Source organism: Saccostrea cucullata, unplaced genomic scaffold (genome assembly GCF_032062105.1).
Source record: "Saccostrea cucullata isolate Sc308-1 unplaced genomic scaffold, CSIRO_AGI_Scuc_v1 ctg23, whole genome shotgun sequence".
NCBI classification, from domain to species: Eukaryota; Metazoa; Mollusca; class Bivalvia; order Ostreida; family Ostreidae; genus Saccostrea; species Saccostrea cuccullata.
Window position 1 is genome coordinate 375,010 of NW_026932470.1, and position 144,179 is coordinate 519,188.

The window sequence follows — 144,179 nt, forward strand, 5'->3', positions numbered from 1 at the left end:
TGTAAAAATTTGATCGGCCATTTTGGCCCCACCCTACCCCCGGGGGTCATGATTTGTACAAACTTGAATCTACACTACCTGAGGATGATTCCATATGAGTTTCATCTTTCCTGGCCCAGTGGTTCAGGAAAAGAAGATTTTTAAAGATTTTTCCTATATATTCCTTTGTAAAACTTTGATCGGCCATTTTGGCCCCACCCTACCCCCTGGGGTCATGATTTGAACAAATTTGAATCTACACTACCTGAGGATGATTCCATATGAGTTTCATCTTTCCTGGCCCAGTGGTTCTGGAGAAGAAGATTTTTAAAGATTTTTCCTATGATTCCTATGTAAAACTTTGATCGGCCATTTTGGCCCCACCCTACCCCTGGAGTCATGATTTGAACAAACTTGAATCTACACTACCTGAGGATGATTCCACATGAGTTTCACCTTTCCTGGCCCAGTGGTTCTTGAGAATAAGATTTTTAAAAAATGCCATTAATTTTTCTCTAATTCATAATTATCTCCCCTTGGAAAAGGGCGTGGCCCTTCATTTGAACAAACTTGAATCCCCTTCACCCAAGGATACTTTGTGGCAAGTTTGGTTGAAATCAGCTCAGTGGTTCTTGAGAAGAAGATGAAAATGTGAAAAGTTTACGACAACGACAACGACGACAACGACAACGACGACAGACGACAGACAAATTTTGATCAGAAAAGCTCACTTGAGCCTTCGGCTCAGGTGAACTAAAAAGTGTCTAAAGGTGTACTATCATCTCCTGAATGAGGATGTAACTGGAATTCGTCAGACTAAAGGGGAACAAATCACATTGTTCCAATATATTATGATTTTGTACAACTGAGGATGACAGTGATATGTATAATCTGACTTCGTATGAATGACCAAAAGCTTGTTAAAAACATTTATAACAGAACTTAATAAAACAGAAATAAATATACATTCATAATTTAATCAGAATGTTTTTCCAAATGGTCAGGTATAGATATCATATATAATACAGTGTGCTACTCAGATACAATAAAATACAAAGTCATTTTCTATGCATACAGACATTTATACACATGTCACAATGGGGTAAAAATGTGTGCTGCCAATCAAATCTGTACATCAGTCTCACATTTCAGGGTATCAATACTTTAAAAATTGATCAAATTGAGAACACTGCTAAGAACTTTCACAGTTTTCAAGAATTTCTGCAATATTTTTGTTCATAATCTGGACTTCTATGCAACATGTGTACAGATGAACACTCAATATCAATAGGAAGCCTAGCTTACATGCTTCTATGTCCTAGTAAAGCTGTCTTAAGGGGGATTTAGCCTAATTAAAGGGAGGCAACACAGACATCAAATACAAAGGGGGATAACACAATATCCAGCATCATCCTCATAAAACATTAAAAGCTTCAAATCTACACCATGTCTGGGATTTGCATAGTTCCCAATTTTATAATATACTAACACATAATTATGGTGTTAAGTTAAATATCAATATACAACCTTTGATAATACTTATAAATACTGTATATGAAATAATTTACATATATGTAATGACACAGAATATTTAACCACAGCGCAGTCTGTTTTTATGCTTCCATCTGTTATAAAAGTTCTGATCTACTTCAGGTGGGTTTGTATGCCATATAAATGTTAATTATACAGGTAGAGAAAACTTATTATGGAGATGATAGTGACTTAATGTCGTCAAAAAAGGCACACACAACAGCAGAGGACATGGCCACATCACGTAACAATACACAATCAAATTGGTGTAAAAAAACAATTATAGAAAAGAGATTACATTTTTACACCTGCATCAAAAAACCTTGTTCTCCTTCTTAAGTAACTAGATCCTTCATATTGATTAAAAATCCTATTTATCTTGCTAACATTTTTGTTGATTGTTAAATTTCATGAACCAGCAAGAAATTTATCAATAGACTTGGGTCAGTTTTCTTTTCCCTATGATTTCCTTCAAAGCTTTGCAAACATATCTTAAGCTAAGCCTAAATATGAAATAAAACTTGTCTAAATCAAGTCTTTGGTATTTTTTCATTTGTATGACTTGAAACAGCTAGTGCTCTTTATACATGATCCCAGCCTTTAGACATTTTAAAGTGTTTCATTTTCATGGCAGCAATGGAAACTGTATCTGGTCCAAATTATGAACAGTTTTCCATAAATGTAATCATACCTACATGAATGCCAAAATAAGTACATTTACTTGGAAAATTTTGACAATTCTTTTTTAAATTACAGAATAAATGTACTGTAAATCACTTTTTATTTGTGAGAACTTTGTTTTCAAAATAATTGTGTGCTTGTGAAAAATTTATTTCATGCCTATATTAGTATTCCTTAAAATTATATGTGAAAATGAAAGAGTTAATGACTATCTCATGAAAATAAGGTGTCATGAAAATTAAGTGATCAACAGTACATAAAAAATGAAATTTTCAGCCAATTTCTCCATGTTCTAAAAATTCTAACACTACAAATTGTTTTTACAAGAGAACACATACAGATCATTAAACTAAACTTTATCCAAGCCATACATCTGTCATAAGGTAAAACTTTCAAAGTTAAAAAATAAACTTTCTTTGTGCATTTTTAAAAAAGGTTCAAAATGTTCTTAAACCATTTCTACATAAGTAAAATAGAGCTATAATAAATGAAAGGCGTTTCTATCAAAGATATATAATACATGAAAAGGCTTCAAAATCCATACAAAGCCAAGTAATCGTCATAAAAGCACAATAGGACCAATGGTGTCTATAGATAACAAATAATGGCATATACTGTATCACACATAACACCTACAGTTTATAGATACCATATACTGACAACAATTCATGTATTACATACAGAGAAAACTTCTGAATCACCTAGCACTATCTAATTGGGATAAGTGAATATATGTATCTACAACAGAATGTTCGTTACTTTAGTCCTAAATGATAGCCACACCTTAAGTACATAGAATCAATGAAATCAGATGCTGCAATGTAAGAAAAATTCAGTTCTTATTGAATTGAAAGAACTCATAATAAAATTTTCACCAGACAATGTTGTTTAGAACAAAGATCAGATCATCCAAGCCTTGAGTTCAATTAAACTTTGGTTTATAAATATAACTTTGAGATAAATCTACTTCATATTATACAATGCTTAGCAAAGAGTTAGAAAATGCACAGGGCATTGTACATCTTTAAAAATCCCACACATAAAATTATAAGTTCTGACAGAGTAAAATAGGACAGATTTCCTGAACAGAGGTTAAAGGAGGAACTCTGGAATAAATTTTGGTAATTATTGCACCAATGGGAGGGGGTGTCTGGAGAAGGGGGGAGAGGGCTGGGGTCAGGTGCCCTGTGACCCCGTCTGATGCATTGGTCCATGTGATGTCCACAAATTAACAGGTGACTAAACATGGTGGTCTCACATCCGAGATCCTTTCTGCTGTAACACCTACAATCAAACATGATGCTATAATACTCAATATTTGTAGAAATAGAAAGCTATAATTCATTCTTTGAATGTATGCTGTTTTAATAAACGAATTCAGATGTCTCTGATGAGACTGTACTCTCCAAGTATGAATTTATAAAAGTTAAATTAGTTCTAGTTTATATTAGAGGTAGAGGCTAGTAACCTTGGCTTTCTCTGAGGGCTCTGACTCCTGGCCATTGAGAATATTGGGACATTCTTTAGAGACCACACAAAGGAATTCAGCATGATCTTCACTTCCATAATTATACTGGGATCCAATGTTCACCAACTGGAAACAAAATGGTACAAAATCAGCATCAATTCATGGTTAAGTCAGCTTTCTGGTTTACCAAGTGGATAAAATTACCCAACTCAAATCAATTTTAACCTCCAAGAAACATTTTTGGCATTAGCTACCTGATTATGTTCCACAGCCCCAGCTTACCTGTTCAAACTTCCAGCCATCAGACATGGCTGACACAATCTGAGTGAGTTCCTCTTCTGAACACTGTAGAACACGATACACACTTTTGGTGCTGGACTGAAATAAATTAAAGGGTAACATGAGGATAAAAGATTCTAAATCAAATAATGTATTAGCAGAAATTTTAGTGAGGATTCAATTTTGGTATTTTTAGCGAGGTTGTTGAGATCACCAACATTTTATATCGCTAAAATGTGTCAAGAGGGATTGGGTTTTTGCATCATTCTATCACATATCAAAATCAAAAGGTTTTACTCTCATCATGCTCATTAATGCTCATTTAACTGCCTCAAAATCAAATTGAGTTTTACAAAACAATTGCTTAATAAATTAAAATTTAAAATGTTACAATATCTAGACAGAGTTACACTTTGACTTTTAAATCAGAGCTTCTTCAAAGGTATATTTTGCATAAAGATACATATAAGATGGGTTTTTTTTAATTTAAGTTCATTTATTTATTCATTAAATTTTTACTCAAAAAAATTATAGACTTTGATTGACCTTGCCTTGCCTTGCCTAAAACCCAAATGTAAATTTGGAGAAAAAAAATCATGGTTCAGATTAAATCAATTAATCAATCTTTTGCCACTAGAAAGGTCAGCTTTGAAAACAAAAATTCAAGGACATCACAATCATTATTTTAAAAAAGGTTCCTGAACATGCTGAAGATTTTATATTATAAATTATTTTAAAAATGTAAACCAATCCTTCCTTAAAGTTTATTCTTGGCAGCAACAACAATGACAGGAAGATACTGGTCACCTGATTTTGTTTGGCATCCCTGTCTTTGATTTTGTCTTTAACGAGCTTGATTAAATCTGTGATGTTGTAGAACTCCGCTTCCTCTAACACACCTGAAATAAGAAGACAATTACAGTGTAATCTAAATCCCACCGAGGCACATGGCTGCCGCAGCGGAGGAAAATCAGCCAGAACAGAGGGGGTTCTTTATGTGATTCTCAAGTCGTTTGTAACATGATTATCTAAACAAACTCTGACACATAGGCAATACTACATCTATCAATGTCTTTAATTCAAGAAGCAGAGAGGTTTCTTCTCTCAAACCCATGGAATGTAATAACACAGGTACCTGATTGTATACAATGTAATATGCTGAAACTCAGATCAAAATGACAATACAAATCACATGAAGGGAATTGGATATTGGGATCACTGTAAAGTCTAATGCAGGCCACTGCTCATGGTGTTAATGATGAAACAAGTGCTTATAAATCTATCATTTTTCATTGATTCTTCCGAGACTCTTAATCAGGTTATCAGTGAGTTTGTCCAAGATAGATCAAGGTTCACAAGGGCTTATTCTGGCTTCAAAAACAGCATATAAATATACATCCAAAGAAATCTGTAAATATTTATATTTCATCTATGATCTCTTCTTGATAATATAGGATGGTCTTCTTTAAATCTGAGAATCTAAATTTTTACTAACAGGAATGGGTGTGATATCTTGAATCCATGAGGTGATAACCAGTATAAGTATGATAGTTATTATAAGATTGTGAAAAAACTGGCATAAAAAGCTTAACAACTGGCATACAAAGCCTAATTACTGGCATACAAAGCCTAATCACTGGCATACAAAGCCTAACAACAGGCATACAAAGCCTAATCACTGGCATACAAAGCCTAATCACTGACATACAAAGTCTAACAACTAGCATAAAAAGTCTAACAGATGGCATACAAAGCCTAAAAACTGGCATACAAAGCCTAATCACTGGCATACAAAGCCTAATAATTGGCATACAAAGCCTACTCATTGACATAAAAAGCCTAATAACTGGCATACAAGGCCCCAAAAACTAGCATATAAAGCCTTAAAACTGGCATACAAAGCCTAATAACTGGCATACAAAGCCTAATCATTGACATACAAAGCCTAATAACTGGCATACAAAACCAAAAAACTGGCATACAAAGCCTAAAAACTGGCATACAAAGCCTAATAACTGGTATACAAAGCCTAATCACTGGCATACACAGTATAATCACTGGCATACAAAGCCTAATCACTGACATACAAAGCCTAAAAACCAGCAAAAAAATCTAATCACTGGCATACAAAGCCTAACAACTGGCATACATAACCTAATAACTGACACAAAAAGCCTAATAATTGGCAAAAGCAAAGTGATAACTTGACTTAGCTATTGTGAAACAGATTTAAAACTGTGTAACAGATAAAAGCTCTGTGTAGTTACTGACATAAGTAGTGTGATTACTAATATAAGCTCTGTGATAACTTGTATAAGCAGAATATAAAGTGACATTAGCAGTGTATAATACTGACATAAATTGAACATTAACATTACTGTGGCAAGGGCATTGACTAACACCTGCACAGTGATAGCTAATAAAAGCACTTAGATAACTCAGATATAAGCAGTGCAATAAATGATACAAACAGTGTGATAACTGATATAAAGCAGTGTGATAACTGAAAGCCTTAGCAGTGTGTTAACATAAGCAGTGACACAAGCCATGTGATTAATACTGGCTCATGTATAAATTCATATGATGTACCAATGATGCATGAATTAATATGTGCTTCCAGATTCCTCACAAACATTTGTGAAATCATGTTCCTGAAACAGTTACTGTAGTAAATGTAAACATACAGATACATTGACATATCAGCTTGCTGCTGAGAGTAGAAAATCATGAATTAACTTGAAAGAAATCCGGGATTCTCTAGGGACCTGAGAACACATTACTATATTGGTGATCAAAAGCCAGTGTCATAAAATAGTCTGATGTGAAATTCATTTAGAGGAAGATTTTGTTTGTACATAGTCTCAGAGCTGACAAATTCTTCAGAAACTATTCCAATGAGACATCACTTATATATCAACAGGGATTCAATCAGTAATCTATCCCCCTAATTAATGTACACCAGATTTATCATAAGGTACATTATATATGTCTCCCCACAAGGTAGGACGGCCATGTGGCCTAAGTGAATGGATTTACATTAAGCAATCACTAATTAACCAAACAGACTTTAGAGCCTTCAACTCCAAATCAATAATGGCTATATACTTCAGATACTCGTGATTTACTTTAATATCTTATTAAACGTTAATATTACATCCTGAGCAGTGGGTGGACAACCTACTGGGAATCATCTGGCAGTCCACCCGATAAACAAAGGAAGTCGTAGATCAATTTCACAGCCAGCAAAAAACCAAAGATAGAGCTCGGAGCCAGTACAGTCGATAAACTCGTCATTTTGCCATAATAATGTTGTTCCCAGGTATCTACCTGAACCAAAATCAATGCAGACTGTGAATCTGGCTCTCAACATTGCTTAAGAAAAAATAATAAAAATAGGTAAAACCCTGATCACACTTTGAAAATGTCTGGCAATAAAGCTTGGTTCAAAAGCCTGGATTGCATGTAAATCTAACACAACTATGGAATTTGGTAGAAGAGACATTGCTTCCAAAGCAATTAATGTCCACATCCCTCTAGACATCATTTGTGTATTGTTTCAACCAGGCAATCAGGGCCACATTGAAGAAAGCTTTTAAACATATGGCATACATATCGTCATTTGACATCCCACTTATACCTTTTGGGAAATCTAGCAAGAGTATTGAATGCTATAATTGTTTTGGTTTTACACCCAAAGGCAGAAAAAGCCAAATTGCTTACATGAATTTTGCATGACAGGATTTGGAAACATGTCTTGCAAATGGATGCCTTTTTACCACAGAAAATGGGATTTATCTATCCATACAAAATTTGCACAAATATATTTTGTAACCAAAAAGGAAATTCCCAGATGAAATCATGATCAATTTTCCATTTTGGCTGAAAAGCTGAAAAAAGATTATTGAGCTCATTATCTTATTTATAAACTGTTGGTCATATGCAGAATCTGAATTATAAATGGTTACATTTATGACCTCATGTTACATGCATACACATATATCTTGTCATTTTTGGGCTTGAAACAACTTGGGAATGGACTTCTCCCAGAAATTTTGATTTTAGAGTTGTTGATCAGTCACAGAATCTGAAGCACATCACTAATAGCCCAAGACACAACATCTATGCAAACTGCAATGAAAATTTAAAAGAAACTATAAAATGAAGTAAATGCTCCAATTTATACATCCTTAGTACCATATCCATCCTTAATGATATCATAAAGCTTAATTGTCATTTAATGTAAGACTTGTAATTGTTGTATCTACTTAGGAATTCACTTGTTCTAAAAAGCTTCAATTTCATCATTTGTCTGTTTATTACACATCCAACATTCAAGGCACATTTAGTAATATGCATTCCTGAATGCAAAACCTATGTTTTTTTTCCTTCCACAAAAAAGTATATGGAAGAGATTTCAATTTCTTCTATAAATTTCGATAATTTGAGATATTATTCACACATTCAAAAAGTAATGGTCTCACACAGCACTAAAAGAACAATTGGAAAAGCTAGATTTTACAAATATCTTTTAAAAATGGACCTCAACTCAAAACCAACCTAATCATTGGTCTGGTAAATACCACCTGCAGCATTCAAACCCCTATTTTTGCACACCTGCAACCTTAGCATAACTACAGTTACTGTAAAACCACATATTTTCGTGGGGTCAAATTTTCGTGGTTTGAGTAAAAACTCTTGGTTGTGCCCCGGGATTTGAATTCGTGGATGAAGAATTGAGTAGTTATGTAACATTTTACATTTTGTGGTGGACATGAATTCGTGGGTCTCTTCATACCTTGAAAACAACAAAAATTAAACCCCCACAAAAATTTGTGATTTCACAGTATTCAGTGGAAGAGTTTAATATAAATGTAGAAAGAGATCTGACAACCCTCCTATTAAGAATCATACATTCAAGCACACAGGAAAAAAATCTGTGACTTTGCTGCACATCAGTGAACTACATATAACATGATCAGTCCTATTCAATTTCATTTAACCATTTCAACATACAAGATCCATTTTTATCTTTAAATTATGCCTATTTTGGCCTCTGGAGACTCCTAGCTGATGCCAAAACAAAAATTCCAAACAAAAATATTTCACATTTACATATTGCATGCATGGACAATTTGCAAACAGAAATACAATCTAAAGATTGTATAAACAGTGTTTATCAATGTAGAAGACTAAGCTTGGTTTCTATCATAAAGTACCATCCATCAAATCTGATCAGATAGCACATATTTTGAGCTAACATGTATGGAATGAAAACCTGATTAAATGGAATTAATTATACATGTGTATTCTGCCACAGAGAAAATTCAGGCTATCAGAATTGGAAATCATATGATCTCTTATTATACTTCTGTTAAAATGTTTCCTATTTAAAGTTCAGAAGGTAAAATAGCTATCTTTTATAGTTCACGCATAGCAAAACTATACCCCGGGGTATAGTTTTTGCTATAGTTTGTTACAGGTATGATTTTTTTTTAAACAATTTGCATTATGAAATAGAATACACAAGGTGGATGATCATCATATCCAATCAAACAAAAGGCCCATAGTCTACAATGAAAATTTTCTCAAACCAGAGTGACTGATGATGTCATAATGACCATGCATTTTTGTCAGCTTATTCTTGCAGTATTATCTTACTTCAAAAAAATTCAAACCTCAGAAATTATTTTACATCAATTAATAAAATACATAGTTGAAATTAACTAGGTGTTTCATATTAAATAAGTCCAAATTATACAAATTTAACAGATGAAAAGACAAAGAGATTAATGACAACAAGCGATCAGAAAAGCTCACATGCCATGGGATATTTTTTTTATAAATGTTTTATTGGAGGGAGCATGGCTAAATTTATGATTTTATTTTTCAAGTTTTTATTTCAGAAGGACAGAATATACTAGAAGACTTGAAAACAAATTACAAGTCATGTAATACTAAAATATGGTTTCCACAGCATAATGCTTTAAAATGAACTCACACTCATTCAACACAATTGAGTTTAAAAATATACCATAAACTTTGTTTATAACAAGTCATAATTGATCATCTCTGTAACTTCTCTAACAATACATTTATCTCTCTTTCAAAAAAGACTTCAAATTAAATCCAGAGACTGTTTGTTTACCTTCATCAGCCAGGTCCTTGTTCAGCACTAGTTTTCCGTGTCGGAGGTAATTCAGGACAGGACCAAAGTAGGTAGGGTCCCGGTCAATCAGATAAGCACCATTCTCATCCTGGAAACAACAGACAGGAGATATATACAGAGGGTATTCAATGTTAGGTAGGTGGATATGGGTTTTATTTCATACGTGGGACAGATTTTTAGTTGTTACATTTTTTTTTTCAATTGTCCAAAGCATGAGTGAAATATAAAAAACAATCTTGTCCAACAAGTAAAAGAAATTTCAGATCCAACAACGAAAGATTGAATATTTCTATTTAAAACATTTCAAAAACCCTTGGCTTTTCCTTTTGCCTCTACCTGACACCTAAGAGCTGCCTTTTTGCAACACAGTGGCATAAGCTGTGACATGATAGCTGCTGAGCATTGTGAGATATCAGAGCTAAGGATTGTGAGACTTGAAAATAATGAACACAAATTTTCACAATTCGATAAAACTTGGCAGTTTCACATATTTTTCTTTACTCTCATAGTTATAGGGAATATTTTCTTTGTAGCTCTTCATGAATGGAAGGAGTTTTTCAATTTTGCCATCAATATTTCTTTTTTTTACAGTGGTGTACCAATCTTTTTTTCCAGTAAACTAGCTTTTTTTCCAATAAACTAATAATTTAACTTAGTTACAATGAGAGGAAAATTCAAATGATGAAAAGAAATTTTAGAATTGCATGTTCTTAAATTGTTGTGTTTATCCCCTTTTGGTTTGTGTGATTTTCCAAGACAGAATGATAGGTTTTCGATTTTAGGGTGTTTGCTAAGCAAAGAAAAAACTTGGAATGGCCTAAACATATCAACTCTGATGGCAGAATACATTTACTTTCAGATTTTAAAGAAATAAGGTATGACATCTTTTGGTGAAGGTTAAAATTTCAAATGTGACTCAAACTCCAAAGGACAAGAGAAGAAAAATGTAATTATGTTGTTACCCATAGTAAGGACTTGTCTCAATAATGTTACCTACTGGGTATGAAATATGAGTGCCAAAGTGCCAATCAGTAAAACGTTATGGGCAAGTTTATATTCTTAAAATGTAGGTCAAACTCCAAAATCAATGTCATAGGGTCAAATTAATGGTACCTAAGGGAAGACCATATACCGCTACACGTGAAATATTTAAGCCCTTGCATCAATTGTTCAAAAGTTATGGTCAAGGCTAAGTTTTTCAACAGGAGATACACTACAAGAGGTCAAAATTGTTGGTATCCAAACATTTACAAAGGTCTTGTCACAAGGTGAAATATGAATGCTGCTAACTTTTCAAAAGTAATGGCCAAGGTAAATTTTTTTCTAAAAAGTTGGTCAAACTCAAAGGTAAAAAATCTTAACATCCCAAGAAAGGACTTGTCACAATAAACAAACAAGTGAAGTATGAAAGCCCTATCAGGCCAAAAAAAATAATAGTCTTGTTTCCTGCTACCAACCTGAAAAAAATAGGGTAGGTAGGTAGGAAAATTATTTTATTTTTTTAATTTATTTTATTTTTTTCCCAATGGTATTTGTTGGATATGAATTATTTTAAAACCAAATTAAACATGTCATAGGTCAATATTATTGTTTAAAATAATATGAGTGTTTTATAGAAGTCAATATTTAAAACTTATATTTCATGAAATACCACATGAATATATGTTTTTTTCACTTTTGGATCATGAAATTTCCTATTTTACTCCTAAAACTAAATAAAAACTTTAGGGTCGGGTGCAAAAAAGTAGGGTCGGTCGGGTAGCAGGAAACAAGACTATTTTTATTTTTGGCCTCACCATATTTTTAAAAGTTATGACTTATGGTCAAGGTTTAAGTTTTAAATTTTGAGCAGTAAAAGTTGAAGTTTCTGCAAAAATGGATGAAACTTGAAGGTCAAGGTCAAATATATTGGTATACAAAGGAAGGCCTGTTACAAGGAATAAAAATATGCAATGGCTCAAACTAATTAAATGCTTTGGGCAAGGTTAACATGGTTAAAGTTTTTGCAAAAAGATAGACATTAGACACAGACAGATGGACAGGGCAAAAAACTTTACACCCAGAAATCTTTCAATTGGAGAAAATGGGGCATTAAAAAAGATTAACTTGGAACATTTTATTCCCTTGAAATAAACCTATGTTTGATTATAATTTTAAATACATCCTTCTACTGCATATTCCAGCAGTGTTATTCATTTCTTATGCATGAGAACTTTATTTTTGTGTAATTATTACAAATATTTCTGTCTGCTTTGAAAATGTCAATCTGGTATACATTGATATTGTTAAGGATTATATGCAGCAGTAACCACACTGCTCATGAAAATTTTGTCTAGCTCATAAATACTAAATAGCTACCTCATGAAAATAAGGCATCAGGAAAATATTATAGTGATCTACTATATGAGAAGAAATACAAGATGTGCCAAATGAGCCACCATGAGTCAATCAAACAGTCTTATTTTTTAAAACATGTTTATCAACAGACAATTTATTCCAATAAGTGAATAACAGTCCATTAAACATTAAGATACATGTATTAAACTTTATTTCCAATATTAAGCTTGGCATTTAAACTAAATTGTTATGAGACTTCTTTTCTAAAAAATTAATTACTAGTATGTAATGAATGAAGAGGTCTGTTTATGACTTAAAATTTATATAAACAATTTTGTAATACCAGTACACATATAATTATGACTGGTCAGTTAGGGAGTGTCCATACTGTGGCTCGAACCTACAACCCTCAGATTTAAAATCTGACACTCTACCAACTGAGCTATATGGTTAAACCACTAGCTAGTGCTAGTAGGAGCGTGGCCTCACTATATACAACCCATAGCCACTTTTAACTTTGTTACCATGGTTACACTTCCCCCTTCTTTTTCTTGAGGTTTCTTACCATTGAGAAATCTCAGATACGAGACTCTATAAACACCACTCACCATGTAGGTTTTGTAGTTGGGCACCAATATGACAGACTAGCTAAGGGTGTCCACACTGTGGTTCAAACCTACAACCCTCAGATTTAAAATCCAACGCTCTACTGACTGAGCTAAAGGCTTAACCCACTAGCTACTGCTAGTAGGACAGTGGCCTCACTATTTACAAGCCATAACCACTTTTTACCCTTTTAACTCTGTTACATAAGAATAATTGTCTAAGAAATCACGATTTTTGATAAGTTTTCGTGTCTAATAAAAATTTTCAGAAGCTGGGGAAGGTAGGGGGGTGGAGGTTGTATACCATCCATTCGTCAGGTGCCTGTGAAATAAACATGTGCAATAACTGGAACGCAATGTATTTACTATGAACAATACAGAGAGTTCCAAATGTAAACACTGCATGTAAATTTGAAGTGAGAAAAAATGTTGAGAAAATCAGTTGAATTTAATAAGGATTATTGGGTAGACTTTACTTTACTGGTCCCAAGATCTGCAAGATCCTCGCGCTCATTGGACTATGACATAGCATTTATGTCACTCAACTGATAAGGGTTAGTCTTGCACACTATTTGACTGATTATGGTTGGTCTTGCAACCACCTGAGAGATTAGGGTTAGTCCTTGCACAAGTATTTGACTGATTAGGGTTAGTCTCGCATCCATCCAAGAGACTAGGGTTAGTCCTAGCACACTATTTGACTGATTAGGGTTAGTCTCGATTCTACCTGGGAGATTTTGGCTAAACGTCTTAGTCTTTGCTTACCATCCGAGAGATTATGGTTATAGTGACTTGTTCTTTTAGATAAATTAAGAAATTCAGTTGCTTCTGTAATTTTTGCAAGGTCATAATTCAGTTTCAACGCCATTTCATTGGTTTGTTTACATGGAAGAATGGCTAAGACCGAAAGAAATGACATTAAGCATGCACCGCACATGCTTTGTTGACACTTATTTTTTGTCGATTTTTCCAATGAATAAATTAAACAATATTTATTATTTCTTTCAGAGAACGACGTTTAAAATTTTAAACTAAACTTTTTTAACCGTAGAATTCAATTTGGGATCAAACAGGCGAAAAACTTTGTATTTTTTATTTTTTTTTGATCGCTCATGTGATCTCATATATACTGAAGTCGCCTCAGCGACACATTTTAGCATGTTTTTCTGGGGACCGGTAAAGTAAAGTCGTTTCAGATTATTTTTAGGGATAAAAGGCAGATACACTCTCAGAAGGTTTGTTTTTATTAATTTGATAGTTATTTCAGGTGCAACCTCTTTTGTATTCTTTTAAATCATTTTGAAGTGAATCTGCTCTGATTTGCTACATTGCAAGTGTATGGGATGTATTCTAACTGTTGTGAGGGTTTGTCCCAGGACAAAGTTAGATTATTCTAAATAACGTAATTCAGACCAAATCTGTCAGAGAAAGAAATTTTAATTCAATTGAGAATTTTAGAGATATTGGGAAGATACTACAGAATGTGACTGTTTAATCTTTCTCTGCCAAAAGTTCATTCATTACATCATTTAGTCTATTGTAAACAAAAACAGGATACACAACTCTTATGTCTCTTAATCTATCATGCCAAAAAAGAGATCAAATTAGTAGATACCTTGTCTGAGTTAAGGTCTGGTTCGTCTTGTATAAGTCTATACAGGAAGGATTTGGGGTCTCTACATAGCGTGGTTCTCGTCGTCAAAAACACAGTCCCACCAACATTCAGCTTCACCCACTGACTATGTCTGTTTTGGGCAACTTTTGATTCCACATCGGAATCCATCTTGGATTTTTCTGATGACATGATTTAGAAATAAGAGATTACAAATATTCCTGAGGCAATCCCTGCAGAATTGCACAGCAGGTAAATACACAGTTAAGTCTTTTAAGATTTCATCTGCACATCATTAATCGTTTCTCGTCTTTCTTCTCGTTGTAATCCCGTTGTAATCAACGTTAGTAAAATGCTTACAATATTTGAAACTTTTATTAGGTCTTACGTTTACTTATTCGTGTAAATCTTTGCTAATAGAAAAAATGCTCTCTCTCCCACCCCTCCTTTAAAATGGTGAATTAAACAGTTTAACAATGGTTACTTACTTTAAAAATTGTATCAATTGAATAATTTCTGAGGAAAAAACTTTTGTTGTTAGAAATTGTTCTAGATACCCCTTTTGTATTTTTGAGATATTTTCCAATATCCAAAAAGAATTCTTGACCTTTCAATAAAATTCGAATTCTTAATACCAAAGAAAAAAAGGATATTTGAAGAACGGAAACTTGATGTTAAAAAAATTGAAACATATAAATACATGTAGATTTTTAAACTTATTTATGTAAGAAAATCAATTTTAGATATAATCTGTGATTTTAAAAAATACTTTTTAAATTAAAAATTAAAAGATATTTCCAGGGAAAACGTACTGGAATAAAGAAATCATTTTCTTATTTTAGAAAATTTTTAGAAAGTTTTTTGTTTTTTTTTTAAAGTAACATTTCTTTTCATGATATTTAAAAAAATCAAAATACACGTACATGCTTAGGAAAAGTGATTTTATTTGTTCCCCTGATATTAGTACAAAAATTACCTAAAAGATATATTTGTAATTCTTGGTCTAATATGAGGGGGGACAATATAATATATCACTATCCTTAAGCATTAAGGTGAGATGTCATTTTTTAAGGGATATTGTGTCAAATGTGAACGCCCTATCGTATACCATTCAGAAGTTATCACCGAAGTTGATTTTTTTTTTTAAATTAGGTGTCAATCATGAAGTCAAGGTCAAGGGGTAAGAAATCATAACATGCTCGGAAATATCTTGTCACAGGTAGTGCACTTGTAATATCCAAATATGAAAGCATTATCTCTCCTCATTCAAAAGTTATGACCAAGGTTAGATTTATGAAAAGAAGGTCAAACTTCAAGGTTAAGGTCACAATGTAATAAATCATAGTGTGTTTAGAAAGGACTTGTAACAGATAACATACATGTTTAAAATGAAAGCCCTATCTCTTCTCAATCAAAAGTTATGGCCAATTTTAAATATTAATGTCTTATTTTATTTTTTTAAAGTAGGTCAAACTTCAAGGTCACGGGGTCAAAAATCATGGTGATTTATAAAGGTCTTGTCATAGGTAATATATCGGGATACCTTAAGTTTGTACGTAATATGAAAGCACCATCTCTTCTCATTCAGAAGATATGACCAATGTTAAAGTTTTTGTGACAGACTGACAGACGGACAGACAAATTAGATTTAATGTCCCCTCGCTTTCGCGAAACCGGGGGACAATTATAGTTAACTCTCCTCTGTCGGTTCCCAAAAGTCGAACTAGCTTACGAACGAGTTATTTAAATTTTGTGACCAAACGTTGCAGAGACTTTGACGTCCTCCGTTGCCGAAGAAGTGGACAACCACCAAAGAACTCTCAAAAATGAGGTTCTTTGAAGTTCTTCGTTGCTCCAGAATATCAAAATCAAGTTTAAATGTTGCAGAATTTATGAAAAATTTTCCAGCAGAGGTAGCACCGAAAGCTAAAGAGCTAGCGTTGATTAACCAAGGATTATCCGGAGCGTAAGCATAGAATATTTGCCATAAATCTTTAACTGTTATAGAAAATTACAGAAGTGGTTGATAAAAAAGATGCAAATTGAAAGCAAATAAAGAAAATTGTGATGTAATAAGGTTTTATTCGATAAGAATTGAAACACAAAATATTTTGAGGAAATTCGGGTTGGAAGGAAAGGCTCAGTATTATCAGAATAGGACCCACTGATGAAATGGAATACAGTATAATACTTTCACTTGTTGTGTTTTTCTACTATACTTACTATCATGTTGACATTAATGCCCAAGGGCTGACAAATAGATTTTTAGGCACTTGTCCAAGGGCGAGTGCATGGTCAAATTTCTCCTACGTTTTGCTTGCCCCACCAACATGACCATAAACTAAAACTGTATATATTTATATACATTTAAAAAATATGAAGACATATACATGTACTGAGTAGATCAATTAATGCAAGCCCATATCATGCCATATGTCGAGCTTTATTTTTGTGACTTAAATATGGATTCAAAATTTTTTTAAGTTACTTGTCAATGGGCAAGTGGTTGATAAAATTTCACTTGCCCACCCTTAAAATCACCTAGCCCATGATGCCATTCTTTGTATACTAGTACTTAGAAATATACACAGAGAGACTTCTGCTAAAGTGACATATTTGCAAGAGGATCATTCAGAGACATCAATAAAAAATTATTGACAGTGCATCCACTAGGGCAAGAACAGATAGATAATTCAGTAATTTCAGTTTAAATTTAAACAGACTCTGCAAAATGCATGTGACATTTGGTACTAGACTCTACTGTCACATGACGTCATACTGTATGTAAGTTGCATTACCATAAATAAAGTATGAACAGTACAATGAAAGTATATTGGCATATTCATGAAGTCCTATCAAATTGAAATTAAAATTGACACAAATCCAACTTTTTTTTTTTTTTTACTCTGAAAATAATGACTTTTTTCATTTATATTGAATGGCCTAAAAAAAAACTGAACATTGTAAGTGAGGTTGACTTACAGAATTTTCTAATTCTGCCAAGTATAGATCTGTCCATTCACCTGTAAATTAAACACATTTTGTCCCCATCTAGAACCAGTATGCAAGTTTTAGCCAAATTTGATACAGAGAGCATCCTTGGGTAAAGAGGAAACAGTGGTGAAAATTCTTTAATGTAGAGTCATGCCACCTTCCAATGAAAACTTAATTCAACTAATCAAAGAAGAGCAAACATAGGGTGGGGTGATTTAAATGTCTCCTTCTGAACAACCATTTGGCCATCATTGATGACATTAATATCCAAGATTTCTTGAGTTGGGAAGATTTAGTTTGTTTAAGTCACAATTTTAGACTTTAGACAAAACTATAATAAGGGATAAAATTTGAATTAATATTTCTTTTTAAATACACTTCTCTGAATGCAGGTTCAAGAATATTCCTGTGAGCATTTTGGCCCATGGACCTTTTCATTTTCATTTTAGTTTGAAAGTGTTTTCTTTTTTGTGATATTTATCTTGTGCTCTTTTAGGTTAACAAATAAACATGATAGCAAGCCACCTGTGGATTTTGAGTATTACAAGACCAGAATACCTGACAAAGCTTTTGTTGAAAAACTAGAGAAATTCGTAAGTTGTGATTTGATACTTTTTAAAAAATTTAAAATGTTTGTTTTAATTATGTTAAATGTTTATTACTTAAAGACATGATAAGTAATATACCAAATAGATATCATCTCATCATCAAGTGAATTCTCTGTGATTGCAGTACACCTCCACCACTGTGCCCTACCCAAGTGATCCTGAAAACAAGAAGGCAAATCTGGAGCAGGAGAAGAAGCAAGTTGTAAGTAAAACAAAAAGGATTCACAGCAGCTAAAACAATGCCATCATTATACGTGTACATTATAGGTATGTTAGACTAAGGCATGCTGGGGACCCAGTTTTGTGGAATTCACTTTGTGGGGTGGTTGGGGGCAGTACTATTCAGAGGAAACCAAATCTTTCATGGTTCATGAGGAAAGAATTTCATGGTTGAGTCTCATATAAGATGCAATGAACCAAAACATTGATAAAGGTTATATTTGTGGGGATGTAAATTTGTTTATAAGGGTGAGCCATGTTATTCCGGGGAACATTGGTCCCACAATGAACGATGATAATTCCACTATAAGTATTCTAAACAGAAATACTTCACAGACATCTATACAATGGACAACTCATTATAGATCTTAAAGAGTATGTAAAGTAAATTCAGTTATCATCCACTTGATGAGTAGCATTCATATATCTGCAGTATTATTCATAAAATTTACTAGTGAACTCAAGCTGTAATGTAGTTCTGTGGTTAATTATTGTAACATGTAACTTTGCTTGATGGAAAAATTTTTTTTAAGTGGACATCAATAGGTTTACATATTTAGGGAAAAATAGAGTGTGTACATATATACTAAATTTTAGAAAAAGGTTTTAATTACTTGGTAAAAAATTATCCTCAAGGAATTTAAATCATTAAAAAGATTTACTTGGGTAGTCTGGTTAGATTAAAGAATTGCTAGTTTTTGATCTTCAATCTTCAGAGAGTTGACCTTTTTTAACATTGCCAATTTCCCAAATCACAAGCCTTTTGTTCATTTGTTGTAATCATAGAATTACTTTATTCCTAGACAAAGAGTGGTGAAGATATGGTTGAGGAAATGGACCTTGTCATCTTTGAGAATGAACTGAAAGTAAGGAGTCATTTTCATTTTCATTTTCTTTTCTTTTTTGAATTTTATTTGAGATGTTGTACTCATTTGTCATAGCAGACAATCTGACATGAAGATGCTACAGACACAACACAAAACATGTAGTGCTAGGTTTTTACTTGAACTTTACACAAAATGGTAATTTTACAGATGTTAAAATGCAACATAGGGTTATTGCAGAGTATTTAAAATCCCTGTTTAGCATTCTTCTGTAATTTCTTTTCTTAACATAATGAAAATAATAGTTCATCGTCTTACATTTATTCCACTTTTTTCCCTTCACAGATGAAGTCCATTAACAGCTTACCTCCCATGGAACACATGTCTAAGGAGATGCTGTGTTACTACTTCCCGGAGGCCACAAGAAATGATGAGAAATCGGCCTTGTCTGAGGGGCGCCACAAGGGAATCAGGTGGTTCCCAGGATATTCCCACGGCTTCGATAGGTACCCAAAATGGCAGCTCGGGAACCGATTCAACAATGAGTGGGAATTCTTCCCTCCTAAAGAAATAAGCCAGAGATGGGAAAATCTTAATCTACAGTTTCAGAAAGAGGAACAATTTCTGATGGAAGACCCTAAATAATGTGTAGGGTTCATATAACTCATACAGTGTTTACATTCTCTGATCTAATGACTGACTAGATGCCAGTAATAACAGATTAGTGCTGAAAACTGTTTGTCATCTCTTTAGGTCACTATTCTTGATAATAAATTTTGTTTCAAAGTTTAATACAGAGTATTCTGGTTTTCTTTTCTTGCTTACTTTGAGATTCAGTGTTGATTGTATCAATATTTTAACATAATTTAATGACTTTGGATTGTCATTGCACACACTCAGGTCATAAATAATCTTTCTTTGAGGTATAAATTTCCATTGTTTCACCATAAGAAAATTATGGGCCAGACATTAATTTTACAATTTCTCTGCCAGAGACTTTGAATTTGACCTTGAATTCTGTATGTGGTTAGGCCTGTTCTTTGGTTAACGTTGTAATGATAATGATAAAACCTCAATCATAAACCATCTCTTATTTATCATCTTGCAATATTTCTCCGTAACAGAGTTTTAGATCAAACATGAATTACTGTATTTGCCAGTAATCTTAGGTTGACTATCTTACCATAGCTTTCATCAAAGTCATGATGCAGTCTCAGATCTTAAGAAATCTTTGTGTCAAGCATAGGTTTTCAATGTTTCTCCATTCCAGGATATGAATTTAAACATGATTTTTAAGTTTGACTAAATGATTGTGGGTCATACAAGTTTTACATTTTAGTCAGTGACCTTGAACTTGTGTGTGTCACTGGGTTCAAAGGTGTGTGAAAGTCAGTCAATATATTGGGTCTCAATATCTCAGTGGTTAGCTGCAGATCTGTAGCTCTCCAAAAAAATATTTTGACAGACCGGAGAGCTACATTGCCACCCATTGAAAAAACTGTATATTTATTGTGCACAAAAAAGTGCGCTGTTTATCGATTTATTTCTCAATGTTTTTAAAATTATCATCTCAAAATATTACTAACCATGTGTTCCTAACACATTTTTTCACTGTTTCCACAACAAAACATACTGTATAATTGTTAATAGCCCTCCTGGCCCTGAAATCGAGATCATCAACAATTTCGTATATTTATACTGCCATTTTGGATTGCAAGATAGTTCGGCCCAATACACTTCATGTAGATGTCAACTTCAAAAGTATTTGATAGAGGAGTACGGAATTTTTGAAATCTCATTTTTTTGCAGTTGAGGTAAGAATCTGGAAGAATTAATCCATAACCAAGCTCAACTTTTTGTGCGCAATAAATATACAGTTTTTTCAATGGGTGGCACTGTAGCTCTCTGGTCTGTCAAAATATTTTTGGGAGAGCTACAGTTCTGCAGATACTCAGTGGTTAGAGCACTGGCACTGTACGCCAGAGGCCCTGGATTCAAGTCCCGGTTGAGACCTGATTTTTCACCACCTGTGACGTGTAAAACTTTGATCCCCCACTGTAGCCTCATCCCACCCCCAGGGGTTATGATTTGAACAAACTTGAATCTACACTACTTAAGCTTCCATATAAGTATGATAATCATGGCTTTGCTGTTCATGAGAAGAAGAGTTTAAAAGAATTTGCCAATCTACCAGTAATCCTACGTAAAACTTAAAATCGCCCATTGTGGCCCCGCCCTACCCTTGCGGGTCATGATTTGAACAAACTTGAATCTACACTACCCGAGGATGCTTCCGCATGAGTTTCACCTTTCCTGGCCCTGTGGTTTTTAAGAAGATTTAAAAGATGCCATTAAATTTTCACCGATTCATAATTATCTCCCCGTGAAAAAGGGTGTGGCCTTCATTTGTACAAACTTGAATCCCCTTTACCAAAGGATACTTTGTGGAAAATTTGGTTAAAATTGGCCCAGTGGTTCTTAAGAAGATGAAAATGTGAAAAGTTTCAACCAAAAAGTACTTTTGGAATTTCATGGGTAAATTTAAATATTTCAGATATTAAATTGGCTTAGATTCATCAAACATTGTCAGCTGATACATCTTGGGTCCTTAAGTACTGGAGATTATACTCAGATACACTTATTTAAGAATTGACACTTGCTCAGAGATTAAATATTTATTTCACTTATACACTAACAAAACATTGCACAGAGTATCACAGTACATATGTATAATAGAGATTAAACGAGACACTGGTGACTTTGTCTGTAAAGTAAGATTTCCTGTCCAGCGTAATGCCAGTACAGAAAAGCCCCCACAACAATTATGTGCCACCACTGATGACTAGATCCAATATAATCAAAGGTACCTACAAATAAAACAGACAGAGATTAAGGACATTCAAACTATAAAAAGAAATTAAGTAAAATTAAAACAGACTAAGATTTTTTTTTAATTACCTGGTAAAAATCTTTCTGGAAATTTACTTAAATAAAACACTAAGGCTAAAATTCCGGTAAAATATATGGTCATCACTTTTGGAACAAACATCTGAAGAAAAAAAATAAATTGCATTCAGTACGCTGTTTGATAATACATACATGTATTTTAGCATTTTTAGGGTTGAGACATTATTGATTTATTCTGATAAGTCAATGTATCATATAGTACAAAATTTCACAACAGAAAGATTTTTTTACCCTAATATTTATTTTCATTAAATATAATATTTATCTTATCATAACCACTGCATAATGAAGGATAATCTTCATCATTAACATACACACAGTACATATACTGTGAAATCACTAATTTTCGAGGGGGGTAATATTTTGTTGTTTTCAAGGTATAAAGAGACACATGGATTCATGCCCGCCACAAAATGTAAAATTTATTTGCCCCCATGAAAATATGTGATTTTACAGTAGTCCCCAAAAATAATGAGCCATTTTGAATCTTTAAAAATTAAGAGATTTGTAATATTTAAGTCAATCTCTCTCCAATGCACTAAATTTTGTGATTTTTTTCATTCTTACAGTGTGGAATCAGAGAATGCCCTTACCTGTACTATTTCAGCTTGTAGTCCTCCATTGAGATAAATCCAGTGCATTGTGGGTAGAACACCGTACCCAACCAGGAACACGTAGATGAGGATTCTATACCTAAACCAGCCATGTGAGAAGAATTTCTGATGGAGTTGTATCACTATGGTGCTAACTGTTAAAATGGTGATGATGATAAAATAAATGTCTCTCCACACCTGAAAAAATGCAAATTTATTAAGTCCAAGGACTTCAAAAACATTTCTAAAATGACTGAATACACTGTGATCTTGATTATGAGACATGATGTTTATGTTAAAAAGCTAATGACCAGTGTAAACTGAATTTAGTAAATTATCAGTAAAATCCATTTAGAGGCTTGTGTTGAAATGGTTTATAAGGAACTCCATTAATTATTCCATCTCTAATCAAGTCTATTTTCACTGCCAACTGGACAAGAAGAGATTTCTTGATTACTAAATAATCTGATATTCTATCTCAGTATCTCTATGATGTAATCAGTTATTATGACACTAAATTATATCCATAATCCTGGTGCTACTGGTAGAATTAATATGATTGTGTGTTGTTCACTTTTAAGTATTATTAGTCTAAAAATCTTACAAATTCATTAATAAAACTTATGACTTACAGACAAACAATAAAATGCATAATGAACTGCTGGTAAATAGCAGCCAATAACACCCAGTGATATCCCTGTCAGATCCACAGCTAACCATCGACGACTGGCTCGCTCTGAGTGGCAACAGAACATGTGAAAACCTACCGAACACAGCATGCATATCTACAAAACATAAATTGACATGGAAAATTCATCAATGGACTAGAGGTATCTTTTAATGATTTTACAGTTACACTTAGTATACCGGTACATATCAGTATTTTCAGAAAAGGAGACACATCATTATGAGTAGAAATCAACAGCTACAGAAAGTCGATTGGGTACATATTATATCAACTTATTTGATAGCATAGTATATCAAGCATAACCAACACATAATATAACCTGGGGGTATTATAACTGCGCACAATCTTACCTGGTAGCATAATAAACCAAGCGTAACCACCACATAATCTGATAAGAAACTGTTGGTTCGAGGTAGAACTATCAGGTTGTCATACAGCATCAGTAGCAGGAACACCAGGAAACCTAGGAGGTGGGTCCAGATGTTCAGAGTCTCATTGCTCCAAACAAATATACTGATAAAAAAGACATTAAAATACATGAAATAGATAAACATTTTGCAATAATTGAAAATATGCTCTATTAATATTTATTGCAACAAAAAGAATTTGCAGAGATAATATTTCATTTTTTGATACATTATGATGATATAATATATAATAATACATTATGATAATATTATAGCAATTCATTATTAGATACCTTTTCAAACATAGACTAAATGGAAGCATCACCCTGTAACCCTGAGTAACATAAGGATTTCCCTGTAAGAAATCTGGAATGTCTGTATATTTGTAGAGTTGTATGTCTCTATCCGACACATCACAAATATTGCTAGAGCATGCATTAATGTTGCCATCTATCTCTATATCCAGGATGTGATAAGAGTTCGTGCTTTTTATGGTTCCCTGTCTGTTTTTTACATGCTCTACATTTCCTATGCGACCCATCGTGAATGACATTCGATATGTCCTTAATAAAACGCCGACTGATCGGCATGTGCTTGCAATGTGTACAAACAAGCACCTACATAAAAACAAAACTGAAAACAATCATAGTAACGGAAGTCGATGCCTCCAACTTTTCGCCTCCTACTACTAGAGAGTCACGATAGCGGGAAATATGAATCGTCAATGTCAAAACAACAAATGCATTCCATTTTAATACATAATCTACAAATCTAGACTATAAAAACTTGTAAGGTGCATGTTAAACAATCCCGCCTCAAGTATTGTTAAGATTTAAAAAAAAATGCTATGTCTTAGGCTGCATCTAATAGAAATTGGTTAAAATGGTCAATTTTTGCACTTGTCTGTAAAACATGTGCCCCTCCCTCTTCAAAAAATCTTTGGTGTTAAAGTCATTTATGGCGTATTTTTGATAAGTTCAGACACACTCAGAAAAGATCTTTTATTAGTTTTATTACTTCATATAAAGATAGCTATAGCCTGTAAAGGACAAGTCTCATTTAAGTCTTATCTGTGGTCCCCGGTTACTCGTGAAATTTCGAACATTTATAAAAGGCTTTAAAAATTAGATATTGTTAATAAGTAATGTCTTTATTATTTGAATCTTCATCTAAAAATGTCAAATAATAGATATACACAGCATACGAAGCTGCGTTTTGAAGTTAGGGTCCTTTGATTTTCATGAATATCAAAAGAAATCACTGACAGGTACACACTTTCAAGCTTTCGTAAACATCGAGCACAGATTTGTTCAGAGTTGAGTTTGATATATAATGTGTATATTATATGTGTAAAGATTGAGTAAAAATATCTTTGTTGAACAACTTTGTGCCCTATGTTTTCTAATTAAAAGTATTGTGAATTTGAACCTCTTCGCTGTCTTCATTTACATGCGATTAACCTCTTTATATCCTGTTTCGAATCACAACAAGCCACGTGGATTTGTGTCGTTATACAGGTAAATGCCCACGGTAAACGTGCTAGCAAGCACTCAGTTGAAATGTACTCAGTCGATCATGTATCGGTCAGCATATGGACGTGTTTGGTTAATCTTGTTATAGTGGTTCATTCACATTGCTAGCGTTTTGTGAATAGAAAATTGTATTTGTTGTTGATTCTGAATCTTGAACATACAACTCGTCTTTGAAAGGAAAATATTATATATCACGGATATTCATTTTATAGTATCTAATCTAAATGTCTCCGCCCATTTACATGTAACAGAAAAACCGTTGTCTGATGGAGGGGAAAAGTTCCGGCATATTTTTTGATATGTTTAACAGTTCATTATGAATGCACTATGATTGTATTAGAAATACTTTGTTATACTCAATGAAATCAAACAAAATACCCATTGTTACTATCTATCCAGTAAACCAGGGGTGTAAAAAGGGACCACACTACTATACTTAAGTGGAATACTCCTTTTCACAGTTTAAATCAATCGCGTTTGATAGATATCCGAGATTTAAAACATATTGCCGATTTATTTCCAACTCGGATAAAAATATCAGACACATTAAAGTCAATTTGACCAATAGAAACGAGGGGATATTTAAGTTCAAAATCGGGGAAACAATTAATTTGGACGTATAGCAAATATCATCTTAAGGTCATTGGCAACGAAGGGTTTTCGGAGAAAAATGGTTTATACCCAGGTTTCTTATGAAAAAAAGTCATTGAGAGTGATCTCCCGTATGGAATTCTCTAGGCGTTGAAAACAAAGAAAGCATATGTAACAGACTGAGAGGTAAACAAAAGCACATGTGTTTTTTTATCGGATGTATTCAACTCTACAGTAATAAAAGAAAAGCAACGATGGGTTTGTTTACATTGTGTTGAGAGGGCAGACAGTTAACAGGTCGTCATTTAGAATAGGTAAATGATTTCTGGGAAGTGCAAAGGTGTGAAATAATTATGCTGAAAGTGTTGATAGCTAGGTGGACCGAATGAGAACGATTCCATAGGTTATGTGAATGATGCACCATTAAAAAGTTACTATAAATCCTTGCAAAAATGTTTTTTGACAGTTCGTTTCCAATTAAGTAAATTATAGAATAGAAACAAACAACCACTCTCTTGATCATTATGAATATTGATTAGATGTTATTACAGTAAAGGGAAGTAACTCAAAATTAAAGAACAGTGCTGGTATTTCTGTGTTTTGTTTCAATATTCGCATTTTCAGCCAAATTATATGCATGTCATCGGAAATAAGGTTTCAACAATGTGTTTTATGTATAAACCTTATGAAATAAATGGGTTTTAGAGAAAACGTATGGTTAAAAATAATATAGGCCCATTTTATCAACATTTTACATAGGAAATGCATTGAAAATTGTAAAAACATTGATTTGAAAAAATCGTTAAAGGAAGGCTGGCTTGATGGGTAAAAAGGACCTGAATTGAACATGTTTGGTACCATTAAACCTGTTCAAAAAATCTTGAAAAATTCTATACGAAAACCAGAAACGTTGCCAATGTCCTTAATAAAATATACATTTTGATCTCGTTTTTTTTTTTGGGGGGGGGGGGGGGGGGGGGTATTTTTTTTTTTCATAGCTCAGATACGCCATATAATGACATATATACCTTTAATTTGTGAAATAACACTTCACAATACTAGTAATACGTGTAAAAGGGTTTATTTTTCAAGTAAGCAATATGTGTATGTGAAAAACTGATTCCCCTGTATGACAGCTTATGGCGAAGATTCAAGTTTCTCAAAATGCAAGTCAAACTCCAAGGTCAGAGAACAAAAATGTTACAAAGTACTAAAAGAAATGTAGACCAAGATCAAGGTCAAAATTGTTGGTATCAAAAGGAAGGTCTTGTCACATGGAATATACATGAGAAATCTGAAATCCGTAGTCTAATACTTTTTCTAACACTTTTCGAAAGTTATGGCCAAGATTCAAGATTTTTTTAAAGGTGGATAAAACTAAAAGGACAAGAGATAAAAAAATGATTGCTACCCAAAAGAAGTTGTGTTAATGGATATACCTGGTAAATATGAAAGCCCAGGCACAACCCTCTCAAAAATTACTGTCAATTTAATGTTTTCTTAAAGTGCGTAAAATTCCTAGGTCAAGGTTATAATTAATTGTACACAGAAATATACATGCAAAAAATATGGCAACCCTAGTACCAACTGTTCAAAAGTTATGGACAATGTTAAAGTTTTTCAACAGTAGGCCAAGAAAAAAATCTGTCCAGAAAGATGGAAGGACAGGGAAAAAACTATATACCACGACTCTTCGCTACGGGGGGCATAAAAACACAACTTTTACTAAATATTTATACATGTGAAAACATGAATGTTAACTTTTGAAACAGAAGACTGTGAAGACTGTAGCTCTACTGGTTTTGTTTTATAACAAAGGAAGAATGCGAATTAGCTTGAAACTTGTAGTCAGCAATAAATGCAACTAGGAAAACGATCCTTGATTTAGTCTCTTTTCATGGAAAAATTGCAATCAGACTAAAACTGTAGGAGGCATAGCTTTCAAAAGAACTTTACAGAAATTGCTATTCTTAGTAACCACAGCAACACTGCTCATCAAGATCAAAAACCAAAACACAGTAGAACTTTGGCGGAAAACTAGTCATTGGATTCATCCTTCTGTTAACACAGATTCTTACTTTCTGTGTTTTCCAGAATGTTTTTATTTGGATTTCTTACATGTCTAATATGTACAGTGAATTTCAATGTGCATGCATCATGAAAATATGTTCTTTTAGTTGATGGCCTTGGGCCCTGTACAGATGGTGAAGCTTCGTTATAAAAAAATATTTACCTTGGGTGTAATTTTCTGTGCACCCGGCCTGGGGGCCATAAAACTTAACAACTCACTTTTGATCTCAGTCTAACTTTTCCATTATTAATTCCTTTGGAACAGAGTGAGACTGAGATCAAAAGTGCCAGAGCTCATAGGAAAGTTTTATGGCCCCCAGGCCCGAGTTGAGCTGGGGGTAAATAGAACATGACGTCACAATGCATACATTCTCTCTGACTAAAACCAAATAACATGATGTCACGATGCATTGTAATATGTAGTTATCTTATCCATAAATTGAGACACAGTTAATTAGACTCTGACGTTTACAAAGAATTTTTATGGGCACATAGGAAATAAATTCATTATCCAGGTCCAATCAAGGGTGTACCAGGATTTACCCCAGATTGTATTCCAAACTACCTTCGGCCTCAGGGTGTATGGAATAAAACCTGATGTAAATCCCTGTATACCCTTGACTGAACCTGGATAACTAATATTGCAACATGTTTTATTCCTAAAGAGTATATTGTACGTGTGGGCCTCTACTTTTATACTGAATATATTTACCAAGACAATGCCAGCATGTCTACTGTATCAGGGAAATTTTTGGCCCCCATTTAATTTTTGCCCCTTTCGCCCTCTTCACGGTTGAGCGAATTAAAACAGAGCGAATTCAAAGAAAACAGCATAATTTCTTAAACAGAAGTATGATTGGGAAAATTTAAAATGGGGCAAAACTGTTTGCAAGTGCAAAAGGGCGAAAATAGCAAGGGGCGAAAATAACCCTGTATACAATATCTCAATCTTTTAACACTGTACCACTCTACAGTCATCAAGGAGAATTAACATTCTAGCAGATTTATTCATATCCATAAAAGTATGTACATTTCTCAACATCGACAAATGGATGGAACAATGAAAAAATCAAATTATTAAAACTACAGCAGTGAACAGAATAAACAAAAGGATTAAATATCACAGTTTGATGACTACTGTATAATACAAAATAAATTAGCATTACAAAAAGATATTGCTGAAAATGAAAAAAAATATAGCAGGATCTTGTTCAAATTATTTCAAGTTTATTGCTTAAAATGCAGAACAAATTTTAAAAGGATAATTTCTGAGAAGAGAATCTACAGAAGTAAGATCCTCTGTGCTGTATCTTTGTCACGAGATTGTGTTATATTTCAAATAAATTTTCTTACTTACTTTAGGCAAATAACATTTCTCATTCCAAGAATGCTGAACACATTTACCCTTTCTTAAAGTTAAAAAAAATATTTTTCTAAATGACGAAACAATGTTATAAGTTACAAAGACTGAAAAAGAAAAGTCTCCTTTTCTGGAATTTGAAGAATCTTGATGTTTATGTAAAACAAGTACTACTGTAATAACAGGAAAAAAAACCAGAAACATAAAACTAAAGAAAACATAATGGAGAATTTTGGAAACAATCACTTCCACCAATAAGTTATAGCACCTACAAGCATTCTGCAGTCTTGCTGGAAGTAAACTTAAGTCAATTTACCCAAGCATTGGATTTGCCTACTAATCAAGCTCTTACTATTACAAAATATTAAAAAAAATGTTAAAAAAAAATATCAATTAGCAGAACCCTCTGCTTTGGGAAGAAAAATATTATTACAATATCTCTGACACAGAGAAAGCAAAAAATTATTACCTCTAAAAAATGCATAGATTACCTTCAACATCACTCTTATACAATAAAGTGTAACTGGAACAGAAAGCAAAAGAATAATAAAATATCAATATCTAAGTAAAAAGTAAACAAAAAAGAAGGAGAGGTACCCAGGAATCTGAGTGTACCCTGAAGAAAAGATAACAATAATTATACAGTGTATGTAAGTGGAATATATCACATATCTAATGGAACAACCTAGATTTAACAATAAATAAAAACAGATCCTCCATTATCAAACAGCATCTATCTTCTTTTTCGAGCTAAAGGGTTCGTTTGTTGCTAACTTTCTCTGTTTCCTAGGCCATGTAAAAGTGTCATAACCACCGGAACTAACTTTCAATGCCTCAGTCGATGCTTTCGTTACTGGGGAGTTTTCTTTAGAGAATGCTGGGTGTCGTATACTTGCAATATTGAGATCTCTAACATGGGCAGTCTGAGAAGAAAAAGAGTCCATAGACTCTGCGAGTTCATCATCATTAAAACTCATATTGGAAAATCCAGATTCCATGTAATCTTTTGGACTTTTCCTTCCTTTGGATTTTGATTTGGAAAGTTCACTTTCGTAACTGTCATCAGAGGAGTCATCCATGGTGATAAGATGATCGCCCGGCTGTGAGCTGACATTGGTGTAATGTCTCTCCTCCCTGTCAATGGTCAGCTCCTCTAACTGCTGGTATAACCTGTCCCCCGATGTCCGAGAAGGGAGGGGTCTGCTGGGTTTGGAGGGTGTTATGGAGCCCATTGACCCAAAGGAATGAGATTTGGGTATACTGGTCTTAGATGGAGTAGATCTTTTTGAGATTTCTTGCACTGGTTTTGCTGGTTCCGTAGGTGGTATTGCCATGTCCATGATGTTAATGGACTCTTTTGTAGATCTGGTCTTTTTTAATTTGGCTTTGAATGGAACTGATTGGAATGGATCGTCGGTCGTCAGTGAGTGATACTGTACAGAGGAGCTGCCCTTAACACTGGAATGACTGGATTTTGTGTACATGGGATCCGCTGTAAATAATGTGTCAGTAGAAGCTTTCTCCCTATCAGGAGACATGCCTACAGAAGACGAGCCAGATAGAATGCGTGAGTTTGATTTTCTTGGAAGAGTTGCATATGGAATACTTGAAGCTAAGTCCTTGCTCACTTCCACTTTCCTCTTGTCCTCATTAGTTTGTAATAATGGACTTGACCCTCCTCCCACAGAATGATGCGTTTTAGACTTTGGTAGGAAGTTGGGATGAAATGGAGCCTTAGCAAATGGATCATATTCTTTGGTGGAAGATTTTGCAGATGAAACATTATTTGCTACAGTTTTTTTCTTTGAAAATCTTTTCCTAAATGGAGCAGCAGTAAATGGGTCACCTTTTTCCTTGTCATTAACCGTTGGAGACATTGCAGGACTAAGTCCTATCTGCGGGGACATTGTACTGTTGCTACTCCCTTCATGACTGTCATCACTATCGTGTTCGTGTGAGAAGCCGATCTCCACACTGCCGTGGAAGTGAGGCGGTCTAAAGTCATCTTCCAATTCATCATCATCAAGCAGAGGCCTCACTCCGTACTCATGTCCCATAATCCTGTCTGTCGGTAGCGGGCCTTGTCCCGGAACTGAAGTTGCATTACTCTGACTCTGTTCATTTTCAATGTTCCACTCCCCTTCCTTGCGTTTAGATGTAACAGGGACAGGTCGACTCCCATACTCATCATCCAGCTCCTGATAACTGAAGTCTTTCTTTGTGTTTTGAACTTGATTGATGGGGTGATCATCCTCGGCGTAAGAAGAACTTGATTCGTGTTCCTTGTGCTTTGATTCAGCCGACTCCCTCACAGCTGATGTTTTTTCTTCCTTATCCTCGTCAGTGTCCACAAACTTCTGGTAGCGAGAGCCCAGACTCAGGGCGGCCTTCATCAGTGTCGCAGGGAAGAACTGATTACTAGAGTTGTCCACTTGATCTACTTTCTTAGGTAAATCATCTTCATCTAAAGAAAGAAAATACCAATAGTAAGTGTCAGCTCAATAAAATACTAATTAGTATTATCTATTTTGATTTAAACCGTATTTGTTTGTCCTCCATAAAGGAATGTTTAAAAATAATAAATCTTCAGTATATTTCAAATGAAAAATATTTATCAAGTTTGGAGAGCCACATCATGCTTGTAGTGATGGCATGCATCATACCTTGTGCAGAGCTACAAGATTTAATATTCCTCTGACACTATATGAAAATCTTTTCTTGTACTCACTGGGAAATAGACAGTACAAACCAATAAAATATACCCAGCTCTGTCTTCTAAATGTCCATTGGAAAAATATTTATTCATGATAAGAATGCATTACCTCTGAAGCTCATTAATAAAGATATTATTAACATAATTTGATAGTCTTAAGAGCATTCTGAGAAAACTTTTCTTTCAAATGTTTGTCTCTGAAATTATGGACATTTTTCACCATTCTTCTCAATTTCATTTTTGTAGAAATTAGAGAATATCTAAGCGAGATGTACAAAACATCCTTTATATAGGGAGGTTATCATGACTGGTTTGAAAGTGTGGTCATTAAATCCAATCTAGGTTTAGCAATACATGCTTTGTCTTACACACCACATAATGTGTTCTGGATACAAACAATTACTTAAGGTGCAATACAGAGTCCAGGCTATCTGAGTATTTCAATTTCATGTAGGTTATTCTGACCCATTTATATGCATGAAATCAGGATGTATTGAAAGTGTTCCCCTGACCACACATTAGATAAACAAATAACCCATTCAACCATCACCAAAGTTTGTCAGCAGTTTTGAAAACAGAAGAAAAAAGTTAAAAAGATTTCCCAATTTATTATAAACAAATCTTCAATAATGAAGAAACACAATAGTGTATCTTTTCAATGACAAAATATTTCTTGCACATATTCATTGCACTGTCCAGTATGATGCTATTAACCTTGTTTCAAAACTGCTGACAAAATCACCTTTTTGAATGAATTCTTTCCACAGAAATTATCTTTTTAATAATGATCTCATTTAAGTAAGCTTTTTTGAAACCAGATACATTCCTTGTAACTTCACAAATACCCAGTTTTGAAACAAGGTTTTCATACAGTTTATACAATTAAGATAAAATATCTGTAAAAACTGATTAAAAGTCAATTATTTGAATTCTTCATTTAACAATAAACTGGCACACAGTGCTTTTTTAATACATACATTAAATCTGTGACTCCATGTAATAAAATTCTCTTGGGTTTCCTTAAATCTGGTTTCAAAGCTTAATTATGTCTAAAATGCCATTTGTTGACAAAAAGTTAAAACATACATTGCATCGTAAACTACATGCCATCTCTAAAACAGTCAAATTCTTAGATTTCCATACCATCCACAAGCACACATACGCCCACACACATAAAACATGCTTGACTAGAATTGCCGCCAGTCTGGAAGTCAGTTACTTAACAACAAAAATATTGAACAACATAAAAAACGAGCCATTTTTGTGTCAAACTAAAAGAAATGAATTAAAGTCGAAAAGCAAGAGTGAATGACCCATCATGGATTAAATGTAAAAGAATGAATTAAAACAGCACTGTTTTGTGATAAACATGAAAATGGATAACAAAAACATTGTAAAATCAATGATTCAAAAAGTATGTACAATTTAATTTAGTCATGCTGATGTTAAGATTGCAGTCTGACCACTGAGACAGGCATTGATGGGACAAGTCATCAGAAAAACATCAACCTCACTATGGCAAGTTAAAAAAAAATATCACAAAATAATCCCAACTCTCAAAAGTAATACCACAAGTAAAAATATTGTCATCACCTTGTCAGAGTAATACTATGTTATGGATCATGTAAAGGTTCATTGAAGCCAACCTGCACAAAAGCCAAACCCTGTTAACCTATTCACTGTATATAAAGTATCAGTTGTATTTACTATCCCTCTTTAAATCTATATTTATTCCTATTTCTACAACCTACATGTGTCTTCTTTGTAAATTTTACCATATACATGTAATTACCAAACTTACAGTTCTCAGTACTAAATCAGCTGTATAAGTTAAGTATGAAAAACATTTTTTGTTGAAGTCTGCCGTACATACACTGTATATTTAAAAAAATACATTCTAGCTTCACCAAGTAAAACAAAAAATCACATTGTAAACTACAATAGTCTTTGGTCTGTGGCTTGCACCCGAATAAATGTCTATAGCTCCTCCACAAGAGGAGAACAACACACGCCCTGCGGCCTCCACGAAGGAAGAGAGTACCTTCTCTTATGTCTGTGTTCTGGAATAATTCAAAACAGGAACTCAACGTTAAAGGGGGACCTAAGTCATCAGAGAAAAACAGGCTCTGACCTGTTTACCCTAATAACAAACCACCAAAGAGAGGGGGACGGAGAACAGAGACTCCTAACAAGCCTACACAGGAAGTATGAGCTGATTGGCTCTGGTGCATGCTGGGAGTCCTACATGTGACCTTTACCTCCTGATCGGGAACTGTTGGCACTTCTATGGGGTTCACTACCAGAGCTGCTGCCATGCCGAACATGACCTGTAGTACAAAATGGAACTCAGCCAAAGTCATGCAATGCATGCAAAAAAACAATGGAAAAAAATGTTCTAAAATGCTACAATATGCTCAAATAATAGCCACTCTATGAAAGAAAGAGATTTAATTGAACAAAACAAGGCAGAGAAAAGTTATTGCAAATGTTAAATTTGAACTAAAAATGCATTTGATTACATGGAGTGTACGTCTTTTGTTAAGTAAGGGAGAAACTGTTTTTCCTTGTTAATAAAGTCATAAATAATGAAATTTTATTAGTGACCATCTCTGTTTTTTTTTTATCATTCATTATGAAGATGACTTCCTCAAATATAAAATGTACATATATATACACAAGAATAGCTAAAAATTTAAGTTATAGGTTTTTTTTTAGCAGACAATTCTGATAAACTTGGGTAAAGCACAACACTGCAAAATAATTTGAATTTCTACTAGGGGGACAAAAAATATCAATAATTTTCATGCAAACAAAAACAAAATACTATTTAAGGAGAGTATTTTGGAATAAACATTGTCCAGGACCAAGCTAATCAACTCATTAACAAATGTATCAGCTTGGAATTTGCTGAAGTTTATTTTTTTCTGAGACAATTATTTGTAAGATTATCATATTTTCCTGAGATGAAACTATAAACTGCAGCAGATATGAAGTTGTATACAATTTTTCCTACAATGTTTTTAAACTTTAAATAAAGATATTCTTTCAAAGTGTAAGTTGTACATATATGTAGGTGAATATGTATAACGAACAGAAAATGGTAACATTTTTGTAATCTTTATATTTGTATGAACTATACTGCATTTTCCAAATAAAAAGGATACTGTAAATCACATTTTAATCATGAGATCTTTATTTTTGCACCTTTATGCGAGTCTGTTTGCACACAAAAATTTCCTTTTTGCCTATATTTGTATTAGTTGGGATTATATGAACATCAAAAACCATAACTCATGAAAAATTTGTCTCACTTTTAACAAATATCTTTCTCATGAAAATAAGGTCCCGTGACAAAATAGTGATCTACAGAATTTAAAATAATAAATTAAAAATCTAGACAAACATATACACCATGGAAACCTTCAAAAATAAAGAAACAAGTATAAATATGTAAGGCTGATCTGAAATATATACCTGGCTTTTTAAAGGGTGCTTTTTCAAATGGATCAGAAGAATCCGACCCTGACATGACCAGGTCTTCTCTACTCTTGACATTTGATATACCTAGAATGAAGGATTGGAAGTTTTTTCATGAAACAGAACTAAAAACAAAGATTACATCCCATCACCATTTCTGTCACTTTAAAGGACCGCTGTTAAATTTTCCATGAATGTTCACTGCCATACTGCAGATTAAAGCATCAGTGATAATTGGCTTGATATTTCCTTTGACTACAAATACCACCCCTTACTGCTGTTTGATCCTCTCCTTAGTTTGTCGAACTCTTTTCCAAATAATTCTTCTTCTGTGTCTACTCCAAAGTTGTCATCGAATGGATTCCACTCTGCTATATCTGCTGATACAGCTCGTGTCATACCTGGAGACCTTCAGTAAAATAAACAGAAGTATTAAACAATATTACTATCCTCTTTAGTACAATACTGTCTGCCACATCCATCTCTGGAACAGATACAAGGATCTGGTTTATCCACAGAGTACTCTCTGACTGAAACATTAAATATTTTTTATCCCAAGAAAGACTTACCTTGGAGGAGAGTGTATGGGGGTGGTGGAGGCAGATTTACACTTATTGTGCTGGGGAGCTGGCAGGTAGTTCCTATTGGAGTGATATGCCCTACACAATAAAGTGACCAACATAATGAATGTATTACAAGAGCACATCAATCACAATTTCTCTAAATACACCTTCAAAATTGTGAAATTAAACAAATGCATTGAAAGAAGATCTTTTAACTCCATTTTTGTTACCATGTACGAGGGGTGTTAGAAAAGTTCGCGGACAAGTTCTATTGTGAGCGCGCTATTTCCACGAAACCGGTCAAACTTTCCAGATAAAATCCTAACCTATTTTCCAATAAATATACAAAAATTTGGTACTCTCCGGTGATCATTGAAAAATAAACGGCTTTTTTATTTTGATAAATCTTGCTTCATGGAGCATGCTCCATTTTGGCATGTTTACATTACAAAGACTCTTGATTAAAATTAAAAATAGCACAATTGTAGCGCAAAGAGATTTATGATATTTTACCTATCGCTAAAGTTTTCATGAAACGTCACTTGGAGAAATTTTGAATTAAATTGGAGGGTATATGACTGTGTTATAGCCAATTATAAATGATCAACACGTAAAAACACAGCCAAAATCGGAACGTCATTGAGCGTCATGGAGCACTGCACTACGTAAAAATTATATGTGTAGACAGTAAAATGTCTAAAAAGAGATTGAAATTTTCAAGATGCTGCCGGAAATTTCCTACACACACAAAGGACAAAAGTTTTCAAATGATTGTGACTTCATATAAATGGAAGGATTAACATTTTGAATGATTAACTCCATCGATACTTCAATACCCTCTTATCGCATGAACGTTGTGCCTATATGGTTTTGTAGTTTTCAAACCTGATCAATTTACTGCATAGACGTTTTTAAAGATCTAAAAAATATCCGAATCAATACAATCCAAATTACAAAAGACATTATAGTAGAAAGGTAACATGTCTTGATATAGATGTTCAATACATGTATTAAAGTAGAAAAAAGATAAGAAAAATCTGAAGAAAGGAAAGATTTATAGAACTGCGACAGTGCATAACGGATCGAAATCTGGTTGTCACGTCGCCTTACGTCAAGGGATTGCTCCGTGAATCCTATGACATCATAGTAAAAATCGTTGTAAATTTTCAAGATTTTAGTAAATGGACCTGATTTTTTACATACTAATAAACAAAATGTAGGAATTTATTCAGACATAGGTCATACTTCACAGTACACAATAGATTTTCCGTAATTCAATGTGTCCGCGAACTTTTCTAACAACCCTCGTACATGCATATAGAAATATATTACTTCCTTGATTTTTTTTTCAACATTTTTTTTAAAGCTTTTACATGGGATAATCAATTAAGATAATTTTAGTGAATAGTTTTAATATTCTTCTATAAAATTTATTAAAATATATTTGCTACAGGAGACTTATAAATTAGTTTGACGTACTTGAAAGCACTGCCCTTTCCTCCCATGGTGAGGTAGGCCGTGTCACTAACGTTACGTTTGTGAGTTTTGTGAGGCTTGGGGGAACATGGAGGAGGTGTAATGGAGATCAGGGGTTGTGAATCAGTCTGAAATATCATTACATTAGCATATATAATGTGTAAAGTTTAAATTTCATCAATATTCAGTTTTATCTACCATCTAAAAAATATGAATTTATAATCAAATAACTTAATTACTGTATTTAAGAATATTCAAATACATGTATTCAATATAAAAATACACAGGAACTAATGAATATAAAATTACAAATTGTTTGTACATAGAGTACCTAACACAGAGATGCCGATTTAAATGAACTTACATTTTCTTTTGTTTCACTTCTTGGTTTGGAATGTGGCACAGTGGGTTTTTTAAATACATCATTTTTTATAGCATTATTTTGTACATTCGTGGAGTCCTGAAGCTGCACAAAATGTTCCATTCTCTGCCTCTGGGCCTCAGTTTCCTGACTAGATTGAGGGGGGTATATCTGAGAATTACTTGTGGAGTGTGTTACTTGACTTTGGGGTACTGCCTGCTGGGACGCACGACTCTGAGCAGGCGTGGGTTGTGTCACATTAGCTGGATTCTGCTGCTGATAATACAGCTGTTGTTGTTGTTGTTGTGCATAGTTCATTTGTTGTGGAGGGTACATCATTCTCTGTTGTTGAGGGTGAACCATTCCTTGTTGTTGAGAGTGAACCACTCCTTGTTGTTGAGAACGTACTGCCCCTTGTTGCATCACTCCCTGCTGTTGAGGGGGCATAACTCCTTGTTGCTGCGGGTGCACCACTCTTTGTTGTTGAGAGTGCACCACCCCTTGTTGCACCACTGCCTGTTGTTGGGGGGGAACAACTTGTTGCTGGGGCATATAGTTTGTTTGTGACATGGGGCCACTAGGGTTTTGATACTGTCCTGGCTGAGCTCCCTGAAACTGATTCACAGCAGCAGGGGGCTGGTACACATTCTGTTGCTGTCCTGGGAAGTATTGAGGCCTGGGGCCCCCTGACACAGTGGAGCTTGCCTGCTTTGGAGTCATCTGCTGACCTGGGGCAGGGTTTCTATAGAGTTGCTGTGGTACAGCTCCTTTCATTGGTTCTGTAATACAGAGTAAATAACGAAACTTGTGCACTTTTGTAATTGATGCCAAAGAAAAATTACATTTATTAAATGATACTACCAAAATTATGAAAGAAACTAGAACTGTCAAAACAGGACAAAATACCCCCCGCTGGCTTTTTTTCAGAAGTAAATTTTTCCATAATAAAGATATGTATCAAACACGAATTATGAAATTTTTCTTCCAGTGACCTTGAACTTCAACAAATGACCTTGGCTCAAGGTCATGACAAACCCTTGGGTCATGAGCAATCTTTGTGTGAAATGAGAACCTACCAAGTTTATCCATAAGAAAGAAATGGAATGGACACGAATTATGAAATTTTTCTTCCAGTGAACTTGAACTTCCCCAAATGACCTTGGGTCAAAGTCATGACACACCCTTGGGTCACGGGCAATCTTTGTGTGAAATGAGAACCTACCAAGTTTATCCATTAGAAAGATATGGACCGGACACGAATTATGAAATGTTTCTTCCAGTGACCTTGAACTTCACCAAATGACCTTGGGTCAAGGTCATGACACACCCTTGGGTCACGGGCAATCTTTGTGTGAAATGAGAACCTACCAAGTTTATCCATAAGAAAGATATGGACCGGACATGAATTATGAAATTTTTCTTCTAGTGACCTTGAAGTTCCCCAAAATGACCTTGGGTCAAGGTCATGACACACCCTTAGGTCATGGGCAATCTTTGTGTGGAGTAGTAGATTCTAATGTCCCTCTGTAAGAAAGATATGGACCGGACACGATTGCACAGACAAACAGATGGACAGATGGACAGACGGACAAGGTGATTCCTATATACCCCCCCAAACTTCGTTTGCGGGGGGTATAATTACATTAGAAGAACTTTTCTTTAAAACAGCTTACAGTGTATTTCTGAAGTTATCTATAATTTTACTGCATAGTTAAAATAAAAACATCTATAGGTAATCAGAGATTACAGAGCTCACCTCAACGAATGTTGTCTTTAATTAAGGCAAAGTCACACAATTACCCAACAAAAAGTGTACATCCAAAAATGCAAAATTTATGCAATTTTGACCTGATACTTTGAAATAGACCTATATAAAAACTTCAAACTAGTTCTTCATCACGAAAATGTGATTAAAATCCAGCATCTGAAGCAAGTTTGAGAGTTTTCATCCCTTGATACATCATTTGGGCAAGTTTGGTTTATATAAGCCTTATAGTTTCTTGGTAATAGACCTGCACCTATAACTTTTACCTGGTCCATTATCTGGAAAAAGTATGTCGAATTCAGCATCCGGAGCAAGTCCATTAGTATGCATCCTAAGATGTATCATCCATGCGAGTTTGCACAACATTAGGCTTATAGTTACTTAGAAATGAAACCTGCATAAAAATTTAACCTCTTCACTCATCCAGAAAAAAAGTAGGTTAGATTCAGCATCTGTAGTCAGCCTGGTAGAATGCAACCTTAGATGTATCATTCATGCAAGTTTGGTCATTAAAGAGCTCATAGTTACTTGGAAATGAATCCTGCATCAAAAACTTTAACCTGTTCACTCATCCAGAAAATGTAGGTCAGATTCAGCATCCGAAGCAAGTCTGGTAGTATGCATCCTAAGATGTATCATTCATGCAAGTTTAGTCATTATAGGGTTCATTGTAACTTGGAAATGAAACCTGCACCAACTAGAACTGTCCAATAGGGACAAATACCCCCGCTGGGTTTTTCAGAGTAGGTGCCAATTCAGAAATATTTTATGGATCTAGTAAGAGGTGTTCACTATTGTCTAATAAAGTGCCCCACCACAGCAGCTTTAAATTGTTTATTGCATATTTTATGAAATAATGGAAATGCTACAGTCTAATAAAAAAAAAAAAATCAAAAATTAATTATTCTTTAGACTATAAAATTCTAAGTGAGACATGACTGCAATTTGTTGCAAATATATAAAAATTGAAATGTAATTTTTTTTCAATGAACACATGTATAATTGATTTTAATTATATTATACAATACTAATTCAGTTTTAATCATACACTAAAACATCAATTTGTTTTAATTACATTACACCAATTGAAAGATCTTTCTCTCGACTACAGCCATAAGAACTCTTAACACAAGCAACTATAAGGCCATTTCTTTTTGCCCAACTCCCAAGAGATAAATTAAGATAGCACTGCATGATCAGATCTAGAGATGCTCTTGCCAGTTAACTCCCGACAATGAACTCATTAATTTCTCTCTAATTTGACATGCACATTTCTGCTATCAAAAATTCTCCTTGACCAGTGCTTGATAATTATGCCCATGGGACAAACTGAATTCCTCTCAAATCATCAGGGTTCTCCACATTTGAAAATTTAATCATGGAGGAAGCTGCGCGAAGGCGAAATGTGGCAGAAAACATGAAAACGTGTTAGACTTCCTAATCTTCATTAATCAATAATTGGTTTTACAATTTTTAATTTTACCCACTGCAACACAAAACAATGGAATAACTATCACTTTTTAAAGTTAAAAAAATAATAATTAAATTGAAAAGAATTTAATTATCCTGTATTTTACTTCACAAATGTACCAAAATTTGCCCCAAACTGTAGTAACCTTCAGAAGGAATTTAAAGAAAAATTGTTAATACAGTAAGTCAGTAACCATGGCAATATTTTTCAGAAATTAATAACTATAAGAATTGTAGCCTGTTGTATGAAATTTTTTGTTTCAATATGACTAAAACTGATGAATGGGTAGTATTTTTTATGTTTATCCTCAAAGGAACATTTGGACCAGTGTCCTTTTTTTCTAAACGTTGTATTTTTTTTAGATATTGCATATTTCACCAAGTTTTGTTTACTTCTCCACGTGCCCAATGCTAAAAATAACACCACGCGACGTTTCATAACAATGGGAAGTAACTCTAAATCTAAGACTAAGACGGCGATTAAAACTAAGACTGCGATTAAGACGTAGGCCCTGTGCACATTTTATCAAAAAGATAATGAAGTTAAAGCTTAAAAAACAGAGCATGGGAAATTGATTAAATGCAGAGGAATACGAAAATTTTACAGAGTATTTTTTTCTGGCACAAAAACTTGAATCGCATGCACGACGTTTATCATGCTCGTAATTGTCATCTTTTATAAACTCGTTCTATATCTAATCAAGTAGTGAAGATGTTGAAGTTCCACAAAATTATTTACATCTGTACAGGATAATTAACTCTCAATATATTGATCATCTGATCAGCTGATTGACTCTCCATTGATTGTCACACTTCGCAGCATAGTTGCTGATTAACGACGTGTTTGTTTAGCACAGTCCGCTTTCCTTCGAGGCATGCGAGGTGCACGGCAGTCGTTGTGTAAACACAATTAACTACTCAAGTCATTAAAACATAGGTAATCAAAGATTACGAAGCTCACCTCGACGAATGTTATCAGTTTAAGTAATGCAAATCTCACATCATATTTTCTTAATATTTAGCATTCATCCCAACAACAATATTCTTGCAAGTTGTGTTTAACCCCTTACATGGCATATACACATTTCTAAGCCTGTAGCGTGAAAAATATGTATATGTATAGTGTAAACAAATATTCATAACTGTTAATACTGCATATATCAAGGTCTTCAAGTTCATTCGGATTGATCTGTTCCCAAAACTTTAACCAAGTCTCTTGTATGGAAAATATAGGTCAGATCCAGCATCCGAAGCAAGTCTGATAGTGTCCATCCTTAGATGCATCATCCATGCAAGTTTGGTTAAGCTAGGGCTTATAGTTACTTGGGAATGAAAATGTAGGTCAGATCCAGCATCCGAAGCAAGTCTGGTAGTGACCATCCCTAGATACATCATTCATGCAAGTTTAGTTTAGCTAGGGCTTATAGATACTTGGGAATGTAAATATAGGTCAGATCCAGCATCCGAAGCTAGTCTGGTAATGTCCATCCCTAGATGCATCATCCATGCAAGTTTGGTCCAAATAGGGCTTATAGTTACTTGGGAATGAGAATGTAGGTCAGATCCAGCATCCGAAGCAAGTCTGGTAGTGTACATCCCTAGATGCATCATCCATGCAAGTTTGGTCCAAATAGGGCTTATAGTTCCTGTGGAATGGACCTGCTCCAAAAACTTTAACCTGGTCACTCATCTGGAAAATGTATGTCAGATCCAGCATCCGAAGCAAGTTTGGTAGTGTACATCCCTAGATGCATAATCCATGCAAGTTTGGTTCGAGAAGGGCTTATAGTTCCTTGGGAATGGACCTGCTCAAAAAACTTTAACCTGGTCACTCATCTGGAAAATGTAGGTCAGATCCAGCATCCGAAGCAAGTCTGGTAGTGTACATCCCTAGATGCATCATCCATGCAAGTTTGGTGTGGGTAGGGCTTATAATTCCTTAAGAATGGACCTGCTCCAAAAACTTTAACCTGCTCCAAAAACTTTAACCTGATCACTCATCTGCAAAATGTAGGTCAGATCCAGCATCCAAAGCAAGTCTTGTAGTGTACATCCCTAGATGCATCATCCATGCAAGTTTGGTTTAGGTAGGGCTTATAGTTACTTGGGAATGGACTTGCTCCTAAAACTTTAACCTGGGACGCCGACGCCAACGCCGGGGGTATAGCATAAGCTCATCTCGACTTCGTCGAGGTGAGCTAAAAAGTAAGTGTCAGGACTGAAATGCGAAAAAATTTAATCATGGCGGCTGCCGATTTTAACCATGGCGCAGCTCATTTAACCATGGCGCACATAAATTTAACCATGGCGGGCCGCCATGGTAAAACCCCTTGTGGAGAACCCTGAATCATTAACATTTGTTACAGAATTTGCTGTAAAGTATATGATGAAAAAATAAGTTTTTACTTAATTTAACATTTTTTAATAAGGATACAACTATATTTTTACATTTTTTAGGATTATGAAATTTAAAATTTTAAAGACTTAGTTTTTTTGTAAAAAATCACTTAAATTAAAAGTCACAGTGACCTTGAAATAAGTCGTGACACACCTTCTACCCAAGATGCATAAATTGTCCAAGTTTGATGATTGTAAGTCTAATAGTTTTCTAGTTATGAGCCAAACAAAATCACAAAAGAAACTAGAACTGTCCAATAGGGACAAATACCCCCCGCTGGGTTTTTCAGAGAAGGTGCCAATTCAAAAATACTTTATGGATCTAGAGGTGTTCACAATTTACTTACAAAAATTTGCAGTGAAATATAATTGCTCATCATGTTTCTTAATGAATGAAACAAAGGTGCAACCAAATGAAACATCAATACTAATACATTGTAATTCCACTGTAACATTTTTTTTTTATTTTTTCATTTTATTTTTTTTATTTCTGCATTAAAAAAATATATTGCAATTATGTGTTATGTCACTCTGCAAACTGATTGTTAAAAAAAAAACATAATACAAAATCAAATTAATCTTGATATATCAATTTGAAATGCATTTTGAAAATAAAGAGCTGGTCATCCAGTAATGAAGTGCTTTGACAGACAATATATTACAATTAAGAGAATAAGAGAAGAGAGATCTTTAATTCTTATGCCTTATTCCCTGGAGATTAGATAACACACACACTTGATAAGAGATGTGCCTTAACAACTTCCAACACCAAACTCATTAATTTATCTTTAACTGGATGCATGTCCAGTCATTATTCCCAAGAGACAAATGAAATTACAAACCTTCTGTGCACTGTAAAAACTGTTTTTAACACTTGATGATGTTTCTTTTTTTAAAGTTTTTATGAGTAGTTTTAAGCTGTAGTATTTTTGAACAGATATTCTAGATTCTATATCTCAAACCTTATACATGAGCCCAAAATGAACAAGTCAATTAAAATAAAAAATAAAACCTGTTAAATGCAAAAAAATTAACAAAAAGAGTTGAAAATTCCAGGTGTACACCTTCATCTGGTGAATAATAAGTGTACAAATTTTCAGATTAATCCTTGCAATAGTTTCTGAGAAACGGTCCGGACAAAACCACAAAATAAAAATGAAAAAAACACCTGTAAAATTCAAAATAATAATCGAATCAAGATGAAAATATCAGGTGCACAACTTCATATGGTGAATAATATGTGTACAAATTTTCAGACAAATCCTTCCAATAGTTTCTGAGTAATGGTCCGGACAAAATCTCGTCTACAGACAGACAGACGGACATGGTGATTCCAATATACCCCCCCTAAACTTCGTTTGCGGGGGGTATAAAAAGAAAAAACATCTGTAAAATGCAGAAAAATCAACCAATCATGATGAAAATACCAGGTGCACATCTTCATATGGTGAATAATAAGTGTATAAATTTTCAGACAAATCCATAAAACAGTTTCTGAGAAACGGTCCGGACAAAATCTTGTCTACAGACAGACGGACATGGTGATTCCAATATACCCCCCTAAACTTCGTTTGCGGGGGTATAAAAACTCTAACCTGTTCACTCATCCAGAAAATGTAGGTCAGATTCAGCATCTGAAGCAAGTCTGGTAGTATGCATCCTAAGATGTACCATCCATGCAAGTTTGGTCATTATAGGGCAAACTGAATTTTGGAAATGAACCCTGCATTAAAAACTTTAACCTGTTCACTCAACTGGAAAATGTAGGTCAGATTCAGCATCCGAAGCAAATCTGGTAGTATGCATCATAAAATGTATCACCCAAGCAAGTTTGGTCAACATAGGGCTTATAGTTACTTGGAAATTAGACCTGCACCAAAAACATTAACCTGTTCACTCAACCGGAAAATGTAGGTCAGATTCAGCATCCGAAGCAAGTCTGGTAGTATGCATCATAAAATGTATCACCCATGCAAGTTTGGTCAACATTGGGCTTATAGTTACTTGGAAATTAGACCTGCACCAAAAACATTAACCTGTTCACTCAACCGGAAAATGTAGGTCAGAGTCAGCATCCGAAGCAAGTCTGGTAGTGTACATCCTTAGATGTATCATCCATGCAAGTTTGGTCAACATAAGGCTTATAGTTACTTGGAAATGAGACCTGCACCAAAAACATAAACCTGTTCACTCAACCGGAAAATGTAGGTCAAATTCAGCATCCAAAGCAAGCCTGGTAATGTGCATCCTTAGATGCTCCATCCATGCAAGTTTGGTCAACATAGGGCTCATAGTTCCTTGGAAATGAGACCTACACCAAAAACTGCACCAAAAATGTTAACCTGCTCCAAAAACATTAACCTGGTCATTCCTTTGCTGAAATTGCAGCATCTGAAACTATGACTGGTACAATGAAACACACCAGAAGCATCTTCCATGCATGTCTAATCAATATAGGACACAGAAGTACTTAAAAAGAAAACTGCTCCAAAAAACTTAACCTTTACCTGGGACGCCGACGCCGACACCGACACCGACGCCGAGGGCAGAGCTGCCAACCCTTACGATTTTGGCGTAAGGCGTATGAAATCAGCGCCTAAAATACGCCTTACGATTTCTCTATGTATTCTTCCGATTTCAGTTTTTCTCGTTCAAAGTTTATAATTCTTGTATTTTCATAGCTGGCAGTCTATAAAATTCTACTAATATTATTTATAAGTTTTACAATGCTTGCTTACAAGTATCATCGTTTCAGTTTTAGAAGGCCGATCACATTCATGTCAATGTTTTAAAGTAAACAAAAAGGAAACATGCCTCAGATTGGATGTCCATTTACAAAACATCTTCAGCGGCAGGGGGCCTAGGTGTTCCCTAGACCCCGCCTTACTATTTGTGATTTCAGAATGTTGGCAGCTCTGCGAGGGTATTACATAAGCTCCCCCAACTTCGTTGAGGTGAGCTAAAAATTATCTCAAGCCTCTGTATTCCAATCCAGTACCTTTGCTATTGAAGATCACATGGAACAGACATTTATGTGATGAAATATTAACAAAATCGTTTTGTTTTCCTCCTTAAATTCATACATCAAATACATGTATATTGACTTAAGATAATCTAGCATCTTGCATCTAATCCTTTGAAAACATCCTGCAGAGGTATCATTTTAAACAAAATCAATAAGCAGTCCTATTCCTTAGTACTGAATATCTGACCTGCTCTATTTGGTTGTACGGGAGGGGTTGGGTTTGTAGGGGTCGGACGTTTTCTTGGCACTACAGATGTTTGTATGGGTAAGTTCAGAGAATTGGTCTGTGGCATTGCTTGACCTTTAGGTCGTGACCTTGGGGTCACGGTTGTGCTCTCAATTGGCTGGACTGGGGTATTTCTACAAGTTAAAATGACAGTTCACAAACACATTCACATATGCATGTATAAGCATCAACAAATACCAGAAATTATTGACAAACAAGAGGCCCACGGGCCTTATAGGTCACCTGATTATCATGAAACAACTTTCCAAATATTAAATTTGGTTTGTGTTTTAAACTAGATTCCATGAAATTCAAGATTTTGAAAGAAGCGCCATTGCTTATCATAATTATACACTTTATAGAATTATAGAAAGTGTAATTATACACTTTTTAGAATGCTTACTCTAGTTACTTAATACCCAGAGTTAGATCAGAGTAAGAAAGAGAAAATGCATTTTCACTTTATAACCAGCTAGTGGTGCACCCCACCCTTCAGCAACCACTGACCCTGGGGCCACACATTTCAAAATTTTGGAAATTTTATCATAAATTTTATTTCAACATAAACGGTTGATTAATACCACAGCAGATTTCAAAGCATTTAATATTTATCTTCAGACTATGTACTTTACCCCCCCCCCCCCTTCCCGATATCCTTGACCCAGAGAACATGAAATTTATCATTTTGCTAGATGCACCTTTCTTCATCATAAATATATAAACTAAGATCATTCGCATAATACCTAGGAGCAATGGAATAGATTTTCAAAGAATTCATGCATTTTCACTATATATAATCATTAGAGCTCCACCCTAACACCAGAACCCCTGACCCAGGGGCCATGAAATTCATAGTTTTGGAAGAAGCATAATTCCTCATCATAACTATGTACATAGTTCATTTGTTTAATACCAAGGAGCAGAGAAGATGATTTTTGAGAAACAATGTATTTTCACTATATAGGCAATAAAGCCTAGCCCTTACATCACAACCCCCAACCCAGGGGCCACAAAATTCACAATTTTGGAAGAGGCACTCTTGTTCATTATAACTATGTACTTAGTTTATTTAATACCCAGATGCAGAGAAGATTTTCAAAAAATAAATGCATTTTCACTGTTTAATCAATAGAGCCCCTCCCTAGCCCTAGAACCCCTGACCCTGGGGCCATAAAATTCACAATTTTGGAAGAGGCACTCTTGCTCATCATAACTATGCACTAAGTTAGCCTGTTTAATGCTAAGGAGCAGAGAAGAAGATTTTTGAAGAATTAATGTTTTTTTTTACTATACAATCAATAGAGCCCCGCCCTAACACCAGAACCCCTGATCCAGGGGCCATGAAATTCACAATTATTGAAGAGGCACTCTTGGTCATCATAACTATGTTCTTAGTTTATTTAATACCCAGGAGAAGAGAAGACGTTTTTTTAAATAATGCACTTTTACTATATGTTCTTTATAGCCCCGCCCTTACACCAGAACCCCTGACCCAGGGGCCATGAAATTCACAATTATTGAAGAGGCACTCTTGGTCATCATAACTATGTTCTTATTTAGTTTATTTAATACCCAGGAGAAGAGAAGACGATTTTTAAAGAAATAATGAACTTTTACTATATGATCTATATAGCCCCACCCTTACACCAGAACCCCTGACCCAGGGGCCATGAAATTCACAATTATTGAAGAGGCACTCTTGGTCATTATAACTATGTTCTTAGTTGGTTTATTTAATACCCAGGAGCAGAGAAGAAGATTTTCAAAGAAATAATGCACTTTTACTATATGATCTATATAGCCCCGCCCTAACACCAGAACCCCTGACCCAGGGGCCATGAATTTCACAATTTTGGTAGAGGACTCAATGCTGATTACAATCATGTCAACAGTTTGACTGCTTGATGTCCAGGAGTAAAGAAGAAGATTTTTAAAGATTGCATTAATTTTAGTGGTTTTGGCCCCACCCCTCAGGCCCCAGGGGGGCAGGGACCATGAAATTCACAATTTTTGTTCCTCTTTACCTATAGATGCTGTATACCAAATTTGGTTGAAATTGATTCAATAGTTCCAGAGAAGAAGTTAAAAATGTTCAAAAGTTTACGAACGACGTACGACACACGACGTACGACGAACGACGACAGACGAAAACGGATAGCAATAGGTCACCTGAGTTTACTCAGGTGACCTAAAAATACGGCATCCAGAATGTTCATGGAAAAGCTTCCTTACTTTGAAGATGAAGTTTTGACTTGTCTAGATTCTGATTCTGTTAGAGGTACCGGTAATCTGCTCAGATCTGGCAAAGGTGCACCCTACAAAATATCATATACAGTTTATCGATCTCTTCATCTAATACTGGCTGGAATTATATTTTGAGATAGTATTCATCATACAGAAAACAATCAAAAAGAAACAAAAATACAAATACGCTCTACACATAAAGCCCTAGACATGTCAAGATTGTTAATATTCAATATCATAACCTACATTCATGTTAGGGACAGGACAGTCTCTGTGTGACATACTAAACGCCAGCCACGACACCTGATAAATATCTGGTCGCTTCTCTGGATCAACCTCCAGTATGTATCCTACAAAACATATTTTTACTTTTATTAGCTACAGTAAGAACTGCAAGTCAATTTTCCTTATTCTATATGACAATAAATCATAATGTAAATCCATATCACAATAAATCATATAAATCCATGTGACCTACCAATAAGAGAATGCATCATCTTTGAGTATCGTGAATCATCAGGGATGGTGAAGTTTCCACTCTGGACAGCTAATGTACTCTCACCGAATGGTAAAGTGAAGAAGCACAACTTGTAAAGCAAACAACCAAGTGCCTGTCAACAAAAAAATATATAAAAAGAACAGTTCAACAAAGAGATAATGCTCTCAAAAAAGTACCTTTCACAGGCAATATATATATTTTTTTTATGATTTATCATTGACCATGTATACCAGATAGTGGTTCATACTGTTATTGTCATAAAATTGCACCTTCTTCTAAATACTTTTGATGATAAATTCTTGCCTTTTATTTCACAATAGACTCTGAATACTTACCCAGATATCACTTTTTGTGGTGATTGGTTTTCCTCCATACAAATCTACCATTTCTGGAGCTCTGTAGGAAACTGTGGTATACCTTAAAATAATCCATAAAGACACTGACTTAAAATACAGGTACAGCTGAAAATGTTTATTCTTACAAAAACAAACATGTGACAGTAAGGCATAATTCAATATATAATTGTAGTGAATCCAAAAGACAGGGAACAGCTACCAGAATGGATCTGAATCTTACTTTCTGATTTCTTCTTCTATCTGCTGGACATTTTGTTGACCAGGTAAGACAGCTTTAGCAGTAGCACTCCCAAAATCACAGAGTACATAATGTCCACTGTCAGACACCAAAATGTTCTCAACCTGAAAAATATATTACAAGTTTGTCATTTGTTGTATTAAGGTCCCTTTAGTTTAATTTGAACTTTTCATTCTTTACACAAAATAAAATATTGAAATTAAGTGGAAATACTGGAATTTCTAAAATTACTTATAAATCTTCTTGCTTGACTACTTAAAAATGCATTTAAATCAATGTTAAATAAGGTCAATATTTTCAAAATCTTAACTTAATTGAAGTTCATCTTTCTTTACAATTTTCTGTGACACTTACATGTGCATCCTCTCTGTATTACTGGTGCCTTACCTTTAAATCTCGGTGTATTATGGGGGTCTGACAGTGATGTAACCTAGCCACTGCCTCGCATACATCACAGAATATCCTAAGAACCTCTTTTTCTGAGAAGCCTGAGTTGATTTTTTCATTCATCTGTTGTATCACATGATCTATTTAAAAAACAAACATGGCAAAGTGACTAAGTCTCACATTAAACACACTAAAAATGTTTGGTAGTGTGCATCCCGATTCAACATCTTGAACAAGTTTGGTCCAGGTAAGATCTAAAAATACTTAAAGACAGACCTGCTCAAAAATATTCAATTGTCCAATCACCTGTTTTTTTTCATCTGGAAGAGACTGGTCAGACCCAACATTTGAAGCAATTCTGTAGAGTGCATCAACAGATGCATCATCATCCATGCAAGTTTGATCATCATAGAGCTTTCAGTAAATTGGAAATGAACCTGCTTCAATAAATGTAGGTCAGATCAAGGATCTGAAGCATGTGTGCAGTATTGCACATCCTTATATGCATCATCCTTACAAGTTTGGTCCAGGAAGGGCTTATAATCACAGGGAAATGTCAGCAGCAGCTCATAAAACTTAAACAGCATCCCAGTGTCAACATCAAAGCCAATGCAAGAATTTAAGCCATAATAAATTTTTTAATTACTTGTAGTTGATATGCATCTCTCTTTACACTCACCTCTGCAGTACTGCATTAACAGCATCACCTCATATACTTTGTTTGGTGCCATAGAAATGCTTGAGTCCACATAGCTTATGATGTTCTTATGACCACTGAGAGTTTTCTGAAATGGAAAAGGTGGAATTAAATTACCAGTTAAGATTAAAAGGCAATTTTATTTTCACATTTATAGGTATTAAGTAGATTTACATAAATTTTTGTTGAAAATGTTTCCTTACTGAAGAGGCAAAATAGCTTTTTTATTGGTTATAATCTGTTGCACTAAATCCTCCATCTACCACCTTTTTCAATACAAAATAGGGTAAAATTGCTGAGCTCTATGAGCACAACTTTTTTACCTCGATTTTTTATCTCTGGCTTAGCATCATAAAAGTTTTACTTTGCTTTTGCCTTGATCTAATTCAGCCAAGTATCCTTAATTTTAAAACTGTGTTAACAAAGAAATTGTGAGATGATCTCCAGTTTTGATTCAGTCATCAGGGGTTTGGTTAACTGGTTAACAGCTAAAACCTTAAGGGCCATGATGGGATGGGATAGTTGGGGGGTTAGAAACTAACATATCAATTTATCTATTGGGTGTGAGTGAGATTCCAATACCTCTTTCATCAAACTCTTGACAAAAACAATTTTCTTTGGCAAGCCCTTGGGCTATCCTACTCACAGCCAGAGGATCTGTGTACAATATCAGTATCCTTTTATGGTGGTTTTTTTCTACTTACTGCTATATGAATCTCTCTTTTGCAGACAGTCAGATCATGATCATTGTTTACAAACAATCTTTTGAGTGCATAATGATTTCCATTCTGTGCCTTCACCAGGAATACAATTGCAAATCCACCTAAAGAAGATCAATATTTTAATGATGAATTTATAACATAATTGAGTGAATGTGATCTTGGAAAATTGGCTGTAGGTATTATCACTTTTAATTGCACATATAGTTATATCAGGGAAAAATTAATATATAGGAGAATATTAACTAGATCTATATTAATTATTATCATGCATATTGTAAATACATAACAATCAAATTCTAGTGTATGTTTAGCACAAAATCTATAAAAGTGCAATAGCAAACCATAATTGAGAAGACTACAAATGTTTACTAAATATAGTGATATCATCATGGCAATCAGCATTTGAAAAGTGAGAAATGTAGATCTAGACTCTTAAACCAATTGTGACTGCCTACCACCCCATATCCATCACCTTACAAAGTATTCTGAACATTTGTAAGAATGTTTATAAAAATATGATAGCTAATTAAAAATTTGTTTCAGATCAAATATAAATTTACAATGAATTAAAGAAATAAAAAGCAGTAACTTTTAGGGGGATGCCCATAAACTTTTATGGGGTAGACACGCCCCCTTTCACTTCATTTTATCTAATTTTTGTACATGAAAGAGCTCTCACCCTCTGCTATGACATCCTCTACTGTAACTGTAAACCTCCCTACTGTGAAAACCTTGCCAATATAAGGGTTCTGAGTCCCCGCTGAATCAATTTTGAAAGGGAACAGTTTCTTCATGTTATATTTTGGTCATCTCATTGTCAGACTGAATAACACCTCTTCTATTGTTTCACAAAGGTCTATGTCGTCACACTCTAAAAAATTAGAAAAATATCACTGGAAATTGTGACAGTTTTTAGAAAATTTCTCTCGGACGACGTATGGTATGTCGATGATTCACATTGTCACCTTCGCACCTGCCACCAAAAATATGGTGGAATTCTCGTTGTTAGTTATGTCACGTGATATAACCTCAATTACATTTTAATAATACCTCATACTGTCTACATAAAACGAATTTGTAACCTTACTTTGTAACTCGTTATGTTTTCTTTTAAATTTTGGACGTAGGCTTTTCACACAAACTCGAAAAACATTCTTTCTCTAACGATCGTTTACAACAACATCTCACGAGATTTCGTATCAAGCCATCATGGCGGACAAAGCGGGAGAAGTACCCTCTGAGCCCCAAATAGGAGTCGATAACATGCAGAACAGGTATATTATGAGCTTGAAATGTAATCAGTTATAAGAAACAACAAAAGATGAATTATTTCACAATTAGAAAGGAGCATCATACATCGGATAAATTATCTATTTGAGCTTAGATCGCATTGTTTACATTTGAAATTACTTTCATTTTTTACTTTCAATTTACATTTAATCTTAAAATTAAATCATTAGTAATACTCTCATTTTTCATTTTACAATTATTTTTTAATCGTTGAATTAAATACCGGTGATAATGGTTTCAATATAGAATTTACAAATTGAAATTAATCAATTTAAATTAAAAGAAAAAAAAAAATAAATTTAAACTGTTGAAATATCAGGGCTCGACATTAACTTTTTTCCTACTTGTTCATTTGAACAAGTGACCAAGACATTTACCTGTCCGAACTTCAATTCACTTGTCCGAAAATTTTTCAAGAAAGAACTAATACTGTCAACTTGAAAACTAAAATATAAAGTCCATTTGTGCTTGATTGATTTGTGATGTTATTGATAAATACAAAAAACACATAAAACGAAATCTAATCTGGGCTTTCTGTCCTGACAATAACGTAAATGTCCGCAAGTGAACCTGTCAACATCAAACAGAATCCACACTTCTGTTCATATCTTCCATGAATTTTCGATAGTATGCAATTAGTGAAGTTCGATCCCGATCGAATGTGAATTCAATTAATATAGCGATAAATATCAGGATCGAAGTCTGGTTTTTATGTACAGCTTTCACCTAGAAAATTCTGATTAGCTTTCAACAGTCGTTCTTTTTGATATTTAGAGACTCCTTTACATTAAAATTCACTTGTCTAATCGGACAAGTGCCCAGCAATAATCACTTGTCCATATTATTCTCACTGGTACCGGAAAAGCATTAATGTCAAGTCCTGGATATAATTAGGGCCCCATTAGGTGGGCACCCTATAGTGATCAGTCCGTCCGTCTGTCTAGCTGTCCTTCCATCCGTCTGTCTACCAGAGATCTCTTGTCTGGAGCATATATTCTCTTTCCTTGACCCAATCTGGCTCATACTTCATCCACAGAGTGTCTCTGGGTAAAGGGTGTGCAGTGACCTTGAACCATGTTTATAGGTTAAGGTCAAGGTCATAGCAGAATTTTTTGAAAAATCCTTTTCGGGAACATATCTCTCATCTTGGTCCAGTGGCTCATACTTCACTCACAGAGTGCCACTGGGCAATGGTTTTGCAGTGACCTTGAACAAAGTTTTAGGTCAAGGTCAAAAATAGGCTCTCTGTTTAAATTCCTGTCTGGAGCATATTTTCTCTCCCCCTTGGCCCAAACTGGCTCAAAATTCACCCACAGAGTGTCTTTGGGTATAGGGTGTGCATTGACTTGAACTGTATTTTTAGGTCAAATATTAAGGTCATAGCAGAATTTTTGGAAAAATCCTTATCCAGGGCATATTTTCTCTCCCCTTGGTCCAATGTTGCTCATACTTCACTCACAGAGTGCCAGTAGTTAATGGATGTGCAGTGACCTTGAACAAAGTTTCTTGGTCAAGGGTCAAGGTCAAAAATAGCCTCTCTGTTCAAATTCTTGTCTGGAGCATATTTTCTCTCTTCCTGACCCAATTAGTCTCATACTTCACCTACAAAGTGCCTTTAGGTAAAGGTGTGCAGTGACTTTGAACCATGTTTCCTGGTCTAAGGTTAAGGTCATAGCAGAATTATATGAAAAATCCGGGTACGAAGCATAACTTCTCTCCCCTTGGTCCAATGTTGCTCATACTTCACTCACAGAACGCCACTGGTCAATGGATGTGCACTGACCTTGAACAAAGTTTCTCGGTGAAGGTCAAAAATAGCATCTCTGTTTAAAATCTTTGTATGATGCAAAATCTCTTTCCCTGTCCTGTCAGTCTCAAACTTTACCAATTGACCAAGGGTACGGAACATTTGTGATTTTCCTTCCATATTTTGAGAGAATATTCAACAATTTTCATAGAGAATATGCAACATTCATGATTTTTGTACATTTTTTTGATAGAGGGTATGTACACAAATGTTCCTCTTCAAAATAAACCCTTTCCAGCTACCTTGCATTTTCATTTTCGTTGTTGAAAGCGGGGCCCTTTGAGATGGCCACCATCTCAATGATATCTAGTTTATTTTATTTACCGTTCGTCACATTAACAGAATATTTTTAACCATTTTCTGTAGTTAATGTAAAATTGATAATAGATTACCTGCAATTTATTTGTTTTGTTCTCTCCCTTCTCTTTATTACTTGTATGTGAGATTGAAACAGCGGACCCCCCCCCCCCCCCCCAAATCAATATACTTAAGCTAAATGTGAGAGAAATGGTGATGGGAAGCGTAAGAATTTCATAATCAATGATCAGGTTACTGTAACTAATTAACTATTAAAATAGGACATTTACAAAGTCTCTGAAGTTGAACTCTTTCAAATTAGTTAATTAAATGTAAAGAATGGATGAACTTTCTATTAATATATGGTCTAGCTTGTCCTTCATTCATTTTCTAAAACCCAAAGTAAGTCCAAACCCAGGAAGATGCTTTATTACCTGGGTATAGATACTGTAAACCAACTATTTTTCATGATTCGTTAGTTTTTAATCAATCCGCGACGTTTAATTTTCACGAATAAGGAAACATTTTCTACTAAAAACAAAGCAAAATAAATGCTTAGCGGCAATTAATATTCGCAACTTAAAGTAGGTGGCGAAACTCACGAATAAATGTTGGTTTACAGTACCTTTGTTAGTCTGCATCATTATGTACTCCTGCAAGTAAGAGCCTCGGTTAACGTCCCTACGCTCCTTATATACCTCGGATAATGTCAAAAGTATCTCGCCGTGAACCTCTAGCATGCTGGAGTACATCATTATGATACACACATCAGTAAAGAGATAAGTTTCAGCTGGAATCTAGGCTTAAAACTATTATGCTTGTAAAATAAAATAAACAATCAAAGTAAAATTATTGGATTATACCAGGAATTGACTAGTTTTCAATTATAATCAATGATTGCAACACCACTAAAGAAAAATGTAATTGTGTGAAGGAAAGTAGTTAGCTTATTTGATAATTATTATTATTGATACTTTTTGTCATATTTTTGTTTTGAGTGCATGGTACTACACTGTATTGAGCTGCTATTGAGCTGCTATTTTGTAAAATTGATGTTTATAATTTTAGGCAGGATCCAGAAACAAAGGAAGCAGGAAAACCAGATGGAGAAGGTAACATAATTAACACATTAATTACATTTTAGTTAAGGTACCTGGCCCCTTTATATAAGGACTTACTTTTCTAACCTAAAATATGTAACTTATATAAAATAGCAATACATGTACTCTGAAATAAATTCAAAAGATTCAAAAGATTATAGAGTAGAGGGGCTGCATGAATTTACCAAGTGAAAATATAAATGAAGATTGCATTGAGATCTATGTTTTGATATGGTTTGATATTTGAGGGGAATGGACTTAATGGAACAAGTTAACGAAGATTTGATTTAGAGCAATTACTTATGTTCCTATTTGTATTTACATGTCCAAGACATTTAGAGTGGTACTTGAATTAGCAGGAGCGGCTTTCTGCAAAAGGCACTTAAAAAATACACAGCTAAATGTAATACAGTTACAGTATATGTAATATGTCCATTTAACAAATATGTTCCTTATGTCAGATTTAGGGGTTTAGTTCAGCAGATTTTTTGTGTATTTTCTTGAGAAGTATTAGTATTTCTGAAACTTCATAAAATAAAGTTTTATTTTTTGAATGAAATATGGGTCTTTATAAAAATTCTTTGCTGAAGGCACTCATAAAAACACCTGTTTTCTTCAAAATTAAAAAGCTTTACAATTTTTTATAAAGCCTGTTTTTCAATACCTCAACTCTCAGAGAAAATTGTAGTAATTGAATGCACTTAGCATCTTCTTAACATTGGTGTTTGAAATGAGTAAAAGGGTCCTAATAAGTTTTAGGGACAGGGCCATTTTATGCATATATTGAACCTAACTCTTTTGAGTATTCCAAGAGAACTGACCCTCAGTGCAAATCCAAATAACTCCATAGTATTTCCCTATAGAAATATAAAACGTACAGTTTTTCTTGAGATGATAACGTTGGTAGGTGTTTATTTGATTTCTTGTTAGGTGTGGAAGATACAATGTCTGTTGATGACGATGGAGTCGAATCAGAATGTTATTGGTGAGTATAGTGTTTATTATTAACAATTCTTAGATTATTAGATGGAATAAAATTAGACTGGTTTTGATTGAGTATAGTTTTAAGTACCCCGGTAAGAATTATTTTTTTTAAAAAATCAAGTCAAAGATTGTTAACTGACACTAAATCTGGGTCATGGCAGTTGGGAATATTGTGTTTGAATTTTGAAGTGAATCTTTCATCATTAGTGACACTCATGTTGTGATGAAACACTGTGTTCCATTAATAAGAACATTGTTTTATAAGTGAAAGTGTTATTATAATAAAATGTAATAGTGTGGCAATGCTGTGGAACATAAATGAAAATACTATATTATTGCTGATAGTAATGATATAGGGGAAATAAGTTGTTGCAGTAATGGGATTTTTATATTTCTTTTATTCTAAGCAATACTTATGCTTTGGTGAATATTTTGTTACATTAATGAGAGAACTATAGAATTAAGAATTTTGCATTGTGATAGCTAGTAATTGTTGAGAATTTTGAATTGTGATAGCTTGTAATTGTTCTATGTATAAAGAAGCATTATGTTATGAAGTTATGATTAATTATGTGGGAGAATTAAAAAAAAAACCTGCCACATTTCTTTGATTGTAAGTAATCCAAGTGGGTAGGAATGGTGATTCAGACTATTTAGGGTAATTAGTTGCCTCTCAGTTAGGACTTGATGTCATTCACGTTTTACATGAAAATTCTAGAAGTTAGAGGATTAAGAAAACCAATCAGTTCTGAACATCTCCTAAAAGCCGCTTATGTGTAATATGGAAAGCAAGTGGTTTTTGTCAGTGTTTATCATTGGTTATGCATTGCATTCTTACGAAGAGAAGGAAGTTTGTGTGACTGTCACTTATCAATGACAAATCAAAACAAAGTATTGTTATTATTACATGTAGTGTACAACTTGACATTACAGGAAAGTGTTGTTTTCTTTCAGTGATAAAGGAAGAAATCTTGGGACTGTAGAGCTTCAGTGTGGATTCTGTTATCGCTGGTTCCATCAGGAGTGTATAACCTGCCAGTTAGGGTAATTATTTTGTCCCTCCCCTCCCCCTCCCCCCCACAGATGTAAATCATTACTAAAAGCATGCTTGTATCCAAGCTGAATATCCCTATCAGTATTTGTAGCTAATCAAAAAAAGTATGTAGTTTCCATTAAAAATTTTTCGTGTTTTAATTGTTTCCTTTTGACATTAGTATATTTTGGCCATGACTGAAAGGTGTGAGGTATCCAATTCTTTAAAAAAAAGATTATCATGTGTGAGGTATTTAGGATTCACCATGTCTGTCTGTTTGTCTGTCATGTGGTGAGAAGTAAACAGGATTTGCATTGCCTGTCTGTTTGTCTATCCTATAGTGGGAAGTATTCAGAGGTCACCATGTCTGTCTGTTTGCCCATCCTATGTGGAAAGTATTTAGGTTTCATGTCTGTCTGTTTGTAAATTCTTTTGCAAGCAAAGTTCACCATGTTGTCTGTGAGAGAGAGAGAGAGAAGTGGGGGGAGGTGAGTTTTAGATTTATTATTTATAATTAGTAAGGGTCAAAATGAACATGATAGTGATGTTAATAAAATTCATCTTTTATTTCAGAACAGCCATACCTTTTATGACAAATTACCAGTTCACCTGTAGAGGTTGCAGTCCTACTAGCTTAGAAAATTTCTCAAAGAAAGTATCAAGTAAGTTATATAATATGTAAATAGGAATATGTTTACTTCAAATTTTTCATCAAGCTTTACTTGCTTTTCAATTATAAAAGATTTGTAAGATAAGATAACACTGTTGATGTACATGTATGTATTATAAGATTTCAACATTTCATAGAAACAATATGAGGCTTGAGTATCACAAGCTACCTAACGATACAATACATATCACGATATGGTCACGCAATACAACATGTATAATAATACAGCTGTGAACAATTAAATTACCTGATATCTTTACATTTTCTTCCTTTCCAACCTTTACAGTTATAGAAAATATAAAAAGAATATCTTGAGACCCCTAACCGAAGTTATTTATAGGTAGACTTAAAGTCTTGGCATTGTATTTTTTTAGTTGCTACCTTATTTTCAATTACTTTGTAACATTAAAACTTCCAGTTTGTTTGTAGAATTTTCAAATAAGATTGAAAATTAACTTGTACTGTATCACAATACATACGTGGTGATAGGATATGCGTACTGTGAGCCCTTGGGGTCAATACCCTTGGCTTGGGATCAATACAATAGATGTATCACTGTATTGTTACGTTATACCTTTAAAATATGTCATAGTTCATTTTGTTTTACAGGTTTTTCCCAGATCTGTTTTACTGCCATTGCTAATCTTGTTCGCGAATCCCAATTCAGCGGGGAAAACAGACTCATGTTCTCCAGAGACAGGGTAAAAGCAGTTAAACTCCAGATACAGTCAAATTGAAATTGCATGTCATTTTGAATTTTATTCCTAAGCAAATTAGATTTAGATTATAATTCAATGTGTTGCATCAATTTCTGTATTCTTTACTGTATTAGTTTTATTAATTTCATTACAGGAGATAATTCCTTTTATTGACAAACAATGGGAAAATCTGACCACTCAGAGCAGGCGTACCAAACAAACATGGCACTCCACGGTCGCTAAAACTCTGGTAAGCCTCATTTAATACTAGCAACAGACATACGGTAATATTTTAAAACTGGGTAATAAGTGAAAATAAAAAGTCTGATTGTGTTTCATTGTTCTAATGTGATAAAATATTTCCAGTCTAAGGAGACAGAGCTGTACACCTATAAAGAAGAAGTGTTGGGAGACCCCCATTTTGGCCTGACCGAGCCAGTAAGTGATTTTGTTTTCAGATGTTTACTTTTTAGCTCACCTGAACTGAAGGCTGAAAAGAGCTTTTTTGATCCAATTTTTGTCCATTGTCTTTAATCGGCATAATTGTCAATGTTGTTTACTAAATTCAAGAAAATTCAAGGAAGATTCAATATTGATGAATCCTCAGTGAATTGGGATATTAGGGCTAAATTCTTGGTCTCTTAGACCAGAAAGGGATTGTAATTTTGTATGGGTTTATTTTATGACTTTTTTAGAGTAGCAGGATGACAATAAATCAAACTGAGTTGCAAATACTCCTTATCATGACGATCTAAGTTTAATGGAATCATGGATACTTGAGATAGAAATTGGGGGTCACATTAAAAAAAATACAGATATATAGGGGATTGACATTTAGAGTCTTCTTGCCCTGAGCTGCAAGCATATTTATTCCCATTTACTTTTAAATATACCAAAAAAAACTGTACCGATTCTTCATTATACCCCCCGCAAACGAAGTTTGGGGGGGGGGGGTATTATTAGTTACATAGTCTTTTAGTGACAGGGTATGGGATGATACCTGGTTAGTAAATTTCATACCTGGCGAGGCGGAGCCGAGTCAGGTATGAAATTTACTAACCAGGTATCATCCCATACCCTGTCACTAAATGACTATGTAACGAATTTACCCCACCGATGAAACTTTTACGTTTTATCTGTAGTTTAAAAATGGTTTTCTCTGATAAATCCTTCATCACGCTTATACTGTGCCTATTATGACGTCACGTTTGTGTTTGTGACGTAATACATCGACCGGGTATAGATTTCAACTGACCGGGTATGGATTTACAACTGACCGGGTATAAGTAATCCATAGCCTTCACGTGACAGACTTCAACCAATCGTAAGCCAGGATTTCACGGAAAAATCGACAGAGGTGGGGTAAATAGGAATCACCTTGTCCGTCTGTCCATCTGTCTGTCTGTCCATCTAGCTGTATGTCCGACAGGGTATGTGTCCATGATATCTTGGTTAGTGAATTTCTATCCACACTGCTCATGACCGAGTGTGTCATGACCTTGACCCAAGGTCATTTGGGGTCAAGGTACTGAAAAATTTACTAACCAGGTATATCTTTCATATGGATAAACCCTCATTTCACACTAAGAAGACAAGGGTGTGTCATGACCTTGACCCAAGGTCATTTGGGGAACCCCAGGTCCGATGAAAAACATAATTTACGTTTTATCTTACTTTATAAATGGTTTTCTCACACTGCATAAATGCTTCAATCATTTGGGGAACGCTTATACATAATTTGTGCCTATTATGATGTCACGTTTGTGTTTGTGACGTAATACATGGACCGGGTATAGATTTACATATTTTTATTATGGAAACCTTACTTCTGAAAAACCCAGCGGGGGATATTTTGTCCCGTTTGGACAGTTCTAGTTTTGTTTTGAAATTATTCCCATCTATATTCAGAATTCCAGTTTCTTTTGGATTCTTGGTGGTTATGCCATGAGTCTCTGAGGCTAGGGTGAAGTAATATTATGAAGTAAAAAAAAATTGCATCGTAGAGAAAAAAAAATCATTGAAAACAGCATGTTCAAGGTAACTCAGGTGAGCAGAGTGGTCTATGGGCCTGTTGTTAATATCTGCTGAGGTATGTGCCAATTTGTGTATAAATATGATAATGATCAATGTAAACCTTTACAGGATCTTTACAAAGTTGGGCCCTTCAGTGAAGTTTTAAAACAGAGTGGTAGTAGTTTACCTTCCATTGGAAAGACAGGTGGCTTTGGGGATAGTGGTGAGTATTTACATGTACTGTGTTATGAATGAAGTAAGACAAGGAGAGCCAGATTGCCAAAAAGACTGTTCTTCAATGATATCATTGTCACAAGTACAGTGCACAGTCTCTGTCATCAATTTTGGCACAAAAGAAAGGTCAACACTATGCTCATGGCAAAATATTACACCCTTTTTAGCTCTACTGGTCAGAGACCAGAAGAGCTTATGCGATAGTAATGCCTCCGTTGTTCGTCCGTCTGTCTGTCTGTCTAGCTGTCTGTCTGTCCATCTGTCTGTCTGTAAACAATTTTTCAAAATGCTACTCCTCCTACAGTTTTGGTCTGATTTCAATATAACTTGGCACACAAGTAGACTACACTAAGATACATAATTCTGTATATCGGTTTTTGATTTCGATGAACGGTGTTGCCATGGTTACTAAAAATAGACATTTCTGTGAAATTCTTTCAAAATGCTACTCCTCCTACAGTTTTAGTCTGATTTCAATATAACTTAGCTTACAAGTAGACTACACTAAGATACACAATTCTGTCGGTTTTTGATTATGATGAACGGTGTTGCTGTGGTTACTAAAAATAGAAATTTCTGTGAAATTCTTTCAAAATGCTACTCCTTCTACAGTTTTAGTCTAATTTCAATATAACTTGGCACACAAGTAGACTACAATAAGATACATAATTCTGTGTATCAGTTTTTGATTTCGATGAACGGTGTTGCCGTGGTTACTAAAAATATAAATTTCTGTGAAATTCTTTCAAAATGCTACTCCTTCTACAGTTTTAGTCTGATTTCAATATAACTTGGCACACAAGTAGACTACAATAAGATACATAATTCTGTGTATCAGTTTTTGATTTCGATGAACGGTGTTGCCGTGGTTACTAAAAATATACATTTCTGTGAAATTCTTTCAAAATGCTACTCCAAATACAATTTTAGTCTGATTATAATATAAATGTGGCATGCAAGTAGACTGCACTAAGAACATAAAGAGACTTAATCAAGGATCATTATTCTATTTATTGCTGTTGAAAAGTTTCAATTTCCAACTGCTTAAGTACTTTTCTCTTCCTTTGCTATAAGTACAAACCAGTAGAGCTTCAGTCTCGACAGAGACTTCTGGTTTCATGCTGAATTTGCTAAAAAATGTCTAGTAGCCTTCATTTTAGATTCAAAATTTTAAAAATTATTAACGATTTCTATGTTATATATCATGGCCCATCATCACAATTAAGCCATGGGTGTTAAAACAATTATGACTTAGTTACTGTAAATCACTTTTTATTTGCGAGAACTTTATTTTCACGTAATTACGCGAGACAATGCTTTCGCGAAAATTTAATTCTCGCATATAAAAGTATTCCTTACGATTATATAGAGGAATAACAACTATTCGTGAAAATTATGTCTCGCTTACAAGGAGTCAATGACAATCTCGCGAAAATAAGGTGTCGCGAAAAATTAGTGATCTACAGTAATGCAAATGTTTTTGAAGAAGAGACTTTGTAATGTTACAGCATGATGCTGCAAAATCAGGTATTTTTGTAAACTAAATCTTCCATACAAACTATTTTTAACAGGAAAAGGAAGGGGATATAAAAGGAAAGCACCAGACACAATTCAACCTCCTGGAGTCAAACAGAAAAGGGGGTATGTACATTGTAAATAACCAAGAGTAAGTGTATCAGAACTGACATAAACCAACAGATTTATACTTCCAGCTTTCTAAAAATAGACAGGTAGCAAGATGATATCATCACATCCACACGTCATCACATCTACACTGTATTCAGATTCTGGGTAAATTTGACTATCAAAGCTAAGAAAAACAAAAGTTTACAATCAAATCATTTCATGGTGTTGGATAGCTAAAATCTCTGAACTGCATATTTAAGAGGAATAAAAAAATCAAACTTACTTTCATTGTAGTGACCTTGGGCCCACAACAAAGCTGGCACCTCATGGCTACCCCCTAGAACACCCATTTAACAAGGACGGGTACCGGTACATCCTCGCCGAGTCAGATCCACACGCTCCGAACAGACAGGCATTTGACGAGAGTCTGGATTGGGCGGGTAAACCTATCCCAGGGTACCTCTACAGAACGTTCTTAGGGACGGATGTACTCCTAGCACTGAATGATAGAGGTATGGAGCTTGTTGTCATTGAGAATGCATAAATAAAATCTTGTACTGTGTAGCGGATTAATTAGTTTTTGTCCCTCAAAAATAGCTGCAGTATTTTTATACGCCCGTCTTAAGACGGGACGTATTATGTTATAGGCTTCATGTCCGTCCGTCTGTCCGTCCGTCTGTCCGTCTGTTAGCTTTTCTTGTGTCCGGCTCATAACTTTAATACTATAAGGCCTAGAGTTATCAAACTTTGTCAGCTGATACATCTTGGGTAGAGGGTGTGTCGCGCACAAAAAGTAGGTCGTTCTGACCTATGAATAAAAAGTTATAGCCAAATATGGAAAAATCCTGTCCGGTCCATAACTAGAAAACTGTTAGACTTAGAATCATCAAACTTGGCCAGTTTATGCATCTTAGGTAGAAGGTGTGTCGCGACCTATTTCAAGGTCACTGTGACCTTTAATTTAAGTGAAATTTAAAAAAAAAATGTGTATTTTTTTCTTTTCATTAACACACTCCAACAAATGTAAGAGTATTGCACTATCCTTATTAAAAAAATGTTAAATCAAGAAAATACTTTTTTTTTTAGCATATTCTTGACAGCAATCTATAATAAATATAATGTGTGTTAGAGAAATTCCATCACTCCCATGAGTGTAGTTATCAAGCACTGGTCAAGAAGAATTTTGATAACAGAAGATTGCACGTCAAATTAGAGAGATAAATTAATGAGTTTAATGTGAGGAGTAGCTGGTAGAGCATCAGTGCTATCTATATCCCCCTGGGCATTGGGCAAATGTGGTTAGCCTGTTGGATTAAAAATAGCTCTTGTTGGCTAGCCCAAGTTTTATAATGAATCTGATGAAAAGTAATAAAAATTAATTTTTGATATTGCATATTAAACTATTTTGATATTACATAATATTATGCATTTAAAAACTAATTTTATGGGGTGGGGGTGGAATCAGCATGTCCATACAAATTGCATATTAAAACCTGTTTGACATTAAATCTAAAAAATCATTGATGTTTTAGATGTTTTAAAATTGTTTTATGGTAGATAGTGCAGATCCAATAATCTATTAGGAGTAATGAGTAGACAAGCATCCAGTTAAAGATTAATTAATGTGTTCAATGTAGGAAGGCTAGGCCTCTCAATCATTTCTTCAGAGCATCGGCTTATCTGTATCCTTTGGGAATTAGACAGAAGAACTGCTGGTCAGTTTATATTTGACGGCCAGCCTTTTATTTTCAAAATTAATTAGGTATAGATTAAGTTGTTAAGACTAATTTGATATATTTTAATATGATGGGCATTTGGCAAGGTCTAACACAACCAGTATAGAAATCTATGAATGATACAATATTTGTTATAATCAGAGCCTACACCACAGGAGATGGATAAACAAATATTTTAAGGAGTGGAAAAATCCTGGAAAATCTTAAAATCAAGGTTGACATCAGATTTTCTTGCACTTAAAACTGTTTAAGATAATTGTAATTTTTTGACGGGCGTATCATGCTGTGGCGTGGCACTTTATTGCTTTTGCAATTTGAGGGGTTTTTTTCTTACAAACTGCAAAAGCTAAGAAAAAGATTTGAATATTTTTGCTATAATTTTGACTTGACAATGTCTCAATTGCTGGTCAATTCCTGGCTCTGAGGCTATAAAACTTAGTCGAGCTCACTTTTGATCTCAGTCTCACTTTTCTACTGTTAATTCCTTTAGTTAAAGTCGGACTGAGATCAAATGTGAGCTTGTCTAAGTTTTATGGCCCCCAGGCCAGTTCTTTCCTATATACATGTAGTGAACTAGAAAAAAAATTGGAAATACTGTAAATGTATTTGATTTTTCATCAGGGATATAGCATAGATTTGAGTCGGTGTTTTTCAGAATTTTTGTAAGTTCTAAATGATTTGATAGTAACTACAGAATTACATGTAGATATAATTTTTTCAGCTCCCCAGTTAAAGGTTTCTGATGACAGACTAAGTGTAACAGGAGAAAAAGGCTACAGCATGGTCCGAGCCACTCATGGTATGTAAACTAATTGATAGAACTGTTAATTTTAGGTATCCTGGTTTGGTGCTGGGAAAAACGCTACTGATCATGTTGGAAATTTTTAGTCTATTTTGGAAAGAAGTTACTTCCCTTTCTTTGTTCTTTTATGTACACTAAGATCAAATTTTTCAGTAATTATTTGACAATAAATTTTTAATTCATTGAGTGATCTTTTTTAATATAACTTACTAAATCTTTGTCTTTATAATTGTTGCGTAAAATAAACTTGCTGGAAGTGACAAATCTTGTTTTCAAGTTGTTTTTAATAATTTTAATTGTTAAATATTGACTTGTATTTTTACGTAAAAAGAGGGGCGTGGTATTTTGAGGTCAGTAATTGACTGATTAGTGACTTGTATTAAGGGTAAGAAAAGGGGCGTGGTATTTTGAGGTCAATAATTGACTTATAATTGACTGGTATTTAGGGGTAAGAAGAGGGGCATGGTATTTTGAGGTCAGTAATTGACTAATTAGTGACATGTATTTAGGGGTAAGAAGAGGGGTGTGGTATTTTGAGGTCAGTAATTGACTAATTAGTGACATGTATTTAGGGGTAAGAAGAGGGGTGTGGTATTTTGAGGTCAGTAATTGACTAATTAGTGACATGTATTTAGGGGTAAGAAGAGGGGCGTGGTATTTTGAGGTCAGTATTGACTAATTAGTGACATGTATTTAGGGGTAAGAAGAAGGGCATGGTATTTTGAGATCAGTAATTGACTAATTAGTGACTTGTATTTAGGGGTAAGAAGAGGGGCGTGGTATTTTGAAGTCAGTAATTGACTTATAACTGACTTGTATTTAGGGGTAAGAAGAGGGGCATGGTATTTTGAGGTCAATAATTGACTAATTAGTGACTTATATTTTAGGGGTAAGAAGAGGGGCGTGGTGTATTTTGAGGTCAGTAATTGACTTATAACTGACTTGTATTTAGGGGTAAGAAGAGGGGCATGGTATTTTGAGGTCAGTAATTGACTAATTAGTGACTTATATTTTAGGGGTAAGAAGAGGGGCGTGGTATTTTGAGGTCAGTAATTGACTTATAACTGACTTGTATTTAGGGGTAAGAAGAGGGGCGTGGTATTTTGAGGTCAGTAATTGACTTATAACTGACTGGTATTTAGGGGTAAGAAGAGGGGCGTGGTATTTTGAGGTCAGTGTTGATGAGATGCCACAGGACTCGGCCACAAGGATAGGATGGTCACAGTCACTGGGTAAGTTATCTTAACATTCAGTATTTAAAATAACTTCCATTGAAACATTTTCCCAATCCATTTCCAGTTTTAGTCAGTGTGTCTTAAAACAATGAACTAATCTAATTTCTAGGTAACCTTCAGGCGCCGACTGGGTATGATAAGTTTAGTTACTCGTTTCGGTCTCGGAGAGGGACACGGTTCCACCAGAGTCGGGGGAAGCATTACTGTGATGGGGGGTACACAGAGGGGGACGTCCTGGGCTTCTTCATTCACCTCCCCGAGCCTGACAACCCCACCAAACTATTACCTAACACATTCAAAGACAGGGTAAGTTCCTCTCCAGCCTCATTAATGTGTCTCTATCATTTGCTGTGAAATCTTTTCTCATTTTTCTGTCAATTAGCATCTTCATTTTCAAAACAAAGTAAAACAAAAAATTCTCATGTGTGGATACCAAACAGTATTTAATAGGGTCGTACCTAAAGTTGTAAACTTAGAGGTAAAAAACAGATCACCTACACTTCATGAGAATGCAGCAGTAGAATTATTTTGTTGACTTGCTCTGACTAGGGACAGTCATCATCAGAACAATCAAATATGTAAATTTATCTTTAAAAAAAATTTGGACAATGTTGTTATAGGTAAAACAGGAAAGGTTTTGTCAACTGGTTAACAACAATATTTTAAACAATATATTCAGTTAATATTGTCTCCCTAGAAGCTTTTTTATGACATGAGATAGAGAAAGTACCCGGTAAATGAAATATTTGTGTTTTATGATTGGTATGAACTATGCCAATTTCTTTTTTATTGATTGATTCATGTATCAATTTTATTGATTCCTTCTGAGGTTTATTATCCCTCATTGAGACTGGAATTGTAGCTATTACATGCTTGATTGTTCTGATGACAACTGTCTCAGGTAGAAACTGGACAACAAAATCTACTGCTGCATTCCAATTAAATGTCGATGATCTGTTTTTAAATTTTCAAATAACTGCACATCTTGATTATGGCATACATTACTCAACCTTTCAATCCTGATTAGTTTTCTCTTAAAGAATAGACAGTTTTCGGCCTTTCTCCTTTACATCTTGTTTATAGCATCCTTTAAAAATCAGGTTTTCTTAGGACACATGTACACAGTCTTCATCAAAGTACTAATGGTACTGATAGGTTATCCTGTCCCTTTAAAGACAGATATAGCACATAAATATAAGTCAGGATTTACCAATCTGTAGTCTTCCTAAAAAGGTTTTACATTTGATACTTTTTGACCTTATTTCATTAAATACATATTTGTATCAATTTTTTTCCTTTCCCTTTGGGTATGTTGAAAACTTAAAAACAAAATAAATGTTTTAGCACAATTTATTATAATAAAATATTAGCAACATCTATTTTCTTTGGAACTGTAAGCAAAACTCATAGTTTGAAAAAAAAAGCAAAGCATTGTTAATAAAAAGTGATGTGTGGTAGTTGCATAATCTGTGAAAATTATCTATTGCACAATTTATTTGAGCCATTGACATTTACACCATTTGAACTAGCAATCATCTCGTACAATAAAGCAGAATTTCATCTGTACTGACAGCAGACATATTGTTCAACATTTCTTTTTCTCAACAATCAAAGGAACTCAGCTACAGTCATATCACAATTCAAACAACTAGATAACACAATTTCTCTTTTGACAATGATTGTGACAGCAGTTTTCAACACATTACACTCATTCTCTTAGCTCCGGAAGCATTTTAATAAACAAAATATGTTTATACTTTTTACACTGAAGAGTTACAATGCACAAATCACATTAAAAAAAAAATCTGTTTTGAAGTTGAAAAGTGGAAGACTCTTCTTGATTTAGAATGACAATAAAGAATATTACACATTTAACCTGATAACATTAAGAGGTACATGTATACAGTGAATCAATGTATGGTGCTGATATGGTGATTGATACAATCCAGGGGTAGATAACTCAGGCCTATCACAGATCTGTATTTAGTGACCGACGACGTTTGTCTTTGTCAGCATTTTCCTGGAAACGCAAATAAAATGGTGTCCATATAATTGATAACTGGCTACAACAACTGCAAATCAGTTAAATAGTTGACAAGATCAGAGACTTTTATTGATGTTCATTATAACCTACCTCTTGCTGTGCCTTTAATCTTTCATTCAAGGCTGAAACACAGAGAGATTTTTCCAGTTAAATTTTTAACTTAAACCTTATGTAATCATTAGAAATTAAGAAAAGTGAAAGAGTTAATTTGACCCACCTTTCATTAGTTTGTCATCTTCTAAAAATAAAGGAGAGGATTTCACTTTGTCGGCACGACTCCTTGTTTCTGTAAAAAAGTTTAAGTAAATTTAAATTTTCCATATATGAGAGGATATGTGAGAATATATTTCAGTTTCAAGTAGAAAAAAAATTGTTACAGTGTACATGATTTCACCAGCATTTTTTGCCTTCAGAAAGTTCTTTGAATTGTAAGAGATTTCTATGAAAAGAGGAGAGAGACTGTAATTGTTGTCCTTAAACCGAAGCATTACCTAGACTCGTTGGTGCAGTAACTGCGGCAGGAGACGTCTTTTTGACAGTTGGATCAATTTGTGCAAATATATTTCCTCCTGCGGGAATGCCAGAGCTGGCTGGTGAATCAGAAGTCACTGTTTTATCTACAGTCTGTTTATCACTATTTACTTTGGCAGGTTTTTCTTCAGGAGTTTTTGAGCCAGACTTATCTGGTGTCTTTGAGCGCTCTTTGTTTGGTGTTTTTGACCCAGCTTTTTCAGGGGTTTTTGAGCCACTTTTATCAAAAGGTTTTGAATCAGATTTGTCGGGAGTTTTCAAACCTGATTTTTCTGAGACAGTTTTTGAAGCACTTTTTTCTGAGTCAGATTTTTCAGGCGTCTTTGAGCGCGACCTTTCTTTGGCCTTGGGAGGGTTTGATTCGTTAGGTTCTGGAGACAGCTTGGTTCTGTCTTTATTTTTAGTTCCTCCATTTTGTATGAGACTGTTGTCCTCTGTTGATAGCAATGGTTCTTCTTCTTTATCTTCACCTATCTGTACAGTAAAATAAAGTGATAAGTACAATGATCATATTTAAATCTTAATTTGTGTCACAAGACACCCAACATCAACAAGTAGGTAAAATCAATCAAAGGTAATCTAATGACAGTATATGGAAAATTCGTGATGAGATAGAAACATATGGTGAATAATTTATTGTTTCCCTCGAAAACAAATCAAATTTATTTCTTGTGGACACATCAAACTTATAAAGAGACAAATACCAGTATGTGGAATACCAGTGAATAGCTTCCATATTTGCAACAGTCAGCTGCATGGAACATTTTGAATATGTGAAGAATTCGTGAATACAGTGTAACAGAATTGAATGCAGAGTAAAACAGCCTTTAGAAAAATTTAAAATATTTGGGAAAAACTGATAGAAATTTGGGAATGATAATAGTTGAAGTAAGGAAAGAGGGATCAAATATTGGAAAATTTTTAGTCTGAAAAAAGGGATATTTTGGAAGCCATAACTTCATGTACACATAGATCTCTTATATACATACATGAATATGATATAAATATCATAAAAATAAAAAAGCAATAAACAGTAAGTCATGCCCTGTTTGTCGTCTGCATGCCCGCTTGTTTATAGGTTTCACACTTACAACATCCAAGCCTTCATCAAGCTAACAAAAAAATGAAGTCATGTCTACTGTAGCTTTGTCTAAGTGGACTTCATAACATTGTCTTTATTACAATAGTGAATACTTAATGCATTGTCTTTATTACGATGGTGATCACTTAATGCATTGACACAACATTTCCTGAATGTATTTCATTGTGCTTATCAACCTTATCACAGCTATTTTTAGAATCATCATTTATCACTTGTCAAGAATATTCCATAATAGAAGTTGGTACCTCATTCTTTGAAACTTTAATTACCAGCACTTTGTCAACTTACTAATTGTGCCATAGATTGCTGAGCATTTTTACGCCTGAATGCTGCGGAAGAACGGTTTCTGTTCTTGGGTGGAGGGGCTTTCCGATACTGAAAGTGAAACTTCTAATTTTAGCATTTTATCATTTTAATTCTTGGCTGGAAATTCCAATGGCTTGACAAACATTTGAATTATTTTTTGAATTCATAAATTAACCTAAATACACAAAATAAATCAACATAGTAATTTGTTTATGGAAGATAAATTGATTTTAAGTGGTGCACTATATATTTTTTTTATCCTTAAAAGGCACTAGCTGTAAGATTTATGAGAGATTGTTTCATAAGTGTCTACTTACTGATCTTAGAACAGCTGTTTCCCTTTTGATGGCCCCAAATTCTGAGTCGTCATCATCCTCATCAGCTATCACTACATCAGGGTTATCTGGCTGTTTGTAACTTCTGTAAAATATACCAATACAGTATACTGTAAATGTAAAATATTTAGCAGTGTATTCTATTTACTTTAGCAATTTTGGTGGAAAGCAGAACCACAAAATCAAGTACATAGCAAAATATCTTGTATTTCATGTGTTATATATAGCACATTCAGATAGCACTAATTACCCAGACAAGATCTCAAATTTTGCACAACAGCTATTGTTTTGAAATTGAAAAAGAGTATGAACATTATTTTCCCCAAACATGTTCAAACTTACAATACTGTAAAATAACATATTTCCTGGGGTCAAATTTTCGTGGTTTGAGGAAAATCTCTTGGTTTGTGGGGATTTGAAATTGTGGATCAAGAATTAATGAGTACTTGTGTATGTAACATTTTACATTTTGTGATGGACATGAATTTGTGGGTCTCATCATACCTCAAATACAACGAAAATTAAACCCCCCACGGAAACATATGATTTCACAGTATGTGAAATGTCTTTTTTTTTGGAAGAAATATTATGTTTTATGATTAAACCCATCTAATACATTAGAAACTTTGATCAGCTTTTAGATTTAGTTTTTACTTTGCATTACAAAGAGTGCACAAATTTGCACAAAAAAACTGCAAAATTAAAATACTATTTTAATTTTGCTGTATGGATCAAGATATTTCAGGATTCTATGAACTGCATTACCCAGTATCTGAGTCTGCATCGGGGGAAGGGGTGATGGTTATTTTTGGTCGCATTATAACGTCGGCTTCTTCCTTTTCCTCATTCTGCGTCTCCTTTGGTTTAGGAAATCGTGGACCTTGGCCCTGGTACAAAATAAACAGACATAAACAGAAATTTCCACATGTATTTGTAGCAAGTCATCAAAAACAGGTACCTGGTTCATATAAATGTAGTTTTTGTCAATTGACTAGATAGTTTTCATCCTGTTTTTCTGTACCCCTTGAGTATTTTTATGATTGACACTTTATGTGTGCACATAAAAAATTTTCTGCAATTGAATATAACTGCATGATGGCTATGATGTGTCTAATGTTGACAAGGCAGAATCATCACCCAAAACCTAATAATAGCAGATGATGGTCTCCAGAGAAATTACATGATGAACACAAAACCACATATGATCATCATCTACTCACCAAATAAACTAACTGATTTAAAGTCTGTTAGAGAAATGTTAATAGAATTACCATAGGCATTCCCATAATGAGCCCTTTGCCCTCGAAGGCCTTAAAAGCCTCGCTCTGGGGTCGTTTTTTGGGGGTGGGGCCTGGTCGGAGGGGGGACTCTTTGCTGTCATCCTTCTTCTCAAAGGCTTTTAATTTGTCTTTAAATGATAGCTTATTGTCATCTGTCTTCTCCTGTGAATCTTCACTGAAAAAACAAAACGCAAATGCATGCTTTAATCTGTTTATAGGGAATCAATGCACATTAGGACTTTACTGCATGTGTAAATTGAGTATTTTCATACATTGCCGCATTATTAGTGAGTAAAACATGAGTCACCGCTAAATGCAAAAGCTGCATCGTGTTTATACAGATACTGTATTTGCCGTAATAAGTGCCCAGGGTGCATTTATCAGACTGATCTGTAACAGAGTGTAAAATTGAAAACGTAATTTTTTCGCTTATAAACCATTTTAATATATTCTAATTGGTAGGTTATTAATATTATAGCAATTAGATTTTTGAAAGCATTTATCTGTTTGCAGTTGAGCAGACAATCTTTATGAAATTTTATCTACAAAATTAATAAAATGCACTGTTAGAAAAGTAATGGATGGTTCAGGAGTAGTTTGGAGAAAGTATCTTACAATACTATTATCAGATTGGAAGTAACATATGGGGGGGGGGGGGGGGGGGGGGGGCAGTGTTTGTGCCAATTAGGGTAAATATGGTTTGTATGATTTTGATTTTCAGATTTGGTTAGAACTCTTGGCTGCTGACATGGTATTAGTGCTTCCTATATAATTAATAGTAATGGACATTTGTAATATTTGGCATTTAATTCAAAACACAATTAAATATGGATGAATTCAGAGGTGAAATTAATTATGAACATCTAACCTGCTGAAAGAGGTCTAATAAATGATGAATGTGTCAAGTTCGTTAAGTTGTTGACCATAATATTTGCATTCATTAAAATAGAAGTAGAATTTAGGAACATATAAGACTGTTAGAATTTTCTCTGGGGTGGAGGGATGAAGAGGGGAATTAAATGTAGCATTAATCCTTAACTTACTCTAGATCTGAACTAGTACTCTCTGTCATATCAAAGTCACAGATATTATCCAGAGAAGAAATGTCCATTTTGTGTGAATGATTGTTAGAGGTAGTGTACTAGTGATTAGAGTTGGCTAGAGAAGCAGTGTTTCTGGTGGTCAGAAGGAATCCATTAGCTGTATAGACTGCAGGCAATGTGTGAGAACTAACGAACCACTTGTTAATTAGATAAACCTGGGATTAGGAGTCTGGGTTATCAGAGGGCATCTGGGGAGAGAGGGTTACCACCGATGATGTCATACTGTACAATAATCAACTAAATTGTCAAGCATTCAAATGATCAGAACAGGAAAAAAATCAACACCTAAATAAAGTATGTGTGTAAAAATTCACTATCTAATGAAATACAGTCATTATAGAGTATGTGTATAAAATTTACTCAAAGTATGTGTTTAAATAAATTTCCTCTAATTCTGACAGTTTTTATTTAATGTGGAATTTTTTGTTTTTTAAGGCTAAATTGCTTTTCTAAATTTCAAGGATTGCTATTGTTTTTCCCTTGTATGATCACACTTTGAATCATATTGTGAGAGTTCAAATTCTACTTTACATTTCTGTACATTACTGGTTAACGTGATTAAGAATGCTTGAAGCTAGATCATAGTTTCCTTGTTTTTTGTGAAGTGTTAGTATTTGTTTGGACGTCTTCCAACCTAACACTATTACCTTTTTCTTTGCAAAATGTATAAACTTGTTAATATAAATCAGATGGGGCCTGCTACTAGCTCGACTAATTAACAAAGTTGCAGAGTGTTTATTATCACCAGATGAATTCAATAAAAATGAAAACCTGTTGCATCGGGGCATTTGGGGTTATAAACCAGAATCAGAGGCTTGTTTTTTTTTGTTTCTTTAAGAATGCTAAAGTTGTAGGTTTCTGTAAGCAGGATCGGAGTTATAGCTGTATTGGATTTCTGTAATGTGTGGCACCAGAGTATTTGATGGGCCTGGAACGGCTCCCCTGACTAGGATCAATAGAGAAAGAGAGGTGCTTAATAGGAAGTTATGATACCTAACCATTCATCATTATCTGACAGGTGGAAAATCAATTTGTACACTGTGTGACAAACTTATTGTAGTGACACCCCAAGGCTATTTTGCACTACACTGTCAACTGTACTACTCATAGCTACTTATGGTGGGGCTATAAAACAGTATATCTGTTCTGTTTGTTTTTGCTACAGATTTTCTCAACACTAAGCCTCACAGTTAAGAATTACATTGTTAAGTCTATATATATGGTAAGTTTTTCAAGGACTTGTGACTATAGAGAAGCTAACAATCATCACTTGAGTATTCTTGTAACAAAACATTCCAAACTCACCCTTGTTTTTTGTCGTTTTGTTTGCTGGTTGGTTTCGATACTTCCTCTTTGTTGACTTTTTCGTTGTTCTGGTTTTTGTCTTCGGCTGTTTTCTCCTCTTTTTCCTCAGTTTCTGGGGACGCACTGCGCTTTCTCCTGCGACAACAGCATTGGAAGACTGCTACAAGGACAGACATGCTGAACAGAGCCACAAGGGTGCTCGCAATTGTCAACACCATTGTCGACCACGAACCTCCGCTAGCGTCAACATCCGCTTGTTGAAGTGCTTCTCTCCGGGATAGAGAGAGGGATTCAGGGCGGCTCGATTTCACTGTACGATACTCAAAAATCACCTTAGACTTCTCTCTTTCACTCTCTGTCTCATAATCCCTCAAAAATTTTTTGTTACTATATTGAAAATTATTTGTGTATCCAATTACTTTTCGACCTAAATCATTAGTGGGGCTAGCTGGCTGAGTGTTCTGATTTGAATGGGCGACTTCCTGAATAAGGTGAAGAGTATTATTTTTACCAGCCTCAATGGTTTCTATAACAGGATGTGGAGCCGGCTTGAGAAATTCCTCCTCCTTGGCTTTACTAGCAGGTGTAGGAAAGCACCATGTTGTCTCCCAGCCCACAACCAACACACATAATATCCATATTTCCATGTTAGAACACATCTGAATCACCTCATACAAGACATGAAGGCAAACTGCAAGTAAGGGGAGTACATACAGGATTTTCCCAGCCAGAGATACTACACATAACTCCTGATTGCTAAGGATGAAATAGTACACACTGACATAAACATTTCCTCAGGCAAAAAGGTCATTCAAGTGTGTACGTAAGACTCGCACCTAATCCTGCTATGTCTGCAAAAAAAATTCACTCTATAATTAACACAGGGTTTGTTAATTTTACCACACACAAGAATGTCATTCACATGCTGCCATTTAAAATCCTTGTTTGTCAATACAGAGAAATGGCTTGGTTCATCGGAGTTGACCTGAGAAAGACTACACTGATTGCAAATCAATAAATCTGCAACCTTCCCGTGCACAAGGGCAGAACAGCATTACACAGATTAGTAAGAACTGGTGTGATCCCTATAAACAGAGAATTCACTGGCAGGGCTCGCACACAATGTTAACCAAGCAGGTGCTCTGTAACACAAAAATATTCCTACTTTTCCTCACAACAAAGCCTGCACTGTGATAAATTCATATTTCTATGGGGGTTAAAAACAACAAAATATGTACACAAGAGATAAGGCTGATTCCCTGTACCGCTAATACCTAAGTTCAAAGGAATGTGTCAATGTGGCGCTGTGTGAGTCATTTCCTTCTATACCCATAGTGCACAATGTCATTATCTCCGCTAACTAGCTTAATTTAATAGCATCTGTAATGTAATAAGTCAAATTGTGTCCTGAATTGAGCAATTCTCTTTGCTGATGTCATTAACTTTTCAACTCGGTGTAAGAGTTTAGTAAAGAAAGTATAATGTCAGTTTCAACAACACAGGAATTAATATATGTTCTATTTTTTGTTTTTACAGAGCGTTTGTTTTTTGCAGTGAGAAACTGCGTGTGAGGGCTTATGAATTATTTCTATAAATAAAATATTCAGTCAATATACTGAGTCATTAATACTGTCATTGGTCATACAGATATTTAGTTTTTACAAAATATCTTGTCTGAAATTAAGTAGTTAAAACCTCTAAAGGAAGGAGTTAAATTTCCCTACAGTTCATTAGCGATTTATATCTTACATTCATTTTCTCGGAATTAAATTAACCAGAATTTAAAATAAAAACAATGCTGTAACAAAATTGTTGTGTGCAGAAAGAAAATTCTTGAGATGTTATTCTGTTTGCAAAATTAAAACAAACTACTCAAGAAAAAAAAATAAGATCACCAGAAGCTATTATATAAAACAGTCGGCAACAAAACGACTTACCAGGGGTACCTCGAGTGAAGACGAGTGGTACTTGTTATAAGACAAGGAAACACTTCAAACTATACGAGGAAGAAGACCGCTCATTAGCCGTGAAGATTACATGCATTGCTTTCAGACAACTGAATTGCAGCATAAAGAAAAAAACTCCTTTTATTATTATAGTTAGGCTGAATGATAATGTAAACAGATCGGGATAAAGGAAGTATATAAAGCACCACAGGTGTACGTACTCTAGAGTTAAATGTTAAACGAAAGTGTCATTAAATCTCCTCACAAGAATTTGTAAAATTTAAACAAAACTCTAAAAGTATTTACATAAACAATGAGTATATAGTTTTTGTTTTCTAATGTCAGTATGATATTTCATTTGCTAGCGTGTTTCTTTAAAGCACTGATTTTAGAAGACATAATATGAAAAAAATGTTTACGTTGGTGCAGCAAATTCTTATTACAGGTTATGAACAAGGAAACGTTGTAATTACACTAATATCAGATGGGAATAAAAATAAAGTATTTCTGTTAAAATCCTTCTGTAGTCATAATAATTTATTTTTAATTAGGTTTTATCTTCTGTCTTTGCAGCCATTGGTCAAGTTTAAGAGTCATCTTTACTATGAAGAAAAAGATCATGTTGCAGAGACTGAAAAATCATTAAAACCACTTATAGGATCACAGGTAATTCTGAGTTAATGACTGGCCCCTACGTACTGTGAAACCACTGAAAGTATTACAGGTAAAGACTGACCCTAGAATGTATACTAGTACTCTGAAATAACAGATAGGACTGGCCCTCATATACTCAGAAACCACTTATAGTATCCCAGGTAAAGACTGACCCTAAAACATGCATACTGTGGAACTACCGATAGGACTGGCCCTCATATATTTAGAAACCACTGACTGATTCTCACATAATGAGTTTGCAATGTCTCTGATGTCATCAGCAGTTACTGATACATGTACCTTAAATTCCCAAATCCACAAATTGGATCCCAGGTTAAGATTTCCAGATAATGACCTGGCGCAATATCTTGATATACACTATGAATTTTCTGTAGGCACTGATGGGTTCCAGGGATAAACCTGGTACATGTATTAAGCCCTATCCTCTCTAATTAAAACTAATGAGTAATTTTAATTAAGATAAGGATTTGCCTAATAGATTTGTTGAACAATCACATTCTTCATATTAAATGTTTTACCCTTGAAATCCCTGACTCCATCATTTGGTCCTGTGAAATACCTGATAATACCTGCTCCCAAAAGTCCCTAAAACCAAGATCTATGATAATTTGTGATAACAAGTGCCCCTCAAGTGACTGCCACATATGTTTGGACTGCAGGTAACATCATTCTAATCATAACTGATCCAGCTACTCATCTAATGGAGTATTGATCTTTGATGCTTGTTGCTAATGGAGTTGAAATCTCAAAAAGTGCTCTTCACTTAAATATGTTTCAGCTCCTATAAAAGACTATTAATTACAATGCTGGTTGGTTGCATTACTAGAAAACTGCTCTTAAAAACTTCATGTTTGACACAACTTCAGTTTTGATTCGTTATTTCAATATTGAAACTTTTTTCTGGGTGTTTCAGATCATTATGTACAAGAATGGAGTCTCCCAGGGAATAGCGTATGAAGATGTGTTTGAGGGTGTATATTATCCTGCAGTCTCTCTCTACAAAAATGCCAAGGTTTGTATGTTTCTGTGTGAAAGAATCACAGAAATTCTGTCCTAAGGTAAATACAAAGGTTTTACATCATGAAATGCCTTGTGAAATTTAGCCTCTGTTCTATTTTTGCAGGTGACCATGAATTTTGGACCAGACTTCAAATGTCCCCCGCAGGGCCTTAAGGACTTCAGACCGGTATGTTACTTAATACGACTCTCATTTGAAAGATAGATGCTGTTAACCAAATGATTTCAGCAGAAAAAACCCAAATTTTAATTTTTAGTCACTAGATCTCTCATAACAATCTGACCAGATATTTTTAATAAGAAATTGTAGTTCCACTGGTTATTTGCACCTGGTTTTGAAGCACCTTTTCATAAACTTTTTGTGTACAGAATTATGTTTCCTGATGAAATCACTAATTTTTGTGGTGGTTGAATTTTTATTGTTTTTGAGGTATAGAGAGACCCACAAATTCATTACCACCAGGAATTGTAAAATTTGATAAGCATTTTTACTGAAAACTTTTGTCACGAAATCAGATCCCCACATAATCAATATTTTTTTCTAAAACCTTGAAAATTTGCACCCACGAAAATATTTTATTTCACAGTATTTCCTTTTTACACTCTGTAGGAGATGGTCATTGAGATACTTGAATTAGTTCCAAGTTCTTTATTAAAACATTCAATATGTTGTATATTTCAGATGTCAGATGCTGCGTCTCAGACAATGGTCGAGTATGCCCTCGCAGACATCATATACCACGTGGAGAATGAAGGAAAGTTACCAGAATTCTGAACACAGACTTAGAACTTCTCAACCTAATCTGTAAGGAGTTATTGTGAGTCTGAAGCAAGACATCATTACGCAATGCCTTTATGTAAGAAGGCCAAGGAAGCAGTCCCACCCAATTGTGTGAAGTCTTGTAACAAACTTTTGTCCTAGGACTTCAGTGAATGTAATGATCTATGACTTTCATGTTGTCCATGTCTATGATTAAAAATAAATGTAAAAACAGAAATTCTTTGCATATTTTATTCAGCAAAATGAATATCAATGAAAATGGTCATATTGAACTGTCCATGTTCTGTTTTATCACATTGGTCCATTCATGATGAGCATGAGAGTTGAGAGTTGGCAGTGAGATTGCAAATACTATTAGTTAAAGTCTTGTTGTTATTGAGTTTCTCTGTAAACTTTCTTGAGTTCATTAATTAATGCAGTTAAAATAGGATTACCACCATGTTCTTTAATCAGCTCCAAAATTCTACAAAAAATAAAATCACTCTGATGAGTATTCAGTGGTGTCATCACAGCTAAAGGGGCATAACTCTACCATAATATTTTTAAAAAATTGTACATGTGTATTTGGAGCCATAGTTTATACAGTTTACCTGTTTTCTAATTCAATTAAGGTTTCCTTTGTATAATCAAATGATCCTAGTTTATGTAGACATTCTACACAGTATTTCTTCACATCATTATCAGTCGTCCGCTGTCTTAGTATATCTAAATCAAAGCTAAGGAATTTATAGCCTTATGGATTAACAAACTTGGAGGAATGATCTATCTCTCTACAAACATGGATATTATACTGAGGCTGGTGGCATAAATGAAACTTCTGACTATTAATTCTTAAATTGAGGGAGCTAACTCCTGTATGGTCACTTGACAAAGGATACTAATAACCTGGTTATCTTCCTTGCTGCTCCTTATGGCATGGATTATAGGAAAAGAAAATTTCCCCTCTGTCAGGTCCTCACAGTAGCTCTTGTTTGCTTCATACTGAAATATATATTATGAGGGTATAAAAGGAATTTGTTATTTCTATTGGTTAATTGGCAATGTACCTATAGTTTTAATTAGTGTCTTGAATTTATGAACTAGGATATTTACCTCTTTGGAGTACAGATTAGCATAGTCATCTCTAATTTGGAAATACAATCCTAAGGCATTTAATAAAGGAACAAAATCTCTGAAATTAGAAATCGAGAATGAAACATATGCTGTATACAATGAGTTTAGTAAGTCAGACAAACTGTATACCATGTAAGTGTAGGACTTACTTTTTACATTCACTAAAGAGCTGCATCAGCCCCACGGCTAAACCAAACAGTCCTCCTGTCTCTGAAATTAACACCAGTATCAGATGAGTGTCCAAAGAATTCTAAAGTTAAAAGTTCAGTCTCTTAAAAAATTAAGAGTTATCCTAATAGGGCTTAGACAGACGAATGGGCATGTTTTTTTTTCAGTATAGCCCCCCTCCCTACAAAGTTATTAAAAGAATTAAACCATAGATATACACGTAATGATACAATTCAAACTGAAACTCGATGTACAGAATTTGGGTCTTTTTACACCTTGCCTAGGACTTCCTCTGCCCAAATGACGCTTACTGAGTTGAATGAACCTGTCATTTCTGAACTTAATGAGTTGAATGACCTTGATCTTTATGACCTTACTAAGTCAGGTAACCTTTGATATATGACTTTTCTGAGTTGCATGTCCTTGACCTTACTTTTGATGACCATGGCCTTGTACTCCTCCTCTGTAGGACACACCACAGCATCCCTCCAGTAAATATCCATACCTTGTCCCCTGTGTAACTCCAGGAGCTGGGCTGTAAAACAATCAGTAAACAAAGTATTAAAATAAACAATGCTCATGGACCATGATGCTCACCTGAGTTATTTTAGCACTGCTGTTTCTTCAGAATTTTTTTTTCAATCATATTCCCATGAAAAAGTGTGATCCCATTATTGGCCCAACCCTAACTCTAACGGGTCTCTGAATCCACATCCCATTGGAAGCTCCAGTATTAATATTTAACTATCATGGCCTTGCAGTTAAGAAGAAGAATTATTTTTCCCTACATACATGCATTATGTAAAATTTGATCATTATTTTAACCAAGAATTAACTCATGGTCCATAACATGAAAAAAAATTAAAAATGATTCATGTATAGATTCATTGGAAACTTTTGTTCCCTATTGTGTCCCCATTCTATTGACAAAGGCCATGAGAGAACTGTTTTGGATCTAAATTATCTTTTGAAGCTTTCACATAAGTTTCATCCTTTTTGGTCCAGTGGGTCTTGAGAATTTTTTCCAATACATTTTCCTTATACATTTCAATGTAAGATTTTTTTATCCCTATTAAATCATGGCCCTTTCCAATCACCAGTGGCAATGATTTGAACAAATACTGTAGATCACTTAATTTTCGCGACATCATATTTTCGCGTGATAGTCATTGACTATTGATTAGCGAGACAAAATTTTCGCGAATTGTGGTTATTGCTCTATATATTCTTAAGGAATACTATTGTACACGAGAATTAAATTTTTGCGAGCACACTCTCTCGCATAATTACGCGAAAATAAAGTTCTCGCGAATAAAAAGTGATTTACAGTAAGAGCTTTCAGCTCCGGTTACCCCAATGAATATGTCATATTTACAAGCATTAGGTAATAACTTGTTTTGTATATCAAAAAGTACTGTAGTTTTGTTGTTGTTTTTTTTTGTTTTGTTTTTTGTTTTTTGCATATCCCTTATTGCAAAAACAAAAAAAAACCATGCAAGTCTAGAAAAGCAATAAATTTAAACGTGTCAATTTACCTGTAAATACTTTTGTGCTGTCTGGATGGTCTAACTGTAGAACTTTTTCTAATCCCAGAAAATATACATAATTAGCTGAGTTTATGGTTTGTGGAACTCCATATATATTGTGAGCCACTGAAAACAAAATTCAAAATTCTTTAAATAAAATGTAAGATCTACAATTTAAAATACAACTCTTATCAATATAAGAGAGGCCCATGGGCTACAGTGCTCATCCAAGTCAATAAATCCCTGCTTTTTCTCCTTTGCTTCCATATTCATGTGACCAGTCAAAGCTTTGCTGTTCACGAGAGGAAGATTTTAAAGATTAATTCCGAGATTTTTCCTATGTAAAACTTTTTCTTTGAGAAAGGGCAATTTGAAAGTTACAATAAAATATCTCTTAATTTGACCAAGGAGCACACTGATTATCTGATCAATACATAGGGCTCAAGGCAGATGTGACCGGTCAACTGGGGATTATCACTCCTAATACACACCTGTTCCTACTTCTGAAATCATTTTTTCTTAGATGGACATATTTGTTATCTTTGCCTATTTCATCTTATTTATTTTCTTTTATAAATGTAAAAAGTTTATATACAACACAGATTTGGCTTTTTTTTGGACATTTTTCCAAGGTTCGGGTAAGCTAAAAAGAAGTGAATATGTACCTGGAATTCCTCTTCTTAAGTTAGAGTTATCTTCAATATCATCAATTCTGCAAGTAAATGAAATATCATTTATGAAGTCTAGTATTAATTGGAACAAAAATAGGAAAGACTGAATTCATGTCAACAACAACTCAGTCACCACATAAAATTTGCCTAATTGTGTGAAATTTTAGGCAAAAGTATGATGCAGAATGGTTAAAAATTTAATGAATACAAAAGTATATTAATGATAACATTCTTGAATGTATTGACTTGCCATTCGTTCAACATTTCTGTTCTATCTATTATAATCTACTTATTCTTGTTCATCCATAAGAGTTTTGAAAAGCTAAGAAATACTCCCTCCCCTTAAAATATGTATGAAAATATAAAAAAAAAATCATTTGATAAATTGGCATACTTTCAATCATTATGAAATATACATGTACTATACAATTATGGACTCTTTTGGTGTTGAATATGGTTTGTTATTCACCAGAAAAATATCCATATTGACCGAGGCGAAGCCGAGGTCAATATGGATATTTTTCTGGTGAATAACAAACCATATTTCGCCTCGGTCAATATGGATATTTTTCTGGTGAATAACAAACCATATTCAACACCAAAAGAGTCCATAATTGTTTTATTATATAGTCGGGATTTGAATAAAAAAAGACAGTGAAGGCTGTATGACGACACCATTTTCATTTGCGATCTTCCATTGTTGAAAATAGAAAAAAATCTCAAGATTACTCTTTGTAACTTCCGTGTTTTCGTTCCGAATTTTGCTATATGTAAGACGTCCAAATAATAAAAAATAATCCTGAAATAGGTTTGAATAATTGTTTTTCTGCTCAGATACGTAGCTCTCTGCGGCCGGTGCAACCATTGTTTACAACGTTGTTTGACGTTATGACTGTGACGTCACAATGCCGTTGCACGCACAGTGACCCTCCGGTGAATACGGCCACAATTGTTTACAACGTTGTTTGAGGTAGTAATTGTGACATCACAATGCCGTTGCACGCGCATTGACCCTCCGGTGAATACGGCCTAAAATCCGGTGAATATGTAGTGTTACGAACTTTTTGCGTTTGTATAGATTATATAGGGACTATAAATAGACTATATAATAATAGTATTTAGTGAATGAGGTTGAAGATAAGACTTTCCTTGAATGGCTTCAAGGACCAAATAAAGAGGCAGTGATTGTGAAAACTGTGTTTTGTAATGCAGTATTGTACAATTATGTTTACTTCAGGTTATATTTATTTACATAGTATGTACCGTGTACATAAAAGCTGATCAGAGACATTCTAACAACTTGTGTCTGAAACGCTTGCCTAAACAAATACTTGGAACATTTAAAAAGGAAGCGCAGTGAATGTGAATCTTACAATAGACTGGCATTATGCAGCATCTGAGTGACTTCTCCAATTAATTTCAGTTTCTCCTCAGGAATATTCAGCCAGCAGTTGAATGCCTATATATGTAGAGTTAAGAAAAAGAGAAAAAGTCAATTATCATTTGTCTGTCTATTTATCTGTATATTTGTAGGATAGCACAAAAATTGAAATCAAAGAATGAGTGCACTTATGTATGTCATTTGGAACCTTTTCGGCTACCCATTTTAAGCTTAATATTACAATATATCGCTAAATCAATCTATGATTAATGTGCAAGCATATGCTTTTGATATTTATTTATAGAATTTTTTTTCATACATATTTCTATAATTACAGAAAATATAACTGAAAAGAACATGTAAAATCCTTAAATTCCGGAAATTTGAACGAGACCACTTTCGAGTCTAAGGTATCCGCAAATAGGCGGAGACATTTAAACCGCGTGGTTGTGGAATGTAAACATTAGCACATATGATTGTTTTCGCACTACGAATTGAAATGGAGAAGAGAGAGAGATCGTGTTGATTTTATGGTGCACAATTATTAAATGATTCTAATGTTAAGGGATGGGGTATATGTCTTGCTCTGCAGACCATAATACAGAGGCGACATAAGCCTATACATGTACTAACTAATGACACTGTCAATACCAGAATTCTTTCAAAACACCCCTAATGAAAAGCATAAAGTTAAATAAGAGACATATTATCTTCAAACCTTATTAAAATTTGCAAAAAAATCTCCCACAGTTTGAAGTTGGAATTACGATAGATAATGTCACAACATTGACTTAAGCACAATGAAATTTTCAATGAAAGCATTAGCTTATCGAACAGCAGAAGGTCACATGAGAAAGGTGATTATAATATCAATCGTTGATGCTCGGTGCCCGGTTAATTTAGTAGCTATCTCGACCCTAGTTTGGGGAACATTTTTTTTTAAATTAGATATGAGCCGCAACTTGGCCAACATTGTCCTTTGGATATGTATAAGTTTAGGTTAAAATACACATTCTGAGCAAATAAGAAAAATGGCCAAGTTGCGGCTCGATGTAAACAAAGTCGTTGAAAACTGGTATGCATATGAATAACAATAGAAATGAGACAAAACTGTTAGACCCCCGTCTCAAAAGCTAGTGTCGCTCGACATTATTTAATACTTTCATGTAATATAATATACCAAAACCTGCTATTAAGATATTGTTTAATACCTATAAAACAAAAATGTAATGAATTTTGGAATTATATTTTGCGCAAAACATGGGGATCCAACTCTCATAGCTTAAGTGCAGTCATTCTTTAACTGAAATTTGGACAGTAGATATTTCATGGGGCAAAAAAAAAATAATATAAAAAATTTGAGGCTTTTCTTTTTACTTTTTATATTTGTTTTACCTCTACCAACTTACTTTCAACAATGAAATTTAAGGAAACAAGAGGCCCATGGGCCACATCGCTCACCTAAGTAACTTGGGTGATGCAGTTCTTTACCAAATTCCTCCTCTTGCTTTACCTATCATGCCCCACTACCCCCTTCCCTTTTATGATTTTAAAACTTTAGAATCTACACTACCCCAGGATGCTTCCATATAAGTTTCAGCTTTCCTGGCTTAGTGGTTGTTGAGAAGAAGATTTTTGAAGATTTGTTCTTTATATTTCTATGTAAAACATGGATTCCCTATTGTGGTCCCGCCCTACCCCCGGGGGTCATGATTTTAACAATTTAATATCTACACTACCCAAGGATGCTTCCACATAAGTTTCAGCTTTTGAGGCCCAGTGGTTCTTGAGAAGAAGATTTTTAAAGATTTGTTCTATATATTGCTATGTAAAACTTGGATTCCCTATTGTGGCCCTGCCCTACCCCCAGGGGTCATGATTTTAAAAATTTAATATCTGTTCTACCCAAGGATGCTTTCACATAAGTTTCAGCTTACCTGGCCCAGTGGTTCTTGAGAAGAAGATTTTTAAAGATTTGTTCTATATATTTCAATGTAAAATTTGGGTTCCCTATTGTGGCCCCGCCCTACCCCCGGGGGTCATGATTTTAATAATTCAATATCTACACTACCCAAGGATGCTTCCATATAAGTTTCAGCTTTCCTGGCCCAGTGGTTCTTGAGAAGAAGATTTTTAAGTATTTGTTCTATATATTTCTATGTAAAATTTGGGTTCCCTATTGTGGCCCCGCCCTACCCATGGGGGTCATGATTTTAACAATTTAGAATCTACACTACCCTAGGATGCTTCCACATAAGTTTCAGCTTTCCTGGCCCAGTGGTTCTTGAGAAGAAGATTTTTAAATATTTGTTCTATATATTTCTATGTAAAATTTGGGTTCCCTATTGTGGCCCCGCCCTACCCATGGGGGTCATGATTTTAACAATTTAGAATCTACACTACCCTAGGATGCTTCCACATAAGTTTCAGCTTTCCTGGCCCAGTGGTTCTTGAGAAGAAGATTTTTTAGTGACCCCACCCTATTTTTGTCTTTTCTTGATTATCTCCCCTTGTAAGGGGACTTGGCCCTTCATTTTAACAATTTAAACTCCCCTTCATCCAGGGTTGCTTTGTACCAAGTTTGATTAAAATTGGCCCATTGGTTCTTGAGAAAAAGTCGAAAATGTGAAAAGTTTACAGACGGACGTACGGACGGACGACGGACAAAATAAGATCGGAAAAGCTCACTTGAGCCTTCGGCTCAGGTGAGCTAAAAATTATTTGGAAAAATAACCAATAAAGAGTTTGATACTACTCATGATGTGGTCAGTAATAAAGGAAAGACTTACTGCAGCTAGCTTTGCCCTGACTTTTTTCCCTGGTATCTGGCATATATAGTTATAGGGCTCCAACAAAATCTGTTAATTGAAGAAAAAAGTTATATTACAGAATGCACATTTAGCTTCAAAGAAAAAGTGGTATGATTTAAACAAACTTGAACCTAAACCAACTTAGGATGCTTATACATATTTCTTTGACTGTTTTTTTTTTCCCTCTCAATTCAATATGGTCCCACCCTACTTCCGGCCCAGGGGTCATGATATGAACAAATCTGAATCTACACTACTTGAGTATATTTCCATATACCGGTAAATATATCCAATCATGATTTTGCTGCCGAGTGACTTTAGAAGATTTTTCTTAAACACTTCTGTTCATCCATCATGGCCCTATCCTACATTCGGGGGCATGATTTGATTCAAACTTGAATCTACACTACCATAGGAAACTTCCATATAAATAATAACCAATCATGGCTTAGCTGTTCTTGAGAAGATTTTTTTCCCATATACTCCTTTATAAAACTTTGCTCGTCCATTGTGGCCCCACCATATCCTCAGGGGTCATGATTTGAATAAACTTAAATCTACACTTTCTGAGGATGCTTCCATATAAATACCTGTATGACCAATAATGCTTTGCTGTTCTTGAGAAGATTTTTAAAAGTATCATTAATTTTTCACTAATTTTTAATTATCTCCCCTTGGAGAGGGCGTGGCCCTTCATTTGAACAAACTCTAATCCCCTTCACCCAAGGATACTTTAAAAATGTTTGGTTGAAATTGGCCCAGTGGTTCTTGAGAAGAAGTCGAAAATGTGAAAAGTTTACAGACAGCTAGACAGACGGATGCCGAACAAAATTTAATCAGAAAACCTCACTTGAGCTTTCGGCTCAGGTGAGCTAAAAACATGAAGGACACTAACTTTATCATTGACATCTCCTTCCTTTTCACTCATTTTGTAAGAATCAGTCAAGTTTTTTCTTTGGTTCACAGTCTCTAGGAATTACCACACCAGTGCTCTAGGTCTGCAAGAATAAAAAAAAAATGGTAAAATCAAAACTAATCACAGTATTAATTCATAGACAATGCTCAAGTATAACCTAAGAAGTGAAAATTAGAAATCCTATTTTTAATTTTTGAGTACTTAATTCTTGTCTTATTACCATTACTGATATGAAAGTTGAAGACTGTTTACAAGCGTAAAATTTCATTCTCATATTATACATCTTTAACAGTATAGATTATATAATACCAATAACCAGAATTTGTGAAAATTTTGTTTTGCCTAAATAAATTTTCTAAATAGCTATTCCATGAAAATGGGGTACTGCAAATATTTATAGTGATGTATTGTACCAGTGACGTATATACGTCACTGATTGTACTTAGTTTATCAACAATGTATAAGTATATACTGACAAAAGGCAACAATTGATGTACTACATGTATTTTGTTTTTATTGTCTTTTCACATTTGAGGGATGGGTTGGAGGGGGATGGAATGGGGTGTTTCTAGGATAGTAATTACAAGAACTTATCGACTGACTGGGGGCATGGGTTCAAACCCTAGTCCATCAAATTCTTTCCCTCTCTGGTTACAGAAGCACCCCCATATAATGTTAAGTTTAATAATGCCATGACCTGATGGCCACTTTGGGACTGGGCAAAGCGCATGCTATGGCATCAAAAATTTTATAGGAAAAAGAGGGAGAATTTTTTACGGCGGGTACAAGCTAGGTGTTTCAGGTGAGCATTATGACCTATGGGCCTTATGTTCTTTGTGTGAAATATTCAATCCATATGAGCATCAGATGTTGTTTGCATTTAATAGGCATTACATTTTTATAAAATGCCTAACGTATATAGGCCTACGTGTCATACATGCACATGTCAAAATTAATTAATTTTGTACAAAACTTACCGTCTTCATAAATATCCAGTTGTGTCAATCAAGTTTCAGTGTCACTGTGAAACAAAAACGATTAAAACAGTATACTTGAAAATTGGAATTCTCTCTCTCATTATCACATCATGGAATGATCGAAGAGTGGCTTCCGGCTTCATATTGTCCACGTGTTTTCTATTTTTAGAATATCTAAAAATAAACATCTCTCTCTCTCTCTTTCTCTCTCTCAATTCAATATTTGCAGGGAACGGCATTTCAAATGAATTCGGCACCTGAACAAAAATTAATTCGATAATCTAGGAACAGTCGTCTTTTCGCAGATATTCCTTTTTTAAAAAAAGTTAAATCTAACACACACACCCACGTATATTTTTCCAGTTGAGACTTTGGAGAGGCACCAAATTTCCTTGACAATTTATAAAATGATGATTCTTATTAAAAAAAAAAAAAGGAAATGTAGGTGACCCATATGATTAGAATCATTATTTTAAATTTAATTACTTCAGACAGTGATGCTCTGAACTTCAATAACATATTCACTTAATTAAGGTTTACCATTTAGCATATTAAAAATTATATCGAAATTTCATTTGAAAAAAGTTTTATGTACCAAATTTTTTAAATGCATATTATATTATAATCTTTCAAATACTAAAGGTATATTTCAAGTCATATTATCAATCTAAAAATTTTCATAGTGATAAAGTTTCTGTATACCATGTTCAGTAAACATCAAAGGATCAAAAGTTAATTAGAAGGTCATCACGAGTCCCAGTCAAGGTGTACAGGGTATACACAGGGACCAGTAAGTAACTGTCAATCAAGTTCCAGCATCCAATGATGGACCTTCGTGCAGTTGATTGACAGGGCTACCCAGACCAGGTATTTTTGAAGGCGGTGCTTAAAATCTCTGCCTTAAAAAAAATACACAAAATACACACACAAAGTTAGAAAACAAACAAAATAATAGACCTAAACTCCAAAATTTACCTTGAAACAAGTTTAATAAATGCACACTGGTACAAATAATTACATAGGAACAGTATGAACAAATCTTTCTGTATTCTGTTTTAAGAAGACAAGGAAGGAATCCTATTATTCAAACTGACTGCATGAAATGCAAGGAATCTTTGTACTGTAACATTAAATTCAAGTTTAAGTTGTGTTTAAAATGGAATAATGTGGACAAAATTATACATCTTCATTTATAAATGGATGTTCAAAAGCATTTCAAAATACTCATCTCTCTCTGCCATTTGCCTCTCTCGTGTTAATGGTTTGCGATTACGAACTACTTTAAACTTTATTTTTTATTTACACTTAATATAGGTGATATCGTGCATGCTATCACAACAGCGACCTCCAAATACTGGTAAATTATCAAAATTATGTACATGTTTATCAGGGATGGGGTAATTGAATAAAGTAATTGTATTTTAGTGTAATTAATTACATTTTTCAAAGTAATTGGAAGTAATTTGTATTTGAGTGAGCTTTCAATTACAAGTAATTGAATGTATTTAAATACATTTCAAAAAAGGTCATGTATTTTCAATTACTTTTCAACACATTTCAATTACTTTTAAAATTTTAAAAAATAAAAGTTTATATACTGATACACAGTTTTTACACTCGTGGATATAACCTATTCCCACTCTTTTGAAAATCTCAATTCTACCTATTCCCACTTGAAAAGACAATAGATGGTTTAGATAGTTTGTTTTTACAGTAATTATAGACTAACTACATCTCCTTTCAGATTTACATGTGCATGTATTCTATACATTTTAAGATAGAAAATACTGAATAGATTTTAGAGAAATATTAATTTATTTTATTCAAAAATATGGATTCAAGAAAGTAACAAACCTCTTGTCATACACCATGCTGGTGTAGCATGGGCTTGTGTTTGTACAATAATTTTTAATTTGTTTATACAGTGTGTAACACTGCCCAAGTCATTATAGGTAAAGGTCTTAATTGGTCAAGGTGTGAACCCCTGTCAAGAACAAAAACACCGAATAAAAATTCACTATAAAAAAAATCTTATTTTTACAAAAAAAAAATTTTTTTTTTTATTTTTAAATAAGACTCAAGTAATTGAAATGTATTTAATTACATTTGTCAAAGTAATTGAAAGTAATTAATTACATTTGAAAAAATCAATGTAATTGTAATTGCAAGTATTTGACTAAATTATCAATGTATTTGAAAGTAATTAATTACATTTCAAAGTAATTGACCCCAAGCCTGATGTTTATCTTTTTTTTCTTTACGAATGTATAAATTTTGAAAAGGCAAACTGATTTTTTTTTTCATATTCGTGGAAAGGATTGTCCCTTTACCCCCCCCCCCCTCCCCCCTCTTCAATATTTTTTCTGATTTTTTAAAGTCAAATGCCTGGGTCAATGGTCAAGAGATTAAAAATGTTGATACTAAAAGAGAGTATACTTATCTCAATGAATAAACCGGTACCTGTGCAATCAACTTCCTAATGGTTTCTGATCGACTCCGCACCACATGTGGAGCAGTATCGAGCAGAAACCCTTGACTTGGGAAGATGTGAAAATGAGAGCCCAAGTACCAATCGTTCAAAAGTCATGGCAAAGTTAAAAGTTTATAAAAAGTGTGTCAAACTCCAAGGTAAAGGTCAAAATGTCAAAGTTAATAATACTCAGAGGAATTTCTCACAAGAAATACACATATAAAATATAAAAGCCCTAGCACCAACTGTTCAAAAGTTGTTGACAAGGTTAATTTTTTCCCAGTGTACAGCTAGATTAAACTCAAAGGTCAAGGTCAAAATCGTTAATATCCAAAGATGGGCTATGTTACATGCAGGGAAAACACCTGTCAAATATGAAAACCCTAGTACTTAATGTTCAAGAGTTATTTATATAAACACGATTAAAGTATTTTAAAAGTGAGTCAAACTCTAACGTCAAGGTCAAAAAACAAAAAAAATATATCCAAGGAAAGTTCTTTTTACAGTGATTTAGGTGTATGAAGTATGAGAGCCCTAGACGTAGTTCTAAAAATTCAAAGAGTGATGGTCAAAATTACAGTTTTAATAAAAAGGGGTAAAACTCCAAGGTCAAGATCAAAAGGTAAAAATATTTATACACAAGGAAAGGCCTTGTCAAAATACAAAATTTAGAGTATGGAAGCCCGGGCCTAGCAACAACTGTTCAAAAATTATGGCCAAAGTCAAAGTTGGTAAATTTTTGAAAAGGTGGGTAAAACTCCAAAGTCAGGGTGAAGAAGTAAATATGTTGATATATACCCAAAGATTTAAGAAGGGTCTTGTCACAAGGAATGCACGTGTGAAACACAGGCCTTCAGATCGCTTTAATCTGACCAAAAAAAATTCTACATGTCGGTCATACCAAAATCCAACCAATCAAAAATTAAGGGAAAGGTTAAAGTTTTTGCCGACAAATAGACAGATAGGCAGACACGGCAAAACTATATATCCCCGAATCTTTAAAGGGGGAGGGACATAAAAATCGGGGGAAAAAAATTAAAGGTTAAAATTGTTAATGTAATGGTTGTATCTACAAAGCAAAGTTAAAAATTTTCGAGGCAAAATAATGAGTTTTTTTTCTGATTAGGGTACATGTGTATTTCTTCATAAATTTGATAGATACCCGTAAAACCCTTTGATGAATTATAAACATTACTTTCTAGGTATGGATATTTTGGTAAACAAGTATTGTTTTTACTATAGTACTCGATTTTTGACCCATGCTAAACCATACATGGTCATTCTTGTAGTGTCGTCCAGAAATAAGATTATCCACATTCATCTAAAATAGCTCTAACATAATTGGACCAAGGTAATTAATGATTTGATGCCAATGTATTTTTATAGCAAATTTATCTATCAAGATTTGTTTGTGAGACCAGTGTTAACGTTGGCCCGTTGATTTATGAATCAGTCTCACTCTTTCCGTCTTGAGCACATTTGAAAGGTTAAATATCTTAATCTTATATAGATTTTTGTCATTTAGGTCTGTTTCATATCTCTTATTTTTTATCATCATCAGGTAAAGGTATATTCAAATAGACTTTCTAAACTTGAAAAGTATTGTTCTGATCGGTAAACATTCGGGAAAAAACCCCTCAAGTTACGACCTTTAATGAAGCTTGTTTAATATTGTGCAAAAACATATGTTTCAAAATAATTTGAAAGACTTGTATCTGGCTACAAATATCTTGGAGTCCATATAACTGTATTTGGAAGTTTTCATGTAGCAAGATCAAAGCCCTGTTAAAAGGCGTATTTAAAAGCATATTATAAATTGATGAGAAACGACAGTTTTAGTAATTTGACATATTTTGGTCACTATTTATTCATATACACACCGTATACATATCAATTTTATTTTTGAAGGTCCATTCAATGAATTCTGAAAACCAAAAAAAGTACATTTAGTTTAAAAGAACATGAAGAAAGGCATTATAAATAAATATTATAGATATAGTATAGCAAAATACACGAAAGGAGTAGAAAGCACAATTTCCCATGAGCACCATTTAATGTTCGATTTATTTTATTTCGTCAAGTTTCGGAGAATTCGAAATTTGACAAGTGCGCGCTAGCGAAAAGGTCGTGAACTAAGCCACATGGGTATTTTCCGCCAATGAATGCAATGACATTTCACAACTGCGCAGCAATGATGCGCGTTATGAAAATATTGACAACAAAAATGCCGTCGGAAAGCCCAGCGGTTCAAGCACAAACAGAAAAACCGCAACATTACTTGTAAGTTTTATTGAACAACATCTGATGATCATATTAACTGCCTTAAATTGTTTTTACTTACTTTGCTGTCTCTTTTCAGATATTTAAAAGAGTTTAGAACACAACAATGCCCGTTATTTCTTCAACACAAATGCACACAGCATAGACCGTTCACTTGCTTTCACTGGCATTTTATGAATCAAAGACGACGAAGACCTATTCGGAAACGAGATGGAACCTTTAATTACAGTCCAGACGTGTACTGTACCAAATATGACGATACGAATGGGCTTTGTCCTGATGGGGATGAGTGAGTACCTTATTGTCTTTCTGGCCGCCATTCAAATTTTGGTGGGAAATATTTTGGTCACTGAAAGAAAACTAGATTTCTCATTTTGTTTCGTGAAAAGACTTTATGACAGTTGTTTTTCCTGTTAGACTTTGTTGTATTATGACAAGAAACATCAATCACAATGCTGTTTTGTCAGAATATATTCAATTTTTTGAAGGAAAACAATCTGACATATTGTAAACATTGTCCGCCATTTTGTTGGAAAATGCGGAGTTGCAGAAATTGCGTTTTATTTCTCCGTTATTTACGAATTGACAATGGATCAAATAATTAAACTATTTTCTCATTTACTTTTGATAAAATTAAAATAACTTTTATGGTAAACATTGGTCTAGCAAAAAAGTTTTCATTGTGTTGACGGTATGTTTACCAATCTATTTATAAAAACAACACGTAAATAAAACCAACTCCATCAGATACCGGAATACCCCAGGAGCAGGGGTTGACAAAATCTGACTGAATATCAAAATTACATTAAATGACCATACTACATAAAAATTATTTTAAAATGTAGAGGTTGCTTTCCAAATGTTTATTTCAATCAGCTGTTTTCTCAAGTCATGCGTACTGGAGCAATAGGGTTAGTGTGTCAGTGATGTAACCTTGAACTTCACCACCAACGAAACAACAATGAATTTTCAGCTAAGCAAAATGCTCAGAAAAGTTAAGAAATAAAATAAGTAATAAATTTTAGAAGTGAATTTTTGTAGAGAAAATTTTTTTAAAAAGTCTGCAACAATATATTGTCAAAGGAATAAAACCCAGTACCTAATCTATAACAAAATGCTAGTACTAGTTTTGCAAAAGATGAACCCTGATTACATGTCAAATGGATCACATATACATTATGATACCTAGCATTGGCATTTTCAAATCAATTATAAGATTTTAAAGTTTCTTTGATAGAATTACTGATTTATTTTTTTTATGAACAAAATATCAAAGTGAAGTAAGCTTTAAGAAAGTAAACAATTATTAAAAATTAGGATAATGTGTAATGGAATGTGAAATAAATAGAAGGTTATAAAGTGCTGTGCATTAAAATTTGTGGAATGTTTTATTGTTGTGTCACAGTGTACAGTTGTCAAGGCTGTCATGTTATGCATGAATAAAGTCCTAGACAATATGAAAAAATGTCTAAAAATATATCAAGTAAAAAAAATCTTATATACTAATTAATTATTCCAGCAGTAAATAATAGTCATCGTTTTTATTCATTATAATATGCTTGGTACAGAACTGTGTTAGACAACCCAAAAGTAAACGAATGCAATATAATAGGTATGAAAATAAATATCTCTGTGTAATCTATTTTAGGAAGATTTGTTGCATGCATGTCAGTTTGTATTTTAAACATGAATGTTGTGAAGATTTCACCTGTGACAGTTTAGTATTGCTGTCAACATTGCAGGTGCCCCTTTCTACACAGAACAGCTGGAGACACAGAGCGAAGGTACCACTTGAGGTATTATAAAACAGGAACTTGTGTCTATGAAACAGATTCCAAGGGAAACTGTGTCAAAAATGGGCCACATTGTGCATTTGCACATGGAGCCCATGACCTACGACCCCCAATTTATGACATCAGAGAGTTGCAGGCAATTGAGACCCCAGATCTGAAGGCTTCACTCAGTTCTTCCTCTGGAACCCCTAGTAGTTTAGAAAAGGACAAAATTCTGGCAGAGGACCCAAAGTGGAATGGTAAGCATTCTTATAACCCGAAGGAAATATAATGATACAATGTTTGTAAAATGAGAAAAGGAATAATGACATAATAATAATAACACCTGATGTTAATGATTTATGTGAAATCCAAAACCACAATAACAGGTAAATATAACAGGTTGATAACTTGATCACTGTTGTTATGGTGAAAATATTGATTAATTAACAATGAAGGAAGTTCTTAATGGGAGAGAGAAAAAAAACTGCTAGGTTAGAGGCCCTCTGGAAATTTTGATACCAGCTAGCATCAACAGGCAGTGCACCCATCAACAAGTTGTATTATATTGTAGATACAAATTATGTACTGGCAAACTATAAAACAGAACCGTGCAAGAGGCCTCCTCGGTTATGTAGGCAGGGGTATGCCTGTCCGTCATATCACAACACGAGAGACAGGCGAAGAAGTCCAAAGAAATGCAAGTACAGGTAAAGCCTCATTTTGTTTTTATTTTGCCAAAAGCTGAGGAAAAACATTAACCTTTAATAAGCCATAAATTATAAGTGTCAATGTTCAGTTTTTAGCTCACCTGAGCCGAAGGCTCAAGTGAGCTTTTCTGATCACATTTTGTCCGTCGTCCGTCCGTCCGTCTGTCTGTCCGTCCGTCTGTCCGTCTGTCTGTCCGTCTGTAAACTTTTCACAATTTCGACTTCTTCTCAAGAACCACTGGGCCAATTTTAACCAAACTTGGTACAAAGCATCCTTGGGTAAAGGGAAATTTAAATTGTAAAAATGAAGGGACATATCCCCTCGCAAGGGGAGATAATCAAGAAAAGACAAAAATAGGGTCGGATCATTAAAAAATCTTCTTCTCAAGAACTACTGGGCCAGTAAAGCTGAAACGTATATGGAAGCATCCTGGGTTAGTGTAGATTCTAAATTGTTCAAATCATGACCCCCGGGGGAAGGGCGGGGCCACAATGGGGAACCAAAGTTTTATATAGAGATATATAGGAAAAATCTTTGAAAATCTTCTTCTCAAGAAATGGGCCAGAAAAGCTGAGGCATCCTGGTAAGTGTAGATTTTTCACATTGACCCCCGGGGGAAGGGCAGGGCCACAATGGAGAACAAAGTTTTATATAGAGGAAAAATCTTTGAAAATCTTTCAAGAACCACTGGGCCAGAAAAGCTGAAACTTATGTGGAAGCATTGGTATAGAGTAGATTCTAAATTTCACATCATGACCCCCGGGGGAAGGGCGGGGCCACAATGGGGAACCAAAGTTTTATATAGAAATATATAGGAAAAATCTTTGAAAATCTTCTTCTCAAGAACCACTGGGCCAGAAAAGCTGAAACTTATGTGGAAGCATCCTGGTATAGTGTAGATTGTAAATTGTAGGAATCATGACCCCCGGGGGAAGGGCGGGGCCACAATAGGGCATCAAAGTTTTACATAGAAATATATAGGAAAAATCTTTGAAAATCTTCTTCTCAAGAACCACTGGGCCAGAAAAGCTGAAACTTATGTGGAGGCATCCTGGTATAATGTTGATTCTAAATTGTTCAAATCATAAACCCCGGGGGAAGGGCGGGGCCACAATGCGGAACCAAAGTTTTATATAGAAATATATAGGAAAAATCTTTGAAAATCTTCTTTCAAGAACCACTGGGCCAGAAAAGCTGAAACTTACGTTCCTGGTATAGTGTAGAAATTGTTCAAATCATGACCCCCGGGGGAAGGGCGGGGCCACAATGGGCATCAAAGTTTTACATAGAAATATATAGGAAAAATCTTTGAAAATCTTCTTCTCAAGAACCACTGGGCCAGAAAAGCTGAAACTTATGTGGAGGCATCCTGGTATAATGTAGATTCTAAATTGTTCAAATCATGACCCCAGGGGGAAGGGCGGGGCCACAATGGGGAATCAAAGTTTAATATAGAAATATATAGGAAAAATCTTGAAAATTCAAGAACCACTGGGCCAGAAAAAGTGAAGCTTATGTGGAAGCATCCTGGGGTAGTGTCAATTCTAAATTGTAGGAATCATGACCCCCGGGGGAAGGGCAGGGCCATTATAGAGAATCAAAGTTTTACATAGAAATATATAGGAAAAATCTTTGAAAATCTTTATCTGGAACCACTGGGCCAAAAAATGAAACATATGTGCCCATGGAAGGATCATGGGGTAGTGTAGATTTCAAAATGTCTAAATTATGATCAGTGGGGTAGGGTGGGGATGCATTATGTATAACAAGGGTAAAATCTGGTAAAGAACAGAATGGTCAAAGCTTCTCAGGTGAGCGATGTGGCCCATGGGCCTCTTGTTAGAGTTAATAGTAGAAATAGAGACCAGAAGGTTTTTATTACTTGATTTATTTTGTCATTAATAAAGGTTGCAATAACTTAAAAGATTAAAGTACATTCACACTATAGAGTTGTAATATTGATGAATTTCCTGAAATCCCACACTTTTCTTTACTTCATGTCCAGTTTATTTACACTGATTCAAATTCTGACAGATTTGAATTTGCTTATGGTTACATTCACCGTTCTGAAATAAAATTAATCTTAACATTTCATTTATCCAGATTCTGTATTTATATCAAATGCAGGTTCAGATTTGAAAATGTTATCTTGAATAACCAGTTATTGGAATTGGTAAATGATTGATTAGAACTTTGGATGGATAAAATTGATAAAATTTGTAAATTTTTGTGATTTTCATAATCTAAATATGTATTTTATTAGTGTGGTACTTAGTATTTCTTGGGAATTCCTTGCTTCAAATGGTCAGTAATCCAGGGGAAGAGGTCAATAGGTCACATGCAGCATCCACTGCATTTCTCTTGATATGCTGCACAACATGCATTATCTTTGTGTGTTTGGCCAATTTAAGATTCATAGTAATAGTAAACATGCTAAAATAATGGAGCATATAAAGGTATACCCAATTATAATAGCACATTTGCAAAGCTGGTCAGTACATGTATATGATAGCCGTATATGATATATAAATATCATCAAAATTGACAAACTTTGACTAAACATTCAACTACTAAATGTCACTAAAAGTAACTATCCACGTATGCAAAATAAGTAAATGCAGGATATTTTTTAAGTAATTGTAAATTTTGTGAATGTGTTAGGTCGACCCCGTGTCCTAATGTAAAACATGGTGATGACTGGGGCGATCCGACACAGTGTGAGAATGGTGACAATTGTGCTTACTGTCACACGAGAACAGAACAACAGTTCCACCCCGAGGTAAGGCAGTGTACATAAAGCCATTATTGTATCTAGCATAAAAAATCTCAGCAGTTTAATCTTGTTCATAGTAAGCTCTTTAAATGAAAGTTCAATCCAATAACAAACTATGTATCTTGATGTTACGTTTGTCATATATTCATTTTTTCCCACCAGATTTACAAGTCTACTAAGTGTAATGATATGGTACAGACAGGATATTGTCCAAGGGGGCCATTTTGTGCCTTTGCTCACGTGGAACGTAAGATTTATTGCATTTCAGTTTTATAGAGATAGTGTACAAAGAATCTATATTGGAGAAGAGCTGAAACACAGTCTTGTGTTTAGATTTTTTTACTTTTCAGTAACAAAATTGTTTCTCTCTTTGATTACAGAGGAAATAACTACCCAGAGAGATGTTTTGTCAACAAGTGAGAATTCTCTGGCGGCATTTATGAGCACAGTTTTACCAATAGCTGAGAACCCTCAAACGATATACGCACTCAACACGGGTGATCCCCATTCTAAATCAGTAGGTTTTTGATTCACAGAAATCTGTGCAATTCCAATAATTTTGCTTGTTAGGCAATTTCTTTTTATCAGAAAACAGATTCAAATGGTTTTTTTTTTCCCCCAAGAGTAATAGATTTGAGATTGAATGTACAAATGAATTTTTTTTTAGAATCAGAATGGTTCTAGTAGTTTACCTAAATTACCGGTTCCCATAGGAAAAGAACGAGCCAACAGTATTCCTTATGCTACTATCACTGTAAGTACTATACTATTCCAGAACCATTATAAAATGTAACATGCTTAATTACCAGAGTTCATTATGTACAAACTGAGGTGATAAATCTTCAATATTTGAAAAAAAGATTATTCTAAATGCTGGACATTCTGAATGCTTGACATAGTGAATAATACCCATAAAACATTAAATGTACCTGTATATGCCTTTCCAAAGTCTTAATAATGAATTAAATATAATGTACATTTAGACTGGTGTTGTGACAGAGACTTTGTTTTGTAGAGTAACAATATAGCAACAAATCAACACCTACAGACCAGTAGTCCACTCCCAGAGCCAATAGGAAAAGGTCGATCTAGCAGCACCTCTAGTAGTATTACGTCAGACTCAGGATTCTATCAGCGAGCCCCGGGGTCAGAGAGAGAAGACTCGCAAATGGTCAGTGTAAGTAGGAACTTAGATGACATCCTTCATCGTCATCTCATGTTCCTCAGGATTGAGTTCACACCTATACCTTGGTTTATTACTTAGGATATCCGAATGAGTTCATACTAATACTTCTGTTTATTACTTAGGATTGAGTTCACACCTACATTTCAGTTGATAGGACTAAGTTCACTCCTTCACTTCAGTTTATTACTCGGGATTGAGTTTACACCTACACTTCAATTTATCAGGAACAAGTTCATACATACAATTCATTTAATTCATCTGGATTGAGTTTTCATCCACTTCATTTACTTAAGATTTATTTCAAACCTTCTATTCAGTTTATTACATAGGACTGAGTTCACATCTACTCTTCAATTTATTAGTTTAGTTTAGTTCAGTTTATGAGGATTGAGTTGACACCTTTAAATAGGTTGTTCATCACTCTGCATGACATGCTCTAGTCATACATGAATTTTTCATTCAATGCATTTTCTTACCTCTGTTTCTTGTGTACTATCATTGCCTTATTTTCCTCATTCATTTGATTATTTATTACATTTGGTGCTTGACTTAGCCAAGGGTTTAATGTAATTTACTTTTCTATTTCAGATGAAATTACGTCAACAGTTACAGTCTATAGATTCTGACCAAACAATTGATCTGGTGGAGAAAGCTAAGCGTAAACAGAATCTGCTGATGCTGCACAGTTTGACCTTCTCCACTAGTACGACCCCCAGCCCTGTAGCAAATCAACAGCCCAATGTGTCCACTATGTCCCCTCTCGCCCCGGCCTTCTACCCCCCAGGGGATACCGTAGGATCTGTAATAGGTAAGGATACCAGAAAAAAAATAATTAATTTACGTAAAAATTGGATGAATTAGGTTTTTGACTTTAAAAAACATAGAAATTTTGAGTTGGATTACCTTAATGATTTGTTAACCTTTATGCTATATAATGAGTTTTGATGTTTTCAAACAGAAGCTTTATTTACTGTATTGTACATTGTAGGTCATGCTTTGGATGACCTATGTTTAGATGATATTGATATCAACAGTATAGACCGAGAACTAGATAAAGATGAAATTAACTCCCTTAGTAGCTCTTTAAGTGCAGGAATACCAACTTCAGGTAATTCAATCTATGTGTGAAATGGGCTAAATAAATTACATGATGGCTTACTTGTTAACTTCTATGGTGGAGAGCTTTAAGCACATACAAATATAATATCCTAGTACATTTTGTTTTTCAGGTTTTGGTGCACAGTCCATACCCATAGGTATCCCAGGAGGCCTTCAGAGGGGAAGTATTGGGAGTCTTTCTCAATCCCCTCCCTCCCCCTTTGGTAGCTTTTCTCATGGTCTGTTGACAGGAAATCAAAAACAGGATTCTGGTGAACCAGTGAGTAGAAGAGTTTAGCTTTAAAATAATTATGATTTTAAAAAATGCTTTGTGTAGAATAACCTCATATAAATAAGGCAAGGAGCCAGATAGCTGCTGTCAGAGTATAGGAGGAAGGATAGAACACAGTAAATAAATGTGTCATTTCAGATAAAATGATAATCTCATTGTTTTATGTGTAAACTTGGCATGACATCAGTGCATTAATTTTTTTTTTTTTGTAGAATATTTCCTTATTGGGTTACCACAATCACAACAAATTTAGCGACGTAAATTCGATGTCTCCTAGAAGTGGCCCCGGGGGCCCGCACTCTCCACTGTATTCCTCATCCAATCTATCCAATAGTTCTCAAGGAGCAGATATGCAAAAGTTACGTGAGGAATTCCAGCATTACAAGACAAGACAAGAACACTGGGAGCAGGCTTATTCTCAGGCGAAAAGCGTAAGGAAGCCAGTCGTACCTTATTTAAACAAAAAATTATGACCTCTCTTATCTATATGAAAATTTTAGAGTGTTTAATGTTTTATTTATTTTTGGTTGTTTACTACCTTATAATAGGTGTTAGTAAATTTAACTTATTTAAATTATGTGTTCAGTAATGACTTTTTGGCATAAATTATCTGTGTTTTCATGAATTTTGACAGAGAGTGTGTAAGTGTAGAATACGACAAGTTGTTTCCCCTGACACAGTCACATTTGCCCTATAATTTTTTTTCTCGCTAAATTTAAATGACATTTTCTGAAATATGTTTTGCAGAAATTTTTTTTGTTTTGGCCTTGTTCTTTGCCCATATTCATATTATGGATGACATTTTTTTGTCCATCATGTTCCATAATTTTTTAATCATAATATCACAATTAACACTGGTTTTGACCTTAAATTAAAAGATTGGCTAAAACCTTTGTTAATTATTTAAGGTAAAACCACTGTATTTGTCAATTTCTCACTCTGTATATATTTGGGAGTTGAATATTTGCATGCATCTGTCTAATTTCCGATATTAATGTTGATGTGCGCAGGAGTTTTGAACTGGTATCTGATCTGAAGGACAGATTTCTGTAAATCTTTTTATTGAAATGTTTTTTTTTTTATTGCATGAGATGTTTTTGTTGTGTTCAGGCTTGTGAAGCATGGAAGAGAGAGGCTGAGGAATCCCTCAGAAAAGCCAAATCAGCCGAGGAAGAAAAGGCTCAGGCGGTCAAACAAAGAGATGAGGTAGGTCTATCGGGGGTCAAACAAAGAGACAAAGTAGGTCAATAGTGGGGGGGTCTAACAGTGGGGCGAGGAAGGTCAAAAGAGGGGGAAGTCAGAGAAACAGAGAAATCAGGTAGGTCAATAATGGGCTCAAACAAATGGACGAAGTAGGTCAATAGAGGGGGGGAGACAAACAGAGGGGCAAGATAAGTCAATAATGGGGGGGGGGGGGGGCGCAAACGGAGCGAGGTAAGTCAGTAATGGGGGAAAGTTAAATGGAGGGAGGAGGTAGATCAATAAGAGAGGCAGTGAAACAGAGACAAGGTAGGTCAATATGAGGTGGTCAGACAAAAATAGTTCACTATGAGTCTTCTCTGTCTGTTTAATTTTCAACATCAGAAGGAATTTACACTTATTTTGCAACTCTTGTGAATTATTATTAATTTTATAACATGAAGTCGTTGCCTTGAATTGTTCAGAAGACTTCTAATTTCCTTACAGGCTCTTGGAAGAATATCAAAGATACAACTAGATCTGGATAAAATGGGTGGTGGATCCAATAGTGTAAGATTACTTCATCAGGTGAACGAGATAGAAAAATTACCTATTCCTCAGCTCAGACAGATACAGCAACAACTTAGAATGGATATGGACAAATTAGACAAGGTAGGTCCCATCTGTTGTAAACAAAGTGTTACGTGAAATTAAAGACCGATTTGTGCATTCAGAATCATATTAAAAGTGTGTTTATTTGAAATGAACCAGCAGATATAATTTCAATAAAAAATGTTTAAAATACGGAAGATATTATATCATGTGAGTTATCTGTGATTTAATTCGCAAAGGCTAGATGCCTGTCCTGGGAGTGGATATTTATTGACCGTTTCTTTTACAGGTGATCATGTACCAGCAGACCCTGAAATGTATTATGTGTCAGGATAGGAGTCGTAGTATTACATGTGTGCCGTGTAACCACAGGGTCATGTGTGAAGCGTGCGCTGGAAAATCCACCGAATGCCCCTTGTGTCATGTCCAACGGACCAATTACCGCTTGTAATGGCGGGAATAACTAGGATCTTCAAATTGTTTTAGTGACTCAAGTGCTAATATTGACGCTTTGTTAAGCAGGTTTTCATATTATTAAGATGCAAACTTATATTTAAAGAATTTAAAGTCTGGACATTTCTCCCCTAAACTGTAAATTTGGTCTGCTTTGTACTGATAGTATTTTATTTTTCTTTTGTAAGGTTGTTTCAGAATAATCGGTGCGTACCTTATTTATACTTTGTACAGATTGCTAGAATTTTCATGTTTTTGTGTATTTTGACACATGGAATTTCAACATTTACAATGATATAGAACTCAAACTCACATACAAGCAAAAAATTAGTACCTATTACATGAGTTGAAATGAATTTTGATGATATGAATATCTGGTTAACAATATGCAATAGAGAGGGAGATTTTAGAGAATGGGTGCAAGCTGTGAGCCTTATAAATACATGTAAATATACTTACTAGGGATTTGTTTTGTCAGTCTGTGATTCAATAATGATCATTCATTTACATATTTTAGAGTATTTGTCTATGTAAATTAATGTATACTGTTCTTGAACTTTGTTTCTTTTATTTTTTTTAGTTTATGTTTGGTTTCCAATTATTTTGAGTTACTAGTGCTATATGACTTGATACTATAATGAGGTTTTTATTCATTCCAAAAAAATAATCAGTCCATCTTTGTAAATTTTTTTTCATTGGGAGTTGAAAAGTAGTGTATTATTATGTAGGAAATTTATAACATTACATTATCTTCATTCTGATTCCATGGCAACAGAATTTTGCCTTGAAGCAGTACATTTCATCACTGAGGTAAAACATGAGGAGGGAAAATTTTGTTCCAAAAGGAAGTTTGAACAAAGAGAGGATCCATAAAAATGTTAAGATAATTTTTAAAAGAAATAAAAATGGATATATGAAATAAGTCTATACTCTCCACTGGCAGAGCTGTCAATTGATTTCACCATTACTATACATAGATTTTTTCATGTTACTTGAAATTGTCTTCATTTTCATTTTTTTCCCCTGTTTAGAAATTTGTTGTATGGTTTGTTTTAAAACAAAAAAAGATTTTGGTTAAGAAAACTTCAAGCTACTGGATAGCTGATAGGATTTTAAAAGTGGTTGTGTTACTCAATGTTGATAATAGAATGAAAAGAATTGAATCCAGTCGTAAAAAATAGACTGAGAGATGTCTGATGTCTTGGGGGTTGATGTAAGTGCCATCCTTGCCTGAAAGAAATAGGAAGAAAAGCTAATTAAGGAATTTTTTTTGAAATTGTATGTCCTTGCTTCTTGATCTTGTGCATGCTGGCTCATACACTTAGAAGAAGGAGTAAGGGCATTGGGTGTACATTTGATAGTTTATAAAACATAGTTCTCATTAGTCATATTTAAGAATTTTGAACTGTAAGCCTTATCACAGTTTTTCACTCACAAATCATCGACTAGCCTTCAATGCTATGCAAAAAAAAAAAAACAAGATAAGGTAGTATTTCAATTAGGAAAATAAATTCACTTTATGCTTGGATCCACATATTCTTTTTTTCCAACATATTATCATTTTCAACTTTGAAAATGTCATCGACTGAAATAAGATGTTTTCTCGTGTTTATATAGAACAAAATATGGTTTGCACAAAATAATATTTAATATGTTTAAACACCAGGTTTTGCAGGAGACTGGGGTAGGCTATATATTTATTGAGGAAAAGAGAAAAAGTGTATCTTGTATTAGAGAATTGTGGGATGGCTTTCCCACTTGACTATTTTTGAGATTGTCCCAGTATTCTGTAAGTCTATTGTGTAGCACTTTTGATGGTTTGTACCAATGTTTTGGAGATTAACACAAATTAAAATTACATTTAGTTTATACAAGCTTGTATATTTAAAATTTTCTCAGAGAAGAATTAATTCATTTGTTATGGTATTACATAATGGTTTTTCTTCATTCTGGATGATGTATTTTTCTACTGCTTACTCTTTATTAAAAAAATGCAGAATAGATTGTTGAGGAAATTTCCTCTTTTTCCCCAGAAGAAAATGAATTTTGTTTAACAAATTGTAGATTAAGTAAAAATAAAATTTTATCAGAATTGAAATATTGTGTTGATTTTTTTTCCCATAGTAAAACATTTGAATATACATGTACTGCAGTAAATACATGTACCTATGTATTTATTTGGGAGCCACTATGACATTGGAAATAGAACTCTGTCCCAGCATATTAAATCCAATACAACTGTTTTGTTATACACATTTTTATTGTACAGATTTTTGAGGCAATTAAATAGGTTTTATCAAGAAGGAAGGTTTTTATACGCCCGTCTTAAGACGGGACGTATTATGTTATAAGCTTCGTGTCCGTCCGTCTGTCCGTCTGTTAGCTTTTCTCGTGTCCGGCTCATAACTTTAATACTATAAGGCCTAGAGTTACCAAACTTTGTCAGCTGATACATCTTGGGTAGAAGGTGTGTCTCGCACAAAAAGTAGGTCACTCTGACCTTTAATAAAGATGCTATAGCCAAATATGGAAAAATCCTGTCCGGCTCATAACTAGAAAACTATGAGACCTAGAGCTTTCAAACTTGGCAAAAGTGTACAGCTAAAGTAGAAGGTGTGTCGCGGCCTATTTTAAGGTCACTGTGACCTTTAATTTAAGTGAATTTTTAAAAAAAAACTAAGTCTTTTAAATTTTAAATTTCATAATCCTAAAAAATGTAAAAATATAGTTGTATCCTTATTAAAAAATGTTAAATTAAGTAAAAACTTATTTTTTCATTATATACTTTACAGCAATCTGTAACAAATGTTTATGCTTTGAGAGGAATTCTGTTTGTCCCATGGGCATAATTATCAAGCACTGGTCAAGAAGAATTTTGATAGCAGAAACTTGCATGTCAAATTAGAGAGAAATTAATGAGTTTATTGTCAGGAGCTAAGAGCCTCTCTTATCTGATGCAGCTGTTATCTTAATTTATCTCTTGAGAGTTGGGCAAAAAGAAATGGCCTCATAGATGCTTGTGTTAATTAAGAGTTCTTGATGGCTAGTCCAGATAAAGATCTTCCAATTGGTGTAATGTAATTAAAACAAATTTATGTTTTAGTGTATGATTAAAACTAAATTAGTATTGTATACTATAATTAAAACTAATTATACATGTGTTCATTGAAAAAAAAAAATTTCAATTTTATATATTTGCAACATATTGCAGTCATGTCTCACTTAGAATTTTATAGTCTGAAGGAATTATAATTTATGTTTGATTTTTTTTTTATTAAACTGTAGCATTTCTATTATTTCATAAAATATGCAATAAACAATTTAAGTAAGCTGCAGATGGATATTTGTTATGCTCTAACACAACCAGTTTAGAGTTATATGATGTATTTGTTATAATCAATCCCCACACTGCATCTCTTAGAGATGTATGATAAGAAATGGAAATTAAATCATTGAAATCTGTGTCAATCTGTGAATCAAGGCTACCTGATTTTCTTGCATCCCAACCAATTTATGATTATTGAACAATATTTGACGGGCGTATCATGCTGTGGCGGGGCACTTTATTTTTAATGGAGTAATGCAAGAATATTTCATTGAATATATAAAATTATATTGTATACTGTAAATCACTTTTTATTTGCAAGAACTTTATTTCCGCATAATTATGCGAGACAATGCGGTCGCGAAAATTTCATTCTCGCGTATAATAGTATTCCATGCGATTATATAGAGGAATAACAACTATTCGTGAAAATTATGTCTCGCTTACAAAGAGTCTATGACAATCTCTCGAAAATAAGGTGTCGCGAAAATTTCGTGATCTACAGTAAGAAGTCTGCAGAATAGGATTTTAGCTCATTAACAAATTGCTTAGATTACATTGGAATGAAAATGGCTATCCTTTTGTAACTTTTATGCTGATTTAACTAGAGGTACTGTGAGCAATGAGCTCACTAAATGATACACCCACCTCCCATATGAATATAATGGCCATGTCCATGTTTTGCTGTGGAAAACCCCAAATATGTGTCGGATCAAAAAGTAAAATAGGAAATGCACAATGGCAATATGTAATAAAGATTCTGTGAAAGTATCATCAAATTTCATGTAGTGGTATGAGAGGAGTTGCAGATAAGAGATGGGTACCCCAAAGTGTAACAGACGAACAGACAGACATCATGATTACTATATACCCTCCCACTTTTCAAGCAGGGGTATAGAAAGCGGTGGATGATGTGTTGGGGGTAAAACTTTGTGACTGTGTTTTAGGTCCAAAGAGTCGAAATAGCAAAGATTTAAAGCAGTTAACACTTAAAATCACTATTTAGTGAAAATGCATTATTTCTGTGAAAACTAGAACTGTCCAAAGGGACAAAATACCCCATGCTGGGTTTTTCAGAGGTGCCAAATCATATTATTTTATGGATCTAAGAGAAGAGAGAAATGCTAAACATTTTTAGTGCAAATGTAATTGCTCATTATATTTTTTTTTTATAAATGAAACGAAGGTGCAGCCTAATTTAAAAATAAAGACTAAAGATACAGACCAGACACAAATTATGAACTTTTTCTGTCAGTGACCTTGAACTTGCATTAATGACATTGGTTCAAAGTCATATCACAACCCCAGGTGATAAGCAATCTGTGTAAAATGGGAACTCACCATTTTTATCCATAAGACAGATATGGAACAGACACGAATTATGATTTTTTTTCTGTCTGTGTCTTTGAACTTGCACAAATGACCTTGGGTCAAAGTCATGACAAACCCTCATGATAAGCAATCTTTGTGTAATTGAGGAACCCTCCAAGTTTATCCATAAGAAAGATATGGCACAAATTATGAACTTTTTTCTTTCAGTGACCTTAAATTTGCACAAATGACCTTGGGTCAAGGTCATGACACACCCTCAAGACATAAGCAATCTTTGTGTAAAACAGGAACTTACAAGGTTTTCCCATAAGAAAGATATGTACTAAACATGAATTATGAACTTTTTCTTCCAGTGACCTTAAACTTCCCCAATTGACATTGGGTCAAGGTCATGACACACCCTTAGGTCATGAGCAATCTTTGTGTGAAGTAGTAGATTCTAACATTCCTCCATAAGAAAGATATAGATCGGACACGTTTGCACAGATGGACAGACAGGCTGATTCCTATATACCCCCCCCCAAAAAAAAAAACTTTGTTTGTGGGGGTATAATAATATACCTGCTTCTTGGAATAAAAGAAAAAAAACCAAAGCACATAGTATATCCTCATTCTGAGTCAACATGTTGCTGTTGGACCCCCTGGCAAATTTCATTCAATATTCTAGGGCTTGCTGCTCTCTCACCAATCAAATTGAAACTTTCGTAAATAGGTAAGGATTCAGCTGACATCTCAACTGCATGTATTACAACTTGTTTATCATAGAATGGTTAAATGTGATTAGGTGAGAGATAAAAAATAATCAAGATTTGTATTTTTTCTGAAACACATTGCTCAGTCAGCTCATAAAATATTGAATGAAATTTGCCAGTGGTCCAACAGCAATGTGTTGACTCAGGGACCACTGGCACTGCTTTTTCATAGCTAGTATGCTCAGATGAGCAATGTGGCCCATGGGCCTCTTGATTTATTTTGATAATTGCCATATTAAGTAAATAATTCTTTCGAGAAGCTGCTTGTTCATTTTTTTTTTGTTTGATTGAAAAACAAGAGGTCCATGGGCCACATGGCCTACCTGAGCACATGGGCTAGGAAAAGGCACTTGTAAATCAGTTCAGTATTGACAAGTTTACTTATTAATAAAGAGGGGGAATTGAATTTTATACTATTCGAGGGTGCTTCCACATCAATATAGCATATAACTTTGCTGTTCTTGGAAAGAAGATTTTCTCCTACATATTACTTTGTAAAAATTGATCCCCTATTGTGGCCCCTCCCCCAGGGGGTCATGATTTTTAGTTACACCAACCTGTAAAAAATTTATCCCCTATTGTGGCCTCTAATCCAGGGGGTCATAATTTTTAGGTACACCCACCAAGTTTTAACTATTTCTTACTTATCTCCCCTTGGAAGAGGGTGTGGCCCTTCATTTAAACAAGAGGCCCACGGGCCTTATAGGTCACCTGAGCATTCTGCAACAACTTTTCAGTTATTGAATTTGATTCATGTTTTAAGCCAGATGCTATATGGCATTCACAATTTTGAAAGAGGCACCATTGATCATCATAACAATACACTTAGCAGTTGCTTAGCTTGGTTTATTGATTTAAATATGCCCAATAATAAGTTCATAGGATCTTCATGAATGTTTCATGAACATTTCATGAATAAAATTCATGAAAAATTCAAGGTAATTCATGAATTATTCATGATCACCTCGCAGGGGTACTGAATACCCATACGCAAGGTAGGGGAAAAAAAATGCATTCCAACTAATCAGTAATATTCAGCAATAATCAGTAATGCCCCTAACACTGTGAAATAAACCCCTGACCCTAGGTCCACACATTGCACAAATTTTAAAAAGGCACCGTTAAAATTGCCTATCAAAAAATAAATAAATGTTTTATAAATACAAAGGAGCACATTTCAAACAATTAATTCATTTTCAGTATATAAGTAGAGCCCCACATCCACCCCTGACCCTGGGGCCTTGAAATTCAAAATTTTGCAAGATTAGGGCCCTTGCTCATCATAACTATTTAGGTAGTTCATCTGCTTCATACCCAGAGACAGAGAAGAAAATTTTCAAAGATTTAATGTATATTCACTATATAATCAATAGAGCCCCCCCCCCCCCCCCCACCCCCACACACCATAACCCCTGACCCTGGGACCATAAAATTCACATTTTGGTAGAGGCACTCTTGCTCATCATAACTATGTACTTAGTTAGTTTATTTAATACCTAGGAGCAGAGAAGAAGATTTCAAAGAATTTATGTATTTTTACTATATAATCAATAGAGCCCCACCCTAACACCAGAACCCCTGACCCTGGGACCATAAAATTCACAATTTTGGTAAAAGCACTCTTGCTCATCTTAACTATGCACTTCGTTAGTTTATTTAATACCTAGGAGCAGAGAAGAAGATTTTCAAAGAATTCATGTATTTTTACAATATAATCTATAGAGCCCCCCCCCCCCCCCCCCCAACACCAGAAGCCTTGACCCAGGGACCATAAAATTATTCACAATTTTGGTAGAGGCACTCTTGCTCATCATAACTATGCACTTAGTTAGTTTATTTAATACCTAGGAGCATAGAAGGAGATTTTCAAAGAATATGTGTATTTTCACTATATAATCAATACAGCCCCCCCCCCCCCAACACCAGAACTCTTGACCCTGGGGCCATAAAAATTCACAATTTTGGTAAAAGCACTCTTGCTTATCTTAACCATGCACTTAGTTAGTTTATTTAATACCTAGGAGCATAGAAGGATATTTTCAAAGAATTTGTGTATTTTCACTATATAATCAATAGAGCCCCCCCCCCCCCTAACACCAGAACTCTTGGCCCTGGGGCCATAAAATTCACAATTTTGGTAGAGGCACTCATGCTCATCATAACTATGCACTTAGTTAATTTATTTATATCTAGGAGCAGAGAAGAAGATTTTCAAAGAATTCATGTATTTTTACTATATAATCTATAGAGCCCCCCCCCCCCCCCCTACCAGAACCCTTGACCCTGGGGCCATAAAATTCACAATTTTGATAGAGGCACTCATGCTCATCATAACTATGCACTTAGTTAATTTATTTAATATCTAGGAGCAGAGAAGAAGATTTTCAAAGAATTCATGTATTTTTACTATATAATCTATAAAGCCCCCCCCCTACCAAAACCCCTGACCCTGGGGCCATAAAATTCACAATTTTGATAAAGGCACTCTTGCTCATCATAACTATGCACTTAGTTAGTTTATTTAATACCCAGGGGCAGAGAAGAAGATTTTCAAAGAAATCATGTATTTTCAATGTATATAATCAAGAGAGCCCCGCCCTAACACCAGAACCCCTGACCCTGGGACCATAAAATTCACAATTTTGGTAGAAGCACTCTTGCTCATCATAACTAACTACTTAGTTGGTTTATTTAATACCCAGGAGCAGAGAAGAAGATTTTCAAAGAAATAATGCATTATCACTACCTACTTATTTAGCCCTGCCCTAGCACTAGAACCCCTGACCCCAGGGCCATGAATTTCACAATTTTGGTAGAGGACTCAATGCTGATTACAATCATGCAAACAGTTTGACTGCTTGATGTCCAGGAGTAAAGAAGAAGATTTTCAAAGATTGCATTAATTTTAGTGGTTTTGGCCCCACCCCTCAGGCCCCAGGGGGGCAGGGATCATGAAATTCACAATTTTTGTTCCCTTTCACCCATAGATGCTTTGTGCCAAATTTGGTTGAAATTGGTTCAGTGGTTGCAGAGAAGAAGCTGAAAATGTTCAAAAGTTTACGAACGACGTACGACGTACGACGAACGACGACGGACGAAAACAGATAGCAATAGGTCACCTGAGTTTACTCAGGTGACCTAAAAAAACTTGAATCCACTTTACCCAAAGATACTCTGTGCCAAGTTTGGTAGAAATTGGCCTGGCTAGTGGTTCTAGAGAAGATGAAAATGTTAAAAGTTTATGACGCCGAAGACAGACAACAGACAAATTTTGATTAGAGGAGCTCAAACGGCCTTTGGCTCGGGTGAGCTAAAAAAGGAGTAGACAAGAAGACTATAATTTTTTTAGAGTCAGTTTTTGATTTTGACAAATGGTGTTGTCATGAAATTTCTGTGACATTCTTTCCTAATGCTACTCCTACACTTCTTGTCTGATTGTTGCAATTAAACTTATCTTAAGAATTGAAATAAATTACAATAAATGAATCATTCTGAATTGCTATTGTCATAGTTTCAAGCCTAAGTGCTTCTTTTCTCAGTAGAGCTCATCTCATCATAGATTGCTGGATGAAGATAATGTTTGGAATTCTTTATACTTGTCCCAAATTGACAGTTTTACAGTTCTTAAAATAAGTTAGATTCATCAAACGAGAGGCCCATGGGCCACATCGCTCACCTGAGAAGCTTTGACCATTGTTCTTTACCAGATTTTACCCTTGTTATACATAATGCATCCCCACCCTACCCCACTGATCATAATTTAGACATTTTGAAATCTACACTACCCCATGATCCTTCCATTGGCACATATGTTTCAGCTTTTTTGGCCCAGTGGTTCTTGAGAAGATTTTCAGAGATTTTTCCTATATATTTCTATGTAAAACTTTGATTCCCTATAATGGCCCTGCCCTTCCCCCGGGGGTCATGATTCCTACAATTTAGAATTGACACTACCCCAGGATGCTTCCACATAAGCTTCACTTTTTCTGGCCCAGTGGTTCTTGAGAAGAAGATTTTCAAAGATTTTTCCTATATATTTCTATATTAAAATTTGATTCCCCATTGTGGCCCCGCCCTTCCCCCGGGGGTCATGATTTGAACAATTTAGAATCTACATTATACCAGGATGCTTCCACATAAGTTTCAGCTTTTCTGACCCAGCGGTTCTTGAGAAGAAGATTTTCAAAGATTTTTCCTATATATTTCTATGTAAAACTTTGATGCCCTATTGTGGCCCCGCCCTTCTCCCGGGGGTCATGATTTGAACAATTTAGAATCTACACTATACCAGGATGCTTCCACATAAGTTTCAGCTTTTCTGGCCCAGTGGTTCTTGAGAAGAAGATTTTCAAAGATTTTTCCTATATATTTCTATATAAAACTTTGGTTCCCCATTGTGGCCCCGCCCTTCCCCCGGGGGTCAAGATTTGAACAATTTAGAATCTACATTATACCAGGATGCCTCCACATAAGTTTCAGCTTTTCTGGCCCAGTGGTTCCTGAGAAGAAGATTTTCAAAGATTTTTCCTATATATTTCTATATTAAACTTTGATTCCCCATTGTGGCCCCGCCCTTCCCCCGGGGGTCATGATTTGAACAATTTAGAATCTACATTATACCAGGATGCTTCCACATAAGTTTCAGCTTTTCTGACCCAGCGGTTCTTGAGAAGAAGATTTTCAAAGATTTTTCCTATATATTTCTATGTAAAACTTTGATGCCCTATTGTGGCCCCGCCCTTCTCCCGGGGGTCATGATTTGAACAATTTAGAATCTACACTATACCAGGATGCTTCCACATAAGTTTCAGCTTTTCTGGCCCAGTGGTTCTTGAGAAGAAGATTTTCAAAGATTTTTCCTATATATTTCTATATAAAACTTTGGTTCCCCATTGTGGCCCCGCCCTTCCCCCGGGGGTCATGATTTGAACAATTTAGAATCTACATTATACCAGGATGCCTCCACATAAGTTTCAGCTTTTCTGGCCCAGTGGTTCTTGAGAAGAAGATTTTCAAAGATTTTTCCTATATATTTCTATGTAAAACTTTGATGCCCTATTGTGGCCCCGCCCTTCCCCTGGGGGTCATGATTTGAACAATTTAGAATCTACACTATACCAGGATGCTTCCACATAAGTTTCAGCTTTTCTGGCCCAGTGGTTCTTGAGAAGAAGATTTTCAAAGATTTTTCCTATATATTTCTATATAAAACTTTGGTTCCCCATTGTGGCCCCGCCCTTCCCCCGGGGGTCATGATGTGAACAATTTAGAATCTACACTATACCAGGATGCTTCCACATAAGTTTCAGCTTTTCTGGCCCAGTGGTTCTTGAGAAGAAGATTTTTTAATGACCCAACCCTATTTTTGTCTTTTCTTGATTATCTCCCCTTGCGAGGGGATATGTCCCTTCATTTTAACAATTTAAATTCCCCTTCACCCAAACATGCTTTGTAATAAGTTTGGTTAAAATTGGCCCAGTGGTTCTTGAGAAGAAGTCGAAAATGTGAAAAGTTTACAGACGGACAGACAGACGGACAGACGGACGGACAGACAGACGGACGGACGGACGACGGACAAAATGTGATCAGAAAAGCTCACTTGAGCCTTCGGCTCAGGTGAGCTAAAAACTTTAAAATTTATGTCACTGTGCAGTTCATTCATTCATAAATTACAAGTCAGTATTTTAATTGATAGTATTGCAGAGTTGGTAGCTTGGCACTTGATTGTACACAATGTCTAGAGTCCTTCCAGTTTCTGTGTTTCTTGTTTAAGCTCATGTCGTATTCTCTGTAGGTCTTCTTCAGCCATTTCCCGTGTGATGTCCGTTCCTAGTGGTATTTTGCCTTCAAGTGCATCACTGCATCTCTTTTCTTGTAATTTTAATGCATCAATATTTGCTTGAATATCAAGGTCATTATCTTCCTTAAAATACATGTAAATCATTAACACTAAAAAACTTCCACTGAAGGATTGGAATAGGATTCTTTTGCTTTTTTCTTTACGGTACTTTTGTACTAATTTTTCCATCGTATTTGTTTTATCCTTCGGGGTACGTTGGGAGGATGAAGAGAAGGGGTGACTGAATAATCTGAAATATAAAGTTAAAACAAGATGTGTTTTTGAAACACTATGCCCCCGCTGGTAACACAATTCTGGAATGGGACGTAAACTGAAGTGGTATACACTTATTCTTGACAGTGCAATATCTATGGGAGAGGTTAAAGTTGACAACAGACACACAAACAGACAGACAGGACATTTTCTCAATTGCATGTCCAACTCTAAAGGTCAAGGTCAAAAGGACAAAAGTGTTGGTAACCAAAGTAAGGTCTTGTTACAAAAATACACCTGTGAAATAGCAAAGCCCTACCTCTGACTGTTCAAAAGTTATGACCAAGGTAAAAGTTTCTAAAAAGTGGGTCAAACTCTACGGTCAATGTCAAAAGGTAAAAAATATTTATACCCACTTGTCACAATGAATACACCGGTGAAGTATGAAAGCCCTAGCTCCAACTGTTCAAAAGTTATGCCCAAGGTTAAAGTTTGGTATTTTTTTGGTAAAAAAAGATTTAACTCCAAGGTTTGCTCCAGTGTTAACTCGGGCAAACAAAATTACAATATTTTGTAGTTTTATTTTGTCAAATTTTAATTTCTGTCCTCTTGTATGGCACTTCTGCTCCAAGAAAAATACCAAGAAAATTGAGAAAATTCAAGAAAGAGCTTTACGTTTTATTTATGAAGATTTGGAGAGTAGCTATGAGTCATTATTACTTAAGGCAAAATTACCATCATTAGAGATTAGAAGGATGCGTAGCATGGCTCTGGAATGTTTTACGATTTTACATGACCTTTCTCCTAGATGTCTGTCAGACTTAGTGAGTTTTAAGAAAGCGACATACAAATTTAGATATTCAAACATTTTAGAAATACCAAAAGTGAGAACTACATCATATGGCAAAATGTCTTTTAGATATGCAGCACCAGTTTTATGGAACTCCTTACCTGACCATTTTAAATGTCAAACCAATTTTTTACAGTTTAAATCTATGATTGCCTCTTGGAGCGGTAAGGACTGTGAGTGTACAGCCTGCTCCACTAGGTAAGTTGTGTCCTTTTTGTTTGTGTGTCTGTGCATGTGTGTCAGTTTTTCTTTTCTTTTTTTTTCCTGTTATGTTCCTTTTATGTTTCTGTCTATGTACTGTTCGCATGTTTGTAATGTGACTTATGTATGTATACCTGTTGCTTTCTCTATGCATCTGTGCTGTATTGTTTATGTGTCTGTACATGTGTGTTTTTATATGTATCTTTAACTGATGATGTCCTTTAAATTAGACTGTGTGCTGTATTGTTGCAAGTAATTCTATGTTTATATAGTGCTGCATGTTTTCATTGTTTTACTGTTATGTATATGTTAAACATGTCAGTCAAAAGCTCATTAGAGCTTGTGTTACTTTTTAACTACCATACTGACTTTAAATAAAGCTTATCTTATCTTATCTTTAAGGTCAAGGTGAAGAGGTCAAACTTGATGGTACCCAATGAAAGGTCATATCACAAGGAACACACCTGTGAAATATGAAAGCCATAGCCCCACCCACTCAAAAGTTATGGACAAGATTAAAGTTTTTGCTAACAAACAGTAGACAGACAGACAGAATGACAGGGCAAAAGCTATATACCCTGGAAACTTCGTTTATGGGGGCAAAAAACAATAGGACATTATATAAGTATATCTTTCTTAAGATAAACTGAAACATCATAATTTATGTATTAACTATTTACATTCAAATAGACAGATAAAATGCACAAAAACATTTTCAATCAGAAACAAGGTATTTTTGTGAAACACTGATGCCCTGTATAGCAGCTTATGGTGAAGTTTTTTAAATGCAAGTCAAAATCCAAGGTCATAATTGTTGGTATCCAGAGAAAGGTCTTATCAAAAGGAATACATCTTGGACTTTCATATTACATATGTGTATCTCCTGTGACAAGACCTCTCTAAATGCACTATGATTTTTGACTCTGTAATCTTGACCTTGAAGTTTGACCTACTTTTATAAAATTTTAACGACTTTAAATTGGCCCAAACTTTTGATGAGAAGAGATAGGGCTTTCATACTAAATATCTGTGTTACTTGTGACAAGACCTTTCTAAATACTCTATGATTTTGACCCTGTGACCTTAACCTGGAGGTTTGACCTACCACGGTACTTTTCATAAAGTTTAATCTTCGCCATAACTTTTGGATGAGAAGATTTAGATGATTTTTAGGCTTTCACCTTTTAATGTACATTACCTGTGACAAGACCTTTCTAAAAACACTATGACATTTGACCCCCATGACCTTGACCTTGACCTCTACATCTGACCTGCTTTTCAAAAATGGTATATTTTTCCTTACAACTTTTGAAAGAGAAGAGATATAGGGCTTTCATATTTTTTGACATGTGTATTACCTGTGACAAGATATTTCTGAGCATGCTATGATTTCTGACACCTTTACCATGACCTCCATGTTTGACCTGATTGTGATGATAGGGCATTCCCATTTGACACAATATGCCATAAATAATGACATCTCACCCACATGGATGCCTAAAGTGGGGGACCACATTTCTTTGAATTTGCTTCTTTAACTCGATCATGGTTGCTCAATGTCTTTGTCTATTTTTGTTTATAATTTTACAAAAAAAAAAAAAAAAAAAAAAAAATAAAAAAAATAACGTTTTTGTGAAAAACTGCATATAAATAGATTTATCAAGCTATTTTGAATAGCTTAATAAGGAGACTGTGTTTGGACCACATTACATCAAGGAATCGGCATTTTTATCAATAAACTAAAATAAAGTCAAAATCAGTGAAAACTTAGCCATGAGCTTAGCGAAGCGGCTTCGTCAGCGAAGCTCATGGCTAATTTTTTTACTGATTTTGACTTTATTTTTAGTTTATTGATAAAACTGCCGACTCCTGTTGATTACATTTATCATTTGTCAACAAATTATATCTAATTTCATGTCTTTCTCGAGTTTCTAAGACTCCTTGACTGAAAATAATACTATACCTTTGAAAATGACTTTTGAAACATGATCTTCTAACGGATAATATAAATAGTTTATATCCAAGATGACATTTGTTATTCAACATCGTGTTCTGTAAAGTGAAAGTGAAAGTGAAACAAAAAAATCGGGTTGTCTAATATACGGAGAGATAAAATAAGGCAAATACATAGACTTATGTCTATGGCCAATAGAAACAAATTTACATACTTATAGTAATTAATTTGATTTGCAATAATAATAGCTAATAGAGTTTTAAAATACTTAGATGGTTGTATCTGAAAAAAAAAATTTATAAGTTGACATTATGGAAAATGAAACTTTCATTAAATGCGTTACCCCTCTTACAGTACAGTCAAACCTTTTCATCTCGAACTCGCTAGAGTTGAGAAGACGTTTATTCATAATAACGAGTTATTAACTTATGAATGAACCGTTGCAGTAAAAGAGTATATATTTTTTTTATACAACAGATTCTTTAAATTGCGTTTTAATAAATCGTTATAATAAAAGTTTACTAATGGGCTGAAGAGAAATAGAAATTAAGTTATTTCCACCCTGACAATTTAATTGGTACAAAGTCCCAAATTTGCATTTATTTTCATTTAATATAGTTTTAATTAACTTATTATTGCAAAAAATGTATACGTTCCCATTTTTTTTAAAGATGGGAGACATGAATAAACTAGATGTATTTCGGGGGTATTATATAGGCTTTAAAAAAAGTCCACATTTTTAGTAAACAGTATTACAGAATTATGTAAAAACAGTTTTAAATGCATAATTCTAATGCTGAAAGTTTCAAAATACTTTTAACTTATAAGATATTTTTTTTGAATTGTCTATATTATGAAAACTATCTTACATTAGAAGTACAATAAAGAAATATAAATACCTGAATTATTGAAGATATATGAGAGGGAATAACTGACCATGTCAAATTGTAAAGATTGAATAATTGATTAAAAAGAAAGATATGCGTTTTTAAAATACTTGTACTTTCCAATAATTATCATTACACCCATTGAAAAGCACTCTTCCACAAAATGAAAAAAAATATGTACATGATGTACATAAAAGGAGGGTGAAAATGTTTAACGATGTATCGAGCATTTAAAAAATAATTGGGGATTTCAAATAGAGGCAAATCTTCCACTGAGATAAGGAACCAAACACATCTTTTATTTCCAAACAACACATAATACTTCTGTCCGATTTCTCCTATATATGTATATATATATTATAATTTTAGAGAATTTCAGAAATTCACCGAACCACACGCTTCTGGAAAAATTAAAAAGTTTAACCCCCCACCCACCCCCACTCCGCGAAATTAAGTGAAAATTTACCAATGAAATATATGGAGACGAACTAAAAAGTCAGTTAACTTGATAAGACAATGTTTATTGTGAAAGCAATATCATTATTTTGAAACGGGCCTTCTGCTCTCTGTATGTTTGATGCCAAGCTTTTGAGCTTGGTGTGCTTTTAAAAAAATTAAACGAAAATGAAAAAAAAAAAACCAGGATATTTATTGCTACTGTCTGTTTCTTTCAAATATATGTAGTTATGTACAATGAAAAATGTGTTTTTATGCTTTATGAAAATAAAAGAAGATGAAAAATGTTGTAAATCGACGCATTTGTGATAGTTTACGGCAAATATCAAGTCCGTAGCAACGGTTTTATTAGTTTATTATTATTTTATTATTGGGCGGAGGGGGATCAAATATAAAAAGTACAAATTAAAAACAAAAACGAAACTGACCAAAAAGTCGGGGCACCACCCCTAATAATCTAACAAACAACAAAACATAAAAACTTCCATTTATTGTCAAAATCCTGGAACTTGCCAGTGCTCGACCTAACAGCAATAAAAATCTAGGGGCCAGCTAACATCTAAAAAGAAATATTTACTACGGCAAAATACTGTGTAAGTAAAAAGCCCCCCCCCCTCCCCCTTGACGTTCAAGTGGCCCTGACAATACACTAGTCAAAAAGAACGGAACGAATGCCATGTACACATGACTACATATATATGAAACAGACTATAGGAATACATCCTGTTTTCTGCAATTTTTATTCATAAAACGGTTCCACCCCATAAATTTTTAATATACGCAACATGTTTTGAATTTAGATAGCAATATCTTCAGTAGGGTTGATCTACATTTATTTAAGGACATTGAATGTTCTTCTCGGTGCAAGAGTTGGAGAACAACTAGAAAGCTAACAAAGTATTGTTCAAAATTAACATAACATGAGAACAACTAGAAACCTAACAAACTATTTTTAAAAATTAACATTGAACTTAATATTGATTATAAAGGTACATTTCTAATACATATATGTACTGATGTAGACCTTAACAATGTATTCAGTTTGAGAGTGCATGTGAATTACATTTACACAACAAGAGTGTTTGAATGCATGTAAAATTTTAAGTAAATGAGATCATATGAAAAGGGGTTAGGATACTGACATACTTTACAATATGATCTCTTTTATTTCTTAAAAAAAAAAAAAAAAACAAAAAACAAACATTGCCGTTTATTAGTCAGTTATCATTATACCTCTACATACATTATTTCTTTATACTTTTTTTAACTTTGAAATTCTAACTTTAATTTTGCTTTTTCAAATCTCGACTTTTTTAACTTTAAATTTGGTGATTCCAACTTTAAAGTTGTTTAATCTTGACTTTTCCAATTTTAAAGTTGGTTATTCCAAATAAATCTTGGCTTTTTCAACCTTAAGGACCATAATTCCGAATTTGATTTTTGTTTTCTTAACTTTAATTTAAGATATTCCCTTTTCCTTCTGTTTACCACGTTTCCCTCAACACTGGGAACACTACCGCATTTTAAGAAACAAAGTAATTGATGAAATTAGAGCTTCACGAGATAGACTCAACCAAAAACTTTCAGACCAAATAGATAAATCTATACCCCCTGGAAAATGGTGGAGAATAGTTAAATCTTTATCCAAACAAAATAATAAAAGCAAACCACCACCACCTTTAAAGTCCTCAAATTATACATACTTTCATCCTATTGAAAAAGCTAACTTACTCAATGAATATTTTGCTGGAGTTTCAACCCTTTACAATGAACCTGAGGTACCATTACATGGACCGGGACCACCATTGAACTTTTCACTTGATGATTTTGTTATCACAGAGCAGGAAGTATTGGATCAGCTCCAAGTTATAAATGTTACTAAACCTCCAGGTCCTGACTGTATGTCACCTTTGATTCTTAAAAATATAACTAACTCGATAGTAAAACCCCTTACCAAACTATACAATTATTCACTTACTACTGGGCAACTTCCAGACATTTGGAAAAATTCACAAATTACTCCCATCTATAAGAATAAAGGAAGTGCACAAGATGTTAATAATTATCGGCCAATATCAATAACCTCAGTTGTATGTAAAACCTTAGAAAAAATCATATTCAAGCACTTGTATAATTATTGTCTTGAAAATAATTTAATTAATAAATATCAATCTGGATTTCAACCAGGTGATTCCACAACTAATCAGTTATTAGAAATATATCACACAATAATATCTAGTCTTGATAAAGGTAAAGATATTAGATTTGTCTTTTGTGACATTTCAAAAGCATTTGATAGAGTATGGCATAAAGGTATCCTTTATAAACTAAAATATTATGGTATATCAGAACAAATTGTTAATTGGATTGAGAATTACTTGTCTGATAGAACTCAAAAAGTAGTTCTTGATGGCTTTTCATCAACTACTAGAGCTACCAATTCAGGTGTCCCTCAAGGGTCAGTCCTTGGTCCCTTTTTATTCTTATTGTATATTAATGACATATCTGAAAAATTATCATGTCCTGTAAGGCTTTTTGCAGATGACACCTCTCTTTATGTCATAGTTGATGATGATATTATTAATTCTGCAAACATATTAACTAAGGATCTTGGACAAATAAGACAGTGGTCTAATATATGGGCAGTAGAATTCAATCCTTGTAAAACAGTCAATCTAGATTTTAGCAGAAAAAATATTTGCCATCCAAAAATTAAGTTTGGTGAAGATGGGCCCACTATTAAAAATGTTGAAACACATACTCATTTAGGAATAAGATTTCAACAAGATGGTAATTGGAGATCCCACATACTTGATATTCATGCTAAAGCATGTAATCGCTTAAATATCTTAAGAATGTTAAAACACACACTTAAGAGGGATGCTTTGATAAAAATATATTTTGCTTTTATTCGTCCTGTTCTTGAATATTCAGATATTGTATGGGATAATTGTACAGAAAGAGATGCAAAATTACTTGAAGATGTTCAAGTTGCAGCTGCACGAATAATAACCGGTTTAAGAATCAATTCATCAAGATCAAAGCTTTATGAAGAGCTTGGTTGGGATACTCTTGAAATAAGAAGAAAAATACATAAACTAGTGTTATTTTATAAAATAGTGTATGGATTAGCACCCCAGTATTTGCAAGATTTATTACAACAATGCATTCTTCCAGATAATTCTTATCCCTTAAGGAATCAGGACAATCTTACATTTCATATTCCACAAGCCAAAACAACTTCATTCATGAAAAGTTTCCTCCCTTCAACTATAAGACTTTGGAATAATTTACCATTTAATATCCGAAACCTTTCTTCACTTACATCATTCAAGACTGCCATAAAGAATATATACTGCATAAAACCTAAGAAATATTACAATTATGGAAGTCGTAAAATGAATATATTGCATAGTCAGTTGCGAAATAATGCTAGTAATTTAAATGCTGACTTATTTAATCATTTTTTAAAGGAAGATAAAAGTTGTGACATGTGCGGGTTTAATTCAGAAACATCATATCACTATTTTATGAATTGTCCAAAATACTGTATGCAAAGACAGAACCTAATACAAAACTTTAATACTTTGCAATTACCAATGCCTTTATGTTTACAACTTATTCTAAATGGAGACAGTAATCTTACATACAACCAAAATATTGCAATATTTAAACTTGTTCAAGAATTTATTGCAACTACAAAGAGATTTGCATGATATTCTATCTGCTTTTGTTTTTCAATTGTCAAATCACAGAACCAAAACCTATTTATGTTTTTTTATTCATTTTTTTTTTAATTTATACAATTATTAATATAATTGCCAGTCATATATGTTAAAATATAAATTCAAATTATATTATCAGCTCATATATTTCTCTTTTTATTTGTTCTCCTTAATATGCCTTGTCAAGATACATTTCTACTGAATATATGCATGTATATATTTATATTTTTCAATGTTATATTAATAATATTTACTTGTACATGTATGATTTTGACCTTGTATTGTGGAAAGGACTTATATAGGCAGTGCCTGCTGTCCAATCCAATTATGTTTATCATAATAAAATATTGTTTAAATCTAAAAAAATCCCTCTTTATTTTGAATTATTACCAACTTAAATAAAGCAAAATCAATACACTGAAATAGATTGAACAATTAATCTGTTAATTATTTTTTACCTTGATCTTCCCTACGACATATATATATATATATATATATATATATATATATATATATATATATATATATATATATATATATAAAACATATAACGTACATAAAAAAAGTTGGTGTAACCATCTTTAAAGTTGCAATTATCAACTTCAAAGTTGGAAAAGCCAAGATTCAAGTTGGAATTAAGGTTGACAGGCACGAATAGGCTTCCGTAATTTCTTGAGTCTTGGCTGTTCCATCAATTTAAACGTACAGTGACATACGTATTTCATCTACTAAACCCTACATTTAATGATTAGTTTTTTAGACCCAAATATAAACTTAAAATGTTATTCTTTATTTGATTGTATGGGAATTAAGACTGCATCTATTGAAACAAAAATGTTTACGCGGTTCATGCATTTTCCCCTGCCGCAGCTGTAACATTAATTCCCGTGTTAAGGTATTCAATCCCTAATAGGAACAAATTCAATGATATTGAATACATAACAGATATATAGGCATTGAATACTCGGTTTATTTAGACATGATTCCCATTTATTACTATTAGTATGTATAGTGGGATGTGTTCTAATCTATGACCTTGAAATTTGGTAAGAGTTATCTCCCCTTTTTTAATTAATGAAAAAAAAAAATCAATTTTAAAAAAAAATTAGACGGTAAAAAATTGTTTTCAATTGTCATTCTATCTTTAATGTTTCAATGCATCTTTCCATCGCAGGATTTATTGATATTCAAATTATTTAAATTTTTATTTTGAAAAAAAAAAAAAAAACGCTTTTCCCAAATTAGACTTCAATGCAATCTTTGTTAATTACCTACTGCTTCATTAATGAAAGTTTTAAAACTTTCTCGCGGACAAACCTTTTCCACTATAAGATACTTTAACATAATATCAGAGTATTACGTACTGGACGGACATTTAAGGGTAAAGAATTTGGTCCCACTAGGGATGGAAATCCTTAATGCGCTAATGTATTTGTAAATGATAGTCATCACTAAATTGATATTCATTATGGATTTAAACCTGGCATCCTTGAGTCCATCAGAAACAGCGACTTTAAACTTACTATAGTCTTTAAAAAGGGATTTGGAGAATGCGTCAAATATTTATTTCAAATAGAAATACTTACCTTTTGTAGAATTTGATACTCTAAAAAGTACAAATCATTAGATATTAAAAAAAATCAGATCTGATTGAAACGAATATATTTTCTTTGATTTCTATTTTGCCATAAAGACGCCCACTGTTTTTAAAATCATCGCAATGTTGCTATTGTCGTAATGTGCTCATTGCGCAGATATAGCTCCTAATTTAAATTTTGTTTTTTTTTCTGGCTAATTTAATAATAAAATAACTTTCCTTTTATTTTATTTTGTTGTATTACGCCTACTATTTCTGCATGATAGTATCTTAATGGAGACATTTTTATTAAAATACCATAATGTGCTCCACCATGACTTTTCAAATCTCGCTTTTCCAGTTTGGATAGTTTCATAATAGAATCTCTTTACCTGTACTTTTGTTTTTGAAATTTGGTGACAGATCTTTTTTAGGACGAAATTCGGTTAAATGCTTTGATCTTCAAGAAATTTGAAAACATCTCCTAGGGACCCAGTGAGGACTTTACATCAAGGAAACATGAAAAAATACTTATCAAACAATCTAAAAATTTAATCGATACATCAGAAGAGGAATTTAATTTGTACTACAATTTGTACCCCCGAAATAAAATTAAAAAAGTGTATAATTCAAATACCTAAAGTATGGAGAAGGTTGTTTTTCGTTGATAATTGAAGTTTTAAAATATTTTTATTTCCGAAGTTTTGAATTGTATTTCTGATATTTTTGTTTTGTTTTCATTCCCGACATTTTTAAATTTTCATATCTATTATTTATTTCTTTACATTTCCGGAATTTTTGGAGGATAACTTTGCAGTAATTTAAAATTAACCAAGAAGGAGAATGTAAAAAATTAATAAAATATAGACAACCACTTTTTCCAATGAAATAACGTTACAATACACTGTGTATATATGAAGGACTAGGTCTAGTTAAATCATTTGCATGAATTCAAAGAAAATGCAGTTTTTGTTCTCTAAATATAATACATGTCAGGAAAGTCCACAATTCCGTTTTCATTGCGGGTGAAACGGGTTGAAAATTGAGCGGTTCCTAATTTTTTTTTACCTAAACTACTACATGTACATGTATATAGATTGTAATTAGGCATTTTGAATTGTTGTATAATGAAACCAAAATGTGTTGGTTTTAGACCCTAGCCCCATGAAAAATGAGCTGCATCATGGAAATTTTCATCAAAATTTTAAAGAAAACAATTTCCTCCCATTTCTTTGGGATTTTCAGTGTTTGCAAGCTTTTCAAAATGATATAGTATCTTCCAGTTGGCAAATCCTTTGTATTTTTTTTATTGTGCATAAAATGTAGAAATATCAAGATGGAAAGTCAATAAAACAACAAAAATCGGGGGCAGAACAAATAAGGACCTCTAAAATGTCAAAGTTCTGATCAAGTGCTATGGAGGAGAAAACATCCCGTGTCGACCGGCCATATTAGTCGTGTAATCCTTATCAAGAGTAGGTAGAAAATCCTTTGGTGAAGTAATGGTCCAGCAATTGGTAAGTTAAACATTAGTTAGCAATTGACTTAATAATGAAATGTACCTGCTTCCTGTTCGTTGTATCTTCCACGGAACTTGCGAAATGATGACTTTAAACGAGACTGTTTACATTTGTGTTTCATCATCTTATATGCCAATAGCTTCTTTCGCTTTAGAAATTGTTTGTTCCTAGACCACACTCTTCTGTTTCGAATCAACGGATAGATATAACCACAAGCCGGTGATAAGGGTATATTGCTTCAACTTATGTAGGTCATCATTTAGTAAGTCCTATGGTCGATACAATGACCTTGTCAGCAAATACAATTTATCATTGAGTCAAATACTGACTGACGTTTTTCATACTAATTGTTAGTCCATTATTTATACACTAAATTTACGACGGATTTTCCCGTTATTTCCAAAACATGACAAGGAGCACACGGCGGGTGTGAGCGGTCGGCAGGGGATGCTCACTCCTCCATGGCACCTGATTCCACCTTTGATGATCTGGAGGTACACGTTTGGTCTGCTCCTATTTTGTATTGTTTTATAGACTTTTGATCTTGAATACTTTTCGTTATCTCTATATGTTTCATTAAAAACATAAATTTAAAAAAAAATTGGCAGTTTGCCTTTCATGAGTTTTCATGAAAGGGTTTAAATTTTCAAAAGGAGCCACATTTGTATTTAGATTAACATTATGAAAAAGTTTCTCTGATATTTTCCTATATTTTGCAATGAAATAAGAAATGTTTTTTCATCTTCTATCGATCCATCTTTACATAAAACAATAATGTTCTTGTAGCGGTTCTAAAACGGCATGTTTCTATTCGTAGCGGAAGGATACCACGTCTAATCTTAGCCATTATGGAGCTTTCTTGTTTTTTCATGTCCATCTTTTTAAAGTTCCATTTCAAACTTATTTTTAAAAGTCATAAATGTTCTCAATTTAGGTAACGACAATATTTTTCAATTTACATTCTTCTTTGCAAAAATTTACATTTGGTTTGATTTAATTATAAATGACATATAGATATACGGAGGTAATCAAATGAGTTTTCATATTTAATTTGTATAGAGTTCCTTTCATTTGTGAACACCATGCCATGTTCCATTATTTTGAAAACTCCCTAAGAAAACTTTATTGGTGAGTCTTTCATCGTTGAAACAGCTTAGGTCGAGTAACAGGCCGAAGCAAGTATTTTCTCTTCCTATGTGTAAGTTTTTGAATAAATAACAAACAACGAGAAGTTTGTTTCGATGAAATTCTAAAACTAGACAAATATTGTAAATCAGAAGCTAAGGCATCTTTGTTATATCTTTTTGATACTTGTATGTACAATCAAAATGTTTTAACAAATAAATTTATTTAATATTATTCATTTGAAATATGTGGAGATAACAAACAGTATTGGAGCTCAAGACTCGATATATAAATGAGTCAGATGACATGGTAAGTAAATTTACGAGTTTTATTGAAAAAGTAGCCTTCAGGCTTCTTATTTTCTTTTTACATCATAGACATATTTATATATTTCTGTTGGAGATTTTACTATTTTGCAAAAAAAAAAAAAAAAAAAAAAAAAGGATATGGGGTGTGGGCTACATTTCAAGGAACATTTTCAACAGTAAAGGTTATGTTTGAAAAAAAAGTTCCTTTTGAAATAAAAACATATTGTACTTTGCATAATTGTAAAGAACATACATTTGTAAATACTGTTCTCCTCAAATTTAATTTTTTTTTGAAAAAGAGAATTATTCAAATTTCTATTGAAATTTGAAAACAAAAATATTATAGACGAAAAATGCCGATAATAATTTCTTATGCATGATATTTTGTCTACGTGTTAATGTTATATTCTGCAAACTGACTGGCCTTTGTGCATATTTAAAATCTTTAGAATTCACTTTTAATTTCACATTATTTTACACTCACATAGAGTACAATTTGATTATTCAACTTTTACCAGAGATTTTGAAAATTAAGTTTTTGAGAAATGTATCGGAAACCTTGTAGAAGTTTTCAGATAATGATTGACGAGTAAAGTTAGAACAAAATATCTGTAGGTGGTATTTTAAAAGCCCAAACATTTAGCTAAATTTAATCCTCAAGAGTATCACATAATTTTTGACGTTTTGTTTGTTTGTTTTATTTTTCTTGACGTTATGATGCTTGTTCCCAAGTAGAACTAGCAAAACTTCAACTAAGATTGCTTAAAATAGTTCCAGGATGTATGGTTCTGGTCATTACGTAGGCGGGGGGCCAAATGTTACATTAAAGGAACACTTATATTTATGGAGTTCAGTATATCTCCGAGGTCTGTTTAAACTTTTAATGATGTACATAGGCAAAAAAGTATATAAATTGCCATTTTTGAAATTCTAAAATCATTTCGATCAGCAAAATGGGACTGATAAAGAAACCTTGGTATCTTTCGAAAGTTATCGTACTTCTGAGCATTGTGGTCTTCACAATTCCCAATGTCCAAGCCAAAGGTAATGGTCTAAAGTCTAAATCAAATTATTTTATCAGAAGATTCGGTTGTTTACAACTTTTAAAACGATGATATTAACTGATATCTATTTTTTTTATTTACAGCCGTTGGAAAAGAATCGAGATTAACTCTCAACGAATTGAGACAAAGATACGAATCCGTTAAATCCAAGGTAAGATGATTTGGAACTGTAGACAATAATCACAATTTTAAATCTTCATATATGAAATTCCAGAAAAATTAAATTTCACAATGAAAATTTTTTACAGTATGACAATACTTTAAATAAAAAAACAAACCAATCAGTTCGACCGACACAGACATCTTTGCTTGATAAAAGCATGCTTTTGTGCAACAGTTCCTTTCTTTTTATTTATTTATTTCTATATTTTATTATTTCCCTCTTAATCCAAGACTAATATTAAGGATAAAAAATACAGATTTTTTAAAGCCTAATTTCTTACTAATTGACTGATACTGATTTAGCTTAACAACATTATTGTTGCAAATTCATGAATTTAAAAGAAAAGTGTGAAAATGTAATTTTACAATTTAATCTATTTATTTTTGTATACCGTTCGTTATCTCCATATGTTTCATTAAAAAAAAGAAAAGATAAAATAGGAAATTTTTACTACTGTAAATTTTTCTAATTTAAAGAATAAACTACTGTACTGTTAACATGGATTTTAATTTTTTAGAAGGAAAAAATACAATCGATAAACTGATTTACCTAAAAGTATTCCATTATCATAACTTGAACTACATGTTTATTATGCTATTTTAATAATTCAAGAGCTGATTGCAATCCCCTCTGTATACCCGTGAAGAGGTCCCTACTGTTTAAGCTAAAAAGAAAAATAGCGCATTGAATGTTAGGAAAACTTTCTGAAACACATAATCATTATTCAATAAGCCGATATTTTTTCCTAAATTTTATTTTAGGAAAAAGTGATTTTGATTATTAATCTAAAAGATTATATGCATAGCAATATATACAAGAAAAAGATATCTTGTTGTAAATTTTGAATTTACTATGGGGAGGTAAATGCAAACTTTACAACATGATATCTGTCAAAATTTACAACGCGATAAAGTGACAAAACTAAAAAACAAAAACAAAACACGGACTTCTGGAAACATCATAGGTAAGATCAGGTGCATAGGAGATGTAAACATGCCCTGACAATCTGACACATTTAATTTGATCTCTGTTTTAAAAAGATAACGTTAATAGTTCAAAGTTTAAACTGGTTACAGTCAGGTCCGTGTAACACTTAACAAGTCAAATTTCTAAAACGATTCTGAGTTTTAGCAGATTTCTAACTTTCAAAAACTCAAACTGATTTCGTATATTGAAATTTAATATTTTAGTTTAAAAATCTAAAAGTTCAAAATTTCAAACAGGTTTTAGAATTTTAATATTTTAGATTTTTACCTTAAATGTTCAAAATTCAAATTTCCGAAAACGATTTTTGGAATTTAAACGTTGCTCAGAAAGTTTACACTTAACAATGTAAAGTTCGGTAATGTTTTTCGTGTTCTGGGTATTTGAAATTAGCTTCAAACTTCTAAACTCCAACTTTGAAACGTTTCAGATTTTTAGAAATTTAGAATTTTGAGTCAAATGTTCTCATTTCAATTAACCTAAACACTTTGAGTTTTTAGAATTTTACTTTAAATATATAAAATTTAAACCAGTTATGGAATTTGATATTTTGGATATTTGAAGTAAACTTCTAAAAACTCAAAATGTACAAAAGTGTTTTGGTTATTTAAAAGTTGAGTTTTTAAATCAATATTCTAAATTTCTAAAAACCTAAAGCGTTTGAAAGTTGGAAGTTTGAAGTAAATCTTAAATACTCAGTAATCAAAAGACGAAAATGTTATCGAGTTTTAGATTGTTAAGCGTAAACTTTCTAAACAAACGGTATATTAAAAACTTAAAAATCTAAAATACAAAATTTGTTTTTGGAAATTTGAATTTTGAATATTTAAGGTAAAAATCGAAAAACTTAAAATTCTAAAACCTGTTTGGAAATATGGAAATTTAGATTTTTGAAGTAAAATGTTAAATTTCAATATAACAAATCAGTTTGAGTTTTTGAAAGTTAGAAAATTGAACTAATATATCAACATTCTAAAACTCTAAATCGTTTTAGAAATTTGAATTGTTAAGTGTTACACTGACCCATTCATCTTTAGTAAAAGACCTAACTGTGGAACATGAAAAAACTGTATGTTTCCTTTATTTCGCGTACACACACACAAAAAAAAGGATATAAATATTGTTTATAATTAAAAGACGTCATTATTTCAAAATGTCAAATTGAAGGTTACAAAAAACTTTAATCTAGATCCAGCGTTATATACGCACAAAGGTTGATTTACATGGTATAAGAAGTAATCTATGATGTCCTGCAAAGGAAGCAATTATTTTACAGTATATATTGCATAAAATATGAAGTAAACACAATTAAAGCACAAAAGACAAAATGTAATATTTTCTAAATGCCATTATGTCTATAGATTAATTAATAAAAGCCAGATGTGTTTGTGAAACACTGATGCTTCCGTATGCAGCTTTTGGCAAGATTAAAAATGTTCAAATGCAAACCAAACTATAAGGTTAAGTAATTAACAAATACATGTCTGAATGAAAAAACCCGTGAAATATGATTTAAAAAAGAAATACATTGAAATCAATTAAACTTACTACAACTATTTGTATATGTATTTATTATTTATGTATACTAATATTGTAGGTATTTATACATTTAAATTATTAAGATAATTCCTATTTTTGTATTAGAGAACACCAAACAGTGACGCAATACAAGAGGAAGCGGAGCTATATCAATCGTTACTCCGCACTATCCGTGAATATGAGAAGAAACAGTCCAAACACCAACGAAGTTAAAAACATAACCCAACCCGGAGACGGTGCAATACTCATTGAGGAAGCCCTGAAGGTAATGCTATTGGAGAATTTTTAATTGTACACGTGAATTTTGTAAATTGTGTAAATAATGGTTCAACAATTAGTATTTACAGTACTTAAAAACATCAGTCAGCATTCAATGCAATGATGGATTGTACTGACAAGGTCATCGTATCGACCATAGAACTTGCGAAATGATTACTAAATAAGCTGTTTGATATCCTTGTTTCATCAACTTGTATGCCAATTGCTTGCCTCCTTTGGGAAATTGTTCATAGTCGAGCATGCTCTTGTATATCGAATAAACTAGGGAACATAAATCTACATGCGGATTATAACAGGTTGGAGAGACTACTCGAAATCGGGTATTATCCGTGAAATAGGGTAAACTTAAACAATGGGATGGCGCATGTTGCCGAAATAATTTTCATCTAGATACACAAGTTTTCTAAAGGTATCACAAACCAAGTTAGAATATGGGTGACAGGATTAATGCGCACAGGACAACAAATACCCGTGGAGCATAGTACATTTCATGATCTGCACCCAAAAAGGCGTTCGATTTGCTTTATAGTTTTCATAATGTTGAAAGTATTTGCATCTTCTTCATGTTCAACAGAATTGTTAAATATCAGAATTCGGGAATTTATAATAATTCCACATCAACACGACAAACATGTAAATAAATCAAATAATACGGAAACACGTTTCAATTCTCATCTTACCAATTTTCGTAATTGTTGGTCATGCGGTCAAAAAATTTCAAATACCCTGCGTTTCTTTTTCTTTTCAGTATATATTGAGATTGTATTGTTAGCACATGAAATGATGTACACATTTGACTTTTATTTATAAACACCCCCCCCCTCTCAAAAAAAATTAAAAAATCAGAAAAAATACTTTACATATGACTTCTCGCTCTCCATTTGAAAAAGGAATAAAATAGGTAAAATAGCAAATCTTGCGGATTCAACGATACCCTAATATCGGGTATTATACGCAATTTCACGGATAATTATAATACCCGATTCCGAGTATTCTCTCCGACCTGTATAAGGGTGTATTGCTAATCTTTCGTGCTAATCCGAAAGATTGTTTGGAGACCTGGTCTCTAAACACTATATAGATATTGTCAATAAGAAAAGTATTTTATAATTTCAGAATATTTTTGTGTTAAATCACAACATCGAGCAAATTTTTTAAATGATAAATCAGGACAGATGTCCATGTATAATTAAATAATTGATATTTATTTCTTACAGGGTAATGTTGATCCGAATTCTGACGTCGTGAATCTTCTGGAGAGTATGTTTGTGGATGAAGGAAACAGACACGATCTACAAGTAAATCACAAAAACACTCACTGACAAACATTAAGGACCCTCTCTACACCAGTACAAAATGTTTTTTGAATATTGAGAAAAATATATTCTATAAAGGTGTTAGTATTGAACTTATTTATATGATTTTCAACATATGGTGCGTGGCATTTACCCCTAGGAAAAATAATCAAACACAACACAGTATCAGTGAATAGAAATCACTGTTGTTTACTTCGATAGAGAAAATACATGTAAATAACATGTTCAATTAATTAATCTTGGCCTTTTAAAATGTTAAGAATACCTGAATTGATTACAAATTGTGTAATAAACTGTGAATTTCTAATTTTAAGAATTTAGATCTAAGGGCAGATCACTCTAACTGCAAAAAAATACCATAGAACCAGAACTCTTTAGTGTGCATTGTAGAGAGGGTTCTTAACGTCCTTTGTTTATTACATGCTCTTAAGGGCATCGAGCTCATTCACGTAAGGGTTCCTACGTCATGGAATTTTTATATAGGTACAATAACTGTCGTTTACTTGAACTAAAGTGACGCTAAGCATCTCCTGTTTAACGGTTATTTCCGCTGTATTGAGAAAGAAAACAATGTTATCTGTAGTCAAACTATATGTTATCAAACAGGGTCATTATAAAAAACCACAGCATTTGCAGATTGCTTCTCTTAAATTATTAGATTATGAAAATCTCTATAACATCATCTTATTAATATATTCGATCAGTGCATACTATTTATGCAAGATACTGTATTCAGCGGCGGCTCACACAAATTGGTCCGACCAAAATAGTTCCATCATGATAAGTAGATACAACATTATTGTTCATGATAAGAGTAAAGATGTGTATGTCATACGTTAAAGAAATTAAAAAAAACGTCAAAATATTATTAGAAAGTCACTTTCCCCCCGAAATGCAAATAAAAAATATCAGTATTCCTACGCTCGCTCCCTCCTCAGCCTGTTTTTTTTTTTTTTTTTTTTTTTTTTACATGTTTGATAACAGAGAATATTTAGGTCATTCTTCGATTCATATCTTTTCACCGATGAATTGATAATACTATATCAACAATTGTATTAAGTACATGTTTATAGTCCATTAATTATCATACAATTTCTTCTTAAAGAAAAAATTAATCATTCTGTGTGTGTGTATTATTAAATGACGGAATTTTCAATCCCTGGCCGGATTCTGCTCGTGTGTACACTTTTTAAACTGTAGGGTATGTGTGGCAAAACGATAACTGGGTTGGAGATTCGGGTTCGTGTTGAAGTTCAGCATACCATTTTATATAGAACTTGAATATTGTAAGTAATTTCTGCGACGAATACATTAGTATATTTCAGTAATTTTCAAAACAAAAAAGGTTTTCAGTTTAGAATTTTCCGGCCCGGTCCTGATTTTCCTAACCCGGCCATTTTAAACACAAGTTGTTGCAGATGCAAATGTTAGAACAAACTATATATAGTTCAACAGGGATTGTATAATTTTTATTATTAATCAGAATTCGTATTCATATGATCTAATTAAGAAAAGAAAAGTTTTGTCTGCCATCGTAACTTCTAGGCAAAACAAAACGTGTTTCTCCGAGCTCGCTGGATGCGTTTGACAGCTCCATCGCACGTGTGTAGACCAAGGCTAATGTTGGTCTTGCGGACACAGGTACATGTAGGCCTATGTGTACAGTTTGTTAGGAGACTGGGTGACCGTAATGCTATGGACTCACGAAATTTACAAGTTCCATAATTAGACAGTGCAGTTTTTTTTTTAATTCAAGGTACTTGGACACAGATTTGAAGTTAATATTTTCTGTATATTTCTGTATAATATCACGAATTATATATTTTAATAGCATTTCACACAAAAAATTAATTAAAAATATTATTTCATTTAAAAGTTATTAAAGGTACTTGGACACAGTATTTATTTTCTCTATAATATTACGACTTATATATTTTAATAGCATTTCACACAAAAATTAATTAAAAATCTTATTTCGTTTAAAAGATATTGAAATTTCAAATTTTTCGGCGGGTTTGATTGACAGATCGTTGCACTCTCACAAATTTAATTTTATTCTTAATCCTTAGGAAAAGTGGTAATCTCGTTTTGTATAAATGAAAAATATTAATACTATAATCCAGAAAATTCAGAGTAGACACGTTCGAAAGCAAAACAAACACACAATATATTGTCAGTCCGTGCAGTTGTGGTAAGCAGACTGTGACGATTGAACGCACCCGGTGAATTCTAAATATAAACAAAAACAGAACTCGAGCCCTGTTTACAAAAACTGTGTACATAACACGAGTGTGCTCGATTTGCTAAACTCTGCACGCATCTCTTAGTTCGGAATGACGATACTTGTGAAGGTGTTTTGCTTTCTAACATTTCTACTCTGAATAAAATTATTTTTCTTGATAAAAGTTTTAATATTTCTCATTAAAACACATCAAAATTGCCACTTTTCTTAAGGATTAAGAATAAAGTTAAAATTTATGAAAGTGCAAGGATGTGTCAATCAAACCCGCCTAAAAAAATTTAAAGTTTTAATAACTTTTAAACGAAATAAGATTTTTAATTAATTTTTGTGTGAAATGCTATTGAAATATATAATTCGTGATGTTATACAGAAAAAATGAGAAAATATTAACTTCAAATCTGTGTCCAAGTACCTTTAAAACTTTGGAAAAGTGGCAATCCTGATGTGTATTAATGATAAATATTAAAACTTAAATCAAGAAGAATAATTTTATTCAGAGTAGAAATGTTAGAAAGCAAAACTCCTTCACAAGTTTCGTCATTCCGTTGTGTACAGAGTTTTGCGAATCGATCACACTCGTGTTATGTACACAGGTTTTTGTCACGGGCACTGGAAGTTAATGTAAATATATAGTATGTGTATGTATAAAAAAAGAAGGGTAGGACACTCTTTTTGAGGCAAATTCGGGTTTGGGGTATTCTAGGCCTTTCTCAGAAAACTTGACGCGATTAATCGTTCAGATATAACTTACTTTAAATATATTTACTATTTCGTTCCGCTTCAATGCCGTCCCTTCGAAGGAAAAGATGTTTTTATACCCCCAAGTGCCTAAGAATTTCGCTAGACTGCCTTACTTCCGCTTTATCCAAACTGAATAAAAAGGTAAGTTCTATTGGCCTAGAATACCCCAAACCCGAATTTGCCTCAAAAAGAGTGTCCTACCCTTCTTTTTTTTATACATACACATACTATATATTTACACTAACTTCCAGTGCCCGTGGTTTTTGTAAACATGTTATTGTTTGGTATTTACGATTCATCGGGTGCGTTAAATCGCCAAAGTCTGTTCACCACATTTGCACGGACTGACAATATATTGTGTGTTTGTTTTGCTTTGGAACATGTCTACTCTGAATTTTCTGGATTATAGTATTAATATTTTTCATTAATACACATCAGCTAGGATTGCCACTTTTCCTAAGGAGTAAGAATTAACTTAAAATTTGTGAAAGTGCAAGGATGTGTCAATCAAACCCGCCAAAAATTTTAAAGTTTTAATACTTTTAAATGAAATAAGATTTTTAATTAATTTTTGTGTGAAATGCTATTAAAATATATAAGTCGTAATATTATAGAGAAAATATTAACTTCAAATCTGTGTCCAAGTACCTTTAATGTCATTATAAACACTGTTAAACATATTAAATCTAAAAGTCGAATATCTTTGGATATGGGGTAATCCATATCTTTTCTTATTTTTAAAATTGAATGTACGCATAAAAGCTTTGAATCTTGTATTCAGAAGACATTAACACCTAAGAAGGTGAAGTGTTACTACATTTTACAAAGACAAACGTGTAGTTTTCAATTTATCATGAGAAATAGAATGTAGAAGATTCATACGTTTCGATGTTTATACGAATAGGAAATACTAAGGGGGATCAAAAAGTTCGCGAACAAACTGAATAGCTTCCATAAAACAAAAACAAAAACAAAATTAGGTTTCAGTGTTCATTATTTTTTAAAGTAGCCATCTTTGATTATAATGCATATCTGCCACGCGAAAACGTGATCCTGGCGGTCACGTGACATGCTCTAAAGCATTCTGTTCGTAGACCCTGAAATATTTTTCTGAGTCTTATATTTTTTTTACTATGCAAGTTGATTTTTAAAACAAGAACAGTCCATTTGTCAGAAATGGCAAACTCCCAGAAAAAGGATGGTTGAATAAGGCTATACTTTCCCAGAATGAAACACCGTGACAATTGTAACCCGAGTCCTCTGTCTTAGGAACGTCGTTTATCCAATATGGATATAGTTGTGGAGGCCTTCTTTTTATCATATTTAATATGTAAAAAAGTTTAAATTAAACGAAATTTTAGTGATTTAATATTGATATTATTGCTAAGATATTCTACTATTTTACTAGCTTGTAACAAAGGACACATCTCTTCCACAGCTTGCTTAGTAACCGCTGGGCTACATGTACAAAACAAACGTCATTTTAAACCATCTCCCTCCCTCCACTAAAACAAACAATCCAATTTATGACTGAACGTCTGGAAAGTCTATTGTCTTCATAAACCTTTTACAAATCATTATATAAGATACTTCAAAGGAAAATCCAAGTTATACGTTAAACTTTACAGCCGGTCTTTGCACGAGTAAAACTGTGACAACCATTTTTCGTCACGAGTCACCTACATATTGACGTCATTTTCACATTGTGACGACAAAAACATGGTGCAAAACGTTTTATTACATATGCTATTTACAGAACATTTGTATGACTCTATGCGAGCCAAATTTCATTCTGATCTGAATCATGGTTTTATAAATATAGAGATAGTTCCCAAACTTTTTGATCACCCCTCGTTTTATGCAAAATTTTGTAAAAGTTCCATCGATTGTTTGAAATTTCACATTTAATCAGCAGATATAAAGACGTTGAATAGGTGACAGTGGATTATTATTAGGAAAGTTGACATTCAGTATAAGTGATTGGAAATATTTAGATTATTGAAAACTGAAAGGGGATTTTTGGAAATTTCTGCCTGTGAAACGAAATTGAATTGCCAAAGATTAATGTTGAATATAAACCAGGTGTTAGTATTTCAAAGATGCAACAGTAATAATGAGCTTAAGACGATGTGGTATATGATTTTGTCATCTCTCCTATGTCTTAGCCTGAGGGAATTGGTAAGATTGCTTCCAAAAAAGGAAAGGTTTTTGGAGACACACATGACAGCCATAAACTGACACAGGACCAGATTGATGAATTAAAGAGCGGGGTAAGACTTGCACCTCTGGGTCACTGTAAGCCAACATCCCAGGCAGTTTGAACTTTGTCTTATTTCTTTTGATTTCTTTAGGGATTTAGATGGCTTTATCTTTATATAATTAATATTCCGTTATTTCATTAATATTTTTGTTTATTTTTCATCTTTTGAAAACTCTTAACACTATTCATAAGAAAAAGTATTTGGATGAATGAAATCAAATTCATCGATTTTTAAAACAATTAACATAAGACTGATGTGCATTGAAAATGTGAATACTATGTAATATTAACTCATAACAAAAAAAAAAGTTTCGTTTTTATTCAGAATTCGCTAATAATATAATGACAATATTGTAGAGCTCATCAATTGAACTGGTCAGACGAGATAGATTTATATTCCGTCATGTTTCATTGCTCAATTTAAATAATACCATGAGAGTTATCAGAATATTTTTTTCAGTCAATTTAGCATTCATTGGCATAAAAAGAATTATTTGGCGATCTTTACAATTTTTTTGGTTTGCCTTCTTCCGATCGTCTGTCTAAGAATAACCCGATATTTTCCCATTTTATTCGTTAATGTTCTCAGCACGACAAGACAACATGCATGCTTTTATTTTCTGATAATTATCTCAACTACCTACCCACCCATTTTCTTTTACTTTAAGTCAGCAGAAGGCAAACAACATTACCATAACGATTGCCCAAACCATTGGTGTCCAGATGTTCTCTCTAGAATTTGATACATGTACATTATTAATTACAGATTCGTCCTCAAAAATCATACGATACGTACACATCAGCAAACACTTGATTAACCTATTAACACTCTACATGCAAGTTAGTTCATGTTCTGTTTTGAATTTTCACAGAATGGAAAGGGAAAACGAAATTTTTGGAGAGATGCTCGACTTTGGACAGACAAAATAATTCCGTACACCATTGCCAGCTCCTTATGTACGTTTTTTTAGGACTAACCTTTGGACTTGAAAATCAGGAAATCAAAAATTAAATGCACTGATATATTTTATACAAATGTACTCAAAACAGCTGAGTTGTATGCATTGTTAAATTAAAATATAAGCAATTTAAAATATACCCCAGGCTCATTTTAAATAGACCTCATCTTTCTTTAAATTTCTTGCTTTAGCCTCTGTCCAGGGAAATGTAGACACAATCAACAAGGCAATCCAACAGTTTACCGACTACACCTGTTTGAGATGGGTTCCTTATGGGTCTGCCGAAGCAAATCAAGCCAGCTATCCAAATTATGTGGAGTTCTTCTCTGGAAGGTAATAGTGTTTTCAAAATCTAGATGCCAGGCCCCAGGATCATAAAGCATCTTAAGCTTAAGTCGAAATATTTATGTTGTATTTAAATGTTATAGAAGTCAAACACTCCTAAATCAAAATATTTCTCCACATTGTTTTCCAAAACTACGGAAGCCCGTTGAGGCCAGTTCAGAGAGAGAAATATTTTTAGCTCACCTGAGCCGAAGGCTCAAGTGAGCTTTTCTGATCAAAATTTGTCCGTTGTCTGTCGTTGTCGTAGTCGTTGTCGTCGTCGTTGTCGTCGTAAACTTTTAACAATTTCATCTTCTTCTCAGGGCCAATTTTAACCAAACTTGGCACAAAGTATCCTTGGGTGAAGGGGAATCAAGTTTGTTCAAATGAAGGGCCAGGCCCTTTTCCAAGGGGAGATAATTATGAATTAGAGAAAAATTAATGGCATTTTAAAAAAATCTTCTTCTCAAGAATCACTGGGCCAGGAAAGGTGAAACTTATGTGGAATCATCCTCTGGTAGTGTAGATTCAAATTTGTTCAAATCATAGCCCCCGGGGCAAGGGTGGGGCCACAATGGCCGACCCAAGTTTTACATAGGAATATTTAGGAAAAATCTTTAAAAATCTTCTTCCCCAGAACCACTGGGCCAGGAAAGGTGAAACTCACATGGAATCATCCTCAGGTAGTGTAGATTCAAGTTTGTTCAAATCATGATCCCCGGGGCAAGGGTGGGGCCAAAATGGCCGACCCAAGTTTTACATAGGAATATTTAGGAAAAATCTTTAAAAATCTTCTTCTCCAGAACCACTGGGCCAGGAAAGGTGAAACTCAAGTGGAATTATCCTCAGGTAGTGTAGATTCAAATTTGTTCAAATCATGATCCCCGGGGCAAGGGTGGGACCAAAATGGCCGACCCAAGTTTTACATAGGTTTATATAGGAAAAATCTTTAAACATCTTCTTCTCCAGAACCACTGGGCCAGGAAAGGTGAAACTCAAGTGGAATTATCCTCAGGTAATGTAGATTCAAGTTTGTTCAAATGATGACCCCCGGGGCAAGGGTGGGGCCAAAATGGCTGACCCAAGTTTTACATAGGAATATATAGGAAAAATCTTTAAAAATCTTCTTCTCCAGAACCACTGGGCCAGGAAAGACGAAAATCATGTGGAATCATCCTCAGGTAATGTAGATTCAAGTTTGTTCAAATGATGACCCCCGGGGCAAGGTGGGGCCAAAATGGCCGACCCAAGTTTTACATAGGAATATATAGGAAAAATCTTTAAAAATCTTCTTCTCCAGAACCACTGGGCCAGGAAAGGTGAAACTCATGTGGAATCATCCTCAGGTAATGTAGATTCAAGTTTGTTCAAATCATGATCCCCGGGGCAAGGGTGGGACCAAAATGGCCGACCCAAGTTTTACATAGGAATATATAGGAAAAATCTTTAAACATCTTCTTCTCCAGAACCACTGGGCCAGGAAAGGTGAAACTCAAGTGGAATTATCCTCAGGTAGTGTAGATTCAAGTTTGTTCAAATCATGACCCCCGGGGCAAGGGTGGGGCCAAAATGGCCGACCCAAGTTTTACATAGGAATATATAGGAAAAATCTTTAAAAATCTTCTTCTCCAGAACCACTGGGCCAGGAAAGGTGAAACTCATGTGGAATCATCCTCAGGTAGTGTAGATTCAAGTTTGTTCAAATGATGACCCCCGGGGCAAGGGTGGGGCCAAAAGGGCCGACACAAGTTTTACATAGGAATATATAGGAAAAATCTTTAAAAATCTTCTTCTCAAGAACCACTGGGCCAGGAAAGGTGAAACTCATGTGGAATCATCCTCAGGTAGTGTAGATTCAAGTTTGTTCAAATCATGACCCCCAGGGCAAGGTGGGGCCAAAATGGCCGACCCAAGTTTTACATAGGAATATATTTAGGAAAAATCTTTAAAAATCTTCTTCTCCAGAACCACTGGGCCAGGAAAGGTGAAACTCATGTGGAATCATCCTCAGGTAGTGTAGATTCAAGTTTGTTCAAATGATGACCCCTGGGGCTAGGGTGGGGCCAAAATGGCCCGTCCAAGTTTTACATAGGAATATATAGGGAAACCTTATAAAATCTTCTTTTCAAGTACTTCAAAACTATGATTAGTGTTATTTATATGGAATCATCTTCAGGTAGTGTAGATTCTAGTTTGTTCAAATGATGAACGCCTGGGGGGGGGGGGGGGGGGTTAAATTAAAGCCCAATGTGCTCAGGTGAGCGCTGTGGCCCCTGGGTCTCTTGTTTATTGCGTTTAATCGCAATAATTATTGCGTTTAAACGCAAAACTTTTTGCGTTTAATTGCAAAAGATTGCGATTAAACGCAATAATATTGCGATTAAACGCAATAATTATTTTTGCATTTAATCGCAATAATTTTTGCGTTTCAACGCAATAATATTGCGTTTAATTGCAATAATATTGTGTTTAATCGCAATCATATTGCGTTTAATTGCAATAATTTTTTGCGTTTAATCGCAATGATAATTTTTTGCGTTTAATTGCAATAATTATTTGCATTTAAACACAGTAATTTTGCACTTAAATGCAATACTCTTTGCATTTTATGGCAATAATCCTTCCTTTTAAGGATCATTTTGCATTTAACTACAATAATTCAGTGCTGTAGTTTGAAATCAAACATCGGCTAGCCAAAAATTATTATGAATACTATGGTCTGATTCTTTTAAGAAGAAGTGTTTGGTTCTGTGTATTTTTGCAAAATGTTGCAGTGTGTGAGATTTGAAGGTTTACAATTGCATCCTAAGTAAACAGCCAGACTTTCTTAAACCTATTGGAATCCAACACTTTAAAAGCAGCCATTAATCAATCCCTTAGGTATCACAGCAAATTAAGAATGTTTCAGTGGTATTAATAGCCATATCAGTTTGGTAGTAAAAATCGATCAATCTGTTTTCATTTGATTTATTTTGATTTCATATGATTCCATCTCCTAAATTTTCGTGTTCTCGTATTTACTATATGTGATCAAAGGAAAGGTGAATATACAGGAATATAGACATCTATACATGCTAAAGCTTTGTTTCATTCTAAGATTGTCTTTGTTTTTACAGACCGACACTTCTTTTTCCTCTTTAAATCCATACCAATGATTTAATCATTCAGAAAATGCTTGTTCAGAAGAATCTGAATCTATTATGCTTAACAATACACAATTCTCCTCCTAGGTTAATGTACAAAAGAAAAAAGAAACGAATATCAGCGCGGAACCATTGCAAAAATCAATAGAAATGATTGCTTTTAAATACAAAGATTATTGCGTTTAAATGCAAAAAATATTGCGTTTAATCGCAGTATTATTGCAATTAACCGCAATATCATTGCGTTTAATCGCAAAAGTATTGCGTTTAATCGCAATATTATTTAAACGCAGAAATTATTGCGATTAAACGCAAAGTGTTTTGAATGCGTTTAAACGCAATGATTATTGTGATTAAACGCAAAGTTTTGCGCTTAAACGCAATAATTATTGCGATTAAACGCAAAGTTTTGCGATTAAATGCAATAATTATTGCGATTAAACGCAATAAACAATATTTCTTTCTCTGAACTGGCCTCAACGGGCTTCCGTACAAAACTGTTGTTCTTGACAAATTTATAGATAAATTAAATAATTAATCAACATTTTACAAGCGATTGAAGATTTTACTCACGCCTATATCAAGTCTCTTTCATGATCCTCGGACCAGATATAAAATGTATGCATCCTTGCTTATCG

General features: G+C 34.0%; 10 protein-coding genes across 18 annotated transcripts in view; 4 read left to right on the top strand and 6 right to left on the bottom strand.

Annotated features, from left to right (window-relative positions):
* Positions 1-936: 936 nt before the first annotated feature.
* Positions 937-15,007, bottom strand: LOC134235202 (BTB/POZ domain-containing protein KCTD5-like). Its single transcript, XM_062717332.1, has 6 exons — positions 14,661-15,007; positions 10,083-10,191; positions 4,745-4,836; positions 3,941-4,036; positions 3,659-3,784; positions 937-3,474 (listed from the first exon to the last, which is right to left on the bottom strand). The coding sequence occupies exons 1-6, from the start codon at positions 14,847-14,849 to the stop codon at positions 3,445-3,447; spliced, it is 642 nt and encodes a 213-aa protein (XP_062573316.1). The 5' UTR covers positions 14,850-15,007; the 3' UTR covers positions 937-3,444.
* A 1,412-nt stretch (positions 15,008-16,419) lies between these two features.
* On the top strand, positions 16,420-20,094 carry LOC134235203 (ATP synthase subunit d, mitochondrial-like). The gene is made up of 5 exons (XM_062717333.1): positions 16,420-16,623; positions 18,148-18,244; positions 18,384-18,461; positions 19,282-19,344; positions 19,648-20,094. The coding sequence occupies exons 1-5, from the start codon at positions 16,484-16,486 to the stop codon at positions 19,945-19,947; spliced, it is 678 nt and encodes a 225-aa protein (XP_062573317.1). The 5' UTR covers positions 16,420-16,483; the 3' UTR covers positions 19,948-20,094.
* Positions 20,095-21,962: 1,868 nt separating this feature from the next.
* On the bottom strand, positions 21,963-24,637 carry LOC134235217 (progestin and adipoQ receptor family member 3-like). Its single transcript, XM_062717354.1, has 6 exons — positions 24,251-24,637; positions 23,901-24,063; positions 23,495-23,647; positions 22,863-23,060; positions 22,261-22,351; positions 21,963-22,169 (listed from the first exon to the last, which is right to left on the bottom strand). Exons 1-6 carry the CDS (start codon positions 24,508-24,510, stop codon positions 22,042-22,044), a joined length of 993 nt encoding a protein of 330 aa, XP_062573338.1. The 5' UTR covers positions 24,511-24,637; the 3' UTR covers positions 21,963-22,041.
* A 4,500-nt stretch (positions 24,638-29,137) lies between these two features.
* Positions 29,138-53,314, bottom strand: LOC134235206 (AP2-associated protein kinase 1-like). 4 transcript variants are annotated; one of them, XM_062717337.1, is made up of 18 exons: positions 53,214-53,314; positions 52,806-52,997; positions 52,109-52,227; positions 51,387-51,492; positions 50,708-50,847; positions 50,303-50,424; positions 50,062-50,143; positions 49,706-49,838; positions 49,474-49,577; positions 49,216-49,298; positions 46,945-47,117; positions 38,104-38,879; positions 37,743-37,867; positions 36,270-36,359; positions 35,976-36,109; positions 35,698-35,787; positions 34,482-34,550; positions 29,138-31,974 (listed from the first exon to the last, which is right to left on the bottom strand). In XM_062717337.1, exons 2-18 carry the CDS (start codon positions 52,918-52,920, stop codon positions 30,233-30,235), a joined length of 4,203 nt encoding a protein of 1,400 aa, XP_062573321.1. In that variant the 5' UTR covers positions 52,921-52,997; positions 53,214-53,314; the 3' UTR covers positions 29,138-30,232. The 4 variants fall into 4 exon arrangements, with proteins under 4 accessions (XP_062573321.1, XP_062573322.1, XP_062573320.1 ...); XM_062717338.1 differs by lacking the exon at positions 53,214-53,314 and adding an exon at positions 53,100-53,116; XM_062717336.1 differs by lacking the exon at positions 53,214-53,314 and having other exon boundaries at positions 52,806-53,136.
* LOC134235208 (set1/Ash2 histone methyltransferase complex subunit ASH2-like) lies at positions 53,272-80,293 on the top strand. Of its 4 annotated transcripts, none has more exons than XM_062717345.1 (19): positions 53,272-53,400; positions 56,589-56,632; positions 57,551-57,605; positions 58,559-58,648; positions 59,211-59,299; positions 59,917-60,008; positions 60,160-60,255; positions 60,372-60,443; positions 62,148-62,241; positions 63,824-63,893; positions 64,173-64,390; positions 66,336-66,413; positions 66,863-66,891; positions 67,588-67,648; positions 67,761-67,957; positions 78,177-78,269; positions 79,192-79,290; positions 79,402-79,464; positions 79,978-80,293. In XM_062717345.1, the coding sequence occupies exons 1-19, from the start codon at positions 53,336-53,338 to the stop codon at positions 80,068-80,070; spliced, it is 1,698 nt and encodes a 565-aa protein (XP_062573329.1). In that variant the 5' UTR covers positions 53,272-53,335; the 3' UTR covers positions 80,071-80,293. The 4 variants fall into 4 exon arrangements, with proteins under 4 accessions (XP_062573329.1, XP_062573328.1, XP_062573327.1 ...); XM_062717344.1 differs by lacking the exon at positions 66,863-66,891 and adding an exon at positions 67,240-67,268; XM_062717343.1 differs by lacking the exon at positions 66,863-66,891 and adding an exon at positions 67,369-67,397.
* Positions 68,986-77,015, bottom strand: LOC134235207 (muscle M-line assembly protein unc-89-like). 2 transcript variants are annotated; one of them, XM_062717340.1, is made up of 10 exons: positions 75,658-77,015; positions 73,241-73,424; positions 72,735-72,856; positions 71,952-72,054; positions 71,617-71,703; positions 71,318-71,338; positions 70,187-70,700; positions 69,913-69,981; positions 69,786-69,817; positions 68,986-69,671 (listed from the first exon to the last, which is right to left on the bottom strand). In XM_062717340.1, exons 1-10 carry the CDS (start codon positions 76,314-76,316, stop codon positions 69,621-69,623), a joined length of 1,842 nt encoding a protein of 613 aa, XP_062573324.1. In that variant the 5' UTR covers positions 76,317-77,015; the 3' UTR covers positions 68,986-69,620. The 2 variants fall into 2 exon arrangements, with proteins under 2 accessions (XP_062573324.1, XP_062573325.1); XM_062717341.1 differs by lacking the exon at positions 71,318-71,338.
* LOC134235210 (geranylgeranyl pyrophosphate synthase-like) lies at positions 80,294-89,756 on the bottom strand. Its single transcript, XM_062717346.1, has 12 exons — positions 89,639-89,756; positions 88,641-88,743; positions 87,725-87,793; positions 84,928-85,013; positions 83,549-83,595; positions 82,893-83,009; positions 81,791-81,892; positions 81,339-81,399; positions 81,169-81,247; positions 80,955-81,057; positions 80,667-80,781; positions 80,294-80,539 (listed from the first exon to the last, which is right to left on the bottom strand). Exons 2-12 carry the CDS (start codon positions 88,671-88,673, stop codon positions 80,449-80,451), a joined length of 903 nt encoding a protein of 300 aa, XP_062573330.1. The 5' UTR covers positions 88,674-88,743; positions 89,639-89,756; the 3' UTR covers positions 80,294-80,448.
* Positions 89,757-94,237: 4,481 nt separating this feature from the next.
* LOC134235205 (putative E3 ubiquitin-protein ligase UNKL) lies at positions 94,238-106,562 on the top strand. 2 transcript variants are annotated; one of them, XM_062717334.1, is made up of 16 exons: positions 94,238-94,388; positions 94,468-94,677; positions 96,131-96,420; positions 96,735-96,870; positions 99,533-99,650; positions 99,807-99,891; positions 100,025-100,161; positions 100,312-100,398; positions 100,660-100,821; positions 101,419-101,638; positions 101,819-101,938; positions 102,060-102,208; positions 102,433-102,651; positions 103,331-103,426; positions 103,907-104,071; positions 104,301-106,562. In XM_062717334.1, the coding sequence occupies exons 1-16, from the start codon at positions 94,267-94,269 to the stop codon at positions 104,460-104,462; spliced, it is 2,478 nt and encodes an 825-aa protein (XP_062573318.1). In that variant the 5' UTR covers positions 94,238-94,266; the 3' UTR covers positions 104,463-106,562. The 2 variants fall into 2 exon arrangements, with proteins under 2 accessions (XP_062573318.1, XP_062573319.1); XM_062717335.1 differs by having other exon boundaries at positions 100,660-100,815.
* Positions 106,563-115,495: 8,933 nt separating this feature from the next.
* On the bottom strand, positions 115,496-119,053 carry LOC134235211 (uncharacterized). Its single transcript, XM_062717348.1, has 2 exons — positions 118,940-119,053; positions 115,496-115,962 (listed from the first exon to the last, which is right to left on the bottom strand). Exons 1-2 carry the CDS (start codon positions 119,020-119,022, stop codon positions 115,611-115,613), a joined length of 435 nt encoding a protein of 144 aa, XP_062573332.1. The 5' UTR covers positions 119,023-119,053; the 3' UTR covers positions 115,496-115,610.
* Positions 119,054-129,480: 10,427 nt separating this feature from the next.
* Positions 129,481-144,179, top strand: part of LOC134235212 (protein SpAN-like) — a gene marked incomplete at its 3' end in the record, with an annotated part of 20,076 nt that continues 5,377 nt past the window's right edge. Inside the window, exons 1-6 of the mRNA XM_062717349.1 lie at positions 129,481-129,571; positions 129,675-129,742; positions 133,774-133,854; positions 139,021-139,125; positions 139,988-140,072; positions 140,266-140,407. Coding sequence (XP_062573333.1) covers positions 129,481-129,571; positions 129,675-129,742; positions 133,774-133,854; positions 139,021-139,125; positions 139,988-140,072; positions 140,266-140,407 — 572 coding nt within the window. The remainder of the gene's footprint in view (positions 129,572-129,674; positions 129,743-133,773; positions 133,855-139,020; positions 139,126-139,987; positions 140,073-140,265; positions 140,408-144,179) is intronic.

Coding starts and splice junctions, on each gene's coding strand:
- LOC134235202 (XM_062717332.1), bottom strand. CDS start 14,849: ATGTCATCAGAAAAATCCAAGATGGATTCCGATGTGGAATCAAAAGTT. Junction 3,785..3,940: donor ATGGCTGGAAGTTTGAACAG/GTAAGCTGGGGC, acceptor TTTTGTTTCCAG/TTGGTGAACATTGGATCCCA. Junction 3,475..3,658: donor AGCCCTCAGAGAAAGCCAAG/GTTACTAGCCTC, acceptor GTTTGATTGTAG/GTGTTACAGCAGAAAGGATC.
- LOC134235208 (XM_062717345.1), top strand. CDS start 53,336: ATGGCGGACAAAGCGGGAGAAGTACCCTCTGAGCCCCAAATAGGAGTC. Junction 57,606..58,558: donor GTCGAATCAGAATGTTATTG/GTGAGTATAGTG, acceptor GTTTTCTTTCAG/TGATAAAGGAAGAAATCTTG. Junction 62,242..63,823: donor AGGTGGCTTTGGGGATAGTG/GTGAGTATTTAC, acceptor TATTTTTAACAG/GAAAAGGAAGGGGATATAAA.
- LOC134235211 (XM_062717348.1), bottom strand. CDS start 119,022: ATGTTGAATAACAAATGTCATCTTGGATATAAACTATTTATATTATCC. Junction 115,963..118,939: donor TTCAAAAGTCATTTTCAAAG/GTATAGTATTAT, acceptor TTTATATTTCAG/ATTATTCAGTCACCCCTTCT.
- LOC134235217 (XM_062717354.1), bottom strand. CDS start 24,510: ATGTCATTCACGATGGGTCGCATAGGAAATGTAGAGCATGTAAAAAAC. Junction 23,061..23,494: donor ATGCATTTTATTGTTTGTCT/GTAAGTCATAAG, acceptor GCATTTTTTCAG/GTGTGGAGAGACATTTATTT. Junction 22,352..22,862: donor TACAAGCTGAAATAGTACAG/GTAAGGGCATTC, acceptor TTTTTTCTTCAG/ATGTTTGTTCCAAAAGTGAT.
- LOC134235206 (XM_062717337.1), bottom strand. CDS start 52,920: ATGAAGAAACTGTTCCCTTTCAAAATTGATTCAGCGGGGACTCAGAAC. Junction 50,425..50,707: donor TAATACACCGAGATTTAAAG/GTAAGGCACCAG, acceptor TATATTTTTCAG/GTTGAGAACATTTTGGTGTC. Junction 36,360..37,742: donor GGAAAGGGCAGTGCTTTCAA/GTACGTCAAACT, acceptor TTTATTGTGTAG/GGCATATCACTCCAATAGGA.
- LOC134235203 (XM_062717333.1), top strand. CDS start 16,484: ATGAGGTTCTTTGAAGTTCTTCGTTGCTCCAGAATATCAAAATCAAGT. Junction 18,245..18,383: donor TTGAAAAACTAGAGAAATTC/GTAAGTTGTGAT, acceptor CTGTGATTGCAG/TACACCTCCACCACTGTGCC. Junction 19,345..19,647: donor TCTTTGAGAATGAACTGAAA/GTAAGGAGTCAT, acceptor TTCCCTTCACAG/ATGAAGTCCATTAACAGCTT.
- LOC134235205 (XM_062717334.1), top strand. CDS start 94,267: ATGAATGCAATGACATTTCACAACTGCGCAGCAATGATGCGCGTTATG. Junction 94,678..96,130: donor CTTTGTCCTGATGGGGATGA/GTGAGTACCTTA, acceptor TCAACATTGCAG/GTGCCCCTTTCTACACAGAA. Junction 104,072..104,300: donor ATATGGACAAATTAGACAAG/GTAGGTCCCATC, acceptor TTTCTTTTACAG/GTGATCATGTACCAGCAGAC.
- LOC134235207 (XM_062717340.1), bottom strand. CDS start 76,316: ATGTGTTCTAACATGGAAATATGGATATTATGTGTGTTGGTTGTGGGC. Junction 72,857..73,240: donor TCATTATGGGAATGCCTATG/GTAATTCTATTA, acceptor ATTTTGTACCAG/GGCCAAGGTCCACGATTTCC. Junction 71,704..71,951: donor AAACAGCTGTTCTAAGATCA/GTAAGTAGACAC, acceptor TTTCACTTTCAG/TATCGGAAAGCCCCTCCACC.
- LOC134235210 (XM_062717346.1), bottom strand. CDS start 88,673: ATGAGTGAAAAGGAAGGAGATGTCAATGATAAA. Junction 83,596..84,927: donor CTGCATAATGCCAGTCTATT/GTAAGATTCACA, acceptor ATTTACTTGCAG/AATTGATGATATTGAAGATA. Junction 81,400..81,790: donor CAAGGCCATGGTCATCAAAA/GTAAGGTCAAGG, acceptor TGTTAATTTCAG/AGACAGGAGGACTGTTTGGT.